The sequence below is a fragment of the Felis catus genome, chromosome C1 (assembly GCF_018350175.1).
Source record: "Felis catus isolate Fca126 chromosome C1, F.catus_Fca126_mat1.0, whole genome shotgun sequence".
NCBI classification, from domain to species: domain Eukaryota; kingdom Metazoa; phylum Chordata; class Mammalia; order Carnivora; family Felidae; genus Felis; species Felis catus.
Window position 1 is genome coordinate 164,309,481 of NC_058375.1, and position 144,179 is coordinate 164,453,659.

Here is a 144,179-nt window from a genome sequence, read left to right on the forward strand (position 1 = left end):
CTATGAGCTATTCTGGTGCATTCCCTACTTACCTTGAAGATAGTGTGAGCACTTTCTGAGGTGATTAACAGTGGCCTCACACCAACAGTCTTATTTACGATTCTCGAATTGGAAGCTATTTTAATGCAAGAATTTCTCCAGACATTTAAAAGCAATAATTAAAGATAGATAAAACACATGAGTTTGGGAAAAGTTACTTCACTCAAATTCTTCTAGCAGATCCTGGTGCTATTACGTATATGAGTATATTTAATTCAATCTAAGATGATTACTTCAAACTGGATTCTCCTGCTGTCTATATCTGGTTCCTCAGGGATCCTGTGAAAAATCCGAGGAAATTTCTTGCTGATTGGGGAGATATTAAACGGCAACATATGGCCCGCACATGTGATTAGTATTCCTCTAAGGAAAAATGTAAAGGATTATATTTAGAACACAGGGTATGTGTTCAGTGGTTCTGGATGACCCGGGGGATTATTAGGTTCTTCTTATGGAATTTTCTATAGTTAAAAGATGAACCCGGAATTCTGACTGTTTGGTGTGGACATGGGAGCTCATCTGTAAGATTTTGCAGGTGTGAGGCCTGCCAAGTTTTCAATATCATGCAGTTTCCTGAAAGGTATTTATACTGTTCTTCAGAGGTTTTCTGAGTTTAGCATCTCTACCATATATTTTAGAGGAGTCTTCTCACACAGGTGTCTTCTGAAGGAAAAAAATTAATAATTCATGAGCAATATGTTATTGGCCCCCAAGTAAAATGGGTTGAGCCTGTACTGGCATTACCCGTTTTGTGCCTACAGTACCTTAAATGAAATAATCCCAGATCTCATTCTTTTTTGTTCTGACGTTTCACCACATAGTTGATCATGGAACTAAAGAATGGGACATGATTTCTGATAAAATTCTGACACTCACATCATGGTCCTGGGAGGCCGCAGGCAGATATCAAGATGGCCTGCTGCCTTGGTCCAAGGCCATGGCTAATCTGACCATCTCAGAAGCTCCATAGTCCCTTTTCGGTCTTCTGGTAAAATGTTCTGTATTGTAATATGAACTCCTTGTTTGGTATGTATCCGACTTCAACCACAAAAATCCTAAAGAACAAAAGGGCTTCCAACCACCTATATGAGGCCTTTCCCCCTGAATATCCTACTATCAACTCAGAATCATATCCCACGCCCAATATGCCCCTCCAGTAAACTGGTTCTCCTTCCTGGTTACTCAAGTCCTGTCAGTTTAATGGTACCACCTTCTCCTCATCTCCAGTCACTCAGGTGAGAATTTTGGGGAAGTACAATTTTGTTCATTCTCTTACACTAATCTCTTTCTAAGTTCCTTTATTCATTTTTCTCTTCAAGCATTTGGATTCATTTTCCACATCTCCCTCCTTTGACATCACATGGGAAGCTCTGATTATAGATATTTTCCATAACTCCGGTGTCCTTCCTGTCCAGTTCAGCCTCAATCCTGTCCAGTGATTCTTCATGAACCATCCCTCTCTCAGTTGTGCCACTGCCCTGGGCTCCAGACATGGACAGCAAGCTTACACTATTTTATCTCAAGGGAGCCTCTAATAGGAATCTATTCATCTGGCCTGATTTCCCACCGTCGCTAAAAAAAACCTTCTACTTCAATCAGGTTAATTTCCTTCTGTCTTTTCCCCTTTTTTTCATATTAAGCTCTTGTTCTGTTTATTTTTTTTTTCTTCCTGGAATATCTCTCTTCCCACCTTTCAAATCTCCATATTCAAACCTCTGATAATCCTGCCTCCCAGTAGCTTCTTCTTTCTCTGTACTTAAAATCAACAAAAACATGCTTCAGAGTCTGTGTCTTATTCTTTCTCTGCGCCTCCCCCACTTGTGCTCTGTCTCTCTCTGTCTCTCAAAAATAAATAAATGTAAAAAAAAGGGGGGGGGTGCCTGGGTGGCTCAGTTGGTTAAGCTCTGACTTTGGTTCGGGTCATGATCTCAAGGTTTGTGGGTTTGAGCCCCGCGTTGGGCTCTGGCTGACAGTTCAGAGCCTGTAGCCTGCTTCGGATTCTGTGTCTCATTCTCTCTCTGTCCCCCCACCCCCCAACTCATGCTCTGTCTCTGTCTCTCAAAAATAAATAAATGTAAAAAAAAAAGATTTTTTTTTAAAAATCAACAAAAACAAATCAAAACCACAAAAATGTGTTCATATTCTTCAATCTAGTAACACCATTTCTAGAACTGTATCCTAAGACATTAACACTAATAAAGTAGTGTTCACTCTTGTGTGAACGAAGTTCCTCCTCCCCTCTGACACTATTGATACTATTGAAGAAATGGAAACAAATTATATGTTCAGGGATAGAAATAAATAATTATCATACATCACTCTATAGAATACACAAAATGAGTATTATAAATACTATGTAATTATATAAGATTTTAAAAAATATAAAGGTAACTGGACAATAGCAAGAGAATATTGTGTGTATATAAACATTTAAAATCAGCCCTTAATATGCAAATTTTAAACAAGTTTGATTATGAAATGGTGAAAGGAGATAAATTAACCCTAAAGACGTTACTGACATATGAAAAAAAAACACAATAAAAAACCACATCTATTTACCAGTTTCTATGTAAATAAATTTGGATTTTTGTTACAAAGAATCTAACATCTCTTATGTACCTATGACATTCTAGTTTTCTTATATTTCATTTAATCCTTACAATACACACCGTGAGGGAGGTATTGTTGGTTCTATTTTACAGATGGATGAAACAGTCTGGGAGAGGTTAAATAATTTTCTGAGGATCACACAGCTAGGAAATGGAAGGTTCTGGATTTCCACCTGATTTTGCTGCATGGGAGTCTGAAACAAATTTAAACACTTCTTCATTCCTAATAAAATTTCTGTTATTGAAGACTTGATTATTAAATAATGTGCTTATTGTAAACTTTAAGAAGTAGGGGACAAGAGAAAGAGAGGAGGAGTTTGGGACTTCTTCCTAAGAACAAGTCAAAACAACACAGAAGTTAATGACAAAGACCATGCTGGTGGACCTTCTGGGTCCTTCTGGGAGCTCTGGTTCACCATTTTTAGCTTTAACATTTATGATTCAGAGGTGACAATGATAAAACTGCACAAGCACTTGAATGATTTGATTTGATTAGGATGCAATCCACCCTCAAAATCAGATAGAAGAAAGGATGCTACCACCTTTCTATAGACTAGAGATTCAGACTCAGGTCTGTTTCTGGGGTGGAAGAGGATCCTGTAGTCATCTCCCATACATGGATCATAAGAAGCTATGAGATCCTGGCAATTTCTGACTGCAAGTAATAAGTCAATCCGCAGAGAATCTTGTAAAAATAATGTTGGCAAAAACCTAATTTTACTAGATTCATGGAATTGGTAGCCACCTGGGAAAGGTTAATTTCAGAGATCCATCCATTTTCCCCTGGGACTTGAAAATGAAATCCCAAACAGGTTTAAAAATTAAAATTCTTCATGTGAACAGCTTTCGCAGACAGGAAATGCTGAAATTAGCAAAGGTGCATGGCATGACTAAGAACATCCACCAAGCCTTCTATCTGACCACCTTAACTGCGTGATAGAGAAATAAATAAATAAATAAATAAATAAATAAATAAATAAATAAATACATAAAAATAGATAAAAACATTAAAGAGAGAGAGAGAGGGACAAAGAACTCCAATGGGCTTTCTCTCTTTAATGTTTTTATTTATTTTCGAAAGAGAGAGAAAGAGGGAGAGAGTGTGAGCGGGGGAGGTGCAGAGAGAGAGGGTACAGAAGATCCAAAGGGCTCTGTGCTGACAGCAGACAGCCTGATGCAGGGCTCAAGCTCAGGAACAGCGAGATCACGACCTGAGCGAAAGTCAGATGCTCAACTGACTGAGCCACCCAGGAGCCTCTCTTTATCTTTTTTCACTTTTAAGCCTGCCTAAAGTCTCTTTTTATGTGAAAGGTTAGAAGCAGTATGGCTTCTCATCTTCAGAATTCTATTCATTTGAATGATTTTCAAGGTAGGTAACTAGTGATTCATCTTGGTATTTTCTTAGCTTATATTTTCTCAAAAAGAATTAAATACTTTACTTTTGATGTACATCACATGAGCAGAGTATAGGTTACATGCCTTAAGTATACTGTCTAGGGATTCTATTATGAAGAAATTTTAGAGTTTATCCTGTCATTTAGTTGTTATATGAATGATATTATTTTTAATAAAAGCATGGCTTTTGGCCGTCATTTTATTTCCCCTTCACTAGGATATAAGCAGCATCAGCCTTTCTTCAGATGGTGAAGAAAAAACCCTATTATTCTATCAGTGACCTTTGGCAAGAAACTGCTCTCTTGAACTGTTCATGTCTCTGGAGTGTTTGACTAAGGTTTCTTCTGGTCAGGTCATCGACAATCCAAATGTCAGACAACAATGTGGCCATTTTTCATCTTGAGGTAAGTGTTTCCCCAATAAGATGATCAATTAGTCTTATTCACATTACAACACACCTCCCCATGTGTTTTTATAACATGCAAACATCTCTGTGGTCCTATATTACCTTCTTCTTCAGTTAGATTTTAGGCTGTTAGAATGTATAATCAATGCAAACACACCCCATGTATGACCTGTGTGTATTGATATTCTTTATACCAATGCATCCTCCAAAGGTGGTATTAATGAAGAAAAAAATCTCTATTCTCAAGGTTATGAACTAAAGTCTTTCGTAGCAAATGTCTCACTTTTGATAGAACTAATGCTCTAGAAATGGGCTCTTCACTGAAGCAAAACTTGTATTTAATTATAATTCCTTAGGGTTTTTTTCACTTGGAAACCAGGCATTTCGTGGAATGTTTCACATGAAAATTCTAAAATTTGTTTGTTTTTTGCTAGAAGACACTTAAGATGCCATACTTGCTTCTAAAGAAAAGTCTAATGTGGGAAACATTAGGTGTACGTCTTGAGAAGAATTCTCAGAGCACCATTACATATTACTTTGAAAAGTTTTAACTGCTGTCTGGGGTTGTGTCCATAGAGCTGCTTCAAATACAGCCAGACTTTAAATACGAACTACTGCTTTGTGCTTAGTTTCCGTTAATGGCAACATCCTCCACATCTACCCACATTTTCAAAAGTATTTTACGTTACAGTCGGCCAATTTGTAAGTCCTTCCCAAGAGATACCTGCAGTTTAGAGAGACCTATGAATGCTCTCATTTTTAGAGATCTTATTTTTAATTAATGAAAATTTAAAAGGCCCTTTCTGAGAATGTTACTTGGAGCTCAGAGTGCTCATACCTCTGAATATACTGTTTTAAATCGTTTTGGGGAGCATAATAAAAATATAGCACTACAGCAGCGCCTGGGTGGCTCGTTCGGTTGTGTCCAATTTTGACTTAGGTTATGATCTTGCGGTCAGTGAGTTCGACCCCGCATCAGGCTTGCTGTTGTCAGCACAGAGCTGGCTTTGGATCCTCTGTCCACCCCTCTCTCTCTGCCCCTTCCCCCCCCCCAAAATAAATAAAACAGTAAAAAATATATAGCACTACATATATATGTGTATATGTGTCTGTGTATAGTGAGGAAGAAAAATCGCTCCATGTTCAGAATCAGTCTTCAGTAACACACTTCAGAAATTTGGAATATTTAATGTCATCGAAACAGCTGGCTTAAATGATAACAAAATACTTTCCTACATTTGAAAGTGAAACAGCAGTTCCAATAAGCATTATAAATAGAATAATCTTCATTGGTTTATTAATTCATTTTCTTTTTCCTATGACAAGCCAGTGACAAGCACCTAATCTGGGCCAGGTAAGTATAAGGCACTGGAAATACAAAGATAAATGACAATCTGTGCCCTCCTGGAGATATTTTTCCTCCTGGAGTTTTAATGTTTAATTTCATTCGTGCTTTTATTAGGAAGGAAAGGCAGAAGAGGACGAAAATGACTGTCTGAAAAAGGGGAGTTTGAGTCAGAAGCTATTATTCAGCTTTTCTTGGGAGATTCTGAACTCATTCCATTATTATAATGGTCTCACTTACTTTTCTATCTGAAATGAAATATACACACCCCTTTTCTCTCACACAAAGGTGGAATGAATAGTAACAAGGTAAGAGCATGGGATCTGGAGTCAGATAGGTCTGGGCTGGAATATTCATCCTGCTACCAACTTGATTGTACCTTTCCATAATTTACTTAATTAGCCTCTCTGTGGATTGGTTTTCTCACACAGAATGGGAATAAAAATATCAGCTGGTCCTTGCTAAAAAGGTTGTTTCTTTCCTCTTCTAGTCCTTTCCTTTCCCTTCATGCACTGAATATTATTGATCTGAAAATGAGGCACCACACAAAAAATTAAAAATAATTTGAAACCTGGGAATGTATCTTTCCAATGATGTAGCATAATCACTAACCCTGATGTTTTATAAGGCACTGGAGTAAAACTGATGTCAGGGCTCCCTAATCCCTCGGTCTGGCTCTGCATGTTTGGCACAGATCCCAGACTAAATATAGCAAGTCTTGCTTCTTGGGTCAATATAATTTCTAATCCCTAGGTTGAATGAGCAAATCTTCCCAGACAAGATTTAATTCACAAAGGCATTTACGTAGACACTGGATGTACCTAACAGTACATCATCAAGTGAAAACAGGTCATCAGCATTAGCTTGGCTAACGGAAAAGAAACTTGCATTAGGAAACCGGCAATTTCACCAACAAATCCTGCTGGGGATTGACTAAACATAATTGTTAATTGAAAAAAAAAATTAAAAATAGAGTATTAGGGAGATATACTCCCACTGATAGTTGTACACAATTCCCTGAAGTGTTAATGGAAGCTTGGCAAGTGCATCATCAAGGAAATCTACCTCTTAACATTCACGTTCATCTGTCAGTCTCCATCCATAGACTCTTGAAGTGGAGTGGAAAGCAAAGGAAAAAAAAAATCCCATGGAATTTTCAAGTAGAAGTCCATCTCATCTCTTTGCACTTCCCAATTCACCACACTGTAGCCTTAGCTTCAAAATGGCTAAACTATTTGGAATCATGTGTTGCCATCCCTGAAGGATGGACTTTGCTGTCTTTTTCTTTCTAGAATAGATAGATTAATGGGGTCCCATCTAACTTAACCCATGAAGGACAAGTTTTCAGCCAGGCCCCTCTTACTTACATGGAAATGAAAGGATTTTCCCTTCCTCCCTCCCTCCCTCCCTCCCTCCCTCCCTCCCTCCCTCCCTTCCTTCTTTCCTTCCTTCCTTCCTTCCTTCCTTCCTTCCTTCCTTCCTTCCTTCCTTCCCTCCTTCCTTCCTTCTTTGCCTTTGCCAAAATGTCACTGTATTCTTGGACTTAAAGTTGAGAACAGGCTTTGCATTCTCAGAGTATCGGTAGAAGCTAAATGTCTTTATTTTTTCATTCATTTTGGTTGAAATAAACAAGCGTATATTTTCCAATTTCTTCACTAACTAAAATCAATTTCTGTGGTGGATGAAAGTTACTATCACAACTCAGTGAGAGAAGTCAATGAGAGATTTAAGACTGCTCTTTCTGAGACTACTTCTAATGATTGCAATAGCAGGCTTAAACTGCTTTCACAGGACTCCTACAAGCCAGACCCCAAAGAATCCTTATATCTCTGTGCGACCCCTTCTAGTAAAATAGCCATTGCATCTAACTGAGACTGGATAAGCTACACTTCTGTGATTTGTTTGGCGTGTGGCTTGTATGAGTTTTCTATTACTGCCTTAGCAAATTATCACAAACCAGTGATTTAAAACAACCCAAATTTATCATCTTGCAGTTCTGGAGGCAGAAGGCGGATGCAGGTTTCACTGGCTTAAAACCGAGGAATTGGCAGAGGAACATTCCTTTCTAGAGGCCTTAGGGGAGGACATGGTTGCTGGTATTTCCAGTGTCTAGAAGCTCTTGTGCTAAAAGACGTTGCTGAATCCTGTTCCCTGAAAGTAATGGGTCATGGGCTGGATGATAAAAAGAAAAGAAGAGCTCTACTTCAGGAGTCTTTTATTTTAACGACCACTGTGGTAGACAGCCTTTAAGATGACTCCAGTGATTCCAATTTCTCGAGTGTGAGCTGGACCTAATGACTTGCTTCCAGCAGACAGAATATGGCAAAGATAATGAAATTTTGGTTCTGAGGTGAGGCCACAAAAAGGCTCTGGGTTCCATCGCGCTTGCCTGCATGCATTTGCTCTGATGAAAATCAGCCGCCATGTTTTGAGCTGCTTTATGGACAGGCCACGTGGCAAGGAACTGAGGTAGGCTCCCGGGTAAGAGCCAGAGAATGGAAACCCAGGCCCTCAATGCAACAACCTCAGAAGAACCTAGTCCTGTCAACAACCACTTGAGTGCCCTTGGAAGGGGATCTTTTCTGGGTCATGCCTTGAGCCAGCTGTCATCCTTGAGACTGAGGCATCTGGAAAAGCTGTGCCTGGATTTCTGATTCACAAAAACTGTGGGAAAATCAATGCTTATTGGGATAATTTGTGTCATAACAATAGATAACTATTACAACAGTGAAATGGCATTACAGAAAGTTTGGAAAAGGGAGAGGTGGAAAGTCGTCCATAATTCTACCACTCAATCCAACTGTGGCTTAATTTTTGCATGTTTTATTTCAGTCTGCATACGTTTATATTGCTGGGGAGCATAATGTGAATAAAATTTTCCATAATTTAGTTAACCTCCTCATTCTCTTTAGGCATTTCCATTACTTCCTATTTAATTTGCAATTAAAAATAATGTAACAACCATCATCTTTGTGGATGTGGTTCTTTTTTTTCCCCCCTCTCTTACTTAACTTTCATTTTTCCCATGTCTTTCTCTTCCTTGGTACATTCCTCAATTTGCTATAGTAACTCCTCAGATAATCCTCAGTGGTTGCTGGATGGCAAAATTTCTGAGTCACTTCATGCTAAAGCTGTCTTTGTTTTTCTGTTCATTAAATATTAATTTAGATGGCTATTGATTTCTGGTTGAAAATTGCCATGCCCAAATATATGGCAATATCAAACCTAAGAAAAATTCTACCTCCCCAGTAAGAATACAGTTTCAAAGTTTTTAGCCAGCTTGAGTAGACAATTTTATACATAGAAACAAAATAGGTAATGTATATTTATAATTAATTTTGTCACACAAGCATTTAAATCACCATATTACAAAAATCACTTTTTTTATTTTGAAATATTGCCTTCTTTTTTTCTTGTTGAATTCTTTTTTTTAAAATGTTTATTTATTTTGAGAGAGAGAGAGAGACAGAGTGAGAGCGAGATAGGGGCAGAGAGAGAGAGAGAGGGAGACACAGAATTCGAAGTAGGTTCCAGGCTCTGAGCTGGTTCCAGGCACACAGCCCGCCGCGGGGCTTGAACCCATGAATCTTGAGATCATGACCAAAGTCGGATGCTTAACTGACTGAGCTACCCAGGTGCCCCTTTTCTTGTTGAGTTCTTAAATATTTTTTATTGTGGTAGAATATACCTAACATAAAATTTGCCATTTTGCTCATTTTTAAGTGTACAATTTAGTGGCATTAAGAACATTTATGTTGTTGTGCAACTGTCACCATTATCAACTTCCAGAACAGAATTGCCTTTCTTTTGGAGTAGGAAAAATTCTTGTAAGTGGGATTACCGGGTCAGAGAGTTTGAATTATGTGCCCTTTTCAAAATTCAATTATATTGTAGCATGTAAGAACATGGGCTGTAGAGTTAGATTCAAACCGGATTTGAGTCCTTAATCTGAGTAATACCTGACAACCTTTGGGAAGTAATCTAATTTTTCTCAGTCTCATATTCCTCTTCTACAAAGTGGGGGTGATGAAGACATCTAGTAATACCTAATGATAATTGGTATGAAATTATATGTCAAAATAGTATGGTGCCTGACACACAAACACCCGTTATTTCTTTCTTTTTTTTTTTTTTAATTTTTTTTTCAACGTTTATTTATTTTTGGGACAGAGAGAGACAGAGCATGAACGGGGGAGGGGCAGAGAGAGAGGGAGACACAGAATCAGAAACAGGCTCCAGGCTCTGAGCCATCAGCCCAGAGCCCGACGCGGGGCTCGAACTCACGGACCGTGAGATCGTGACCTGGCTGAAGTCGGACACTTAACTGACTGCGCCACCCAGGTGCCCCGACACCCGTTATTTCTTTAATAATATGTAAACATATGTAAAGGTAAACTCCAATTATTTATCGTCATCATCATCATCGTTATTATCACCATATTCACAATCCTATAGAATCAGTTGTTCTTTGAATAATGTGGCTTCTGGCATTTTACTGCTTCTGTAAGGAGATTTTCAACAATATCTGTGAACGGTATTTGTGTTTTGAACAAGTTGCGATAGTATCAGGATTGCAAAATATGCTATTGGTGTGGGGTTCACCTTAAACTTGAAGGACCTGCTTTTTACAGAGCTTAACAACCGATGCACCGAACATGGAATTAAACCACAACAGTATTCATAGGACATCACCACAAAGCAGGGTTCAATATCAGATGAAACGCAGTGGGAAAGAATATAAAACAATGATGGAGAGAGAGACTGAGATTTTGAAGAAATGAGTAGAAAGAACCAGGGAAGTTCCTGGTTATCGAGCTATTAAGGAAAATGATTGTGGTCAACATATAGTCAAGTGCTGCAAATATCCTCAAAATACTTTCATGAGACAGCGAAGAGTGGACTGACTAGGAAGCCTAAATACAGAAAATTTACTTTCTCAGTGTCGCACAGCCAATTTTTGGCAGCACTGGGATTGCAATTTAGGCTTTTGATTCCATGATTTGATTTCTTTGTGGTTCACTGCATTAGTCTGATTAAGGACTAATTCTAGAAGGAGGGTTTTTTTTTTTTTTCTATTTGAAATGAATGAATCTTTACCCAGACGCAGACTTATGAAGAATGGATAAAGCACAGCTGTGCTGGAGCCCCCTGAGATCCATGCCTAGCCTCCTCCCTCTTGCTGTCTGCATCTGAATTGACCTGTAGAGATTGCATCAAAGGGCTCCCCTTGCCCCTCGGCTTCCTGTTGGTATTGGTAAAGGAGATTAGAGGGAAGAGAGTATTTATGGTTTCCTCCCTGAGGGGTTTCATTAGGCTGGCTGTGTCCTCGCTCCTGTCTGGCGTCCCTCTGTGTACAACCTTCAGGTTACAGTAACTTCTCTATACCCTTGTTATTGCAGGGTAGTAACAGCCCCTGGGGCACTACAGTACTATGCCTTATGGATTGCCTTATGAATGGAGTTATTTCAATATCTGTGAATCCTCAAGAAAACTGGATCCTTCCTCTACCAGTTAAAGGGGAGATGATCTTTCCATCAGTGGTCTCTTCACCAGGTCTAGTGACCAAAGAACATCTCATTACTAAGTGTCATTTGTTTGAAGGTCTCTAGACTTTAGAGAAGAGATTGTTCTTGGAACCTCTACCAAGATACTACCATTGTCCCATATGGGACAGACACCTTTGATACTGAAGTTGGGATACTCGCTGTTTTTTTTTTTTTTTAATTTTTTAAATGTTTTATTTACTTTTGAGAGAGAGAGAGGCAGAGTATGAGCGGGGGAGGGTCAGACAGAGAGGGAGACACAGAATCCGAAGCAGGCTCCAGGTTCTGAGCTGTCAGCACAGAGCCCGACGCGGGGCTCGAACCCACGAGCTGTGAGATCATGACCTGAGCTGAAGTCGGACACCTAACCGACTGAGCCACCCAGGCGCCCCAATACTCGCTGTTTTATGTCCTCTCTTGAGAATGCCTTATACAGGGGCGCCTGGGTGGCTTAGTCGGTTAAGCGGCCGACTTTGGCTCAGGTCATGATCTCGCGGTCCATGAGTTCGAGCCCCGCGTCGGGCTCTGTGCTGACAGCTCAGAACCTGGAGCCTGCTTCGAATTCTGTGTCTCCCTCTCTCTGACCCTCCTCCGTTCATGCTCTCTCTCTGTCCCCCAAAAAAATAAACGTTAAAAAAAAAATTAAAAAAAAAAAAAAGAGAGAGAATGCCTTACACATTTGATAGGACAGAGTCCCAAAGCTGCCAGGCTCTGGCAAGCTGGGAAAGCATCTTTTATCCTGCATAGTCAGAAGGTTCAACTCTAACCTTAACCTCCAAACCCATTGACTGTCCACTTAGCTACCTTTGCTTTTCTTAATTTTTTTTTTAACGTTTATTTTTGAGACAGAGAGAGACAGAGCATGAACGGCGGGGGGGGGGGGGGCAGAGAGAGAGGGAGACACAGAATCCGAAGCAGGCTCCAGGCTCTGAGCCATCCATCAGCCCAGAGTCCAACACGGGGCTCAAACTCACGGACCGTGAGATCATGACCTGAGTTGAAGTCGGACACTTAACCGACTGAGCCACCCAGGCGCCCCCTACCTTTGCTTTTCTAACTGCTTTATTCTTCATGTACACGGCACTTTGGTACATGATTATGTAGAGGCTGCCTTTTGTTGTTGCTTCAATAGTGTACGTTCATTCATTTATTCAAGTACTTATTGGGTGGGCAGGGACTGGGCATCAATGGGCAGCTGTGAATACGATGAATATAGTTTCTACTATAAGTCATGGAACTTAAAATCTAGTGGAAGATACACACAAAAAGGTAATGACCCCTGGTTGTTTCTTGTTTCACCAACTTTATCATAAGTAAAAGGCAGAATTCATATCTACTGTTTTATATCCATTGGCATTCAGTAGGTACTTTGTTTTATACATTTTCTGCTAATAGTTCAGAGTTTCTTACTCTGCCTGCCTTGGTGTCAAAGGCACCAGATATGGCCTTGAGGGAAAGAAGGAAATCAGATCGGAAACTGATGCTTGTTTCACTCTTTCTGTACACTCTGGGACAGCTGTCAAATCGGCCTAGAGAGCTCCAGATCCAATAGATTGGGCTAGTTCCCCTATCCTAGTCCTTCCTTCTAGGAGGCATAGCTGTACCCCTCACAGATGAGGCTCCCTGGCCCACTGCTAAGAACCATTTTCCAGTAAAGAAAACAAAAAAGAGGAAAGAACAGCTCTCAGGGATAAGAGACCATTCTCCAAATCACTTCATTATTTTTTTAAAAATTTGTTTTTAACATTTATTTATTTATTTTTTATTAAAAAAATTTTTTTTTTAACGTTTATTCATTTTTGAGAGACAGAGACAGAGCATGAGTGGGGAAGGGGCAGAGAGAGAGGGAGACACAGAATCTGAAGCAGGCTCCAGGCTCGGAGCTGTCAGCACAGAGCCCGACGTGGGGCTCGAACTCACGAACCGTGAGATCATGACCTGAGCCAAAGTCAGACGCTCAACCGACTGAGCCACCCAGGCGCCCCAAACATTTATTTATTTTTGAGAGACAGAGCACAAGTGGGGGAGGGGCGGAGACATAGGGAGACACAGAATTCAAAGCAGGCTCCAGGCTGTCAGCACAGAACCTGATGTAGGGCTCAAGCCCACAAGCTGTGAGATCATGACCTGAGCCAAAGTCAGACACTTAACCAACTGAGCCACCCAGGCACCCCTGCAAATCACTTCATTAAAGGGAACAGGAAAGAAAAGACGCTACCTGAATCAGTGGAGTGTAATCATAGTCGATTCCTTTAGTTTTCTTGCTAAATCCTGGATATTTATTGCCACTGGCTGATATATTTGACTCTTGCTTTTTGTAGGGATTAACGTGCCCAGTTTTTCAAACCAGTATATTCTGAGATTGTTTGGGAATGGCTTGTTTCAATTATTAATTTAATTTCCAACTTTCTTGGTATTTTTTCACTTTCAGTTAAAATTTCATTTGTTGAACGCATCAGAATTTGCATGATGTTTGACACGATTCCTTGTAAAGGAAATTGAGTAGCTTAAAATGGATAGTAGCCCTTAATAGTGATTATCATTTGGTATTAATAGCACTCCTTCCATCTAGACCCCCCAAAAGTCAAATTAAAGAGTTAAACCAATTACAGAATCATAATTACCTTCATAGATTTCTTCAAATTTTTAACTGTTATGCAGTTATCTCTTTATGTACCTTAACTTTCGTTCATCTTAACCACACTTAGGGCTTTTCCTTACGATTATCACCTTAACCTGTCATCGTGTCCAGCTCATATTTGTAGTAATTTCCTTATGATCCTAGGCTCTAGTTTTCATTTTAAGGCCATTGGAACATCTCTCACTTGGGTCTGCAGGGAATTAGGTAAAGGGATCCCCTGCTGCTTACGCTGCCTCAGGACTAAATCTTACGCTGCTCTTTCAGACCCAGTCGGGTACTCGTCCATCCTGCTGAGACTTTCTCCTCTAGTGACTCTACAGCTCGTTTGTCCATCTAGTTTATTATTAGCCATCTAGTCCTCACCTTGTCCTTTGGGTTGGAAGCACACCACTTGTCTTCCGGCTCATGACTGTGGCATCTTGTGACTCTCCCATGCCAGCAAAAGCTTCAGTGGCTGCCACAGGAAACCCTCTCCGGACCTCCACTTAGAAAGCTTCTATCAGACTTGGTCCAGGCTTGAGGTGGAATCCACATGCCCTGTTTCTTAAAAAAAGTTTTAAAAAATGTTTATTTATTTATTTTGAGAGAGAGACAGAGAGAGAAAGTGAGTGCAAGCAGGGGAGGGGCGGAGAGAGAGGGAGAGAGAATCCCAGGCAGGCTCTACTCTTGTCAGCACAGAGCCTGACATGGGGCTCGATCCCACAAACCTGTGAGATCATGACCTGAGCTGAAATCAAGAGTCAGATGCTTAACGGACTAAGCCCATCCAGGTGCCCCTTAAATTTTTTTTTTTTTTTTTTGCTAATTAAATGTCAAATTGTGGAAGCAGTTGGGATGGATAGGATCAGAAAGCAGACGAGAGGTGGGCTTAGAGCTGAATGCTTTAGACAGAATTAGAATATAAAATAGGTGGAATTCTTTAGCAGAATTAGAATACATATTGGCAGAAAGCCAATAACTGGTATTTGTAGCCATTGCGTTCATATCTGCAGCTGCTATGCTGTTTAAACCCTTTTTAAAACTAGAATTAACTGGAGCTGCGAAGAGCATAACTTCCCTTAAGGAAACTTTAGCAGAAGGAGCAGTAATTTTCAAGGTAGAAAAAAAAAAGTATAAATATTCAGACTGAGTTCATCTAAGACAGATGAAACAGACATCTCTACGAAAATGCATCAATTAGGATTCGATCCAGCAGCAAGTAACAGAAACCCAAAATAATAGTGGCTTTAACAAGTTACAGCTTTATCTCTTCATGTGAAAGTCTAGAAATAAGCAGTTCCTGAAGTCATCAGGCATATATGTTCCTCCTGTCTTTCTGTTTTACTGTCTGTCTTTAGCGTTCTATCTCCTGGTCCAAAGTGGATGCTAAGCCCCTAGCTGTCACATTTGCATTCCAGCCAACAAGAAAGAAGGATGCTATATACATATTCTTGTTTATATCACATTAGATAAAATTTCATCATATGGCCATTACTAGTTGCTAAAGAAGCTGGGAAATGTCTTTATGCCAGGTGACCACAGGCTCAGCTACAGATCAGGAATAGTATTGCCAAAAGGAGGAAAGAATAGATGTTGGGGAATAGACAAGTATGAGGCAACTGGGGACTGTTAGGAGTAAACAGATCCACAAGAATTTCATGAAAACAAGTTCCAAAGAATTTCTGCCTTCTAGCATTAAATAACTAACTTTAAATATATGTTAAATCATGTTCAGGAACATGTCTGTAACAGAACCACAAGCCAACTCTCAAGAGCCTGGTATTAAAAGCACATCACCAGTTATTATTCCCATTGTAGGTGTTGAGAGTGAAGAAGACTGAGTGAATGCTGAAAAAAAAAAAAAGATCTCAGGGACCTGTGGATAAATGGACTCTGGAAGTGTGACAGCACGTATCGCAACTTGAGGAATGATTTTGACCATTGTCAGTGGAGTTACTCTGAATCGCGGATTTGGGACTTAGTGAGTTTCATTTAGGTCAGATTCTCCAAAGCAGCATTTCTGTGCTTCGATTTTCAAATCAGAGACACTGAAACTTTAACTCATAAGGATAGCAGCTTTTTTCAAAGGAGCATTTTCCCTCCCAAATGAGCTCATTTTACCCCTTCTTGCCATTTCTGGCAATATTAATATTTTTATCCAGTGGTACTCTAAGTTAACTTAATGTGCTTAGCTTGTTATGAGGGACTGATTTATGTACCACCAGAGGTAAAGTTCACTAGTCTGTGTGGGAAACAAAAGACTTGCCCTATGAGCCACCAGATCACGCACCAGCACATTTTGGCCTTACTTGTTTCCTCTGGAGGGTTCGTCCATCTAAATCCCTTGAGGCCAGAGACCCTTTCTATTTCACTTGGTCTCCCAAGTGCCTAGCTCAGTGCCTCTCACAAGGCTAGGTCTTAATAAATATTTGTTGAAATATTCTGCAGATGATTCATCAGAGACAATGACAGAAAAGCACATAACAAAAATTAACAACACAGTTTTGGGTTAGCCTTGGGTCATTTCTAGTAGTTGTAAGAGAAAAGAAAATTCACAGCAAGACAGCACTGAAAGTCTTGAGCATTTGTAAGGAAGTGGCGAAGGAAAAACATTTATTTTGACAACTGCTCTTCGGTGTGAAAAATTCACAGCTGTAAACGGCAACAAAGGAAAGCAAACCTAATCCGTAAGAGCCTAAGCACTTTACCATACTAGATTTCAGGACACATGATTATTCCTTTTGCTACTTGTTTGCGAGTGTCGCCCATTTGCCAAAATAAAGATGTTCTTTCTCCAGCCAGACCCAAGCTGCCAGAGTGAACTAATGACTTCAGAATGGAAGACAGATGCTTCCTGCAGGAGAATTCCCCTGCAGGCAGAGAACCCTTAACCAGGGTTGGTTCCAGAACTTGTGAGCCCTGGGGCTAAATGAAAATGGGGGACCCCTTGTTCAAAAGTCAGGGGAAAAAGTGTCATTAAAGATACTAAAATATAAAGTTTTCCCCCTTCTCCCACAGTATCTCTGTTGACTTGTCATGGTGTTCTTTTATTTACTTCATGCGCTCTGAGTAAAGACTTAACATTTTAAATTATTGGCTTTTTTTTTTTTTTTTTTTTTTTTTTACCATTAATCTTTCTATTTTGGAATTCCAGTTTTAAATTTGTTCAGATATATTTATTGAATTATTTGGGAACATTTGTTTTTTTTTCTTCAATTTTTAAATTCTTATTTATTTATTTTGTGAGAGAGAGAGAGAGAGAGAGAGAGAAGACGAGAGGGGGAGGGGCAGAGAGAGAGAGGGAGAGAGAGAATCCCAAGCATGCTCTGTGCTGTCAGTGCAGAGCCCAAAGTGGGGCTCGAACTCATGAACCGTGAGATCATGACCTGACCTGGAATCAAGAGTCGGATGCTTAACTGGCTGAGCCACCCAAGTGCCCCCAAATTATATGAGAACATTTAACTTGTATGCAGGATAACCAAAATTGTACAATTTGTGTTTTGTAGCTTGTACCTGCATGTGTATATGCTTTTGTTCTTACTACCACCCTGGATATGTTGCAAAAAACTGACTCACCTGTTTTTTTCTTTCACTTTTTTTTTCAATGTTTATTTATTATTGAGAGAGAGAGACAGAGTGTGAGCCGGGGAGGGACAGAGAGAGAGAGCGAGACACAGAATTGAAGCAGGCTCCAGGCTCTGAGCTGTCAGCACAGAGCCCAATGCGGGGCTCAAACCCACGAACCATGAGATCATGACCTGAACACGAGTCGGACGCTTAACCGACTAAGTCACCCAGGTGCCCCTCTTTCACTTCTTGATACATGCACATTCCCCTAACACTCTGCAGAAGCCAACAGCTTCAATAAAATGCTTGCCTTGTGCTTGCTTTGAGTCCCATGCTGGATCCACTGGAGTTCTGTATTCACGCAGCATCAGGAACGCTATATGAAAGTGGGGTGGCAAGAAACATCAGATACACATACATTGTGCACATTCTGCATTATCTGCTCACGCCCTGCTTCTTTGCCCCTTTGGACTTTGCTTATGTAAGCCAAGTTCAAGGATTAATTATTATGAATTTCAACACAGTGATAGAGCATTAAACCAAGAGTGGGGCTCTTTTGACCCTGGGATCTGTGTGCCTGCACGGGTCATGTGCCCATGAATAGCACTGCATGTAACCAAAGTAAGAGTCGCCTTTTCTTTTTCAGTAGTTTGAAAAATCAGTAACCATTGGAAGAACCCAAAATGAGCTCACATTAATGGGGGCCGTATTGAAAAATAAGATTGTTTTTGGCTAACTGAAGCCTAAGCTGAATCTTGGAATATTGTAAAAGAAGTAACCGGAAGGGCACCTGGAAGGAAGAGCATTGGACTCTTGATTTCCGGGTCACGAGTTTGAGCCCCACGTTGGGTGTACAGATTACTAAAAAAAATAAACTTTAAAAAAGCAGTAAAAAGAAAAAAGAATTAACGGGAAAAAAAAGAACTTGTAGTTAATGTTCAATTGAGAATCATCTTAAGTGCAGTAATTACATAGTTGTGTGGAAAATGAGTGCATTAAAGTCTTTTAAAGAATGTTTTTTATTGCTGCAAACCTTACAACTTAAAAAAAGGCTAAACATTACAGAGAGGTAATATAAAAAAGCTGCTCTTACAATTTAATGTATCTTGAAAAAAGTGTTGCATATACCTATAACATAACCATTTTTACTCCTAATTCAGACAGATGACATAAGATTAAATAAAGACACCAATCTTGTTCTTGTCTTTTCATGCACTAAAGTTTTATATTACTTCATTGATGAGAGCATTGTAATAGCCCCAAAGGAAAATCCATCTAAACATTTTCAATTTGAAAGGTTAAAAGAGACAATAGGGGCGCCTGGGTAATGCAGTCAGTTAAGCATCTGACTTCAGCTCCAGTCAACATCTGACATTTTGTGAGTTCGAGCCCTGTGTTGAGGTTTGTGCTGACAGCTCAGAGCCTGGAACCTGCTTCAAATTCTGTGTCTCCCTTTCTTTCTCTGCCCCTCCCCTGATCGCACTCTGTCTCTCTCTCTCTCAAAAATAAATAAACATTAAAAAAATTTTTAAAAAGAAACAATAAATAAGCCATTAATTTGTTTTCATGTTAATCCATTTTCTTTTAAATTAAGGTAAAAAGTTCAGCTACATGTTCAAATGATCAATAAAAATATAAATAATTATATTAGAATGATATGGGAAATCATATGAGACAAGAGAGCTAAGATGAAGTTCTATGAATAGACAACTTTGTGGATATATAAGTATTGCTGCAAAATAAAGATGCATTATATGTTCAGTAATAATTGTTTATAATAAAATTAGCCAAAAGCCCAATAATTTTTGTGCTTATTTTAATATTCTTTGTATTCCCATACGACCATACAACCACACGTGCTATTACGCACTGAACGTTTCTGGAACGACACTCAAAGTGTTGATTAGGTGCTTCTATCTACTGAGACTGAATGTTGAGAGAAAGAATTTTACTTTTTGCCTTTCTCTGTCTTCTGTACTATTTGGACTTTTTAACCATGGACATGATTTTATTTTAATAATTTAAAAACTGGCTAGTTCAAAAAGGAAGTCATTCGGTGAGTACACACTAACACTAAAACATGTACTACAGTTTACGGGCACACATTGTACATAGGCATCTCTATCATGATTTCATTCCATTCTTAAGTTGGTTGGAGCCACTCTTCAGCCCAGGGGGATCTTTGCATGAATATAATGCCATTGAGGGTCTCCAGAGGAACAAGTGTCTGCAAAGGGAGGGTTTTTTGCAATAGTAGGGCTTAATTGTCAATCATGAGAAAGAGCAGTATGTGTGAAACTTTCCCTGTATGCAAATGATATTCTTTCATAAACTTTTTTTTTTTTTTTAATTTTTAAAATTTTTTTTTTCAACGTTTATTTATTTTTGGGACAGAGAGAGACCGAGCATGAACGGGGGAGGGGCAGAGAGAGAGGGAGACACAGAATCGGAAACAGGCTCCAGGCTCCGAGCCATCAGCCCAGAGCCTGACGCGGGGCTCGAACTCACGGACCGCGAGATCGTGACCTGGCTGAAGTCGGACGCTTAACCGACTGCGCCACCCAGGCGCCCCTATTCTTTCATAATCTTAAAACATTTTTTAAATGGAAAGGTTTGAACATACACAAGGGTAGAGAGAAGCGAGCCTCCATGTATTCAGCAATAAGCTTCAGCAATGATCAATTCATGTACAATCTTGTTTTGTTTATACCCCCCCATTGAATTATTTTGGAACAAAACCAAATATCATATCTTTTCATCTGTAAATATTTCAGTATGTATTTCTATAAGGACTAAAAAAAAAATAACCACAATAATATTATCACATCAAAAAAAATCCCCAAGAATTCCTTAACATTGTTAAATATTCAGTTATTACTAAAATTCCCCTGATTGTCTCATATATGATAGAGATGACCTTTCTGAAGTTTTGGTAGTTCTTTTATCTCTTTATGTAATAGGATAAGGTTTATTATTAACATTTTCTGGTCCTTGTACTTACATACTTTTATAGACTTTCTGACGTGATTAAAGGTCTTTATCATTTTGTTCTTGAGCTTGTCTGTTCAATCCACACCAGAATTCTTTATTTCCTTTAATTTGTCTCATTGACTGTTTTACTTCCTGCACAATTCTTCTTCTCTTCCTTTTGACAGCCCAGGCAGATTTACGGACAGTCCTGTGTTAGCCATGCCAACCTGTCTATTCAGTTTATCCTTGGGAGATTCAGGAGAAACCTGTTGCAGTCAGTGTTTATGGGTTCTTATAATATTTACTTAACAAATGTGGCCTTTAGAAGACCTAGGTAGACATTGACTGAGTTGACAAATAAGAAAAATAGAGGATGGCAAACGCAGGCACAGGTAGATGGGAGAGTCACTCTGGAAAGATGCTTATATGAAATGAAGAATATTTTCCCCCAATTGTTAGAAGCAGCTGTGGCCAAATCATTCATTTCTTCAATAATTTACAGAATCTTGGATCTCTTGAAGTATATAATCTATATATAGAACATATGTATGTAAATATATATTTCCCTTGACCAAATATAATATTATATACTTTGTTGTTTCATATTCTTTAAACTATTTAAAAATAATAATTCACTTAATACCAACAACACATTGTGACACACTTTAGGAACTACTGAATTTATAATGCTAAAATTTAAAAATTTAAAAATTTAAAAGCTAATGCTCAGGAAGATGGCTTTCCTCTAATGGGAGAGCAGAGGACCAGGGGAAAACACACAAGCTTGACTCTATGCTCAAAGTCAACTTCTTACCCCATATACAAAGGCAAAATAACGTACAGTCCAAACTTGAATATATTATATTATATAATACAGTATTTTCCTAGAGAGTAAGAATTGAAAGCCTTGGATGGATTTTGGTAAACAATACGGTAATGTGTAAATGTCAAAGAAATGAAAAAAAAGAAATATTTAATCAGACCTCAGCCAGGCTTATGAGAGTCACGAAGGTGTAAGCTCAACAATGATTAAAAACTATAAAGCATTTGAGTGTCTTAAATGATAAACAGCTTTACAATCTTGGAATTACAAAAAGCCTTATTAAATACCATTATCACCAACCAGTTTAAAATATTATCAGTTTAACACTGATTATCAGTAGTAAAACACTATCAGTTCAAAAGTATTTCTTGGGGCGCCTGGGTGTCTGTTGGTTAAGCATCCGACTTCGAGACTCAGGTCATGATCTCACACTTCATGAGTTCGAGCCCCATGTTGGGCTCTCTGCTGTCAGTGCAGGACCTGCTTCAGATCCACTGTCTCCTCTCTCTGCCCCTCACCTGCTCATGTTCTCTCTCTCTCTCTCTGTCTCTCTTTGTCTCTTACAAAACAAAACAAAACAAAACAAAACAAAACAAAACAAAACAAAACAACCATTTAGAATGAACCTGGACCATTTTCTTACACCATATAAAAAAATAAACTCAAAATGGATGAAAGACCTAAATGTAAGACAGGAAGCCATCAAAATCCCAGAGAAGAAAACAGGCAACAACCTCTTTGACCTTGGCTGCAGCAACTTCTTACTTGACATGTCTCTAGAGGGAAGGGAAACAAAAGTGAAAATGAACCTTTGGGACCTCATCAAGATAAAAAGCTTCTGAACAGTGAAGGAAATAATCAGCAAAACTAAAAGGCAACCATCGAAATGGGAGAAGATATTTGCAAATGACCCATAAGATAAAGGGGTAGGATACAAAATCTATAAAGAACTTATCAAACTCAACACCCAAAAAACAAATAATCCAGTGAAGAAATGGGCAAAATATATGAAAAGACACTTTTCCAAAGAAGACATCCAGATGGCTAACAGGCACACAAAAAGATGCTCAACATCACTCATCATCGGGGAAATACAAATCAAAACCACAGTGAGATACCCCTCACACCTGTCAGAATGGCTAAAATTAACAACTCAGGCAATAACAGATGTTGGCGAGGATTCGGAGAAAGAGGAACACTTTTGCACTCCTGGTGGGCATGCAAATTGTTGCAGCCACTCTGGAAAACAGTATGGAGGTTCCTCAAAAAATTGCAATTACACTACTAGGTATTTATTCAAAGGCTAAAAAAAAAACGATGATTCAAAGGGGTACATGCACCCCAATCTTTTTAGTAGCCCTATCAACAATAGCCAAAGTTTGGAAAGAGCCCAGATGTCCGTCAACTGATAAATGGATAAAGAAGATGTGGTATATGTACACAATGGAGTATTACTTGGCAATCAAAAAGAATGAAGTCTTGCCATTTGCAACAACGTGGCTGGAACTAGAGTGTATTATGCCAAGCGAAATAAGTTAATCAGAGAAAGACAAATATCCTATGATTTCACTCATATGTGGAATTTAAGAAACAAAACAGATGAACATAGGGGAAAGGAAGCAAAAATAATATAAAAACAGAGAGGGAAACAAACCATAAAAGACTCTTAAATACAGAGAACAAACTGAGGGTTGATGAGGGGCTGTGGGTGGGGGGATGGACTAAATGGGTGATGGGCATTAAGGAGGGCACTTGTTGGGATGAGCACTGGGTGTTATATGTAAGTGATGAGTCACTAAATTGTATTTCTGAAATCATTATTACACTGTAGGTTAACTAACTTGGATTTAAATTCAAAAAAATGTAAAAAAAATATTTCTTGAATGTGTTAAAACTGTGTTCAGTACTTTCAAGGAACGCAGATGAAAATAAAATTTGCCCTTTTATTTATTTTTTTAATGTTTACTTATTTATTTTGAGAGGGAGAAGGAAAGCATGAGTAGGGAGAGGGGCAGAGAGAGGGAGAGAGAATCCCATGCAGGCTCCATGCTGTGAGTGCCGAGCCCAAGGCGGGGTTCCATCTCACAAACTGTGAGATCATGACTTGAGCCTAAATCAAGAATTGGATGCTTAATGGACTGAGCCACCAGGTGCCCCCAAATTTACCCTTTTAAGGAGATAGTAATCTTTCTTGAGTCACAAACTAAAGATATTTTGGAAGCCATTAATTTTCTTCTTAGAAAGTGCACATTTGAACATACACTCAAAATTCAACATTTAGCTTTTGGAGTTTATGGGCATTCCAGAAGCTCCTCCATGGATCCCGTAGGGGTGAGTTATGGACTACAGTTGCCTCTTATATATTGGGAAGAAACTTTGTAGGAGTCACATATGCCCCTAACTTGCCATCTGATCTTGATGAAGTCACTCATCATCTTTAGGGCTCCGTTTCCTCATCTGTGAAGAAAAGAAGCATGGAGTAGCTAACCTTCTGGAAATAACCTTTTTTCTTTTCTAGGAGCTAATTATCTAGCTGGGGAGATAAAATGAATGATCATAAAAATATTCAAGGCAATATTTTTTTCAACATTTATTATGAAAAATTTTGAACAAAGAGCAAAATGGAAGGAATTTTATAGTGCCTACCCATGTCTCCATCACTTAAATTCTAGCATTCAGTTTTATCATATATTTATCCATTTAACCATTACTCTATCCATCCAGCAACTAATTAATTAATTTTAATTTGAGAGGCAGAGAGAAAGAGAGAGAGCGGGCATGTGAGTGGGGGAGAGGGGCAGAGGGAGAGAGAATCTTTTATTTTTAATTTTTTTTGAAAGAGGGAGAGGGAGATTGCAAATAGGGGAGGGGCAGAGAGAGAGAGGGAGAGAGAGAAAACCCCAAGCAGACTCTGCGCTGTCATCCCAGAGCCCGAAGCAGGTTTCAAACTCTTGAACTGTGAGATTATGACCTCAGCTGAAATTAAGAGTTGGACACTAAGGGCGCCTGGGTGGCTCAGTCAGTTGGGTGTCCAACTTCGGCTCAGGTCATGAACTCACAGGTGGTGGGTTTGAGCCCCCCGTTGGGCTCTGTGCTGACAGCTCAGAGCCTGGAGCCTGGAGCCTGCTTCAGATTCTGTGTCCCTCTCTCTCTGCCCCTACTCTGTTCAAGCTCTGTCTCTCTCTCTCTCTGTCTCTCTCTCAAAATAAATAAACATTAAAAAAATTAAAAAAAAAGAGTCAGACACTTAATTGACTGAGCCACCCAGGCGCTGAGAGAGTGAGGCAGAGAGGTTGGGGGCGGTGGGACAGAGAGAGAAAGTCTTAAGCAGGCTCCAGGCTCACCACAAAGCCCAATGTGGGTCTTGATCCCACCACCCTGGGATTATGGCTTGAGCTGAAATCAAGAGTTGGATGCTCAACCGACTGAGCCACCCACGTGCCTCTGTCCAGCAATTTAAAAAGTGATTTCAAAGTAAACTACAGACATCTTGACTTTCTCCCTACAGTTTTCAGCATGCGTATCATTTAGTTCAATCTTTGTTTACAGTTTTCTTCCTTTGATGTAAAATTTACACACAAAGAAAGGCAAAAATCTAAAGTTCACATTTGTTGAGTTTTGGCAAACTATATAGTCACTCTTTGTCATCAATTCCTTGCTTATACCCCAACTCTCCTGTCCCTTCTCTCTTTATTTTACTTCACCTGGTGAAACCAAAGCCTGCTTAAATACAATTCTCCAACCAATAAAAAGTCACCTATGAGGTTGAATAAGACTAGACAACAACAACTATGTTAACTGTGTGTTTTAAATTCATGATTTCTAACATCAGGTGCTTAATGCTTCCCAGCAGTTATGCTATACTTGCTTCATCCAGTCTCCCCCACTAAGTGGATGGAAACCAAGTGTTTCTCAAACTATCTGGGTGAAGGGTCAACTTCTTATATTTTTAAATCCATTTTGGAATAACACTTTTGGAAAATACAACTTAAATGAGTTACAAGAAAAATGAAATAAAACAGAGACATACAAAATGCAAGTCCCAAATTTTTATCATTAAATTTAGCAGTCATAAAATTATTTCATTAAATTGCTAAAAGCTTCTAAACGCTTACCCTGAATTCCTGTACTTAACCTTTTCATGGACAGATAACAAAGAATTTGTGAAAAAGCACTGGTCTGTAGACTAGCCTTTTTTTTTTTAATGTTTTATTTATTTTTGAGACAGAGAGAGACAGAGCATGAATGGGGGAGGGTCAGGGAGAGGGAGACACAGAATCTGAAACAGGCTCCAGGCTCTGGGCTGTCAGCACAGAGCCGGACGCGGGGCTCGAACTCACGGACTGCGAGATCACGACCTGAGCCGAAGTCGGCCGCTTAACCGACTGAGCCACCCAGGCGCCCCTAGACTAGCCTTTTTGAGGAACGCTGCTCTAAATGACTAGACTACTTTGCACCTTCTCCTCCCTCCTCAAACATCTCCCTCGTACTTGCCCTCCCTCGCTCTCAGCTGATGATTTTGCTTCACTGAGACACTTGTAGGAATCAGAAGAGAATTCCACAAGCTCTTACCATCATGTCGACTCATCTACCCCTATCTGTGCCTGTATACACCATCCTCTCTCATGTTGCTATGGATGAACTGCCATGCTTCTAGAAAAGGCCAGTCCTTTCACTGCACACCGGGTCATGCCGTCTCAACTCAGGGATGTCACTCTGGCAATTGTCCCCTTCTCTTTTGCATCACGATCCTCCCTTCTCCTCTCTACTATGTCATTCACATTAGTATACAATCATGCTGTTATTTCTCCCATCTTAGAAAGCCTCTCAGCCCTCTCTCCCTGTCTAGCTACACACTTAACGTCCCTGTCCCTTTCCTGCAAAACTCCTTGAATTAGTTGTTTATGGCAGCCATCTTCAATGCCTTTGCCTGATTCCCTGTTGGACCCACTTTAGGCAGATTTTCACCCTCACTACTGCATTCAAACTGCTCTTTTTCTAAGGCCACCAATAGCTTTCACACTTCCAAGTAAGTATTCATTTCTCAGTCCTCAGTTCCTTTGGCCCATTGGCAACATTTGACAGTTAATGGTCCTGTTCCTTGAAACATCTTCTGTCTTCTAGGGTACCACACTAGTTTGCTTTTCGTCTGACTTTTCTGGTTTTTCCTTTTCAGTTTCATTTGGTGACTTGCTGACCTGGAAATGTTGGAGTATCCAATCCTTGGACCCCTCTCTCCTCCTTTCTGTCTACACTCATTCCCTACGTGATCTCATGCAAATTTATGACTTTATGTACCATCTATAGACTGATGAACTTCAGGTTCTCAGAACTTCTCGCTTGAATCTCACTTAGATTGCCTATTTGCCATCTTCCATTGGTATCTAATGAGCAGCTGAGCATCTCAAACTGAACATGTGCAAGCACAGCTCCAGATACTCCTTTCTGCCCCCAAATGCTTTCTCAGTCCTCTCTACCTTAGTGAATAGCAACTCCATCCTTCTAAAGTCCTAAAATCTTGGCATCATCACTGACATCTCTTTTTTTTTTTTTCTCCTACTCTACATCAAATTTCTCAGCAAACCTTGTTACTTATCTCAGTTTATAGGAGACCCAAATGAAGTGTTTTTGCATAAAGATCAAAGACTAATGCTTTTTTATTTTTATTTTATAGAGAGACAGAGCACAAGCAGGGGAGGGGCAGAGGGTGAGAGAGAGAGAGAGAGAGAGAGAGAGAGAGAGAATCTTAAGCAGGCCCCACGCTCAGCGCAGAGCCTGATATGGGGCTTGCTTTCACGAACCATGAGATCATGACCTGCGCAGAAATCAAGAGTCAGATGCTTAAGCAACCGAGCCACCCAGGTGCCCCAAAAGTAATGCTTTTCAAAACAGAAATATTAGGAGAATGCCAATACAGTCTCCAGGCTCATTGAATATAAGGGATGGAAAATGAGCAGCCTCAACCCCCCAGGGCTATAGTAGGGTGGCTGGGACACAGAAAGTTCTCAAGTTCTCCATAGGCAAGAGATGAGTCAGATTTTGTGAAGAGACTGAAGGATGACAGGAAGTTGCTAACAATGAAATGACTTTTCCAGAGGGCAAAAGGAAGGCTGGAGAGATAACACTGGAAGGATACATCATCATCATCATCATCTAGTCTAATCTCTCATTAAAAGGATAGTTAAGATACATATACACACAGGTGCATTATGTTAGACCCTAATATCTTGAATGCAATGCGTGTAAGGCAATGTTAACTTAATAATTTAATGCCAAGACAAGGTAATCAATAACAAAGTCCCAAATAGTGGCTAATTTATAAGAATTGAAGAAAAAGGACGCATATTATAATAAGTCCACCTATATGAGATACCTGGAGTAGTCAAGTTATAGAAACAGAAACTAGTATGGTGGTTGGGGAGACAGACAGGAGTGGTGAATGTACTTCATGCCACTGAACTGTATTTAAAAATGGTTAAAATGGGGGCACCTGGGCGGCTCAGTCAGTTAAGCATCCAACTTCAGCTCAGGGCATGATCTCTCAGTCTGTGAGTTCGAGTCCCCTGAGTTGGGCTCTGTGCTGATAGCTGAGAGCCTGCAGCCTGCTTCAGATTTTGTCTCCCTCTCCCTCTGCCCCTCCCTCCTCAAAAATAAACATTAAAATTTTTACAAATGGTTAAAGTGGTAAATTTTGTGTTATGTATTTTTTAACACACGAAAAAAGGAATTGAAGCAGTGTACGTTTTAATACTGCTAATCCAAGTCAGTTCAGAGAATGTCAATTGCATACCCTAATAGGAATCTGACACTGTGAAAAGTGTTCTATTCACCTCCTTTAATTCCATCCTCACTGCAGCCTAATCATGAAAGTATTGTTGTCTCTATCATAGAAGAAGGAAAACTGGGAGCCCCAAAGCATTCTTTTTTAAAATTTTTTTTAAATGTTTTATTTATTTTTGAGACGGAGAGAGACAGAACGTGAGCAGGGGAAGGGCAGAGAGAGAGGGAGACACAGAATCTGAAACAGGCTCCAGGTTCTGAGCCATCAGCACAGAGCCGGACGCGGGGCTCGAACTCACGGACCACGAGATCATGACCTGAGCTGAAGTCAGCCGTTTAACCGACTGAGCCACCCAGGTGCCCCGCCCCAAAGCATTCTTATCCAAAGTCACAGAGCTAGTAAATAATGGACCTAGGAACTACACCCGCGCATATGTGTCTTCAAAGTCTATGTGCTTTCTATGTGCTAATTACATTACACTGCCATAGGGAAGATGTAAACTCTGCTGTAAGAAGTTCCAAGGTCCACGTTTTAAGCATGTGGCACAGTGGTGGACCACTGGCAAGCACTGGCAACAGATGGTTAAAGTCAGCTCCTATTAAACAAAAGCCAGACTGTGCTCAAGTTGAGAAGCTGGTTGTGTGAATAGGAGCAAGCTCTAGGAGAGATGGTTGAGGACCTGAATGAAAGAACTCTGTTCAGTGGCAACACCGTGGAAGGGCTCCTCATCACACATCGGATTCATCAGCCATCTCCTCACACACAGAGACAATAATTGCTATCGTGGGGCATCACCCTTTGGTTAATGCACAACCAAAATATGATGTGCTCAGAGGTGAAATTAAAATTTCATATCCGTCCTTTAGAAATACAAGTGTTTCATAAATATAAGGCATTAAAATAATTTAGATTCCACAAAGCAGTCTGGAAACAGGAACAGTTTTATCAGATGGGTATCATAAAGCTCATTGACTGTCAAAACGACAGTGCCAAAAAGGAATTGGGGACAGACTACTCAGGGAAGCTTTGGATAATGCCAACTTGAACTTTTCTTTTTTTTTTTTTATTCCCACCAAAGCATGTTTTGGAAAATCTATGTATGTATCCTATTGTATAGAGAACTTCAAAAGACTAAAGTGGACCACTGCAGAAACCTCAGAATACTGTCTTGAGAATACTTCAAATATTTCCAAAACACATCAGTATAAAACATCTGCACTATAAATTAAAGATGCCAATTGGGTTGCCAGTAAAGGCAAAGTTTAATATTCCCAGATGTTATTATATAGTATCTTATGATATGTTGGCTGAGTATAGTATGCACATTTGTACATCATGGTATTTTTTCAAAATGTAAATCTAGTCCCTGGAGATATAACAATAGCAAGACTGTATAAATTGTCTGAAAAGTAAAATTTATATTTATTTTTTTTATTGTCAGTTTAAAAGATGGGGGAAGGGAAAGAGCAAGAAAACTAATTCTTCTTTTAAATGGTACTTCTTTCTTACTGAAGTGGAAAATTCTTTTTTTTTCTGAAGTATAATTGACTTACAACATTAGTTTTGGGTGTATATGATAATGATTTGACATTTGTACAACAGTGAAATGATCATAATAAGTCTAGTCACTATCCATCACCATACATAATTACAAATTCTTTTTCTTTTTTTTTCTTTTAAAAAAACATTTTTTTTAACGTTTATTTATTTTTGAGACAGAAAGAGACAGAGCATGAAGGGGGGAGGGGCAGAGAGAGAAGGAGACACAGAATCGGAAGCAGGCTCCAGGCTCTGAGCCATCAGCCCAGAGCCTGACGCGGGGCTCGAACTCTCGGACCGCAAGATCGTGACCTGAGCTGAAGTCGGACGCTTAACCGACTGCGCCACCCAGGCGCCCCACAAATTCTTTTTCTTATGATGCGAACTTCCAACATTTACTCTCTCAACAACTTTCAAATATGCAATAGCTGTTATTAGCTATAGTCACAATGCTGTACATTACATCCCATGATTTATTTATTTTACAACTGGAAGTCTACACCTCTTGACCCTGTTCACCCATTTTGTCCACTCCCCAACTCAACTTCCCTCTGGCACCCACCACTGGATCTGTGAGCTTGGTTTTTTGTTGTTGTTGTTCATTTTTTTTTGTTTGCTTGTTTTTTTGTTTGTTTGTTTTTGTTTTCCACACAGAAGTGAAATTGTATGGTATTTGGCTTTCTCTATCTAACTTATTTCACTTAGTATAATACCCTGAAGGTCCATCCATATTGTTGCAAATGGCAAGATTTGTTTTTTTTTTTTTAAGTCTGAGTAGTATTTCATTGTATATATATACCATATCTTCTTTATCCATTCATCCATCAGTGGACACTTAGGTTGTTTCTGTATCTTGGCTATTGTAAAGAATGCTGCAATGAGTGTAAGGATGCATATATCTTTTCATATTAGTGTTTTTGTTTTCTTTGGATAAATACCCAGAAGTGAAACTGCTGGATAATATGACAGTTCTGTTTTTATTTCTTTGAGGAACCTCCATACTGTTTTCCACTGTGGCTGCGCCAATTCACATTCCCACCAATGATGTGGGTTCCCTTTTCTCCACATCTTCGTTAACGCTAGTTATTTCTTGTCTTTTTGATAATAGCCATTCTGACTGGTGTGAGGTAATATCTCATTGTGGTTTTGACTTGCATTTCCCTGATGATTGGTGATATTGAGCATCTTTTCATGTATTTGTTGGTCATCTGTATATCTTCCTTGAAAAAATGTCTATCCAGATCTTCTGCCCATTTTTTAATCAGATCTCTTTTTTTTTTTAATTTTTTTTAACATTTATTTATTTTTGAGACAGAGAGAGACAGAGCATGAATGGGGGAGGGGCAGAGAGAGATGGAGACACAGAATCGGAAACAGGCTCCAGGCTCTGAGCTATCAGCCCAGAGCCCGACGCGGGGCTCGAACTCACGGACCGCGAGATCGTGACCTGAGCTGAAGTCGGACGCTTAACCGACTGCGCCACCCAGGTGCCCCTCAGATCTCTTTTTAAATTGTTATTGAGTTGTCTAAGTTCTCTATATATTTTGGATTTTAACCCCTTATCAGATACATGATTTGCAAATATCTTCTTCCAGTTAGTAGGATGCCTTTTAATTTGTTGATTGTTTTCTTTGCTGTGCAGGTTTTTAGTTTAATGTAGTTCCATTTGTTTACTTTTGCTTTTGTTGTCCTTGCCTTTGGAATCAAACCTCAAAAATCATCTTTAAGATCAATGTCAAGGTGCTTACTGCTTAAGTTTTCTCCTAGGAGTTTTATAGTTTCAGACCTTTAACTCAAGTGTTTAATCCATTTGGAGTCAATTTTTGTGTATGATGTAAGATAGTGGTCCAGTTTTATTCATTTGCACATGTCCAGTTTTCCCAACACAATTTTTTGAAGAGATAGTCTTTTCCCCATTGTATATTTTTGGCTTCTTTGTCATAAGTTAATTGACCATATATTTATGGATTTATTTCTGGGCTCTCTTTTCTATTCCACTGATTTATGTATCTATTTTTATGCCAATACCATTCTGTTTTAATCACTACACTACAGCTTTGTAATATCGTTTGAAATCAGGGAGTGAGATGCCTCCAGCTTTGTTCTTGTTTCTCAAGATTGCTTTAGCTGTGCGGTATCTTTTATGGTTTTATACAAATTTTGGGATTCTTTGTTCTATTTCTGTGAGAAGGGTGATTGGAATTTTGATAGGGATTGTATTGACTCTGTAGATTGCTTTGGGTAACAGTATTAATTCTTCCAATCCATGAGCAAGAACTATCTTCCCATTTGTTTGTTCTTCTTCAATTTCTTTAATTGATATCTTATAGTTTTCAGTCTACAAGTCTTTTACCTCCTTGGTTAAATTTATTTCTAGGTGTTTTATTCTTTCTTTCTTTCTTTCTTTCTTTCTTTCTTTCTTTCTTTCTTTCCTTTTAGTATTTTATTCCTTTGTTGTAATTGTAAATGGTATTGTTTTCTTAATTTTTCTTTCTAATGGTTTGTTGTTACTGTATAGAAACATAACAGATTTTTGTGTATTGATCTCAGCAACTTTAATGAATTTGTTTATTCTAACAGTTTTTGGTAGAGTCTTTAAGGTTTTCTATGTATCAAATCATGTCTGCAGATAGTGTGAGTTTTACTTCTTCCTTTCCAATTTGGGTGTCTTTTTTTTTTTTTAATTACATGGAGGACATTTTAGTTTATTAATTAATTAACTTTTGAGATAGAGAGGATGAGAGTGAGCGACGAGCAGAGAGATAGAGAGAGAATCCCATGAGGCGCAGAGAGAGAGGGAGAGAGAGAGGGAGAGAAACAGGGAGACAGAGGGGGAAAGAGAGAATCACATGCTAACAGCAGAGAGTCTGAAGCAGAGCTCACTGGAAGCAGGGCACGAGCGCACCCGGATGAGGGGCTCAAACTCACCAACTGTGAAATCATGACATGAGCTGAAGTCAGACGTTAACTGACTGAGCCATCCAGGTGCCCCAACTGATTTGGATGTCTTTTATTTCTTTTTCCTGCTTAACTGTTCTGTCTAGGACTTCCAACACTATGTTGAATAAAAGTGGCAAGACTGCACATCCTTATTTTGTTCCTTATCTTAGAGAAAAACCTTCCTGTTTTTTACCACTGAATGTGATGTTAGCTGTGGGCTTGTCATATATGCCCTTTAATATGTTGAAGTACGTTCCACCTATACCCATGTTGCTGAGAGTTCTTATTATAACGGATGTTGTATTTTGTCAAATATTTTTTGGCAAATATTTTGTCAAATATTTTGGCAAATATTTCTCCATCTAATGAAATGATCATATGATTTTTATTCCTCATGATCCTTTTAATGTATTGTTGAATTCAGTTTGCTAATGTTTTGTTGAGGATTTTTGCATATGTTCAAAAGGGATACTCCAAATTTTTAATAAGCATAGATATGAAATGAATAGTTTCTTAAATTTTCGCATGGATTATTCCTAATTACAGACTTTTGAGAGGATGCAATGGAAGCTAAATATGTTTGTTTACTTAATAAACTCTGTTTTTGAGGTATTGACTATATTATAGCCTACTCCATTTTTAGAGCTTCCTATATTTCAAGACTATTGGTTGAACTCTATCTAGGATGTTCAAAACAAAATGAAGCGTGGTAATTTCACAACACCAAAGAAGCCATATTTACATTATAGAAGTTATTTTGGAGGATTTAGTGATTCATAATATCCTTGACCTATGGGAATTGGTAGCAAGGATAAAATAGTGGAAGCAGTTTCCTTCTGGAAGTTTTCTTCTACTTTACTCCATTTGGAGTTGAGTTTCAGTGGTAATAACCATAAAGAACATTTTTAAGTTTAAAGTTATTTTGGTTAACTCAAAAGCCTATTTTTATCCAGTCACTGTCTAGTTCAATTATTCAATAGATTTTGAACTCAAAATATCATTATTGAAAGCAGAAAGGGAAAGTTGTCAAGTATGTATGTCCTTTATATAGGTAATATAGCTAAGGTACCGGTCTCCAAATAGTTTGGCATTATGCAAAAACCTTCAGGGATCAGTAAACTAGGTTTATCTAGATAAACTAGATTAAATCACTAGCCAGTTGTGCAACCTTGGAAAAATAATTTTGGCTTCCTGGAACTATGTTTCCTTATTTCCAAAATAAGAACATTGGGCTAGCCTGGGTTGTTTTTGGACCTGCTTCCCCATCAGAAGATCTCATTTTAGCAGTTGTCTGGGGAATCCTGGTTGGGAACCTCCAATTAGCCTATGTAGTCAATTTGAGGACAAATGCACAATGTCTGTTAGATGTTAAGCCGGCATCATGGAATTGCCAAAGTTTCCTTCAAATTCTAATATTCTATGATCCTATGACTTATTTGGTGACTATCCTTCAATCATCATCAACAACGAGTTATTATCATGCCTATTATTTCACCATATGGGGCTAGGCAAAGGGGGATACCGAAAAGTTTAAAAGACTCCTCTTCAATCTGGCTGGGAAATAGGCTACATAGATAAAATTAAGGAAACAGGTTGATGTGTACTGGGTGGTAAGATAACCCAGGGCCGGAGTGTTCAGGAAGACCTTTATGGACTGGAGTTGAGAAAGGTTAACAAGGTAGAAGAGGGTGGACCTATGGGAAAAAGTGATAAAATCTTTCCGGGTAGGATAAATGGAGTCATCACAAACATGGGAACAGAAATATTCAATGCCTGTCTTGGAAGAATAAGCAGAATAGTTTGGCTGGAAAGAATTGCATTATTATTTAATGAGTCTTTAATCCCAAATTGTGTATAGCAGCTTAGCTGTTATTTTAGCAAATGTGGTAGCTATTATTGCTATATTTAGCCAGCCTGTGGTACATCAGACTATCCAACTGTTTACAATTACTTTTATTAACCCTAGGGAAATTATTGATGTGTCTCAGAATCTAACATTGACACAGTGGAACAATCGGCAAATATTTACTGCATCCATATAGTATAGTATGAGAGTCTTTATGAGGCATAAAGCTAGACTGGAAAGGTTCTAGCCCTAGGGGAGCAGACTAGCTGCTGTTGTAGAATGCCCTCGGGGGAAAAAAAAACCAAAATAAAATACAAGATCACACAGCCAATTTAGTACTTTAAAAAATAAACCTTCAAGCAGCCTATACTTACAAAACAATGATCTAACTCATACTTATGATGAGAATGAATCACTGATGAATCTAAACCTCTATCTCTAGTCCAGGTCACTTCTTATCCCCACAAGCTCGAAGACCGGATTTCCTTTCTTTATCACTCTGCAGATCTCTACATGGTGTCCCACAGCATGCCAAACTTTAAGTTCCAATAGAATACATAATCTTCTCTCACATTAATTAATTAATTAAAAAATAAAATAAAATGTCCTCCATGTTATTAAAAACACCATCTCTCTCCAAACAAAATATAACAATAGTAGAAACCACATTCATTGCCACTTCTATCATAAAAAGCGAGCCACCAAAAAAACTCCAAAGCAAGCAAAACCAAGGCCATCTTTTCTCTGGTAATTCCCACACTGGTGAATGGCAACAGCCTAGTTGCTGGGTCAGAAACTTTGGGCCCTGGAAGAAGGGCACGTTGAGATGGGGGAAGATTGGATACATGAAGGGATAGGGATAAGAGACTGTTATGAGGCCAAGGGATGTGTCTGTCTTGATTGCTGTATTTCTACTGTACCTGGCACTTAGCAATTGTCCAATAAAATATTTGTTAAATTGAGTAGAAACTGGCCTAATAGTGGAAATTATTGCTTTATCAAAGGGGGGAATACATTAATATTCATTCTTTTGCTTTTTCTAGATAGTGTAAAGCTTGACTCACAAATTCTTGAATTGTTACTATTTAGTACTTTGGTTCAGTTTCCTCAGGGGCTGAATAGAATTCTGAGAGCTAGCTTCAGAATCGAACCAGTATTTACAATCTAACTTCTGAGGGAAATTGTACTTAGTATTTTAAGCAGCCAATTTACAAAGATACTTTTGGAACACACTTGTTTGAAAATTGAGGGTTCTCTGTTCCATATGATAAATGCTAAGTGAATATTTCAGATGCTAGTCACTTAATTGGGTACTAGGGAGGGCAAGATTGCTTCCAGGGGGGTAGGTAAGAGAACTTTCCAGGATGGAAGATTTATACAGAACATTAAGAATGGGGCAGGAGTCAGAAAGACAGAGAAAAGGAAGAAAGGTCTTCTAGATGAGAGAAAAATTATGAACAAAAGCAAGAATAAAAAGGGCACAGAGGTATAGCGGGTAAATGTCTGAATAGAGAAGTATCAGAGATATATAAAAAGAATGTTACTGCAAAAGCAGCATTTTTAGGAAGATTAATTGGTGGTTATCTGTGGCATGATTTGGAGCTGAGACAGACTGGAAATGTGGAAATTAATTAAGAGTCTATTTCATAAATCCTGGCATGAGATAATGGCCTAACCCAGAGTGGCAGTGGATATGCAAAGAACATGCAAAAAGATAACAGGAAATGAATGCTATTTTGTTATTTCACAGAGCAGAAATTATTTTCTAGGCTTTCTGATTTATAACAAATATATAAATGACAGTGAGATATTCTCTCAAATACATCATTGTAAGGCCTTCTCTTGTTTTTCTTGAAAGTAGTTTTTGTTTATATAAGTCATTTATATCATTATATATAATGATATGTAATTATACTGATAGAGTAACCAGTTGAATTTTTCATTGTAAAAAAAGGCACACTGACACTGCTATTTCCAGAAAAATTGTGGATTAAACAACGTGAAAACATCTCTCAGTATAAAACACTTGGAAATCAGGGTAAGATAAAACATCCCCATACACCAAAGTGAAGACTGAGAACCAAAACAGGGTGGCGGAAGATGATGCTATGATTGCCCTGGAGAGTTTATTGGTCTTGTTAACCTAGAGCCTTGGGTTTATTTCCCATGCAAGAAAACAAGAGGCCTTGGGCCAGTGTTAAGTTAGACATCCCCACAATGCTAAAGCCCCAAAAGGTTGTGCCTTCAGAGGAAGGGCAAGCTAGCAAAAATCAACCAACACAAGGAGGCAAGCAGGAGCTGGATGCTTTACACCTGTATTTTGGTTGGACTAAAGTCATATCCACTTTAAATTTGTAACCATAAGTCCTCATACCGATTTGTCACTTGAATTTATACTATCTGTAGAGGCTCTCCCACACTGAGAAATCAACCAAAAAATAATGAGGTCTAGGCTATGCTGCTATTACTTCTGGAGTGCTTGGTAGAAGCAAAGGAAAAACCTTTCTGGAGGGATATGCCTTTAGTCATAGTTGCAATAATTTCCACAGAAAGCTTCACAGATTAAAATTATAGGATACACAAGGAAATAATCTACTATGAGTGAAGGTCAGCAAATATATCATATGGCATGATTAGACCCCAAGAAATTCAATTAATGGAAAAATTGGTTAGAGGTTCAAAATATCTGATTTTTACAACTATCTACTTCATAGAAGAAATTAAGAACATAAGAAAAGAACAAGCTGTTAAATTTTTAAAAAGTATTTTGGGGCCTCATTCTGGGCGGATTTCTGGGAGAGGGGAGCTATTTCGGCATAAGCAGGGCTAAGACTGATTGATGGTTGGGAGTTGTCAGTATTACAAATCATGATGTCCAGGGAACTGGTATGAACTTTCGTCCCAATTGATTAGTGCCTATATTAAAAATGTCAGATATTTGGGGTGAGGCCTTGTGGCAGGGATCTCCATGAAGTGGTGATAATTTAAGTCAAATGGTGAGAGAAGAGTGGCTGTCAGATTTCTGTCCAGTTGGAAGCAAGACCCCAGCAGTCAGGTAGAATGTAAGGGTAATGATGCTGTGGGAGGGTGTCGAGGTTAGCTGCTGACAAGGACTAGGGTGACTGTCAAGACCCCAGTCAAAAGGGCTTGAGGTTAGGGGCGCCTGGGTGGCTCAGTCGATTGAGCATCCCACTTTAGCTCAGGTCATGATCTTGCGGTTTAAGCCCCTCATGGGGCTTGCTGCTGTCAGTGAAGAGCCCGCTTTGGATCCTCTCTCCCCTTCTGCCTCTGCTTCCCCCCTGTTCATGCTCTGTCTCTCAAAAATAAATTAAAAACATTTAAAAAAAAAAGGTCTTGAGTTTAGGACAGATATATCTAGGAGAAAAATGGATTACCAAATAAATTGGGAAAGAAATCCTGTAATGCAGAAGAATTAGGCATGCATGAAGAATACAGGGAGCAGGGAAGATGTAGGTCAGAGTATGAACTATAGGTGCCCTGGATACCTGACTTAGAATACCAAGACTAATTCCAGACCCTATGTATGATAGGAATGGGGCTTCCAATACGCTACCAGGCTTGGTTCAGACTTGGTCAGAACTGGAGCAAATTTAGGATCTGAAATTGGGTGAAGTTCCATGAGGCAAGCACTGATAAAGCTGACTATATTTATATATATGCGTATATATACATATATATATATATACACATATATATACATACATGTATATATGCATTAGTATCAGATAATCAAACAATTGTTATCTTCTTTACTACAATAAATATTATGCAAAAGTCGATACTTCCCAAAGCAATCTACACGTTCAATGCAATCCCTATCAAAATAACACCAGCATTCTTCACAGAGCTAGAACAAATAATCCTAAAATTTGTATGGAACCAGAAAAGACCCCGAATAGCCAAAGCAATCTTGAAAAAGAAAACCAAAGCAGGAGGCATCACAATGCCAGACTTCAAGTTATACTACAAAGCTGTAGTCATCAAGACGGTATGGTACTGGCACAAGGACAGACACTCAGATCAATGGAACAGAATAGAGAACCCAGAAATGGACCCACAAACGTATGGCCAACTAATCTTTGACAAAGCAGGAAAGGATATCCAATGGAATAAAGACAGTCTCTTCAGTAAGCAGTGCTGGGAAAACCAGACAGCGACGTGCAGAAGAATGAACCTGGACCACTTTCTTACACCATACACAAAAATAAACTCAAAATGGATGAAAGACCTAAATGTGAGACAGGAAGCCATCAAAATACTCGAAAACCTATTTGATCTTGCCCGTAGCAACTGCTTACTCAACATGTCTCCAGAGGCAAGGGAAACAAAAGCAAAAATGAACTATTGGGACCTCATCAAAATAAAAAGCTTCTGCACAGCAAAGGAAACAATCAGCAAAACTAAAAGGCAACTGATGGAATGGGAGAAGATATTTGCAAGTGACATATCAGATAAAGGGTTAGTATACAAAATCTATAAAGAACTTATCAAACTCAATACCCAAAAAACAAATAATCCAGTGAAGAAATGAGCAAAAGACATGAATAGACACTTCTCCAAAGAAGACATCCAGATGACCAACTGACACATGAAAAAATGCTCAACATCACTCATCATCAGGGAAATACAAATCAAAACCCCAATGAGATACCACCTCACACCTGTCAGAATGGCTAACATTAACAACTCAGGCAACAACAGATGTTGGTGAGGATGCGGAGAAAGAGGATCTCTTTTGTATTGTTGGTGGGAATGCAAGCTGGTGCAGCCACTCTGGAAAACCGTATGGAGGTTCCTCAAAAACTAAAAACAGAACTACCCTACGACCCAGCAATTGCACTACTAGGCATTTATCTAAGGGATACAGGTATACTGTTTCGAAGGGACACATGCACCCCCATATTTATAGCAGCACTATCAACAATAGCCAAAGTATGGAAAGAGCCCAAATGTCCATCGATGGATGAATGGATAAAGAAGATGTGGTATATATATATATATATATATATATATATATATATATATATACACACACAATGGAGTAGTAATTGGCAATCAAAAAGAATGAAATCTTGCCATTTGCAACTATGTGGATGGAACTGGAGGGTATTATGCTAAGTGAAATTAGTCAGTCAGAGAAAGACAAAAATCATATGACTTCACTCATATGAGGACTTTAAGATACAAAACAGATGAATGTAAGGGAAGGGAAACAAAAATAAAAACAGGGAGGGGGACAAAACAGAAGAGACTCATAGATATGGAGAACAAACTGAGGGTTACGGGAGGGTTTGTGGAAGGGGGGATGGGATAAATGGGTAAGGGGCACTAAGGAATCTACTCCTGAAATCATTGTTGTAAATATGTAAATAAAAAAAATAAAAAATAAAATTTAAAAAAACATGCAAAAGATTTTTTTTTTTGCACACAATATGACTTCTGTTTAAATGAATGCAACATCTCAATGAACAGATTTATGATAAATCTATCCAACTCTTTGCTATCTATCTCTGTCATTATAATTTCTTCCAAAGTTTTATCGAGAAGTCATTTTCTCCTGTGCTGACAAAGTATTTCTTGAGGAGTGACTTCATTGAAATTTTTCAATTAAAAAGCTCATTTGGAATGTTTGGAATGTTCAGGATGTTTTCTGTTTGAGACATAGAATCCCATTCAGCCTTGTCCCCACCCCGCCTGCCATGTTGTTACTCACCTACAGGCTTAGTCTCGAAGGGCCTTGGCAGGAACTTCTCCCTTCTGGAAAGAGCCTGCAGCTTCTGGACTCCCAGGGTTGGGGATTTCCCTCTGAGAACCACAGAGTTTTTCTGATCCTCCTGGGTCAGACCTCTTGGGAACTGTGCTGCCAGATTCCTTGTGAGTTTCCAGAAACTCCTGGGCCTCTTGACTCAAATGGCTCCTTGTTTTCCCCTGCCCTCAACAGAGCCGCTCTCCTCCTCAGCACTCCACTGTCTCCAGCTCTAGGCGCCTGCTTTAGAGTGGCTTTCAGTATGCTGTTCAGTAGCATGTTAGTGACAACACTAGCAGTACTCGGTGGCAATCTTCCAAAGTTAGAAAGATCTGTTTCCTGTAAAATAGAAATAAAATTCCTAGATTCTGTGTTTGACTTGGAGGGCAGAGAGGAGGCGAAGGAAACTGGTGTACAGAGTGCTCCAAAATTCCAAAGTGTGTTCCGAGATGCATCTCATCTTGAGAAATTCTTTTGGAGAGATTGGTTAAGGGAATTTTGGTTAGTTGGGAAAAAAAAAGTGTAGAAATCTGCATACCGTTCTCTATTATGGAAGCTCATAATTCTTAGGAGCACATTCATAGTTGTAAGAAGTCCTCTAGTAAAGAAACTTACTTAATTTGGATTAGTGTTTTCCAGACTTTTTGATCTCCATATTTTTTTATTAAAAATTTTTAACGTTTATTTATTTTTGAGAGAGAGAGAGCGCGCATGAGTGGAGGGAGGGGCAGAGAGAGAGAGAGGGAGACACAGAATCTGAAGCAGTCTCCCGTCTCTGAGCTGTCAGCACAGAGCCAGACGCGGGGCTGGAACTCATAAACCTGTGAGATCATGACCCGAGGTGAAATCAAGAGTGAGATGCTTACCTGACTGAGCCACCCAGGTGCCCCATAAAGTACTTTTTAAATTCTGCTTTTTTTACTTAACATAGCATCATTCATATTCTCCATGTTGTTATGTTCACACATATTATTTACAGCTTCAGAAAGTATATATCCTTGTTAGCCAGCTCTGGAAGGACAATATATACACAATGGGATGAGACCATTGTGTACAGTGGTTTTTCTTTTTTGTTTTGAAAACCTGCAAGTTGGGGCACCGGGGTGGCTCAGTGGGTTAAGCGTCCAACTTTGGCTCAGGTTGTGAGCCCTGCACTGGGCTCAGGGTTGGCAATGCAGAGCCTGCTTCTCTCTTTCTCCCTCTTTCTCTGCCCCTCCCCAACTTGTTCTTTCTTTCTCTCTCTCTCTCTCTCTCTCAAAAATAAATAAATTAAAAAAAAAACCTGCAAGTTTACTGCTACAGTGATTTAAGGTTGTTCGCTCACTACATTTATGTGAAAGTAACTACTTCCATAATATATATAATAATATAATATCTACATAAATAATAAATGTAAAAATTCTGTTGAAGACATCCTCAGCTTTTCCTCTTAGTGAACACAATCATCTGAATTTCTCTCCCCTTCCCAACTCTAGGGGCTGTAGCCAAGGCATCATGACATTTTATGACCCCCTTTATGGAAATGAAAAACATTAAAGAGCTTAAGTGACTTTTGTAGTTTTAAAACAAGTGGTAGCCTCACTATAGCACGCTTGATTCTTCTTTGTGGACTGTGGTATATGGCATTGGTTGCCTGGTGTCTTTTCCATCATTTTCCTTTGTAACAGATTCTATTCCTCCTTTGCTTGGTCTATTGTGGAACCCATCCGCTTGGACAAAGTATTTCGTTCAGAGGTGACAACATCCAAGCGATTATAATTCTTCCCCGGGATTATTAATTTATGGAAGTTGGGGCTGCCAACGTAAGAAGATGTGACATTGGCGCTATCTGGGCAACTGTTTTTCCTGCCAGCTGGGAGAAGGTGTGCCTTCGGCTAAAGAGAGTAACACTGAACAGATATGAGAAGTGCAAGGAGAGACACAGAGCTGATACCTTGGTCCCTAGAGCGCTTCATTAAGTTTTGTGAATTACTCTGGTGTACTTTCTACCGCTATGACTTAAACTTGCTTAGCTAGGCTTAATTGTGTCTTTATAACTTGCAACCAGGAGAGTCCTAACTACTTCAGTTCCTACAATGGTAGATAAGACATCAACCGCCAGTGAAAAGCACCACTAGATACGGTTAAAAGACTCAGATCCCAATAAAAACATAAAGCTATGAAAATGAGACAACACACATATTCTGCCAAATTAGGCAGAAATCTATCATTTTAATTTCTATTGAAAACTGGTTAATATTTGTAGTATCTAGGCCCACTGTAATCAATAATGTAGTTATTTCTCAAAGTGTAGTGTTGCAGTCAATATGCCTGTAGTTCATTTGAGGGTGTGCTAGCCTAAAATACAAGAGGGTGGGATCAGAAAGTGACAAAATGGTAAGAACTTAGTTCTGGATCGATCATGATCTCTTAGGAATTAAACAAAATGGATGAAAGAAGAGGTGAGAGATGTAAGGACGAATGGCTGACACATTTCTGTACCCTTTAGAAAATATCTTTGCTAACCTGATATATTGGATTGCTTGTAGTTGTCTACAGTTCTGTTATTTTTATTTTTTTAATATTTATTTATTTTTGAGAGAGGGAGTGCAAGTGAGCATGGAGGAAGGGCAGAGAAAGATGAAGACAGAGGATCATCTCCTTTCATCGCAGAGACGGACATGGGGTTCAAGCTCACGAATGGCGAAATTATGACCTGAGCTGAAGTTGATGCTTAACCAACTGAGCCACCAGGTGCCCCTCTATTATTTTTAAGGAAGTAAAAACTGTTAACAGATGAACAAAAACGTTCTGGGGCACAACATGGTTACCTTAGTGTTTTTAATTGCATTTACACTTTATTTGGATTGATAGAATTATCCACGATTATTTCTGTTGGTGAGGGGGGGAGGATGGTCTAATTTGAATAAAAGGCATGAATTTATTACATCATTGTCAAATAAGTAGTATAATCTTGAAGGAATCTCAGCCAAAATTTTATCTTGCAGGCATTTGTCAAGAAAGAAGATATTTACATTTAAAATATTAACATTCTGTCAGAGAAAAATGAAATGCAGATAAAATGCATTTTAATGTTAATAAAGTATATATTCATGACAGCTGTATATTTCCTATTTAATACAGTAATGTAAAATCTAGATTAGAGTCAGGAAAATATTCTCATGATGGAACAGTTTTGCAAGAAAAGTGATTTTATTAGGGCAAACAATGTTAATAGCATGCATTAATATTTTATGTTAAATAATTGTGTGATTATCCTTTTAGTAACATATGGATTCCCTAGCACTTTTGTTTTATCATCTCATCCTTAAAAATTCCAGTGGCTTGTTTTCTTGTATTTTCCTTAATTGTGATCTTAAACAGATCCTCAGTTTTAAATCTGCCAGTTGTTCTGATACAGATGCAAAAATACATTTTCTCCAGTTGGTTATTTATTCAAAGACAGCTTGTTTGTGGATACTGTCAGGACATCTGCATTTTATTGGATCTAATTTTTAGTAATAAAGACCTCCCACATTATAGATTCTTTCCAGTCTAAATTAGCCTGTGTGGGAAGCAAAAGAACCATCAGTCAGGGAGAAAAAGTGAATCCATATGGCGCTGATGAGTCTGTTTCCCCGACTACAATGATGAAAGGGTTGAATATAGACAGTGCCCCCAGCAGATCCATGTTTCTTTCTCAAAAGCTTGCTAGAACAGGATTCGTGTCAGTCCCAACTCAGTATCTTTGAGCCAGTCCAGTTCATCCATGCATCAAACCATAGACACCTAACGAAATTTTGAGGGTGCATTCTCCTTTACCTTTAATCTTGCTCTATTTCTCTTGCACGTATGCCCAGTCTCTGGCTCTTGCCATTCTCCTTCCATTTTGGGGCTCACCTTTGCCTTTGGGACTTGTTGGATTTTTGATTCCCTGGTCCAATACTAAGGACTTTGGTTCAGGTTTCCACACAATCTCTATGTCATGGAGAAATCTTAAAGAAATCTGCATGTGTCAAAAAGTCGTCAAAAGGGGCATCTGGGTGGCTCAGTCGGTTGAGCGTCTGACTTTGGCTCAGGTCATGATCTCACGGTTTATGAGTTGGAGTCCCACATCTGGCTTGTCGCCGTCAGCCTGTCAACGCAGAGCCCGCTTCAGATACTCTGTCCCCTTCTCTCTCTGCTCCCTCCTCCACTCACCCTCTCTCAAAAAATAATTAAAACATTAACAAAAAAAAGTAGCCAAAATTTTTATTCCTGCTTTTAAAAAGGGACAAACAAAATGTGGTAATAGAACTTGAATAGGTGACAGGTCTTCACTTTTACAAGTTAAACTACTTCACTGTGCAGAGAAACAGACAGGAATTAAAAGTTTTTCTTTCAATGGACACCCAATACCTGGAACAGTTAATTTCTCCTGGTCATTACACCCATGGGCATAGTATATTCTTTACTATCAATGTTATCTCCCTTAGCACAAACCAGAAAAACCTGTGATTTCAGCCCCTCCTCGACTCTGAGTCTCGGCCAATGAGAAGATACTGTGTCTTCAAACATGGCTGGGTTTATGTTCACTTACGTTTTTGGGTATGTTTAAACTTAACAAGTTTCCTAATTTCAGAGGTGATGCAAATTGATGACTTATCCTTAAAATACTTATTATTTAGTGCAGTGGGTAGAAGTGTGTCCCCCCCCCCCCCACTCCCCAAAAGAAGAAAAAAACCCAGTATGTTCAAGTTTCTACCGCCTGGCACCTGTGAATGTGAGCTTATTTGGAAATAGAGTCTTTGCAGATGAAATCAAGTTAATATGAGGCTATACTGGGTTAGGGTAGACCCTAATCCAAGGACTGGTGGACTTATAAGAAGAGGGAAATTTGGACATGAACATACTCTGCCATGTGATGAAGGCAGAGATTTGAGTGATGTGTCTATAAGCCAAGGAAGATCAAAGATTGCTGGCACCCCCTAGAAGCTACAGTGAGGTAGGAAAGGATTTTTCCTGGAGTATTGAGAGAAAGCATGGCCCTCTGTACACCCTGACTTTGGACATCTAGCCTCTAAAATTGGGAGAGAATAAAATTGTTTTAAGGCATTTAGTTTGTGGTGATCTGTTAGGAGTTTCTCATCAGTGAAAGGGGGCTTTGGCTTACCAGATGATCTCTGAAGTCAGTTTCACTTGTAATCCTTTATGCCTCTAAATCTGTAACATATTCTGATTTTTCCTTAATTGTATAGCTTTGTATAAACTGTATAGAAAGTCACTTATGGATTTAATGTCTCCTCCTCTTTCTGCCCCTCTCACCCACCTCTAAAAAGGAGAAGTGTGTGAACCTAGAGTATCTTATTCTGCAAGATGAGCTTCATTTCGGGTAATAGAGTTGATGGACAAACTGTCTCTCAGCTTAGGTGTTAGTCAAGTCTCCTCTCTAGCAAGCATGTTTGAATAAAAGAATAAACACGAATGTCTGTCCATGGACTTATCAACCTAGCAGTATAGTGGAACAGAAGAAAGTTAACGTGGCATACTCCCTGAGCAGGCAGTTCAAACTCTCTGTTTCCTTACCCTTAAAATGGCTATCACAATACCGGCTTACTGGGTTGTTGAGCTGACATGAAACAGAATGCTGTTAATACCTTTTTTAAAGTGCCTGGTATGGCGTGCTTAAAAACTTTACTTGCTTACAAAATTCTCGCTTACAGAAAGGATACTGAAAACATCCGGGATCCCCTTTTCCGGATTCCCCTTTTCCGCGGTGGGCAACCACGCACCCAGGTCCACGGAGCGCTTGGCTGCGGCGGGGAGATTTGCATTAGGAAACCGGGCGCGCGGGGGGAGGGGGCGGAGTGGCGCCGGCGGAAGCGCTCTCGCGCCACTGTCAGCTGCGCCGGAAGTTCCTGGTCGGGCCTGGCGGTAACCTTGGGGTCCTCGCCGCCTCCGCCGCCGCCTGGGTGGGCTGCGCGAGTCTGAGCCTCAGCCGGGTCGGGACTGGTAGCAGCTAGGAGACGCCGGGGTTGTAGGAGAGGACGCCGAGGGCCGTGGGGACCAGGAACTGCGGGCGCAGGACCGCCCAGCCGACATGTCTCTAGTGGCGGAAGCCTTCGTCTCGCAGATCGCAGGTAGCGCGCGTGGCCCTGGGCTGCGGGTGGAGGCGGGGGCGGCGCAGGGCAGTCGCCGGGAGCAGCGTGCGGGTTAGGGCTGCAGCTTTGCCTCAACCTTGCGGCATTAGACCAGGCCTGGGGATAGAGGCGGGCACGGAGTACCAGCCTCGTTTCACAGATGAGAAAACTGAGGGGGGACACTTGGCCAAGGTCACCTAGCAGGGGCGGGAATACCGCCTTTCTTCTCGTGGGCGTACTTTGGTTCCCCTCCGGTTAGGTCAAGAGGGGTTGGGGTGCGTGAAGGATGTCGTGGGTTGGCATGAGGGGGCGTGGCTACAGGGGCCTGGTCTTATAAGGCTTCATTCAGTCTGAGAGTGAGCTTGGTCTCCGTCGTTGGACCTGAAGTTTAAAGTGATTGTCACTAATGAGTTGCCCTTGTTACCTAATGTTGTTGAGGGGCTACCGAAGATCTTGCTTTCTCTCCCAGCACCAGGATAGTGCCATCTGCTAGGTCTGCAGGATTCGTCGAAAAGTCAATCTACATATATTTTTTAGAAACACCTTTGATTTGATGGACTGAATGTAGCTGATGTAAATAAAATAGATTTATGTTTTCTGTTTTCGAGGTTCTTACTGTAGTGGAAGAAATTAAATATTGTTGAGGAAGTGAGGAGACTAGACACAGGTATTGTAGGTATGTATTGATGGGATAATCTTTAAATGGAGTTAATCTTAACTTCCCAGAAGTATTTTCAACGTGAGTAAAGAGACAGTTACCAGGATAAATAGGTACATTTAAAATGAAGTAGTGTCTTGGAAATGGAAAGTACTGAATGTGTCCTAAAATTTGTAAAATGGTTTTCATTGCATTGCATTTGTGTGAACATACGTTTCTTTTTTTCTTTTTCACTTAAATACATTGTTTTCTGGCAGAGAGGGAAGCCCTCACTAGATTAAAAGCTTCATGAAAATAGGGATCTATTTGTTTTGTCCCCCATTGTATCCTGAACACCTGTTAGTTGGTGCTTAGTAGAATTTGTGACCCGAGTCAGTGAATAATCTTAAGATTTCAAACAATGATTATTTCTCTTTTTACCGCTTATGTTAAAAAAAAAAAAAAAAAGTTAGATCACTGATTTAATTTCCATTTCTGCAATGTTAAAAAAAATCAACCGTTTCATATTGTATGCTGATACTGGTATACTGTATGCATGTATTCCAATGTGTGATTTCTTCTAAAGAAAAAAATGATAAATGCCTTTCAGTAAACTTAATGAGTTTGGACTTTTGTGTCAGTTAGTAAAATTTAAGAATTTCTAGGAATTGTAATCTGTCTGTCATCTTAGCTGTTTGTAATGCTCTATTACCCTAGAAGGAGGCATTTAAAGATGGAAAATTCAATAAATGGTGTTGGGCCAGTTCCTAAGTCATAACACCACAAGAATAAATTCTAAATGAATTAAAGATTTAAATGTAAAATAAGAACAAGAACCAAATTGTAATAAAATAATTAGAAAATATAGGTGGTAATTTTCACTAATCTTGGGTAGCAGAGGAAGCCTAAGGACACACAGGATCCAGAATCCTTGGGAGAGAAAATTGGCAGATTTGATTGCAGAAAAATTTAAAAAGCTTTATATGATAAAAGACATACGTTTCTACAGGTTAATGAAAATATCAGCAGAATCCAGGGTAAAGGATAGGAACAGGCAGTTCACAAACAGGAAATGCAGATGGACAATGAACATATGAATAAATGCTCTCTGTCAATGAAAGTAGATAGTTTTCCAGCTGGTCAGATGCACAAAAATGAGTATGATAATTTCTAGTACTGACAAAGGCATGGGGAAAACATCTACCGTCAAACTATTGGTGAGTCTATAAATTATTACTACTTTTTGGGAACTTAATATAGCAGTGTTTATTAAAATATCGTCCTTTGATCCAGAAACTTTTCGGGGAATTTATTTGATAAAAATATAAGGACTGTTGTTTAAAGCAATATGCATTATAGCATTAATTTTAATAGCAAAAAACCAGAAATGTACTAAATATATGCCAAATTATGGTATGCCCACATTATTACAAATACTAGAAATCAAGAGATACATCTGTTAAATATATCAGCTTGAAATTTATGATTATCTTAAATAAAAACAAGTTATAGTATAATATATATATTGTATGAACCCCATTGTTGTTAAATAAACCCTATATAAACATGTATATGTTTATGTAAGCACAGAAAAATAGAATATTCAACTAATTTTAACTTGTAATTTCGGAGTAATAAGTGTAGGGAGTTGGTGGAGGGGGGAGGAGCTACATTTCTGAATTGTTTGAATTGTTATAATGAGAATATTTTACTTGTGTGGTTTAAACAATATAATTAAAAAAATTTAAAAGATTGTATCTGGACGAGCAGTGAAATAAGGGTGGCCAAAATAAACAATTTATATGAAACCCTATGTTTGCCTTGTAAGTGACTTTTAAGTGTGACTCCAATCCAACAACTATTCAGAGTTTTCTATTTCTGGCAATAATATGGTTTTCTCGGAAGAGATCAATCTCAGGAGATTAGAGGTACATATCTATATAGTTCTATTATAAATAGAATAAATAGTTGTGAATCTGTTCTTGCAGCTGAGAGCTTTATTAACAGTGTGCTTATTCTTCTTCCTTTCAGTGGATGTGAGCCAACACACTGACATTTCTTTCAGAAACATTGAAAGGCATCTTGCATCTATCTGTGATATTCTTGAGAGCCTTATTATTTTTATTATTATTTTTTAAAAAAAAGTTTTTTTTTTTTTAACGTTTATTTATTTTTGAGACAGAGAGAGACAGAGCATGAACGGGGGAGGGTCAGAGAGAGAGGGAGACACAGAATCTGAAACAAGCTCCAGGTTCTGAGCTGTCAGCACAGAGCCCGAGGCGGGGCTTGAACTCACAGACCGCGAGATCATGACCTGAGCCGAAGTCGGACGCTTAACCGACTGAGCCACCCAAGCGCCCCGAGAGCCTTATTATTAAAAAAAAATTTTGAATGTTTATTTAGTTTTGGGGTGGGAGGAGGGACAGAGAGAGAGGGAGACACAGAATCTGAAGCAGGCTCCAGGGTCTGAGCTGTCAGCCCAGAGCCCAACGTGGGGCTTGAACCCCACCCTGCCCTCCGAACTTCGAGATCATGACCTGAGCAGAAGTGGGACGCATAAATGACTGAGCCACCCAGGCGCCCTACCATTATTTTCTTAAAATGCAAATGCGACTCTTGTTTTAACATCTTCATTAGTTCCGTATTGTTTGCAGGTGGAGTGAAGTGTATAAGCCCTGTCATAAGTAAGCCTCATCTCTTGTCACTCTTAAATTCTCACCTTTCTAAACTGTTTTAGAGTTCATCTTTGGCACATGTTGTCCTCTGCTTGAAATGCCCACTTTGCTTTTGTAACTCGTTTGTCCCTTAAGACTCTGGGCACATTTTAACCTATAAATCTATCTTATGTTTTTTCTTGTCAAATGAGAACTGTTTGTTTTTTTTTCCTTTTTGTCTGATAATAATTATGATACCTGGCCTTGTAGACAATGAAATAATATGAAGAATAAAGTAAAAATCACCTAAAATCGTAACACCAGGTTAAGACTTTAAAGTTTCACCCTCATCATTAAAACTTTGGTGAGCAGAGCTATCGTCTTCTCTGCCCCTAAATTAAAAAACAAGTGAAACATTATCGAATGTACATATTTTTTGAGACCTGTTTTGCCATATATCATTGAGATCTGTTTCCATGTCTGCAAATTGAATTATTCATTATCGTTTTCTGTGGTTACATAGCATTTCATTGTAATGAAGAAATCATAACTTATCCAGTCTTATTTTGGTGGGTATTTAGGGTGTTGTATTAGTTCAACCAGAGAAGCAGAAGCTGTAGGATTTTGATCTCTAGCTCTACCTTTGGCTCTAGCTCTAGCTTTATATCTGTATGTCTACACACACATGCATGGACACATATATGGAATTGGCTTATGCTGTGGTGGGGGTAGGCCAACCAAGGACTGTGTTCACAAGGCAGGTAGCCAGGAATAGGAGATTCAGGAGGAAGAAAGGGTACGTGCAGCAGGTGCTGCTTGCAGTGTGTGAGCTCATAGGCCCTCTCTTTAAAGACTTCAGCCGATTAAATCAGGCACACCCCAAGATAATCCCTCCCTTTTTAAAAAAAAAATTTTTTTTAAAACATTTATTCATTTTTGAGAGATAGATACAAGCATGGGTGGGGGGTGGGGCAGAAAGAGACACAGAATCCAAAGCAGGCTCCAGGCTCTGGGCTGTTAGCACTGCGGGCTGGAACCCGCAGACCTCGAGATAATGACCTGAGCTGAAGTCCGATGCTTAACCGACTGAGCCACCCAGGCATCCCGATCCCCCTTTTGATTAATGTAAAGTTAACTGATTAGGGATTTTATTTATATCTGCAAAATCCCTTCACAGCAGCACATGGCTAACAGAGAAGGAGTTTATATGCTACAAAATGGCTCCTCTCTTTTGTTTTCCCAGGGTCTGCTAGAAAATGTCCCTTGTAGCTTATCCTAATCAGTAGAAAGAGAATTCTGGCAAATGTGGTTCAGTCTAGTCAAGTTGATGTATCCTAAAGCCATCACTGGTATATATGATTTTTCTGTGATGTCTATAGTGCTTTCATAGACATATTTGTGTATCTCCTGAGTAGTTTCTTTGGATAAATTTCCTAAAGTTGAAGAGGATTTTGAATTGTTCTTATTACTTAATAATATGGAAAGGAAAGGTAAATTATAATTTTGAATTTTAATTTTTTTTAATTTTTAATTTTTGAATTATAGCTTGGATCTCTAGGTGATGATATGCTAGATTTAGAACCTTGGAAGAGGGATAAAAATAGTCCTGGATATTGAATCACTTTCAAAATCTTTTGGAACTGTGTATTTTCAATACTTATTTGCTTTTTGTTGTTGTTGTTTTGTTTGTTTTATGGCAAGATTTTTCCAGTATATCATAGGGGAGGGCTGAGTATCCCCATTTGGGTTGTGTGAGCCCATTTGGAGCCAAAGAGGATGGAGTACTGTGATGGACAGACCGGACTCTTGCTTATCCCTGTACTAGGAGTGGCTCCAGGCTTTAGGGCTCCACAGACCCATCATACACACAAAAGGAGAGAGGTGCTGAGCACTAAGCAGCAAAAATCTCCGACAGTGTCAATCACTTCTTTTTTTTTTTTTTTTTTAAGATTTCATTTTTAAGTAATCTCTACCCCTAAAGTGGAGCTCGAATTTAAGGCCCCAAGATCAAGAGTCACACGCTCCATGGACTGAACCAACCAGATGCTTCATCAGTCAGTCACTTCTTTCACCTTGTCTTTACACTTGTGGCGGACTTTGGAGTAAGTCAGACCTGGCTACTCATTAAATGTGACCTTGGGTAAATTACTTGCCTTTTTAAGTCTCAGGTTTTTTGTTTGCAAGATGCTTTAAATTTTAATTTTAATTAAGAAAATTTTAAAGATGATGAGAAAATAATAATGCTTGACCTTGTATCTGACACACTGTAAGCATCCTTTTTTGAGCCACTGTTCTAGATGATTGATATACATAATTGCTAGTATTAACAATTTGATCCTGTTTAAAAAAATTTTTTTTTAAATGTTTATTTTATTTTTGAGAGAGAGAGGGATGTAGAAGATCCTAAGTAGGCTCTGCATGGACAGCAGAGAGCCTGATGCAGGGCTCAAACTCAAAAACTGGGAGATTCATGACCTGCCCCGAACTTGGACACTTAACTGACTGAGCCTCCTAGGCACTTCTGATCCTGTCTGATAGATATTATTCTTGTTTTATAGATGAGGAAATTGAAGCTCTGTTGGGTAGTAGAATATAAAGGTTAGGAACTGGGCCATTGGAGTAAGACAGAAATGAGTTTTAAGCTCAGCTGTCCCTCTCGTTCTGTGATTTTGGGCAGACTGAACGAGGCCACAGTTTCCTTATTTGTAAAAGGGGATAATATGTTTTATAATATATATTAAGCACTTAGTATAGGGTGGTACCTAGTAATGTTCAGTACATGGTAATTGTTGTTACTACTTTCATTGCCCGAGAGCCTCTGAGGATGTTCCATTGGTAATGTTATCCTATTGCCATTTTGGACAGCATGTTGTCCAAAGTATCTTTATTTTTAGTAACCCTATACCATCTTTCTGAATGACCTTATTACTTCACCAATGCCTTTCTATATTTTAAGCATATCAGTTAATTTCATCATACTGTAATTATTAATCCTTTGAAATCAGTATAATATCTGTTCTGTTCTTTATTTAGAAGCTCAGTAAACTATATAAGGGATAAAAAAAAGAAGACTTTCAATATTTCATTTATCTTTGTGGACATGTGGGTGCTTAATTATTTAAGTTTATTAATAACTTCATTCTAGCAGTAGCATTAATTTATAGTATGATCTGGGAAAGTAGTTTTATGGGTTCATGGAATCCATTTCTAAGCATCTTCAAAGTATTATCAAAACAGGCATGTTTACATTTTTTAAAACTATTTATTTTGAAAGAGAGAACGTACATGAGTGGGGGAGGAGCAGAGAGTGAGAGAGAGAGAGGTCGGGGGACAGAGAATCCCAAGCAGGCTCCATGGTATCTGCACAGCTCCCAGTGCAGGGCTCGATCTCACCAACTGTGAGATTGTGACCTGTGCCAAAATCAAGAGTTGGGTGTTTAACCTAGCGAGCCACCCAGGTGCCCTACAACATTTTGTTTTTATATCAGCAACAAAGTATTGTCTATTTCATTCCTCTTCCATGTAAGTACTAGGAAATGTGGACTTTGAAAGCAGTTCAGAAGGGTACCAGAAGCTCAAAGTGGAAAACGTAGTTTAAAAGTAAAATCGACGTGTTGCTGTTGCTCACAAGGTTTATTGAGAATGAAGAAAATGATAGTGAAAGCTCTTAATACCTGCATGCCTTATTATCTAATGATGGCAGTTGTAGCAGATAATTGAAAATATACACTGTTCAATTATTTTGTTCTCGAAAATAAAGATTTTTTTTTTTAGTTATTTTCACTTAGTATTCTGAGGATTCTCCAGTATTGAGGAATGCACCGAGGAATTATTGAGACGTTTTCAACTGGCCATCACATTTCAGAGAATCTTCTTTCATTCATATCAGCCACATGAATAGTCTCACACTGTAGTCCTTATCACCCTGGAGTATTTGAAGATGATATTGAAGGGGCAGATGGAGAAGCAAAGCAAAGACAAAATAGGTTATACTTCAGATTAGAGGCAAAAGACAATTTATTGACAGCAGTGTGGCTTATTTTATTTTATCATACTTATATTCATGAATAGGTTGGAAACCGAATTCTCAGAGGCAGTGTTTTGTTGTCTTTTAGAAAAGTTTGATATGATGTTAAGATAACTTGAAAGTTTCTGACCTTGAAGTAGTCCACAGTTAATTATAATGTGAGTTTTAATTTTCTTGTATGCTTTATTAACATTCCATGCTCTGAAATTACATGATTTTTAGTTGTTTTTGGTGATGGGTACCCCATAAAGATTTCATCTTATTTCTGTGAAGACTTTTGAGTTATTAATTAATGTTAGCTCAAGCCTTCCATATATGAGTGAAAATTGAAAAAAAAATCATCAAACTTTTTAACATTTTTCAAACATGTTATAAATTTCTTGGTAAGCAGTTATCAGATGGACTGAAGATACCAAATGGAGACGAGATATTAAATTCAGGCTTCTCATTTTTTGTTCAAAGACAGAAGTAATAATATTCAGCAAATTCAGCTACAGACATTTATGTGTAGAAATATTTGCCTTGCCAGTAAGAGAAATGCATGTTTTAATTTTTTATGGCTTTGTAAATGATCCTTACTCTATTCTTGAACACTTTTCTTATTTTTGTACGCTCTATAAATGAATCATGGTTTTGAACTTTTCTACATCAGTAATAAAAATGAAATTTGATTGGTTAGTGATAAAGAGGGTTATTTTCATAAAAACAATCATTTTGTCATGGCAATTCCCATTAACTGTAACTGCGTTAGCAAAATGGAAACCGTAAAAAGCATTTCGTTGTGCTTACACACTTAGCTGTGTTTTTGTGCTGATTATATATTTTTATCTTTAAGAACTTTTATAAACCAAAGACGTTTCTTTATGACTTAGTCTGCATTTGGATTTTCAAAAAAGTTTGTTTGGTATATTTATCCCAGGGGATACGGTATCCTTAGATATTGAAATGGAATTGCCTCACACACGTCGTATTTCGTTACCTGTTCAAACTAGAACACTGACTAGAACTTCATACAAATAAATTTTATCATTTGTTAGGCCTGAAGAGGGCCATCATTACTCCAGCATTTATTTCTGTAAGTTAGTATTGGCAGCTGATGCTTTAATGATCTGGCCTTTTGACCTCCTTTTCTTTTGATTGTTAGCCTTTACATTATAGCAGAATGTTTTGGCTTCGTGAATGAGAAGTTTCTGATTTTCTTGTTTTATCAATTAAAAAAAGTTTTTGTGTCAATAAGAATGTAAAAATAAAAGCTACTTTCTTTTTTTCATTAGGCATTGTTATCATTGTAATTTTTACTATTCATCAATTTGATGACGTACTTTGGCTAGTGGATGAGAATTGGTTATATAATGTTAGGTATTTATGTAGTAGTTTATATTTATTTTTTTTAGTTGAGATTGTGAATTATTCTTGATATATTTTCTTCTCAAACAGATTTCTCCTTCTTGTCATCTATACTTGTACTGATTTTCCCACACTATCATGTGGCTATTTGGAGAAGGTAAAATCATTTTAGTCTTAAATATTTAGAAAGGGAGATAATGTCTTAGAAGTCATGGGGTACAGTTTAAAAACAAATATAAAGTATGTTTCATTACTTACTGTTTTGGATTATCTTTGTATCATAGGTAAATGGCTTTACTGGTCTGCATTTTATGAAAAGATTATGGTAAGCTTTGAGTTTAGCTAGCATACTTAAATCATTTTTCTCTTGGATTCTTTTTTTCCTCATTTCCTGAATAATGTAGTAACTGCCAACAGACCAGAGTTTCTGATGGAGGTATGCCATTGTAGTTACTGGGTTCCAAATTCTGGAGGTCAGGGAGCAGTAATGTGGTCAGGAAGCTGGAGAGTGAGATTTCAGGAAGGTAAAGTTTCAAAGTAATGGATTAATAAAATGGAACTGACTAGAGGGAAGGTGAAAATACCAAAATCCATGCCTGAAGCAGTAAAGTGGGGTTTATAAATGTGACATGGTCAGGAGTCTGATTTAGATGAACAGAGGGAATTCTGAGGCTTCAGATGGATTAATATTTAATTCTGTCTTTAATGATAGACCTGTGACTAATAGTAACTATTAAAACTGTAAATGTTCAGTTATTATTGTAGTATACAAACCACACCACAGCTTAGGGATGTAAAACAGCCATTTTATTATGTTCATGGATTCTGTGGGTCAATAATTCAGATGGGCCACTGGAGAGATTTCTTGTTTCTGCCTCACAGTGTGTGGATACTCAGATGGAAAGACTCAAAAGCTAGGGATGATCCGATAGCTGGAGGCTAGAACATCTAGAAACATCTTCACTTACGTGTCTAAGAATTGCCCATTAGGAACTCAGCTGTGATTGTCTTCTGGAATATTTATACATGGCCTCTCCATGTGGCCTGGACTTCCTCAGAGCCTGGAGGCCATAGAGAGGTCAGACATTTAACTCAGTTCTCCAAAGGCATATGTTCAAGCCACCAAAGGAGAAGATATATCACCTTTTATGACTCTGCCTTGGAAGTCTTGAAGCATCACTTCTACCATATTCTGTCAGTCACAAAAGAGTTACAAGTCTGCCCCAGATTCAAGGGGAGGAGATTTAGCTTTCACCTCTTGATAGGAGGATGGGGTAGGTGGGGTGTTGGTGAGGTTCTAGAAGAGCTTCTAGGACAGGATATATTGTTGTGGCTGTCTTTAAGAAATATAATATGCCACGGTAAACAAGGTGGTAATAATACTGGTGCAGAGGGATCAGCTGAGTTTAATTAAGTCTGGGAACTGACTAGTCCCATTCATGAACTAATAGAGGTTCTAAAATGAGGTGGGGGTGGATGGGATGTGGGTGTGGGTAGAATGGTGTGTAAAGGTGGTAGGGTGTTATTGCACATTACAATTATCTGTGGAGCTCTCTAAAGCCATGCTTGCATTGTATGGCATTTCTCAAACCTCATCCATGCACTTGCACACACATTCCCTTTTTTCTCACCAAAGGCCTGTTATGTGTGAAGGTTAAGGACAGCTCTAGGGCAAGGATATTTTCAAAACCTACATAGATGATTGGGTTGTATACCTTGGTTAGAACCATTAAACAATTTGGGAGCGAAAATGAGTTTATGAGTTTTTACTGTTGAATTTAGTACACATTTTTGTTGAGATGTTAATTTTGTTTGATGATTTTATTTCCAGAGTTATAGCAACTTTTTGCTGTCAGATATTTTTCAGGCTTTAGATCGCAAAAGACCTGCTTGATTTCCTATAGAATATATTTGTTAGGTTGAGTACTTAATTTGTGCTGGGTCCTCTGCTAGGTGCTGGGTTACATAGAAGAGCAAAACAGTTCTTACCTTTGATGAACTTACATTCTTATACAGAACACATCGATTGAAACGGATAATTTCTTTCTTTCTTCCTTCCCTTTTTTTTTTTTTTTTTTAATTTTAGAGAGAGGGTTAGTGGGAGAGAGGGGCAGAAGGAGAGAGGGAGAGAATCTGCACTGACAGCGCAGAGCCTGATGTGGGGTTTGATCTCACCAACTGTGAGAACATGACCTGAGCTGAGATCAAGTGTTGGATGCTTAAACCGACTGAGCCACTCAGGTGCCCCAGATGACCATTTTTTAAAAGAGAATTCAAATCTTGCAGCCCAATTATAAGGTTCATATCTATTCATGATCACATGTAGTTGACCTGCTTTTTATTGGAAATTGATGACAAATGGCTGATTGTTTTTATAATGTGACAAAGTCTAAACATGACCATTTGAGAAGATGACACGTGTATTTACTAAGAAAGAATGGAAGGTTTTAAATTTAACTTGTATTCGCTTTAGCTTCAGTTATTGGCTTGTTGATGCTGTGCATTAGTCTTCTTGACCCTTGTTAACCTCCAGAAGTTTGTTAGTTTTATGAAATTGATTCTTGAATGCCATTTTGAAATTGATCTCCAGTTTCACATAGATAGATTTAGATGGTTCATGTTCAAGTCTCATAATGATGAACTTAATTTTACTTTCCTATTGATTGCATCTAATGGAAAAACTATCATTTAACCACGTTGGTTCCAAAATAAGTGATGCTTCGGTTCATTAATCTTAAAGGCTTACTCTGGAACACTGTAAAATTGCAACATGTTAACTAAGGCATGTTTTAAAACATGACTTTAAGCCAAATGTGCAAATACTTAGGTAGAATAAGATGGACAGAAATCTTGAATAAAGTTAATCTACATATAGCCTTACTACCACATTCTGAGGCAAATGAATGAAAGAGGTGAAAAGAACTTAATCTTACATCAGGTGCATTCTGTGTCTCAGGGACGGTCTTTTTTTTTTTTTTTTTTTTTTTTTTTTGTGGTATTTACAGACCATCTGCATCAGAGTTACTGGGATTGCTTGTGGCATGTTTGGATTCTTGGTCCTCATCTCTATATGGTATCAGAATTTCAGAGTTTAGGGTTTGGTGGAAATACATAATTTTATGAAGTTCCACAGATGATTCTTACATACTAAGGGTTGAGAACCACTGTTGTAGGATGATTATAGTTGCTTTAATTCTCATATTAAATTATCACCCAAGAATGTTTATTTGTAGGCTCTGTAAGTTGTTAGCTAATACAGCTGTGTGTTCACTGACTGGAACCAGACTACCTGGGGTCAGACCCTGGCTCTTAACACTTATTCACACTGTGACTTTGGGCAAATTACCCGTTCTTGTGTCTCAGTTTTGTAAATTAGGGATAATAATAATAGTCTACTTAATAAAGTTGTGAGATAGTTAACATGCCAAGCACTTAAGTGCACAATAGACACAGTAAGAGTCTTAAAATTTTGTTTGCCTCAACTTTATTGAAGTATAGTTTACATACCCTTTAAAGTGTACAATTCAGTGATTTTTTTAAATGTTTATTTATTTATTTTGAGAGAGAGAGTGCGAGCAGGAGAGGGGCAGAGAGGGAGAGAAAGAATCCCAACCCAAGTAGGCTCTGCACTGCCAGCACAGAGCCTGATGTGGGGCTCGACCTCACAAACTGTGAGACCATGACCTGAGCCAAAATCAAGAGTCAGACGCTTAAACGAGTGAGCCATCCAGCTGCCCTTCAGTAATTTTTTTTAAAGGATATTTACAGAATTGTGATTATTACCACAATCTAATTGTGGACCATTTCCATCACTCCCAAAAGAAATCACTTCCTCATTTACAGTCACTTCCTATTCCCAGCCTGAATCAACCATTAATCCACTCCCTATCTCTGTAGATTTGCCTATTCTGAACATTTCAGATAAATGGAGTAATAGTTTGTTTTCTTTAGTGACTGGCTTCTTTCACTGGGCATAATTCTTTTGAAGTTCATCCCTTTTGTAGCATGTATCAACATACGGTTCCTTTTCATTGCCAAACGCTATTCTTTTGTACGGGTATGCTGTATTTTGTTCATCCATTCATCAGGTGATGGTCATTTGGGTTGTTTACATTTTTTGACATTGAGAATAAGGCTGGTGTGAACATTCATGTACAAGTCTTCATGTGGATATGTTTTTTTCATTTCTTCTGGGTGCATACCTAGGAGTAGAATTGCTGAGTCATATGGTAATTCTGTGTTTAACATTTTGAGAAACTGCTAAACTTTTTATATTCCCACCAGCAGTGTGTGAGAGTTCCAAATTCTCTACATCTTTTAAACATTTTTCATTTTGTCTTCTTATTCCGCAACGCCCCCCCCCCCCCCCCCCCGCATCTTGTTGATTATAGCCATTCTGTGCCTGTGAAGTGGTATCTCATTATTGTGGTTTTGACTTGGATTTCTGTAATGACTAATGATATTAAGTATGTTTTCGTGTGGTTGTTGTTTATTCATATATTTCCTTTGGAGAAACATCTCTTCAGATCCTATGCCCATCAAAACAAATTGTGTTTTTTTTTTGTTTTTTTTTGTTTTTTTTTTTATTACTGAGTTGTAAAAGTTCTTTATTCTGGATATCAGCTTTATGTGTCTTGGAATCTTAGCTGTTATCACCACCATCATCATTATCATTACCTACCTAGATAGAAGTTTTAGGTAGTGTTTGACCAGAACTGGCTACGAGTTTTCTTGAATTTTCAATCTGTTTTGCTTTCTGTCCTCCGCTTTCTGAATGGCAGGTTATTAGAACCCATTTGCCTTGGATAGTAATTCTCCTGTATCATTCATCCATATGCCCTCACTTTGGGTCATTTTAATTGCCCCTGTAAAAGAGATCCCAGAATGCTCCTCAGCCCCTTACACCATGTGAGGACACAGCAAGACTGCAGCAGTTAGAGTCTCAGAAGAAGGCCTTCACCAGAGCCTGACTATGCTGGCATCCTGATCTTGGACTTCCAGCCTCCGGAATCGTGAGAAATTTCTGTTGTTTGCAAGTCACCAGTCTGTGGTATTTTGTTACAGTAGCCCACAGGGACTAAGACAGTAGCCTTACTACTATGTTACAGAATGCTTACCTGCCAGTTTTTTCAGGTTTGTGGAAATGACACCATGGCACTGCACTTCTTTGTTCTCTAACATGAGCCATTTTCTGACATGAACATCGATCTCTGACTTTTGAGGTGATGGGACAATGGTTTTAAACTCCTTTTATGGGAAGGGTCACTTCCTGCTTACACATCCTGTGTAGTGTCATTAAACATCCCCTATGAAACAGTAGCTCAGCGACATTGATATTTAATACTTTCATGATCAGTATTTTCTGGGATGTAGCGTTGTCTTTGAACTGTTCTATAGTCTGCAGGTTAAATTGCTGTTAAATCTAACACATAGCTCTTAAAATTCTCGTTTTGATAAAGTCCCATGGCATCATACTTTAAACATCTTAAAAATGTTTTTTATTTTATTTATTTATTTTTTACGTTTTTATTTTATTTTTTTGAGAGACATAGAGAGACAGAGCACAAGTTGGGGAGGGGCAGAAAGAGGAGACAGAATCTGAAACAGGCTCCAGGCTCTGAGCTGTCAGCACAGAGCCCGACGCATGGCTTGAACTCACAAACCGTGAGCTCATGACCTGAGCCGAAGTTGGACGCTCAACCGACTGAGCCACCCAGGCGCCCCTTAAAAATGTATTTTAAATGAAGGCTTTATATCATAACTGCCTGAAACTTGATAGATGTCTGTGGTGATATCATGGAGATCATCAGCATAATATTTATGTCAAACTAGTAAACTTACTTCCTTCTTTCTCTGTGTGTCTTGCAGAAACTTGTCCATGTTTATGAGCTGCCAAATGCTTTCTGAGTATTTTGTTATCTCAGTATTTGCATTCATACCTTTGGCAGAAGGCCATCCAAATTTAGAGATAGGGTACACATGTTTCTTACTCCTTTTGTATAACACTGTCTGAATAGTCGTAGGAAGCTGAAGAGATGACATACAGGAAGGAGCTTTTGGAATTTAGTTGCCTAAGGATATACTGGGTTTGACTTCATTAGTGCACAAATGATAGGGTTGTGTAGAGTTATTATAGCATTAATCAATTTGATGGATTGGAAATATGACAGTACCGAAGCAGCATGTAATATTAGTGCCTATTATTCTACAAATTATGTCTTCACCTACATTCATATGCCAGAAGAGTCATGTTGTGCATTAAGAATGCAGAACTTAAAAAATAACAGAGGGCACTTCTTTCCATGGCCCCTCTCTTGCCCTCTTAGATGAGATCATCAAGAGATGTTTATTAGGTCATAGCATTTCCATACCGTGGAATAGTCTGTATTGAATGGCATAGATAAAACATCGCCCCTGGAGTGACCCAAGTTGATACTTGGGAGAATAATTTACCTGCAGGTAAAATATAGCATCTGTAAGAGACATAGGGATAGCTATATGTGAAGTTATGGACCAGTAGTCATTTCTCTAAAAGTTATAATGGACTAGTAGTAAAGAATATTGATTTTTTTGTTGTTATGTTGTGTTGGTTGATAAAGCTTAAAAATAGTAGATGCTTTAAACGTAATTAAATGAGAAGCAAGTATGTATTTTTTGGGGGGGGGCTATGTGTATTGTTTTACCCTGTGTACATTTCTAACACTACATATGCTTTCGTTTATTTTATCTTACGGCTTTCAAAAGTCCCAAGAGTATGTATCCTCTTTTTTTTCTTTTAAACTTTGTTCTCTTCCAACATAAATACTTAAAGAATGGAGAAAATTTCTTTGAAAAATTTAAAAACACTCATTTTGATAAAAAAGCTTACCATTCCACTGAAGACTGAAACTTGAAGAGGCATCTCCTTTGCTTCTGGTAAAAGAGGCACTAAATATAAAATAATCATGGCAGTTTTGCCTCTGCAGAATTTGAGAGTAGGTAAAAGGCTAAGTAGGTAAAAGACTTTTAATAATGTTAATCGGATGGAAACTTAGTTATGAGGTGCTCTCATATTTGCTTTATTTCTAGATTTTTTTCTTTATAGAATAGGAATATGTTTTTTCTTTATAAAAATGATAAAAAAAACCTTTCATGGGTCTTTTGCTAGGGAATAAGAAGTCATTCTGATTCTAGATAATTAATGTCGGCCACTAAGTACCTTAGAGTAAGTTATTGCTGTTATGAAAATGATATAGTAGTTTCTTATTGTGAAAGATTTTCTGAAAGGTAGGTAGTTTTACTTTGAAACTGTTGTAATAAAGATATTAGCTTTAATGGCACTCGGACAAAAAAATTAAATTTAGCTTAATTTGTATTTCATATTTTGGCCACATTCAATTTGGAGCAATTGAGAAGCCAAGTCTTTAATAAATAATCTTAGGACCATAGGAATTTTTTTGTATTCTAGGAACTTACTGCTTAGAAAGATAAGGTATTGACATAATAATAGAATAGAGTTGAAAGTAATATATGATATAAAACAAGTACAAACTGTTATGGACAATATAGATAAAAGAAATTAGATTTGTTCAGTGCAAAAGCCTTTTTGAGGTAGGTGGCATTTAAACTTGGTGTTGAAAAAGGTGTAGGATTTGGGTATTTGTGGTGAAAGGAGTATTCTGTCCAGAGGGGAATAAGTTGAACAAAGTCACAAATGTGAGAAAGCATGAAGTATATAGCAGTAAGTATTCTGGTGGGGTATTAGGGTCTTGTTACCGCCCCCCCCCCCCCCCCCCAGTTAATTTGTGTGTGTTCTTTCCAACCTTTTCTCATAGTCAAAAAAAGATGATTTCACTAGAATAGAGGACTCTTCTTTGTTCAAGTGGATGTGAGCAACTGGGTTCCCTGCTGAAATGTCAAATAAGTAGTTATTTAATTAGAGCAGTGTTTTCCAAAGTGGAGTGGGGTGTATACACCCTGTGTTATGTAAGACAATCCTTTCAAGTATAGGAAGAAAGTATTGGAGCTTGGACTTCAATTTATTTTTAAATTCTGTTTTCTTTTTTAATGTATGCTTTTTAATGTGCGTGATTTGTTAGCTTAGGAATACCAACCATATGATTCCTAAATCTGTTTGGACTTGAAATATTTGGACCTCACATATTTTATCGATTGGGGTTAGATTTTAAAAAGTGGTAATGCCTGGGTTAGAGTTGTAGGATGTGGAAAGGGGAATACTGAGATGACTGGTCAGATAACTGAAGGCCTTTGGTTTGTCTTAGGAATGCTACAACAGGAATATCAAATGGGAACTATATATTTGATATGAAACAAAGAAACAAATTTCCAGGTTTAGGGTCAGTGCACAGGTAAGTTTATAGAAGTAGATTCTGCCAGTTATTTAGGGAGCTGCTTGATAGTTTTGTATTTGGGTTATTGATTGTAGTATTAAATTTACTTGGTAAAGTTTTTTTTTTTTGGCCATGTTTTGTAATTTCTTTATCTTGTCTGCTGCATTCTTAACCCAAACAGTACAGAATAATAACAGCGCTGATAGTGGTAATAATAAAAACATTTATTCAGCCAACATTTACTGATTGCCTATTAGGTGCTCAGTTCCAGGGATGAAGTAGTGAGCAAAGACCAGAAACGAACACTGGATTCATGGTGTTTATGTTCTAGTAGGGGAGATAATCAACCAGGTAGTCCTCATATCAGCGTAAAAATGTTATCTTTGATAAGTGGTACAAAGGACTGTGCGTGCTATTCAAGCTTGTAAAGAGAGTATTTGCACTATTTGGGAAGGTCAGTGAAGACATCCCTGAGGATAGGACTGGCAACATAATGTGTAGGGTCCAGTGCAAAATGGTAACATGAGGCTCCTTGTTCAAAACAATACCAAGACTGTAATAGCAGCGTGTAATAGACTTAAAATCAAGCGTGGAGTCCTTCTAAGTGCAAGCCATGTGCAGTTGCTCAGGTAGCACGTCCAGGAAGCTGGCCCGAGATCTCAGCATGTGTGAGCTGAGCCATACTAGGAGTGAAAGATAGTGCCAGGGCAGAGGAAACAGCACAAATGAATCTTTGGGTCAGGAAGGAACATGGTGCAGTCAGGAGCTGTCTGAAGGCCAGTGTAGCTGGAGTGTAGAGTTGGCAGAGTGGAGTTATGATGAGGCCAGAAGGCAGAAGGCCAGAGAGGTAGAGACGGTGATATGTAAGGCCAAGTTGAGGATTCTGATCTTTATTCCAAGAGCCACATCAACCATTGATGTGTGTTAAGTATAAAGTTTACTTTTGAGGCACAAATAATACCAGTATCTTGCACCTTGATAGCATTGGACAGCATTCTCTCTCAGTTCCCATTTCCTACCAAACTCGTTTTCAGAAGCTTTGAGTTTTACCTTCTGTGTTTCTTCCAAGGCTAGCCTTTCCCAAAAGTAAGTTTAAAAAGGCAATGAATTCACACCAGGGAGTACTTTTGGTGGTAGAAATTGAACATAGCTTAGGTGAGTCGTGACATTTTACTCACTATTGAATTAGTCTATGGTCTAAAACATTTTAGGTCGATGGAAGTAAAACCAGTAAGAGATGAAAATGTTTTATTATTAAGATGTTTCTTTTTAAATGCTACAGATTTTTAAGGTCTATTGTCAGCACCATAATTTTAAATTCTTAATTTCCCTCTCATTTACATGTGGTTAGGAGCAAGGGGTAGATATTGACTTGTCTAGCCTTGGGAAAGATGTATAGGGAAAGCCGTTGCATTTTTGGGCTTTGTCTTTCAATAATAGGCATTCTCAGTAAAGAAAACCTCAATTAATATTGTCCAAACCAAGGAACAGCCATTCATATTTGTTATGTGTCATAATAATGTTCGTGATTCATGGATTTACTTATGAAGGCAGTTAATAGAGTTCATTTCCTAGAAAGATACCTGCATGGTTGGTTTGTAGATCCATTGCCATGCCACACAACTTAGAATTTTCACTTTTGGCACTCTATTGAATAACACTCTAGGTATTTCTTCTCCCATGTCATGTTTAAAATGTAATTATTTGAGCTGGTTCCGGTGGGAGATGCACTTAAATCAGTGATGTTTGTATACTTTGAGTTGCTCAAGGGTGAGATAGGCAGTTGATCATTTCTTGCATACTCTACCATTTCTTGCCTCCTCGTCCACGGATATATTAGAATGCCAGGCTGCTAAACACACACACAGACACACACACACACACACAGACACACACACACACACACAGACACACACACACACACACACACACACACACACACACAGAAGCAGTCTACTTGCCTTCTCTTTTTAAATGAAAGTTTCTATTTGTGAAGATAACATCAGATGTTTTGGCAGAGTTACTTTTTAGAGTTTATTTTCAACAGTAGTTTCTGAGTTGGAATGTATTTTGTATCATGGATCAAGGAAAAACATCCAGTTTTCACCCCTTCACCCCAGTTTACATCTTTAGTTCCTTATTTATAACAGAGATTTAGTATTTGTAGGCAGCTTCTTTATTTTTATTTGTAGTCAGGTGTTATGTCTCAAGATTACTTTCACAAATGTCTGTTGTATTAGAACTGGAGAATTCATGGTGGTGATAATAAATTAACTGTTACCTGGAACTACTACTGAACACGTAAATTGCTGTTCATATGAGAACTCTGCAGTTTTGCAGTGTAGTTAAGTAGCTTCTGAGTAGTCACAGAATACTTAAATTATTTTGAGTGTATGCTTAGTGCTAAGTGTATGTTATTCCATTGTTTTGAAAAGTAATCTTTGTTTAGTACATGTAAAACCCAGTTAACCATAAGTTAAAATAAACCAGACTATTTAATTAGAACACTCCATGACTTTAGCCTAGTTAATAATGTTAAGTTCAGAAAAGCTTTGGTTAGCCTGAATGTTTAGGGAATAGAATGGTAGGTTTAATCAAATGTCTTCTTTCTTTCTTTCTTTCTTTCTTTCTTTCTTTCTTTCTTTCTTTCTTTCTTTCTTTCCTTCCTTCCTTCCTTCCTTCCTTCCTTCCTTCCTTCCTTCCTTCCTTCCTTCCTTCCTTCTTTCCACAATTACTGTATGCAAAACATGGTACAGAGTAACATATAAATGGGACATATCTGTGCCCTCAAGAAACTTAGTTTTGGCGTCTTTGAAATTTTTGTAGATTTTATTTTCTGCTTTATTGCTTTAATAAGATTAAGATGCATATAATTGAATCTTTTTTTAAATAATTGAATCTTCAATGATGTAGGATCTTATAACGAATGAACCTCATTGTATTGTTTCTCATATAGATGTAAACGGTGTAGGTGTGCTGACCATACAATTTATCCTAAAAGGTTATTTTTTAGTAATTCGCTGATGTCAGCTTGTTTTTGTTTCCCTGACTTTTATTTTAAAAACACTGTTACACAGGTTAATTGGGCTCTTATTGAAATTTTACTTTGTTAAAAGTTTTACAGTAACATACAATAAATATTTAATTTTTACTGCTTTTTGGTATGTGAGTTGAAATTCAGTAGCTTTTACATATATATATATAATATTATGAGCAACAGTATACAAAACTATGTATGGTCCATTATTTGCTTGATGATTTCATGGTATTACTCCTAAATATGAGTTTGATTTTGTATAGCCCAAACCAAACCAAAAGTAGCATTTATAATTTATAATGATACTATGTTTTTCTTTTCATTCTGAAGTATGAGTAAAAACAAATTAAAGCGTTCCTCCCTCCACCCCCACTCCCTGGACTGTTTAGTGCATCTTAAGGAGAGGTTAAGAATTATAGTCAAGCCTGGACTCAGGCCTAACATTAGTTTTACTAGTAGCTTTATTTCACAGTGTAGGTACTGCTTCATCATGTTACACCACTTTATTTTTATGGAGTGGTGGTGGTGTGTTCAAGGCAATGGAATGTTCTAGAATACAGTAAGATTCTTCTGTAGGTTTAAATACTACCAGCTTATAAGGAAAGATGCATAGCCTGAAAGAGATATATTTGATTCTTTCATACAGTGATGTCTGTTTAAAACTTACTTTCTTAAAAGTTTACAGTAAAATATTATAAATTATTGTTTCACTTTTTTTCCATAGTGAATCAGATTCAGTATCTTATAAGTAACATTTTGGGATGTCTGTTTTTTGGAGGCTAAAGTAATAGCATATAGGCTGTTTTAGTTTTTAAATTTTAACTTTCGATGGCTAAAATGAACAAATCAGGAGACTATAGATGCTGGAGAGGATGTGGAGAAACAGGAACCCTCTTGCACTGTTGGTGGGAATGCAAACTGGTGCAGCTGCTCTGGAAAACAGTGTGGAGGTTCCTCAAAAAATTAAAAATAGATCTACCCTATGACCCAGCAATAGCGCTGCTAGGAATTTACCCAAGGGATACAGGAGTACTGATGCATAGGGGCACTTGTACCCCGATGTTTATAGCAGCACTTTCAACAATAGCCCAATTATGGAAAGAGCCTAAATGTCCAACAACTGATGAATGGATAACGAAGTTGTGATTTATATATACGATGGAATACTACTTGGCAATGAGAAAGAATGAAATATGGCCATTTTAGCAACATGGATGGAACTGGAGAGTGTTATGCTAAGTGAAATAAGTCATACAGAGAAAGACAGATACCATACGTTTTCACTCTTATGTGGATCCTGAGAAACTTCACAGGAGGCCATGGGGGAGGGAAAGGGGGGAAAAAAAAAGAGGGAGGGAGGCAAACCATAAGAGACTCTTGAAAACTGAGAATAAATTGAGGGTTGATGGGGGGTGGGAGGGAGGGGAAAGTGGGTGACGGGCATTGAGGAGGGCACCTGTTGGGATGAACACTGGGTGTTGTATGGAAACCAATTTGACAATAAATTTCATATTAAAATACGTAAATTTTCACTTTTGATTGGGCAAGATGTCTTCCACTTCTTCTCCATTAAAACAACAACAACAACAACAACAACAAAAGCAACAACAACAGTACAACCGGCCACCAAATAAGAAACCAAACCTTCATGTAAAAGAAATTATCTAACCTACTTACACAGGATACCATATGATCTAAGGTGGTGTGATGATTGCCATATATAGAAGGTAACCTTGGCGATCGACTTTCAGTTAAATGCTCTAGGCAAATGTTTGTGCTTATTAATTTGGTTATTGATGTGTGTTTGCCTTATGTACCTGATTATCACTGCCTCGTTTCCACAGCTGCAGAGCCTTGGCCCGAAAATGCTACCTTATATCAGCAACTGAAAGGTAGGTACTTGTTCACGATTAAAAATGGTTATGTATAAAAATGTACTTATTACCAAAAAAACCCGTCGATAATGTCATTTACTCCTGAGAGAACATAAAACATAAAGAAGGGATTCTCTCATCTAATTTGTATTGGAGAGTTTGCCTAAACTTGTATCTGCCAGTGTAAACCAACTATTCATGGCCTATAAGGTTCTTAGTTTATTATTGACTCATTATATTGGCTGCTGTAGGCAGTGTAAAATGATGTGGTTGCAGGAGCAGTTGGCAGATTTACTGCACCAATAGCTGACACAGCAGATTTTTGAAGTCCTGTGGTAAAGTGGGCTCTCAGTAAAAAGGAACTGTTAAAATGTATAGGCTAGGATGGTTCAGGCTCCCTTTAGCAGCTCTTCATATATCATCAGATCACATTATGGACCCCATTTGGGGCTCGGCAGCCTGCTGCAGTTGTCAGAAGACTGCAAAGTAATGAAGACTAATAGGCAGCAGCCCTAGTCTTCTAAGCATGGAATTTTTATTGCTGCAAACTTGTCATCTTTCTTTTGTGTGACAGACCTAGACACTCTGTGCAATATTAACTGCAAGCTGGTTTTATATGGTTTTGAATGCTTTTACTTTTAACTAGAGGGGTCTGAGAACATACTGTTTTACTTAATGAAAAGAAGAATAATATTTCTTGAAAACTTGAAAAATGAATTTGTTTTTAAGTGAGTGATTTTAATTAAATATTGTTGATAAAATACGATAAATGATCAAATAGTTTTGGAGGAAATAGTCTTGTTTTATCATTGTGTACATATTGTGATAATTTAATCAAAATTATGATTGCACAATAGCATCGATAGAGAACTTTGTAATTACTTTGATGAAAGGCTGTACCTTTTATTTTTCAAAATAGGAATAGTGTTTTAAAATAAAAACATTTATAAGTGTATTATACTTGTTTAGCAATCTCACTTTTGACTCAGACCTTTCATTGTATTTCCACAGGGGAGCAAATTTTGCTTTCTGACAATGCAGCTTCTCTTGCTGTGCAGGTAAATATGTAAATAGTGTAATATTTTTTCACTTTGAGTTGCAAGTGTTTTTTCCTCACCAGGAAGTCTCTGATGTCGTATGTGTACAATTTTTCTGCGTGATTTACCATTATCAATATAACATCTCATCTGTGAACTGCAATTTTATTATGTAATATTTTCAGTTGTTACCAGTATATAAAAGAAAAGTCTTCATTCTTTTTATAAAAATCACTTCTATGCTAGATGTATTCTCTTCGTAGTTTAGCTTTTGACTAGATATGATGGTGTTAATTATTTGTGGTGACAAGTTCATTTATGGATACAATTTAATAACTTATTTGTAAAGATTTATTTACCACATATTTTTAAGCATCGTTCTTTCATTGTGCTCATTCTAGCCTAAATCCTTTTGGCAATCTTAAAGTAGACATACTCTTCTCTGGCTGTTCCTTTTGTATTTATGATTGTACTGGTATCTGTTACCCCAGACCACTTATTGAATGCAGTAGCTCTTTACATTGTAGATCGCAGTTGTGGAATCCAAAAAAGGCTAGTGGTGCTGTAAACTTTACACTGTACTATAGGAAGAAGAGGATATGTGGGGATTATTTGCTTTAAAAACTAATATAACAATGTATATTAATTAACTGGAATTAAAATAAAAACTTAAGAAAAAAAAATTCTTACAGATATTGCTAACGGGCCCAGTATAACCCTCAGTGATTCTGTTTCCGTCTCCCTTCTCTTTCATTGTACTGAATTTGCTTATCATATGATTAGACTATTGATAACTTATGCATACATAAAAAGGGAACAAACCTAACTAGTATTATAGATCATTTTTTTACTTCATGTAAATTTAAACAAACTCTATATGTTGTTTGATTCTTTTTTTGGTACTTGACATTGTTTTTTATATTTGTTCATATTGATAGATGTACCTCTAATTTATTCATTTTTATTGATGTATGTTATCCCACTGTATGAATATCCCACAATTCACTAAAAAAAAGAAAAGAGAGAAATGTTTATGTAGATTTATAGAATTAAAATTATTCAGACGTTTTACAGTCAGCTATTATTTATTTAGTTAGCTTACATAGTTTGAATCTCAAAGAGGATTTTATTGTGGAACACCTACAAGATAAAAGAGAAACCTTAAGACGTGTGACATTTTTGGAGATGGGACTGTGAGCTTCTGGAGGACAGAAAGAAGGGGAAGAGAAGGGCCTGTGAGCTTTTGCTGTGTTCTAGGCATGATATTAGGCACTTGGTCGTCTCACATTTTCTTATTCAACTTGGTATTCTCTGGGTTTACTGACTGACTGGTAGCATGCCATTCAGTACATTTTTGTGTTCTTTAAGACGGGGAAAGAAGGAAAACATGGAAAGAAATATATTTGGACAATAATTTATTCATATGAGGATCTATGAGTATCTTTAAGTTTCTTTCTTTTAGATTTACTTTAAGTCTTTTTACCAAAAAAGTAAATTACATTTATTTTATTTATTTACCTTTATTTTATCTTTAGATACTAGTTTTATAACTAGTGTATTTTTTTCTTATGTTCACTTTAGAGAAGCAGAAATTCTCGGTGATTGTATGCAATAAATACGGACTTTATGCTGCTGTTAATCTTGTTTTTTCTTTTTTTGGTGAGGGAGAACTTAAGTTTAGCTTTCAGATACTTAATAAGTAACACAGTGCCTAGCATACAGGATATACTCAGTAAGTGTTTGTTGAATGAAAGGTTTGTAAGTGTGGTGCCTGATAACTGATATAGCACAAGCAAATTATTAGCTGTGTATAAAATCGTATTTTCACTGTTTCTCTTTGAAAAAATAGCTTCAAGACACAGTGAATCTTTTAGTTGAAGCACTAATTCTTAACCCTTTTTTTTCATTGCCATTTTTGGGATAACTCTTTCAGGACCTGATGAAAACTGTAAAACATTTCTCAGAAAACATGCCAGAGCGCATACACAAATAGAAACATACCTAGACTATTCTGCACGTGGTTGCAGGGTTTACTGATCTTGCTGAGGCTATCTGGAGATCCCCTAAAATTATTGAAGAGCCCCTAAAATTATTGAAGTAATTTTTACCAAATAAGAAGGTATTTTGAGTAGGAATAGACCAGGGGTTCTCAACTGAAAGAAATTCCTACTCCACAAAACACATTTGTCAGTGTTTAGACATTTCTGGTTGTCCTAACTGTTGGGGACGGTGCGATTGGCATCTGTTAGGTAAATGCCAGGGATGCTGTTAAACATCTTACAATGCTCAGGACAGTCCCTTCATGACAAAGAAATACCCAGCCCCAAATGAAAATAGTGTCAATGTTGAGAAACCCTGGAATTAACTAGTTTTCAGTGCAAACCAAGATACCAGTATATTACCATTAAAAAAAATGTTTTGTGTTTTTTTTTTTTTTAATTTTTTTTTTCAACGTTTATTTATTTTTTGGGACAGAGAGAGACAGAGCATGAACGGGGGAGGGGCAGAGAGAGAGGGAGACACAGAATCGGAAACAGGCTCCAGGATCTGAGCCATCAGCCCAGAGCCCGACGCGGGGCTCGAACTCACGGATCGCGAGATCGTGACCTGGCTGAAGTCGGACGCTTAACCGACTGCGCCACCCAGGCGCCCCAAAAAAAATGTTTTAAATAATCTGGGGAAGGGAAGAAAAAAAGAAATCTTAGTGTGTACTTTATTTAGTAACTCTGTTTTTATGGTTCCTATTAATTTACTTTAACCATGGCTTTTTAAATCATAGTTGCAATTAAATATAAAGCCAGAAAAAAAGAACCTTTTAAAAATGCAGAATTTTGCTTAAGCATTTCAATTTTTTTGTTATCCTACATATGTCACTTAGATGATAAATTAACCAGCATATATTAAAAATTCTTGGTTTTCTCCAATATTCTTTGACTTGACAGCTGATAGTAGCCATGACTATAAATGTGACTTTTCCAGATATCTGATGTAAACTTTATGGAGTAATTTTCTTCTATATAGTGGACCAGTATCCGTTTAGAGGAATCAGTTAAATGTGTAAAATTGATGAAAACAATGTGACAGGTATCCATAAACTGGATATTTCTAGAAGATACCAGATATAAAGCATCAGATATTTTAATAGTCTGCCAGTTAAGCCATCAGGAAATTTAAATTTTACCTACCACATAGACTTGGCATTTATTATATTCCTGGAACTAAGTGGTCAGATCTTTTTTGATTAAAGGAACCCTTATGATTTCAGTTTAAAAGAAAATAAATTTTTTTCCCATGGCTGATATTTCCTCTTAGATTTGCTTCTTTCCCCCCTCATTCACAAATTTTGGTGTTACCTGAAGTGTTTGCCTAGTCATATAACAATCTTGTATGTTGAGTATAGTGACATATTAGTGTAGCATGTTCCTCTGGTTCTCATGAGCAGTGTGTGTGTGTGTGTGTAGCAGTATATACGTATGTATATCTATATATACATCAATCTATGTGTGTGTGTTTGGGAAAAGAACTTTGATAATAATTCTGTTACTATTGTCTCACTTCCTAAACCTAAACCACTGTCTGACAGATGTATAATGTATGTAAAGTCGGCCACATACGTGGTTTAAAATTTTGTAATAGTCCCATTAAAAAAGATAAAAAGAAACAGATGTAATTAACTTTAATAATGTTTTATTTAACCCAGTGTATCAAAATATTATCATTTTCACATGTAATCAGTACAAAATTTGTTAATGGGAGGTTTTTCTTGTTTTTTGAATTTTTTTTAATGTTTATTTTTGAGAGAGAGAGAGAGAGACAGAATGTGAGTGGGGAAGGGGCAGAGAGAGGGAATCTGAATCTGAAGCAGGCTCTAGGCTCTGAGCTGTCAGGACAGAGCCCAATGCAGGGCTCGAAATCATGAACCAGGAGATCATGACCTGGGCCAAAGTCGGGCGCTTAACTTACTGAGCCACCCAAGCTCCCCTGATGTTTTACTTTTGTTTATATTCAGTTCAAGATTTGATGTCTATTTTACACTTACAGCACATCCCAATTTGTGCTAGCCACATTTCAAGTGCTCAGTAGACACATGTAGCTGATGGCTCTTGTATAGAACAGCACATGTCTAGAAATACAGTAAGCAAATACATATGAACTCCCCTGCAAGTTTTCTATAAAAAACGTCTATTTTCTTCAAGAAGTTTAGGTCTTTACTGATTTGGAATATGCTATGTACAAGTGAAATGAGCCGTTGGTCTCTTCCAAATACAGCATGCCTTAAACATTACTTTTTGTTTCAAGTTTCCTCATCTGTAAAAGGGAGTTACAATAGAAGCTATTCTATTGGAGGTCATGAGGACTGAATGTGTTAATATATAGGAAAAACACTTAGAAAAGTACTTGGCGTAATGTAAATACGCAGCTAATGTTGGTTATTATTTCTTTCTCTCCTGTTCATTGACAGGAGTGTATATAATCCATGTCAGCAGGAGGAATGCAAGTTTGTAGGCTTTATGATGTCCAACCACACCCGAGTAATTAAAATCAATGTTAGGCTTAAGAATTTTTTTTGACACATATGAGTTTGTGTCCAAATTATTAATACTGAATATTTTAATTCAAACAATGTATTTTTAAAACAATACCGAATAAGATTTGTTTTAAAAGTATTGAATACTTTTATTGATGAAGGCATTCTACTGAGAGCTTTTATGTGAAGTATCTCATTCAGTCCTTCCCATAACCCTAGTGGAAGGTACTCTTAGGAACCTCATTTTTAAAGATGTGGAAACTGAAACGAAGGAAAGCTTTTTTGCCCAAGGTCACAGAGCCCACAAATTGTGGAGGTAACCCACAGCAACAGCATTGGCTGAGTACCTGCCACGTGCTCGTGCTCGTCAATCTGCTGAGCACTTAATTCTTACTAACTCATTCAGTCCTTACAACAACTAAATGAGGTAGTGCTATTGTAATCCGCATCCTGCAGGCAATGTTAGTGAGAACAACCATAATAACCGAAGCTAAAGTTTCCACAGCACTTACTCCATGTGCCAGGTCTTGTTAAATGTACCTCAGGTATCAGAGATAATTTTCACAGCAACTCTAGGAGGTAGGTAGTATTATTATTGCCATTGTACAAATTAAGAAGTTAAAGCCCGTGGCTCAAACTTACGTAGGTGGTACTTAGCAGGGCGGGAGTGCCAACCCAGGGAGTCTGGAGTCAAGAATCCATGCTCCTAACACTTTGTAGCATAGCAGTCCAGTCCAGTGATGCAGGTCTTTGAATTTTTATCCAAAAATAAGTGGACATTTAATTCAAGAATCACTTCTGACATTTCTTAGCAAGCTGTATCTTGCAATTTATAGATTACATTAAGATGTGAAAAATAAACGTCTCTCAGCTTTTGGATCCCTGAAATGTGATGAACGCGGTCTTACCTATATTATGAGTTATTGTGAAGCTCACTCAAGTCAGATAATAAATGAGAAGTTCTTTTGAAAACAGTGAAAGCAATAGAAATAGCAGTAGAAATACAAGATGATGTTGAATGTTAAATTAGAGCCTATTTTGACTACAGAGATTTATAAATACGTATTTTGTGAATGCATATAATAAAATGTTACTTTCTAGTAAGTTTTAGAAGGGATTTTGTTTATTATATATGAATCCAATTTACAAAGAAACCTGTTTTCCTTTTTTGTATGGCTTACTCTATTGTAAAAGTTTGAATTTATTTTTGGAGTGTCTCAAACTGATGATCATTATTAGAACGCTGCATAAAAGAGAATGCTGCTTTTTTACTTCACTTAGTTTGTATACTCACTTCCTGTAAGAATGACATTTAAGCCCGGTTAAGGGAAATATCACTATTCTACTTAATTTTCTAGTTTTTCCCTACTTTTTTGTGGATAAATACTCTGTCCCTAAAAATGAAAGGTAAGGCAACAGAAAAAAACAAAACAAAACAAAACAAAAAAAACCCCACCTGTTTTCTTTCTGTTGAATATGTTGTATCATTTTAAAAAGTCGACATTTTTGTAGGCCCTGTTAATGCTGGGCCATGAACACTAACATGTCAGATCTGCTGATAAATTGTCAGCTGACCCTTGCTTTTTCCTTTTAGCAAATGATGCCTTTTAGGTGGGCATATTAATTAGCAGTTAAATGATAATATCCTCATGTAGTGATTGGGAAGAGCAGGAGAAAGGAGTAGCTCTCTCTCCTTTGGACCGCGAGTCCATTGATCTACTGGAGAAAGAACAGTGATTATGAAAATAGAGCCACTGTAAACATGTCATGGCATTCAGATGGCTACCGTGGACAGCGTACCTTGACAGCTGTAGAGGAAATGATTTTGAATTCTCAGTTTGGTTGGATAGATTTTTCCCTTAAACAAGTTGGCTATGGTTGTATGCAATTTTTAGGTGTCAGTTCAAACCTGACAAAGATGACACCAGTGGATATATTTTAATAGAGAATTAAGAGGACACTTTTATGAAAAACATTCTTTAAATAGATGCATCTTAAAGTTTTTTGACATTTGTTTATCTCTCCCACTTGAATCATCTGCTGCAAAATGAGGCTTCTGTATTTTCTTTCAAGATTAGAAGGGGGGGGAAGGAAAGCGTAGAGATAGAGGGAATTTAGGGAACGTTTGTTACATAAGGGGACTTGTGAAATCCTTTTCAGTATTCTAAAATGAGAAAAATGGAGGCTACAGGATGCTTCCTTGATATCACTGAATTTAAATTCTTCAGATTGAATGTCATATCACCTTTATAGACCAGGAGTATTAAAGTATTTTGGTGATTTATGCTTTTAAGGATTTAAGTATATAAAATGCGATCTTCAGAAAAGATAATTTAAATTGAGGTGATTAAAATTGACCTGAAATTACAAACAGAATTTAGCAAATTAAAAACATTTTCAGTATTAATTTCTCAGCATATGAATGGTATGGTATACATAAAACATTTAAATTAGTCTTACAGGATTTGGGAGAGTGAAGTATATTCAGAATACAGTTAGGTGGCTTTTAGAGTTGTCAGTTTTAGTAATGAGTGAAATAAAATGGTTTTGTAGGGTAATGGTTTGCTAACCTAAGTATCTCTTTAACTTAGCAAAAATGCGCTTTCCTGCAGTCAGGAGAGATTGCAAGTTAGAATGTCAACCATATACTTTTCTGTTTAAAAAGTAAATAGCAAGCGGATTTTAAAATTTGTTGCTATTAAGCAGAACAATGAAGACCTAGCATAAGATGAAAAAATGGCAGTCTATTTTTAAATAGAAAAAGGCTAGAATTCTTCATTATTAGATACACAGTATCAGCATAATCGATCTAGCAGCATTATATTTGAGCTGAAAATACACTTAAATTTGAGGCCATAGACTAGCCTGTGTGAACGAAACATCCTTCATATAGTTCTAAGATGAAATTACCCTTGAATGAATAGCATCTTCATTTATCTTCAAACCTCTTCTGTGCTCTTAGTGTATCTACTCTTTCAACATTCTACAACAAGAATTACATTATACCATTATACCAGAGTACTTCTGCAGTGTGAAATAGATTGGTTTGGAAAATGAACCTGGCTTTGCTATAAATTACATTCTCAGGTACAAAGAAATTTGTTATTTTGTTTAAAATAGTCACAAATATAATTAAGGTCTTAATTTATGTTAAACTACAAATATGGCTATTACTTTAACTGGATTAGGAACTTAATCTGTCACTTCAAGAATGATACCTAACACTTTTCATTTGTAACCTTAGATACATTATTTCAATTACAGGGTCTGCAGCTGTTTGATATAAAAAATGAATTATTTTGTAGGTAGATTTGTTCATGGTTTTTAATTTTAAAACATGCCTCTTCAGTAAGGGGGAAAATAATTCTTTGGTTGTTGTCACAGATTTTCTTTTGTGTCCTGGTAAAACAAGATATGAATTAAAAATCAGAACCATTTTCATTTTGTGCCCTGAAAATGGTATTGCATGCTTTCGAATAGTCCGTAGGGAATTCTTACGTGAAATATTTCAAATTTAATTACGAAATGAATAGAAGCTTTGTCCTAAGAAAGAAAACCGGAGGTCTGCTGTCTAAGGATAGCTTTACATGGATAGACTGAAAATTGCTTTTCCCTATCTAGAATTTGGTAACTTTGTTAATGTGATCTATATACATTTAGAAGCTATGTTTATAATCCCTTAAGTTCCACAATATTAATCAGTATAAAGCACCTGATCTTTTAAAAACTTAAGAACAATTCCTTAAAATTTTATATTATTTAAAAGAATTTTTTTAACATTCATTTTTGAGAGACAGAGACAGAGTGCGAGCAGGGGAAGGGCAGAGAAAGTGGGAGACACAGAATCTGAAGCAGGCTCCAGGCTCTGAGCTGTCAGCACAGAGCCCGATGTGGTGCTTCAAACCACGAACCGTGAGAACATGACCTGAATTGAAGTCGGATGCTTAACCAACTGAGCCACCCAGACGCCCTTATTTTTATATTTTTATGAGCAAGCAATGTTGATTTTATTGCTTAAACGCAAAGAGTATTCTTGTGTATTTAACTTGTAAGACAAGTAAATGTTCATTTTGTTTTTGGAACAGTGAAGCGGAAAGAAAATAGTTGGTGCTGTTTATTGGTAAATGATCCAATATGGAGTTACTGTTAGTTTATCAAAATGAACACATTTTAGATCCCTGACATCTACTATTTAGCTTATCCTAAGAATTTAAAATTTGGTGGGCTTTTGTTGTTATTATTTTTCTCAATTGGGAATCTTTATCTGTAAAATATAAAACTTTAAAATACTCGTTATAGGAGCTCAAAAAAAAAAAAGTAGTTTCCTTTCTTTATTCCCAAGTTGTTTGTTGAGTGCCAAATATGCAACTGGTGTTGCTTTAGGTTCTTGGGTTGTAAGAATTATTCTTTCTGTGCCTTTTGACTAGTTTATCACTCCTTCTGCTTAATATTGACCTTACAACTTTTATTTATATTTAATTCTAACAGGGAGAGCTTGTATCTTTTCCTATTCTGGTTATCTTTATTTGTTGCTTTCCTTCTAAACTTGTTTTTTTTCCTAAAGCTGTCAGGTGTTGATGTATCTAAAGTTGAGTCAAATATTCCAAAGGTAGTTTTCAGGTGAGAGTTGTATTCAGGAAGATCTGTTCTCTGTTGTGCTCTATCTTCATACGTGCTTTCATTAGCTTTTCTTGGTTTTGGTACCAGATTTGCTCTATTTAAAAGCTTTTTCTGCTCATTGAATTGTGGTTTCTGATTATGTTTTTTAAGTTAAATTCCTGTAACTATTTTTCTAAAACAATATCTGCTTACTGATATTTGTCATTTTATTGATTTTAAAAAATAACTCTGAATTTAACAGGAGTGACATCTAACTTTTTAATGCAGTAATCTTTGGTTCCATAAAATAACAAAATGCTAGTCTTTGTTGTAGTTTACTAGTTTTCTACAAACTTAGGTATGTTTGTATTTATTGTGCATATCTATGGCTTATTCCTCGAGCAAGTGTTACATGAGAACCTATAGTATGCTGAGGATAAAGCAGTGAACAAGATAGACATGGTCAGTGTGTGCTAATAGAGCTTACAGACTGGAGGGGAGGCCTGTTATCAATAATTTATCAGTTTTGTCAATGTGTGGACTTTGAAAGATTATTCATAAAGTAAGCGTTTATGTCAATATCAAAACATCTTTATTCAGTTGTTTTTGCCTTGTTTAAAAGATTTTATATAAGGTATGTACTGTAAACCAGAAATCATATATTTACTCTTTATCTTATTTTTTAAAAAAGTACTTTTTGGGGTGCCTGGGTGGCTCAGTCTGTTGAGTGTCCGACTTCGGCTCAGGTCATGATCCCACGGCTTGTGAGTTTGAGCCCCATTTCGGGCTCTGTGCTAACAGCTCAGAGCCTGGAGCCTGCTTCACATTCTTGTCTCTGTCTCTCTCTCTGCCCCTCCCCTGCTCATATACTCTCTCTCTCAAATATAAATAAGCATAAAAAAATTAAAAAAAAAAAAAAAAGAAGAAGACAGCTAATCAGGTAAAGGACCTTTCTCTAACAGTCAGATCCTGCCCAGAGATGGCTCGCTGGGAGGCATCTGCTTTGTTAAGTCTTACTGTTCTGTCTATACTGATTCTTAAAATTGATGCAGAGGATTTTCATTTTTCAAAAGGCATTCTAGTCTTCTCAAACAGTATGCTTCTTAAGTCTGTACTCTGTTAGGATCCATTAGGTTATGCTAGGCACTTAACCAGTGACAATTAAGGAGTGGGAATGTGCTAATGGTCACCCAGTCATTGGTATGGTGTATGAGTCAGCAACAGAAAGTCACCTTCCTCTAAATGATGGTAGGACAGAATGTCAATGAGGCAGCATCCTCCCTGTGCAAATGTAGTAGACAGGGCAGGCCTGTTGTTGGCTGGCTGTGTTTCCCTTCTCATAGTTTTATGAACTGAATATTTTTATTTGCCCTTTTGTTTTGTTTGTTTTTTGTTGTTGTTAACCTAATGCAATTAAAAGATGTTTGATATTTCAGGTTTCTTAATATTGCAGATTCTGTTTTCCTTCTTCTGTCAGCATCATATTTATTTCTGTGAAAGAAATTGATGATTTTTTTCAGCTTTAAGTTTAATTTCATTAAGTTTGCCCTTCCAGATCCTTTCTGAGATATTTTTAGTATATTTCTTTGGGAACAAAGAGTTCAACTAGGTATGCGTAATTTTTGAAATGTTTTGTTTTGTTGGATTTTCTCATTAATATTATTCTGCTTACTTTATATTAATTATACGACCTGTGTACTTAATTTAAATCTCCTGAAGGCTCGTAATTCTCCATAAGGTACAGCACCATATAATGCTGTGTTATACCTTTTGTCCCTGTGACTTTTTCATCCCATAACTGCAAGCCTGTATCTCCCACTCTCCTTCACCCATCCCCCTCCTCTCCTCCCCTCTGCCAACTGTCAATTTGTTCTCTGTATATGTGGGAATCTTTGGTTTTTTGTTTGTTCATTTGCTTTGTGTTTTAGAATCCACATATAAGTGATCTCATTCCTTTTTATGGCTGAGTAATATTCCATGGTGTGTGTATGTGTGTGTGTGTGTGTGTATACAAACACTACATCTTCATCCATCGACGGATACTTGGATTGCTTTCATATCTTGGCTACTATAAATAATGCTGCAGTGAAGTATACCTATATCTTCTGAGTTCGTGTTTTTGCCTTCTTTGGGTAAGTATTCAGTAATGGAATGACTGGATCGGAATCTCTATGCTGTTTTTCATAGTGGTTGCACCAATTTTCATTCCTACCGATAGTGCATGAAGGTTCCTTTTTCTCCACATCCCTACCAGTGTTTTTTATTTCTTGTCTTTTTGATACTAGCCATTTTGACAGGTGTAAAGGTGATAAATCTCACTGTGGTTTTGATATACATTTCTCTGATGTTGAGCATCTTTTCATGTGTCTGTTGGTCATCTGTATGTCTTCTTTGGAAGGATTTCTATTCAGGTCCTCTGCTCACTTTTTAATCTGATTATTTGGTGTTTTTGGTGTTGACTTATGTCCATTCTTTTTATACTTTGGGTATTGACTTTTCACTTTTTAAACTTGGTGGGCTATAGATGCAGGGAACAGAAGAGATCAAAGATAAAAACTATCCTTGGTTGTGTTTTTATTCTGCATAAATAACTATAGCTCTACCCGTTTCTTAACACCTCAATATTACCATCCTTGCAGGAAAGTGTTGACAAAGATTATACTGATTTGTAGGTACTTCTGTCACCTCTGTCCACAAAAGAAAAGGGTGTGGGTTGCCTTTAAGGTTGGGCTTCTCAACATTTCAGGAGAATCTGCTTATCTGGTTTCAAAGCGTATAACTGCCTTTGTGACCAGGTCTTTGAAAAGAGAATAGAGTTGTTTCCTAGTCATTGCCTGTCAGAAAAGTTTGACAAGAAAGTGATGTTAGAGCAGTCCATCTAAAGACTCCTAAGTCTCCCTTCTCCCACCAAAACCTTCTCATCCTGCACTTTTTCCTATTTTGGTAAATGGCATTTCCATTGTTGTAGTTGTTTATGTCAGAAAGTTTGGGCCATCTTTGGAGTCCTCTTTTTCCTATATCCACATCCAGTTGTCAGCAAACCCTTTTGGCCCTAGTTTTAAAATGTAGCCAGAATCCGACTTCTTGTCCCCCCAGCACTCCTGTCTTAATCCAGGCCACCACCATTTCTTGCCAAGATTATTGCGGAATCCTTCTTCTTTTTTTTAATGTTTTATTTATTTATTTATTTATTTATTTATTTATTTATTTATTTATTTATTTATTTATTTTTGAGAGAGAGACAGAGTATGAGCTGGGCAGGGGCAGAGAGAGAGGGAGACAGAATCCACAAAGCAGACTCCAGGTTCTGAGCTGTCAGCACAGAGCCCAACGCAGGGCTTGAACCCGTGAACCATGAGATCATGACCCGAGCCGAAGTCGGACGCCCACCCGACTGAGCCACCCAGGCGCCCCAGAATCCTTCTAACTAGTGCTTCTGCTTCTATGCTTCTACTGTCTACAATCTAATCTCTGTATAACTGCTTATAATCCTTTAAAACATTAGTCAGATTCCAGCAGTTTTCAGCTCAGCACCTTCTTGTAATTGTTCTTCTCATGCAAAGTAAAAGTCAGAATCCTTACAAGTATCTGTAAGTCCTACATGATCTCCTGGTTGTCTCTGATGTTCCTTGTTACCACTCACTTCCTTAATCTGCATTGTCGGACTGGTCTTGTCCCTCAGACACACCAGTAGAAGCATAAGACTGTTTTAGTGCCTTTGAACATGGCTGGCTCCCTAACTTTCTTCAGGTTTATGCCCAAATGTTACTTTATTGGTGAGCCCTCATCTGACCACTCTACTTATAATAGCAATACCTTCATACTGCTTTGTATTTCTAAATAGCAGGAATCACCATACATATTTTCAGGTTTATTTGCGTATCATCTCTCTCCATTAGAATGTAAACTCAGTGAAGGCCGAGACTTTAAGGTCCCTGTTCTGTTCTCGTGCCTAGAACAGTTGTGATATATAGTAGCTGCTCAGTAAATATGTATTGAGTATGGGGATGAATGCATAAATGTTTTCCACTCATTCTTCTAGATATTTAGAATTGTGTCTTCCTATCAAGTTAGTTCACAGGAAGCTATGCATTGGACCAAATAAATTAGCCTTTTGTAGGCCTTATTGAGCTGTGTTTTCATGTTTTACCCTGGCCCTTTAGAAGAAAAATAACACAAAAAGCAATTTTGCATTTGGTGTATGTTGTCTCATGTCATTCAGTAGCCATACAGAAGATTCCAGATGAGAAATGTCTTTTGGAGTGTAGTATAAGAAGTTGGGTTGAGGAGCAACTCTATTCTTTTTTTTTCCTCAAATTTTTATTTAAATTCTAGTCAGGTAACATAGTGTAATATTAGTTTCAGGAGTAGAATTTAATGATTCATCACTTACTTATAACATTCAGTGCTCATCATAACAAGTGTCCTTCTTGTTATGATAGCCCACCCCCCACCCACCTCCCTCCATCAACCCTCAGTTTGTTCTCCATAAGAGTATCTTATGGGTTTGCTTTCCTTTCTTTATGTTTTTCCCTTTCTGTATGTTCATTTGCTTTGTTTCTTAAATTCCACATATGAGTGAAATCATATGGTATTTGCCTTTCTCTGACTTATTTTGTGTAGCATAATGCAGTCTAGCTCCATCCACATTGTTGCAAATGGCAAGATCTCATTCTTTTTGATGGCTGAGTAATGTTCCTTTTTGAGGAACCCCCACACTGTTTTCCAGAATGGCTGCACCAGTTTGCATTCCCACCAACAGTGTAAGAGGGTTCCCTTTTCCCTGCATCCTTCCAAACATCTGTTGTTTCCTGTGTTAATTTTAGCCATTCTGACAGGTGTGAAGTGGTATCTCATCATGGTTTTGATTGGTATTTCCCTGATGATGAGTGATGTTGAGCATCTTCTCATGTGTTTGTCAGCCGTCTGGATGTCTTCTTTAGAAAAATATCTATTCATTTCTTCACTGGTTTATTTTTTTGGGTGTTGAGTTTGAGAAGTTCTTTTAAAAAAATTTTTAATGTTTATTTTTGAGAGAGAGAGCGCGAGTGAGAGTGTGCAGGAGTGGAGGGAGGAGCAGAGAGAGAGGGACACAGAATCTGAAGCAGGCTCCATGCTCTGAGCTGTCAGCACAGAACCTGACATGGGGCTTGAGCCCACTATGAGATCAAACCCCAGCCAAAGTCGGATGCTTAACTGATTGAGCCACTCCGTTGCCCTGAGTTTTATAGGTTTTGGGGCACCATTCTTTTTTGAAGACTACAAATATTCCATTGATGGATTCACCGCAGTTTACTGAATCAGTCTCTTATTGGTGGGTATTAGGCTATTATTATAAGTATAAATATTATAAATATAGTATAATTATACTATAAGTAGGGATTAGGCATGAATATCCTAACATATATCTTACATGATTTTAGGCATATATGTCCATATGATAGATTTTTAACAATACAATTGTGGGGTCAGGGGATATGTACATTTAGGATTTTCATAGATGTTGCTAAGCTACCCTTCAAGAAAACTGCATTGATTCATATTCCAGCTAGTGGTTAAATACAAATTTTATGTTATGACTAAGCAGACTTTTAAAAAATGTTTTTATTATCAGGAGTTTCTGTTGCTACATCAAAAAAATTCACATAGGAAAACTAGAAGATTTACTGAGTTTTAGACTTCTTTAGTCTTCATTTTGTGATTTGATGTATTGTTGAGATTTTCATGTTTGTTCATTTATTTATTGAGTTGATAATCATTATCTGGCATATAACTGGGAATTACAAGAGTAAACGCTAGTTTTAGAAGACAGAGGAATCTGAAATGAGAAGTGAGAAGAATCAGAAGCTTGTCACCATGTTACTGAAAGATTACTGTAATGGGATCCCTGTCTGTATTCCTGATACTCTGTTATGTACAACATTTGAAAAGGTTTTCCCAACATTTTAAACTGTTAGTCTTATAATCTAATCAAAGCAATGGCATTATTATTAACAATAACAACTTTTGAATCTAGGATTTAAGGTATTTGTAATGGTCTACTTGACTGATAACAGATTTTTTTTTTGTTCTCTATACTTTTGGCTTCACTTTCACTTATATGCAAATAAATTTTATTCTTCAAGACCAGTTTTTGCAAAAAGATCTGAACCATGGTTCCCAGAAGATATGATTCAGAGGTAATAATTGAAGACATAGAATTTAGAATCTTTATGGAGTATTGTAGGTATCATCTTCTGGGACTGTTTCTGGAATTTCTCTGATTTAAAAGTTCTCAGTGAATGCTCTTTGTAAAGAATTCAGAGTCAAGAAAAATATATAATCCTTGTATATTTTTTCCTTTCTCATAATAGCAATTGGTGACATTGTATACCCTTTTTAGCTTAGAGTTAGGAATTGTATTTTATTTATTTATTTTTAATGTTTAGTTTTGGGGGGGGTGGGGCAGAGAGAGGGGGACAGAGGATCCAAAGCAGGCTCTGTGCTGATAGCAAACAGTCCGATGCAGAGCTCTAACTCACGAACCATGAGACCAAGAGCTGAGCTGAAGTCAGATGCGTAACACTGAACTGATTGAGCCACTCAGCACCCCTGGAGTTAGGAATTTTAGATTCAAGTTTGCTACTAGTATTAATAGACATTTGAGTTGCTCCCAGTATTTGATTATTAGGATCAAGCTGCTTAAGAGCATTTTTATATATGTGTATGTTAGTGGCTATATGCCTTGTTTCTTTTTGATATATTTCTGGGAATGGAATTGTTGGCTGATAGGGTAGTCATGTGCTTAGTAGAAATGACCAAACATTTTCAAGGTGGTTGGATTAATTTACACTCCCACCAGTAAGTAATATATGAGAGGCTTGTCACAAATAAAAACAGTCCACTGTCCTATCCTTTTCCTATCCCAAATCTGGATATCCAGAGATAACTACTTTCATTTCTTTTAGCTGTATTATTTTTCCAGGTATTTACCTCTGTATTTTTAAGTAAGATGCTTATGTTACTACTTCATTTAAAAATTTTGCAATTCTCCTCTTACAACTCCCCTCCCTCTCCTCCATCTTCCCAATAGTGTTTTCACTTTTTGGATTAAATTAATATTCAGTGTTTACATTATAATTAGAATATAAGTGTTGATCTCAATTGAGTGGCTCAGTGTACTATGAACATATTCTTTCTCTATGATTTTCCTCCCCTTGGGTTAATAATTGTTTTAATTCATTTGAGTGGTTTTCTCTCTTAAACTCTGACTGATCTATACTACTCCCCCTCACAGTGGCCAAATACATCAGATCCTTTTTGTCTTTTCTCTCAGAAATACTACCTTGGAAACTCCTGTTCCTTCTGCTTTAATTGGAACAGTTCCTTCCTCTGTTGGCTGCAGGGCTGTTTTCTTATGACTGCTATTCATCATCATCCAGGGAATTCTTTTTGCTTTTATGTTGGATCCCCATATTCTCTGGATCCTGTATTCTTTTTTTTTTTTTTTCTTGGTTTATTATTTTTATTGTACAGCACATTCTTCATTGGCTTCCTGAGAAAGGATACATGGGCAATAAAAATGTAAAGACATTGCTTATGTGGTACTGTTTTTATTCTGTCTTCACATTTCATTAATACCTTGGCCGCATGTAGAATTTTAGGCTGACAAGATTTTTTGAAGCCCTTGTATTACCATCGAGCTTTCAGAGTTGCTCTTTGAGACACTGAATGTCATTGTCATTTATCTGCTCAGTCCTTTGTATGGTTCACTTTTTGTTTTCCTTTTTTCCCCTTTCCTTTCCTTTCTTTCTCTCCCTTCTTCTCTCCCTCCTCTCCTCCTTCCTTTCCGTATGCTTGTTCAGATCCCTTAACCTCTTTATATGTTTGTGTGTTCCCATATTAAAAGAGGCATGTTTGTTGTACCTACCGCTCGGACGAAGCTCTTATGCAAGTACCTGGTGCCTAGTAAGTGCTAAATAAATATTAACCATTATAATTTTTCTTTGAAGTTGTCTTCTCTGTATTTTTTGTTTCCTGTCAGTTCCTTTTTTGTGGCTTGTTTTGGCTCTGTATTTTATGTTCGAGGCTTTCCTCAAGCATCTATTGATCTGTCCTAACAATTTATATTTAAGAGTGAGACACTAAAAAGCTGATGGGGAGATGAGGGACTTTTTGACGTGTGGACTTCACTGTAGACTGATTGCACAGTGAGCTGCCATTTTTGTTGGCGGCTGTCCCAACCTCTCCCACCCCTACTATCATATCAGCATTTGTAGGGCTTTTCTATAGTTATCTCTCTTATCTTGGAGGTACTCAAATTCGTTACCAGCGTGAGAGCTGAGAGGGGAGAAGGGGTGCTGTGGGTCTCTTTGGTCTGTGCGTACACTCTGCCTTCATGTTCCTCTTTTCAGTGTAACAGCCCCAACCCACCCAGTTCCGCCGTGCTGTGCTGCTTGAGCCTTGAGTCAGGAGTCTCTCTGGTTGGGTTTCTTCAGAGAATGGACCTCTGTCTCCTACCAGGTTGGGGGTGGACTAGTTGTGTGATACTTATACACACTTTCAGCCACTCTTATTTTTAGTCCTTTACCTCACCTCCACCCTCTGTGGTACCAGTTTTGGAATCTTTGTGCCTCCAGTTTTGGAATCTTCCTAGTTTCTGTGATGTGGACACATTGATTTTTTTCCTCTGCATGCTCTTGGGTTTCAGCTTCCTCTGCCCTAAGTCTGCTTTCCATCTGACAAAAATGGGCAGATATTTCTCGTCTGCTTTGGTCTCCTCTCCCCTTCTTTGTGTCTTTCTGGGTTTATCAGTTTTCTATTTCTTCACTGTTATTTTGGTAGGTTTTTAGAGGATTACAGAGATAAATGTGTAACTTCAGTTCTTTATGTTTAATTATCCATGATCTGGTATTACTTTTTATATTTTTTAGGAAATAAAAAAATGTATCAACATTGCTTCAATGAATTTTTTTTGATGTTATGAATTTATTTAATATGTTGAAACTAAATCAAGCTTATTAAATTTCAGAGTTTAGAAGTCAGGTACTGGGTTCTGGGTGTGTATATGTGTGTGTGTGTTAAAAAATCCCTTACCATTCGGGGCGCCTGGGTGGCTCAGTTGGTTAGGCGACTGACTTTGGCTCAGGTCATGATCTCGCAGTTTGTGAGTTTGAGCCCTGCGTCAGGCTCTGTGCTGACAGCTCAGAGCCTGGCGCCTACTTCAGATTCTGTTCTCCCCCCTCTCTGTATCCCTCCCCTGCTCATGCTCTGTGTCTCTCTCTCAATAATAATAAACATTAAAAAAAAATTAAAAAAAAATTCCTTACCATTCAAAGAAAATATATTTATTGGCTGTAGTTTTAATTTATTCATTCTTAAATTCTTAGTTTTCACATGTTAATAAGTTTATCTCATCATTTTATCAGTTGGAGTTGCTCAGAATAAACCCTATTTAGTTTAGTTTTTCTTTTAATTGAAAATATTACGGTGCTTAATGTGTCACTGTCATCAAAAGTTGATTGATCAATTGCAGAGTTTATGAGTACTCTCATATTGTGCAGATTGTTTTTATAATATTTAGCCTGATCACTTTCAGATGATGTCAGCCTGTCTTGCGAAGATGTCTTCTGTGCACTGATTACCATTGCTGTAGATCTGTATTGTCTAATAGAACTTCCTGTGATGATGTAAATGTTCATACCAATAAATATGGTAGCCATTAGCCACATGTGGCTATAGGGCACTTGAAATGTGGCTAGTGTGACTGGGGAACTGAATTAAAAATTTTATTGAATTTTAATTAATTTAAATTTAAGTTAAATAGCCACCGGTGACTGGTGGCTACCATATTGGACAGCACAGTTATTGAACATTATTCTGATAGTATGTGCTAAGTTTTTGGTACAGATTATTTTATATTATTAATCACTTGAATTAGTTTGGAATAAAGTGTCCAGCGGAGGAATAGGAGTTAGCTGAGTTACCCTAATTTCCTTATTATAATTAAAACTACATTTTTCTTTGGATTCACATGGGAATAAAAATATGCAGACTGCAATTTCAGAATTGAAAATAAAGTGTGTTTTAGGTTGGTGTATCATTCCAACCTAAGAAGGAGATTGAAAGTGAAAGCGAAAATTGAAAATTCTATTTTGGGACCTCTCAGAAATTTTCTTCCATCCTACAAGATAAAGGAGAAGTACTGTTTGGATCAAAGCTTGGTTTGGATTTAGAGTTTTTATATTCTCAAAGACAGTTATGGTAATGTTCTGGTTTGCATTTTTAATATTTGGATAAAATGTTCTGTTTGTGACATCAGACTTCCTTATAAACTGCAGGTTAATTTATAAAATTTCTTTTGAATGAAGAATGAAGGTTGATTGTAGTAAATGTTGTAAAATTAATCTTTGGCTAACTAGAATTATGTCATCAATTGAGGTCTGTGGTGAATTGAGCATTGCTAAATTGCTAACCTTTTTTTAAAGTAAAAAAGTAGGGGCACCTGGGTGGCTCAGCCAGTTGAGCGTCCGACCTTGGCTCAGGTCATGATCTTGTGGTCTGTGAGTTCCAGCCCTGAGTCAGGCTCTGTGCTGACAGCTCGGAGCCCGGAGCCTGTTTCAGATTCTGTGTCTCCCTCTCTCTCTGACCCTCCCCTGTTCATGCTCTGTCTCTCTCTGTCTCAAAAATAAGTAAACATTAAAAAAAAAAGTAAAAAAGTTAAAAATTCACAGGACTGGAAACATGGCTTTGATTGCAGAACATTACCATTTTGCTTAATTTTTTTTGGTGAAATACAGCTTTTTGGAGTAAAGATTAGTACAGTTACCACTATACATTTAGTTTAGCAAAATATACCATATTTACTATTTTTAGAGTATTGTAATTGTTAACGGGAATATTATCCAAACATTTGAGAAGATAATGTTAAGATAATATTTCAGATTCTTTTTGTTCTTCTTTGAAGGCCTCAATCCCCTTATGCCTTCATTCTCAGCAGATGATTTCTTCTCCCATTTCACAGGATGTGAGCATTCTCATTTTCTTGTCCTTCTTGCTCAGCATCTTGAAGTTACCGCTGACACTGACCACCCCTTGCATTGGAGTAGCAAGCTGCCCTGTTTTCTGACAAATAACCAGATCCCTCTACCTGTGCTCTTACATCCCTTTTTACCCTCTCATGGATCTTGTATGCCTGTTGTTCTCCCTGTTTCTTATCATTTCAGTGTGTTTTTGCTGTCTTTTTTTTTCAAGCTCAACCTTTCTCCCTCATCGAGTACCACTACATATTAATAGAAGGAAGACCCTTCTAATCCCCTTCTTCCTTTTCTTCTCATCCATTCTTGTTGAAAGAGCTGTTGATACTTACTGTCTCTAATTCTTCCGTTCTGAACAATTTGTGTTTTAATAAGCCTTCCACATAATTTTGATCCTAGTCTATACCTGTGGGTCAGTCAAGTAGTTCACTATTATAAATTGGAAGCACAGGTTATGGTATTTAGATGACAGTGTGCACTTACACAGAATCAGCTTTTGGTTGGTTGAGGTGGGGTTTAAAGCTAGACACAGTATTGAAAAAAAAAATTAAAAAAAAAAAAAAGGGGCGCCTCGGTGGCGCAGTCGGTTAAGCGTCTGACTTCAGCCAGGTCACGATCTCGCGGTCCGTGAGTTCGAGCCCCGCGTCCGGCTCTGGGCTGATGGCTCGGAGCCTGGAGCCTGTTTCCGATTCTGTGTCTCCCTCTCTCTCTGCCCCTCCCCCGTTCATGCTCTGTCTCTCTCTGTCCCCAAAAAAATAAATAAATGTTGAAAAAAAAATTAAAAAAAAAAAAAAAGCTAGACACAGTAATTGTTGGTGCATTAATTAGAATTAGGTTTGGCTAGGAGTTATAGAAGACCCAAAATAGTAGAGACTTGAAAAGATAGAAGTTTATTTCTTTTTCTTATAAACACAGGTAATCTAGGTTCGGTGATTACCAAGGAACTAGGCATCTTTCCCCTTGTTGCTCTGCCATCTTCTCTCAGCTTCTGCTTCATGGTTGGGTTTGACTGCTGTGGCTGTAGACATCCTCTTCATATTCCAGTGAGCAGGAAGGAAAAAAAGAGGAGAGGTCATATCCATTATTTTTTGAAGAAACTTCCCAGCCGTTGCCCAGAACTTTAAGTCCCATTGGTCAGAATTTAGACATTGGTCACATCCAGCTGTAAGGAAGACTGGGAAATAAACTTATTTCATGCAGCCTCGTGTGAAGATACAATTCGTGATTTTTAAAAAGTGATTGCAGGGGCGCCTGGGTGGCGCAGTCGGTTAAGCGTCCGACTTCAGCCAGGTCACGATCTTGCGGTCCGTGAGTTCGAGCCCCGCGTCGGGCTCTGGGCTGATGGCTCAGAGCCTGGAGCCTGTTTCCGATTCTGTGTCTCCCTCTCTCTCTGTCCCTCTCCCGTTCATGCTCTCTCTGTCCCAAAAATAAATAAACGTTGAAAAAAAAATTAAAAAAAAAAAGTGATTGCATAACATTACGTGATTTAGATTCACCGTAAATAATTTACCTGTTCTTTATTGTTAGACATTTAAGTTGCTTGTGAAATTTTTGTTACTATAAACAAAGTGAAAACCAACAACTTATGTCTTTAAAAAGTGAATTGGTAAGCATAAAGCTACACATTAGAATACTGAGTATATAAGAGAGAACTTGGAAGTAGCAAAAATAACATTTTGAGAATTTTCCTCTAAGACAAAGATGAAAATCCTGTAAAGAATAGTGGAATTAAGCAATACCTTGTAAAATTTGGACTTTATAGTCATCTATTAAAGAAGGTTAAACCAATATATAGTATTGCTGACTTATATAAACTAATGGAATAAAATAAGTGTGGATAATTTACATTTTTTAAAGTGTGTATAAACGCTCTAAGTGTCATACATACATTTACTGGTGTCTAAGTCCTTGATTTTTTTAGCACTGAAATGACATTTGATTTTGTTCGGACAAGTATTTTACTTTAAATTGATTCATTCTTTTCCAGTAAAGTGTTACTCTATGAGTTTTTGCTCAAGTTTAGAAAATAAATAAAAAGTTTTGTTCAAATATATATCTACTTTCACTAGGCTAATTATACTTGTATTGACTTGCAGGCCTTTTTGCAAATGTGTAACCTGCCTGTCAAAGTGGTTTGTAGGGCAAATGCAGAATATATGTCTCCATCTGGTAAGTTGTTTTTTTTTTTTTTTTTTTTTAATTCTCTGTTAATATTCTGTATTGGTGAAATTGTAGTGGTAGTTCAGTTTGTACCTAGATTTTTTTGTTTTGTTTACCCTTTGAAGACTTTTCCCATGGTTTTATGAAGTAACAATTGTAAACTTGATAATCTTTGGGCGGACATGGCTGTTCATTTCAACTCTGCGGTCATAGATGGTTAGTGGAAAGTCACAGTAAATATTAAGAAATATTAAGAAAATACATAATCTCAGATATCCCCAATCTTATTTACATAGTGCTGTTTCCACTTCAGAAAACAAATTTTAATATTAATGAATCCATTCATTATTAAACACGTCTCTAAACTATGTCCTCTTACTATTCAGAGGGAAGAAGAGAGTGTGGAATAATTAATTTGTCAAAGATCTTAAGGTCATCTCTGAAAGCTTTTGGTTTCTAATTATTTCTTTTTTTATTTTTATTTCAACAGGTTTTAAAATACTTTTTATTAAGATTTTAGCCTTTCCGCTATTTTTTATAATCAGTGTTGCCTTTTCTGTGTGTCATGTATTAGCAGATTAGGGTACAATTTTAAATAAATATGGTTCAGATAAATTTTTTTTAATTGTAATTTTCAGTTTTTAAATTTTTTAATTTTTTTTAACATTTATTTATTCTTGAGAGAGAGAGAGAGAGAGAGAGACAGACAGACAGACAGAGCGTGAGAAGGGGAGGGGGCAGAGAGAGAGGTAGACACAGAATCTGAAGCAGGCTCCAGGCTTTGAGCTCTGAGCTGTCAGCACAGAGCCGGATATGGGGCTTGAACCTATGAACTGCAAGATCATGACCTGAACCGAAGTTGGTCGTCCAACCAACCGAGCCACCCAGGTGCCCCTGGTTCAGATAATTTTTAATATAAAAATATAGTGCCACAAAGCTGATAAATATTAACTAAAATTGGTATGGATTATAATTATGGTTTTGCTGCTACAGTAATAACACAGAATCGCTCCTTTATGGGTAAATCCACTGAGTATAAATGGTTGGGATAAGTGAGTTACATTGCTTTTAGGGAGACATTTATCTGTCTCCTCACTGTGAAAATAACTTAGAAATGACTTGTATAAAGCATTTTTTTCTTTTCATCTTCGATTCTTAAAGGTGGTGATAATTATCAAAAGCTGTGAAGACAGCCTCCATACACACTGAAAATTCTACATTAATAATCTACATTTATAGATTTATGAATATACATTTTAAAACATCTCCATAAAAGAATTTCTAGATTTGTAAACATAGACATGTTTTAGATTCTTGAAGCCCATTAATTAACTCATATTCTATTATTTTTGTATAGAAATTTTATAAACTTTCTGAATTCTGGTGAAATGAATTATATTGGGTTCTGTCCATTTTTTCCTTTATGTAGTCATACAAAAAGAGTGTAGCTATGCATACAAAAATGTTAATAATCTAATACTAAAGTTACTATCCTTGGCAAATGAGGAAAAGCCATGTGGTTCATCCACCTGTTTCCTAAAATGACTGTACTAAGTATCACCTAGGTGATATTTTGGAAGACAAATAAATACTATAGAGGCTACAAATCATACATATATACATATATACATTCATAGGGAGGAGTCTCCCAAAAGTAGATGAAAATGGCACTTTCTCTTAAGGCATTTATTTAAATTGTATATGACTAGTATTACTCTCTTTCATCATATGATTTGGGGTGATCAAGGGATGTTTTATTTGTTGGAATGATCTTGTTCTAGTAGATTTTTAAAGCAGAGAGCATCATGGAGTAATCAGAAGACTGCTTGGCTAAGAGCTACGAAATTTTTACTCTAATCCTTCTGTGACCTTGTCACTTATTAACAGTTTCCTTGGGAAATTTCCCTTCTCTTTTTTGAGTGTCAGTGACTTCATCTGTAATATGTGGTGATTGCATTAGATGGTATCCGGGGTTCTTTTTGTTTCTAATATTTTCTGAATCTACAAACTTGCTTGCTTTCTTCTTGCTTCCTTTAAAGACAAAAATTCTTTTTTAAAAGCACTTTTTAAAAAAAATCTTTATTTTAAGTAGGCTCCATGCCCAATTGTGGGGCTTGAACTCACGACTCTGAGATCAAGAGTTGCATGCTCTACCAACTGAGCCAGCCAGGAGCCCTTAAAAACAAAAGTTGAAAAAATGATTATTTTTCATAAACTAAGAAATAGGGCCCTCAGGTTTTTTTTTTTTTTTAATGGTCTTTGATTGGTGCCAGCGAATAAATGTCTCACTGTGCTTTTGCCTGGTACTTGGCAATAATAAGGATGTAACAATGGCTCCACTTTTTTTTTAAGTTTGTTTATTTATTTTGAGAGAGAGAGAGAGAGAGAGAGCGTATGAATGTGGGAGGGGCAGAGAGAGAGAGAGAGAGAGAGAGAGGAGGAGGAGAGAGAATCCTAAGCAGACTGTGCTGTTACCACAGAGCCCAAGGCAGGGCTCAAACTCATGAACCTTGAGATCATGACCTGAGCTGAAATCAGGAGTCAGATGCTTAACTGTCTGAGCCACCCAGGCACCCCAACATTGGCTCCACTTTAAGTCAGGCTAGTGACAAAAAACATTATTTACTTCTAATTTGTTGCCTTGATTTTTATATATATCTTTATATTTAGAGATGTATGAGTACTCTGCTTTCCTGCTTCATAATCTACAATACTGAAAAAATATTTTTTTAAATTTATTTTTGAGAGAGAGAGCATGCACGGGCAAGGGGCAGAGAGAGGGGGACAGAGGATCTGACGTGGGCTCCGTGCTGAGAGCAGAGAGCAGAGAGCCCCATGGGGGGCTAGAACTTGTGAACCAGAGATCATGCCCTGAGCCGAAGTCAGATGCTTAACTGAGCCACCCCAGTGCCCAATACTCAAAGTATTTTTAAGAAAAGAAATAAAATACAAACCAAACTGGTTATTGAAAATGAGAACTACACTTTGCTTTCAAAATGCTATGCCCTAAAAATAGCTTTAGTCTAGGCATTTATCCACACATAGTTTTCATTCTTAGATCATTTTATCTCAGACGACCTGTGCTATTTCTAGCATTATAGTACTTAACAAAGATTTTATCTCAAGCTAAAAAACACTATGACCCAATACTTTTTTCTTACTGACCCAATAAATTTACCAGTACTTATTTTTTACTTAGTCTTTACTTATTTACTAATTTTACTTATTTACCCAGTACTTATTTACCCAAATAAATTCTCACCTTTGCAAGATTAGAAGAAAGGTATGTGGAATGCAGTGTTTTTATACTGGTATCATGGAAATGTCTTCTAAATACATCAATAGAGTTGTTTCCCCGAAGGCCTGCCTTTCCCTTATAATGCACGTTATTTTATGGATGTAGGTGAAGCTTTTGTTGGTGCTGTGCCCCTCATCCTTTACCCTAGGTCTGCATGAGGCTCTCAGAGGAGTCAGTCTGTTGAAAAGGACCATGAAGAAGCCTGCTGTTAGTGTGAACTCTGAATTAGGTCTGACAGCAGATTTCATCCTCTAGCTTTTGGGGTGAACTTCATTGCTGTTTGGAGACTATTATCATCTCTGATAATTTTGTCAACTATTAGTTTTTATAAAAATGAAATATTAGTTTTTTAATGTGACATTTATAGAGAGAAGCCAGTTTTTATAAGCATACTTTTATTTTTTTCCCCCAAATATGTCTGGGAACATACTTTGTATTAGAATTCATAAACTAGCATACCTTCAAAGATTGTTAATTCTCTTAATTCCTGATTTTTTTGAGTCAAAGACATTTATTAATGTACCATTATGTGCTTAAGATATTGAACTTACGTGTCTGAGGTTTAAAAGTAGATCTAAAAAGAAGTCGTCTTCTTAAATGTAGTTTAAAAATAGATTGATTCATTGGACTCTGAAGAGAAAGACCCACTGCATTTCTTACAAATCTATCAGTGGTTGTGAACCAATGTCCTGCCTATTCATGTAAATTGAATAATTAGTGTTTACTGCTATAGAGTGACTTGTCAGTGTTAGTTCTGAAAAGGGAATATTATTGTGGTCGGTTACTATATGCAAGTGAGAATTCTAGAAATGAATCTCCTTTTTTTCTTTTAAAATTAGTAATTATTTATAGAATTTGGGGTGCCTGGGTGGCTCAGTCATTTAAGTGTCCAACTCTTGATTTTGGCTTAGGTTATGATCTCAGGGTTTGAGAGTTTTAGCCCCACATTGGACTTCATGCTGATAGCTCAGGGCCTGCTTGGGGTCTTCTCTCCCTCTCTTTCTAATCCTCCCCTGCTCATGTTCTCTCTCCTCTCTCTCTGTCTCTGTCTCTCTCTCTCAACGTAAATAAACTTAAAAAAATAGTTTATAGAATTTAACATACACATTTATAATTTTCAAAAGTTATAGGATTACAAGAGCAGTATATTAATAAAACATTCCATTTTTATGTTAATTTACTGAAAGTATTTTCATACATTTCTTTTTCCTCAACAGGTAAAGTACCTTTTATTCATGTAGGAAATCAAGTAGTATCAGAACTTGGTCCAATAGTCCAATTCGTTAAAGCAAAGGTAATAAAAAAGATATTAAATATATTTGATCACAGTTACTCTTAAGTCATTCATCATTCTTTAGCATGTCTTAACATTTACATTGATTTTAACTCAGTTTCATAAAATGCCAATATAAACTAGTGGAGAAATATGTCTAAAGTGGAAGTTTTTTTCCCCCGTAATGTAAATCAATGGCAAAAGATGTAATTTGATCTCTACAAAATGGTAGATAACACTTATGAGAATTTTGGTCATAAATGAAAACTTAGGTTGCTATAAAATGTTGAGTTAACCTTTGAGAAGGAAATATAGGATATATTTGGAAGTTGAATATTAATATATACATTTGAATTATTCAGCTTACGTTTTAATACTTATAAAGGACAACCCCCCACTAACATTTTGGGGAATATCTTTCCAGACTTTTTCTTGGCATATATAGAAAAATATAGATCTTACTATTATGTGCTATTTTGCAACCTGCCTTTTAAAATCATCAATATGTTTGGAAATTCTTCCATGTTAATGACTACAGAAATACATCATCCTTTTAAATTCTTGTATAGTATTCTTTTATATGGATGTATTATAACTTATTCGCTTAAGTCTTTGTTGATGGACACATTAAGTTGTAGTCAGTTTTTGGCTCTTACTGAGTGTTCAGGTAAATATTTTCTATACACACCTTTGTAAACTTGTCAGACTATCTTTTTAGGATAAATTCCGAAGAGTGATACTGTGATGTTAAGGGGGGTGTGCATTTTTAAAATCTCACCACAGATGGTTGTATTGAACTAAAGGATATACCATTTTATGCATTTTTTTCATTATTTTAGTATATTAGAATTTAAAAATTAATGTCTTTTTCCCTATACGTTTACTAACATTTTTTTCAACTTTGACCACTTTATAAGTAACACATGTCAATCTTCCAGCATTTATTTTATTACTAATAAGGTTAGTCTCTTAGAAAAAAAGGTTTACTGATCATTCTTGTTTTCTTCTTTTGTGAAATAATTGAAAATTTAATTTTGTCCATTGAAAGATACACTTTTATGATAGCGTAGAAATACTACTTACTAATATTTTGTAGTGATAGCAGATAATTAATGATTTTTCATATAAAATTTTAGGAGATATTCTAGAAGTTTATTGGACATTTGTCATAAAACCATTGATGTAAAAAGTTATATTATTTGGTAGTAAGATAACTGAAAGTTTTTCTCTATTTAATATGATGCTCTTTTAAATTTTTTTAAATCCCCTTTAGGGCCATTCTCTTAGTGATGGGCTGGATGAAGTCCAAAAAGCAGAAATGAAAGCCTACATGGAATTAGTCAACAATATGCTGTTGACTGCAGAGGTATAATGGAAGATAATAGGCCTTGGAAATAAGCTTTTCCTCTTACAAAAGATAATCTTTCTTATGGGTTATTTTAAAATTATTGAGAAATAGGAATATAGTCTGTCAATTCTCGGACTAGGATGGTTCCTGGAATTATTTGGTTATTATGTTTGAACAAGTTGCCTAGCATTTCAGATCTAGTTTTTCTATTTGTAAAAAGGAGTGATTCTTGCCCATTCGTTATTTGACTTTGGGCTTGGGACGTTTACTTCATTCATATCTGTAAAATACTTTGATGATATTTAGAGATACACTACTATATGAATAAGAAATACTTTTATTCAGTACTACCATCGATTAAATTTAATAATTCTGTATAGCAACATTAGCCAAAGGAGGGAAACTGTCTTACGTGTGACATTTATAGGGTTGGCTCATAAAAAATCACCATGGCAGAAAATAATTTTCTTTATCCATTTTCTCTTTGGTGTTCTAAAGTTCTAGTGACTGTTCTTTTGTTCCTAGTTGTATCTTCAGTGGTGTGATGAAGCTACAGTAGGGGAGGTGAGTGGTTCTGCAGCATTTATCTTAATTAAAATTTAATGAGAAAACACTTTTGCTCAGAATCTTAAGTCCCTGCTCATAAATGAAACATTGTGGTTTATACCATTAGTGATACAGTTTTTCACTTACTTTAATTTTGCTTGCACATACATTTTAGGGAAGCTATGTGTCATCGTTTGATATAACTGGTTGCAAAGTACATAAAAGTTTATATATTTTTAAAGGGAATGGCTTAAAATTTTAATTTTTTAGCTTGCAAGCTGTGTATTTTTTTCAGATTGCTGTGTTTGTGTTCTGAAAATATGTTTTCCTGAGTATTCTGTTTGTAAAAACAGGCTTTGTTTTTAGAAAGAATCGTGTTGATAACAAAATCCTTTTGTTCTAGATCACTCATGCTAGATATGGATCTCCTTACCCTTGGCCCCTGAATCATATTTTGGCCTACCAGAAACAGTGGGAAGTCAAACGTAAGATGAAAGCTATTGGATGGGGTAACAAGACTCTGGACCAGGTGAGTTCAGACTGAAGTTGACAAAAGCCTCAACTTTAATGCATTAAGAAATTCATTTTTTATATTTAGTTTTTTTTAATTACAAAAATTAAGAAAATTTTTGCTTTTTTTTTCTGACTTGAAGTGGTTTTTATTTGTTTTATAAACAAATTACGTAACACAGAAAAATTCAAAAAGGAAATAGAGATTGCTTGAAATCCTACCACATAGAAATTGCCACTGCTATTTGGAGAACATTCTTCTGGATATCTCTTAATAACACTTTCCTTAAATGGGATCATGTTATACCTGTCACTCTATAATCTGATTTTTTTTTTCCCATTCACCAGTACATTGTGGGCATCTTTTATGTCAGTAAATGTAGATCTGTAACATCAGAATTTAAAAAAAAAACAAAAAACAAAAAACCCTGTTAAATACAGTGCTTAATATATCTGTTTTTGTTTTTTTTTTTTAAATCTTAAATTTACTGAAGTAGCAAAATTAAAAAAAAACGTATCTGGTCAAGGTCATGAGATTGAACTAATTCAGTCATTAAACTAATGTCTCTTTTCCAAGGCTACGCGTAGTCCTAGCAGCCAGTTTACCGATGTGTGCCATTGGCCACCAGGGGGATTGGGTAAATGAATAGGGATTGAGTAAATGACATAAATCCATCTCCACTAGCAGGAAGACCACTCAGATGCTTTTACTCATGGTAGGTCAGTAGTCATCTTTATGAAGCAAGCTTTTTAATATATGTAAGATCATTTGAATATAGGATTCAGGAAAACATTTTTGTAGGGTGTGGAGTTTTGAGATAAAAACTTTCTTGGTAGTAATCCTTACAAGTAACGTAAGTGTACTTGTGTTTAAAGGAAAGCTGTTCTCACATTGTCTTCCTGTTATATAGAAAGTATCGCTTATGAAAAAAATATGGCTTATGTTCTGTATGTGTTCTGTAGTCCGATTTAAATATATTATGAAAAGTTACCTACATTTATATTTTTGTTATCAACTGTGGTGCAGACTAAGTGTTAGACACATTTTATTGTTTTGCTAATTTAAATATTTTTCTTTGTGGTCCGTTGCCTTTGTTAGGTCTTAGAAGATGTAGACCAGTGCTGTCAAGCACTTTCTCAAAGACTGGGAACACAACCATATTTCTTCAATAAGCAGTAAGAAAGTTTATCTTTTTTGAGTTTCTTTTCTATATTGTTAGGTTACAAACTTATTCTGTCGTAGAGGGATTGTTTTATCAGTATTTGTGAAAAGATTTTGGTATATTTAAATTCATTTTTGCCCTCATTAGACATTTACTTAGCACTTCTTGGCTGTCAGACACAGCTCTAGGCTCTGGGAGACTCAAATTTCTAAAATGTAGCCCTTGCCATTAAAAATTTGTCTTCAGGGCAGACATGTAAACCAGTCATTATTGTCTGATAGGATAGAGGTGCTACTACGGGTAGTTCCAGATGCTGTGTTTGGAACTAACTACATAATCTTAATAAAATTCTGCATTAGCAAAGTACTGTTAAAACATGAAGTGTAGCTATACTTTTTTATATAGGGTGATACCCTGGGGAGTAGAAGAGTGAATAAAAATAAACAATTAAAAACATTGTTGGATGGACAAACACTATAATGAACTTATCTTTTCAAAGATAATGAAAATAGGGGTGCCTGGGTGGCTCAGTTGGTTAAGTGTCCGACTTCAGCTCAGGTGACGATCTTGCAGTTTGTAGGTTCGAGCCCCACATCGGGCTCTCTGCTGTCAGCATGGAACCCACTTCAGATCCTCTGTCCCCCTTTCTGTGCCTGTTCCCCACAGGTTTTCTCTATCTCAAAATGAAGAAATAAACTTAAATAAAAATAAAAAAAAATAGGTCTGTAAGTTGTGCTTTAATTTTAAAAGTTAATGAAAATATTTGTAAAGCACAGAAATGAGTATGAAGGATGTAGGTTAAATATGTATGTATGTATATGTAAATTGAATAATTCATGTTTAAGACAATTATTTTGTAATCTGGAAAAGAGTATCAAGGCAAAGAATGAATTTTCCTTTTTTAACAAAAATGTTAGAATTTGGGGCACCTGGGTGGCTCAGTTGGTTAAGTGTCCGACTTCCGCTCGGGTCATGATCTCCCAGTTTGTGAGTTCGAGCCCCCTGTTGGGCTCTGTGCTGACAGCTCAGAGCCTGGAGCCTGCTTTGGATTCTGCGCCTCCCTCTGCCTGCTCCTCCCCTGCTCATGCTTGCTCGCTTGGGCTCTCTCTCAAAAATAAACATTAAAAAATTTTTTAAAAAAATGTTACCATTTTAATATGTCAGAATCATCCTGTGATACAATTTAAGATGGGCCTAAATTAGCATTTTAATCACACTGTTTTACGTAGAAATTCTAGACTTTTCTTGGCTCTGTAATACAAATTTTTGCTTTTTAGATTGGTAATTTTAAAAAGGTTTATTTGCTGTTGTTTATTAAATCTTTCTAGGCAGTCATCTTCTGTAGCCACGTCAAACATCTTTTGGTATAGATATTAATATTTGTAACAAACACAACTGTGGTGATAGCTTAGAAATATTTGTTATATTAAGGAAGGGATGCCTAGGTGGCTCAATTGTAAAGTGTCTGACTATTGATTTAGTCTCAGGTCATGATCTCACAATTTCATGGGTTTGAGCCCCACATCGGGCTCTGTGTGCTGACTGCGCAGAGCCTGCTTGAGATTTTGTCTCTCTCCCCCGCCCCCGTCCTCCCCCACTCACGCTCTGTCTGTCTCTCAAAATAAATAAATAAACTTTAAAAAATTTCAAAAAAAAAAAAAAGAAAAAATATTTGTTATATTAAAGTATACTACCTATAATTGAAATTTGGAGTCTGTTGATCTCTGAAGCACAGAGGTCAAAGAATTCATACCGTGAAATCCTGGTAGGTAAAGCTTCTACAGCCATGTTAGTAATGTTTGCAACGTAGATTCTGTATGTGCCTCAGAGATCAACAGATCTCTGTGTGTCTCTAACACAAAAGAAATGTATCCACATGTTAGTATCAAGTAGTTCCTTGTCTTGCTGATATAGGAATTCTTAGGGGTTGAAACACTCAGAAGAGGTGTGTTTTATTGTTTGAAGTGCATTGTTATGTGTTAGGAGTTAGTTTTGTCATACATGCTATCTTCATGAGAGGCCAAGAGAATATATCGTATTTTTGTCATTTGACTCAGTGTCAGGGATTTCATAACCAGGTATCATTTAGCACGTAATTTAGTGGCAATAGAAAGAAATTTTTTTTTCATATAATGGTACGATTATATTTAAGCTTGTAATGAAAAATTCAAAGTTTAGAACAGGCAAAAAAACCAAGGGTTGCTATGGAGGAACTGTTTAATATTAAGATGTAGGTTTCTGAAATAGTTTTACCTTGTATGAGACTTACATAAACATTTTCCCCTAATGATTGAAAAATGAATAGATTTTATTTTTAACTTTAGTTTTACCCCATTGTCTAATGCTGAACTGGAATTAGGAAAATGTAACTTGTATTTTCACTTTGATATGACAGAATTTTTCTCTTTTATGTATCAGGAATCATTACTTTGTGAGATACCTTACCTTAGTGAATAGAGCACTAGCTTGAGATACTTAAGATACTACTAGATAAGGTAGTATTGGATTCCAGGCCAGTGGCCTGAATTCTCTTCTTGGCTTTAATATATACCAGAGTTCAGCAAGTTACTTTATTTCCCCGTGTATTGTCCCCTTACCCTCTAAAATTAGAATAAAATTTTCTCCTAGCTTACCTTCTGGGGATGTTGAGAGGACTCATGAAAGAAACTCGGTAGTTGTACTTGATGAGAGAAGGGGAAAGGGAGATGAGGGAAATCCTGCAGCAGGAATAGGAATTGGGAAAAGAGGACAAAGAAGATAAATGGTGGAGAGAAAAAAGGAAGGTGAAATTGAAAGGAATTAGAAATAATGCAAGATAGTTATTAACATCAGGTGGCCTCTTTATTCTTAATAGTATATAGTGTTGGTAGCATTTAAATCTTTAAATCATAGTTCTGAAATGCAGTTAAAAAATTTGTATTTTCTTGTTATATATAAGCTATCTTGCTGATGTGATCTCTTTTAAGACACATACTGACAGACTACTGGGTCATTTATTCTTTTTCATGTGAGCATGGACTTGGAATGAAAAAGTAAACTTTTCTTAAAGGGTTATTTTTATGTTACCTTTTTTCCCCTAAGTGTAGTCAGGATGAATGAATTACATTGTTGTAAAGCATTTATGAGCTCCTTACAGATCTGTGTATTTTCTAAACAAACCCTAGTTGGTAGCAGAGGCTCAGTAAGTGTTTTTTAAAACTAGCTTAAATTGAGGGGCGCCTGGGTGGCTTAGTTAAGCGTCCGACTTCAGCTCAGGGTCATGATCTTGTAGTTTGTGAGTTCGAGCCCTGCGTCGGGCTCTGTGCTAACAGCTCGGAGCCTGGAGCCTGCTTTGGATTCTGTGTCTTTCTCTCTCTGCCCCTTCCCCACTTGTGCTCTGTCTCTCAAAAATAAATAAAATGTAAAAAAAAAAAAAAAAAACAAAACCAGCTTAAATTGAGAAATTGGAAGAAGAGTTATATTTGAAAAAGAAAGAGTGTTGTTATTAACTATTAAATGGTAAAACTTGAAAATAAACTTTCGTATACTGATGGGAAAGGATATTGAAGAAATGCTGCCAAAATTACACATAGGAATCTTAAGATGAAAGATTTCAGAGGGGATTTGGATTTTATTGAGGTTTATTCAATAAAGAAATTACCAATTGATAAATTTAATCAGTAATAAAAGCACTCCCAACAAACAAAAGTCCAGGACCAGATGGTTTCACAGGTGAATTCTACCAGACATTAAAGAAGAGTTGATACCTATTCTTCTCAAGCTATTCAAAAAAATAGAAGAGGAAAAAAACTTATGAATTCATTCTATAAGGCCAGCGTTATAGATTTTCTGATCTGTATCTTTGCCTGATACCAAAACCAGGCAAAGATACTATCAAAAAGAAAGAAAGAGAGAGAGAGAGAGAGAGAGAGAGAGAGAGAAAGAGAGAGAGAGAGAAAGAAAGAAAGAAAGAAAGAAAGAAAGAAAGAAAGAAAGAAAGAAAGAAAGAAAGAAAAGGAAAAAAAGAAAACCAGGTTAGTATCTCTGATGAGCACAGATGCAAAAAATCCTCAACAAAATATTAGCAAACTGAACTCAATAGTACATTAAAAGGATCATTCACCAAGATCAAGTGGGATTTATTCCATGGTTGCAGGGGTGGTTCAGTATTCTCAAATCAATCAGTGTGCTAAATCACATTAATAAGAGAAAGGATAAAAACCATATGATCGTCATCTCAGTTGATCCAGAAAAAGCATTTGACAAAGTATGACATCTCTTCATGATAAAAACTCTCAACAAAGTGGGAATAGAGGAAACGTACCTCAACATAATAAAGGCCATATATTAAAACCCAGATAACATCAGTTGTGAAAAAATAAAAGCTTTTCCTTTATGATCAGGAACAAGACAAGGATATCCACTCTTACCACTTTTATTCAATATAGTACTGGAAATCCTAGTCACAGCAATGAGATAAGAAAAATAAATAAAAGATATCCAGATTGTTAAGAAAGAAGTAAAACTGTCACTATTTGCATTTGACATGATAATATATATAGGAAATCCTAAAGACTCTACCAAGAAGCTATGAGAACTGACAATGAATTCAGTAAAGTTGCAGGATACAAAATTAATCTGTAGAAATCTATTGTGTTTCTATTTACTAGTTACAAAGTAACAGAAAGAGAAATTAAGAAAATAATCTCATTTACAGTTACACCAAAAGGAATAAAAATACCTAGGAATAAATTTAACCAGGGAGGTGGAAGACCTATACCCTGAAAGCTATAAGACATTGATGAAAAGAATTTAACATGATATAAACAAGTGGAAAGATAAAGTCTGCTCATGGTTTTGAAGAATTAATATTGTTAAAATGTCCATATTACCCAAAGCAATCTACAGATTGAATGCAATCCCTATCAAAACACAAATAACACTTTTCATACAACTATAACAAATAATCCTAAAATACGTATGGAACCACAAAAAACCTCAAACATCCAAAGCAATCTTGAGGAAGAAGAACAAAGCTGTGGAAGCGTCATAATCCCAGATTTCAAGATATACTACTAAGCTATAGTAATCGAAACAGTATGGTACTGCCACCAAATCAGACACATAGATCAATAGAACAGGATAGAGAACCCAGAAATAAACCCATGCATGTATGGTCAATTAATCTATGACAAAGGAGGTAAAAATACCCAATATGACACAGGAGGAAAAGATAGATAGTTTTTTTAATAAATGGTGTTGTGCCAACTGGACAGCCACATGCAAAAGAATGAAACTGGACCACTTTCTCACACCAGACATAAAAATAAACTCAAAATGTATTAAAGACCTAAATGTGAGGCCTGAAACCATAAAACTAAAAGAAAATTAGGCAGTAATCCTTTAGACATCATCACCCTTAGCAGCATATTTATGGATATGTCTCCTCAGGCAAGGGAAACAAAAGCAAAAAATAAACTTGGTACTACCCCAAAATAAAAAGTTTTTGTACAGTGAAACCATCAACAAAACCAAAATGAATGGGAGAAGATATTTGCAAATGATATATTTGATAAGGGGTTAATATCAAAAATATGTAAAGAACTTCTACAACTCAACATCAAAAAACCAATCTGATTAAAATAGGCAGAGGACCTGAATAGATATTTTTCCAAAGAAGACATACAGATGACCAACAGACCCATGAAAAGATGCTCAACATTACTTAATCATAAGGGAAATGCAAATCCAAACCACAATGAGATATCACCTCACCAGTCAGAATGGCTATTATCAAAAAGACAAGAAATAAAAAAGTGTTGGTGAGGATGGAGAAAAGGGAATCCTTGTGCACTGTTGGTGAGAAAGTAAATTGGTGTAGCCACTGTGGGAAACAGTATGGAATTTCCTCAAAATATTGAAAATAGAAATATACAGTAATATTACTACTGGCTTTTTACACACATACACAAAAAAGAAAACACTAATTTGGAAAGGTACATATTTATTATTGTTGATAATAATTGTTGATAATAAATATTGTTGATACATATTTATTATTATTTATTATTGCAGCATTATTTACAAAATCCAAATTATGGAAGCAACCCAAATATCTATCAATAGGTGAATGAATAAAGAAAGTGTGTATATATGTATGTATATATACATAATATATAATTAAAATATACTATATATAATATGTATGCATATAACATGGAATATTAATCATAAGGAATGAGGTCTTGCCATTTGCAGCAACATGGATGGACCTAGAGGGTATTAGGCTAAGTCAAAGACAAATACCATATGATTTTACTTACATTTGGAATCTGGAAAAAAAAAAACCCAAAAAACAGAACAAATAAACAAAAAAACCAGACTCTTAAACACAGAAACAAATTGGCAGTTACTAGAAGGGAGGTGGATGGGAAAGATACACAAAATAGATAAAAGGAATTAAGAAGTACAAACTTCTAGTTATAGAATAAATAAGTCATGGAGATGCAAAGTACAGCATAGGGAATATAGTCAATAATATTGTAATAATGTTGTATGGTGACTGTAGTTGTGGTGAGTATTGTATAATGTATACAATTGTTGAATCAATATGTTGTACATCTGAAGCTAATCTAACATTGTGTGTCAATTATACTTTAGTGATAGTAATTTTAAAAATCACCACCTGAGAAAATTAAGGAGAAATTGCTTAAAATTTCAGAGGTTAGATATAAAAAAGGCTGGCAAGGGACTTGATTTACAAACTTGAATGACAGTCTTAAAGATCAGTGATTAGTATATAAAGAAAGAATATGTAGATTATTGCTAGAGTATGAAGACATGGCAAGTTAGTAGTGTAAGGGAGACAAAAACTACTTGAAAACTGAGACAAAATTAATGTTTTAACTGACTATAAAAGGTATCCGAAAGAAAGAAATATGCAGTCATAATAAAGCAAAAAAGTTGAGTGCAGAGAAATTTAAATGGGAAAGATTAAGAAAACATTCACATTTTACAGTATTTTTATTTTGATATTCAAATGAAAGAATATTAGATAACTGATGGGTGTTAGCTGAACCTTTTGGGATAATCATTTCATAATATATGTAAGTCAAACCACCATGCTGTACATCTTAAACTTATACAATGATATATGTCAATTATTTCTCAATAAAAATAGGAAAAAAAAGAATAGTAATAACCAACAGAAATGTGGGAAGAATGATAATGCAAGATAAGGAATTTAAATATGTATTTATGACCTTTGAATGTTTTTCTAATAAAAAGTCTATAAAGCTAGATGTAATAATATATATAAAAGATGTTAAAAATCTTAGGAGGAGAGTTGCTATCAGTATTCAAATTACAATCCACTACTTAACAGAAGGGTAGAAATGTTGTTTTTCTTTATATATGGTTTAGGAAAAATTATTAAAACTGGATGTTCATCAGGATCTTGGCTCTTAATTCAGTAGAAATATTGGGCAAAGTGTGTGTTTTGTGCTTGCATATGAATTGCAAATATTTTGAGTTTATTGCCTTTTTTTTTTTTTTTTTTTTTTAATCAGGGTTAGGGGTACCTGGGTGGCTCAATCCGTAAAGCCTCTGACTCTTGATTTTGTCTCAGGTCATGCATGATCTCTTGGTTCATGGGATCGAGCCCTGCATTGGGCTCTAGGTTGAGAGCATAGAACCTGCTTGAGCTTCTGTCTCTCCTCTCTCTCTGCCCCTCCCTGCTTGTGCATGCACATGTACTCTCTCTCTCTCTCTCTCTCTCAAAATAAATACACTTAAAAAAATTAATTATTAGGTTTAGGGGTGCCTGGATGGCTCAGTCAGTTAAGTGTCCTACTTTGGCTCAGGTCACGATCTTATGGTTTGTGAGTTCAAGCCCTACATTGGGCTCTCTGCTTGTCAGCACAGAATCTGCTTCAGATCCTCTGTCCACCCCACCCTGCCCTCCCCTGCTCACACATGCACGCTCTCTCTCTCTCTCTGTCTCTCAAAAATAAACTTAAAAAAATTCTTTAAAAATTAGGTTTGTTATGGTATTTATGTATAGTAAAATTGACAGTTTTATGTTTACAGCTCTGATGTTTAGTAATGGTATACAGTTGTGTAACTACTATCACTGGTGTACTTTTTTTTTTTTTTAATTTTTTTTTTCAACGTTTATTTATTTTTGGGACAGAGAGAGACAGAGCATGAACGGGGGAGGGGCAGAGAGAGAGGGAGACACAGAATCGGAAACAGGCTCCAGGCTCCGAGCCATCAGCCCAGAGCCCGACGCGGGGCTTGAACTCCCGGACCGCGAGATCGTGACCTGGCTGAAGTCGGACGCTTAACCGACTGCGCCACCCAGGCGCCCCACTGGTGTACTTTTTAAAAAGAAAGAATTGTAGGAATTGGTAATTTATATGTCATATATATATAATTAAGTAATGGCTGAAATTTGTAAAGATTACAAAAAATTTGCATTAGAAGTTATGTATGTTTCAGTTGATATAGTATATTGTATTCTACTTCCTGTTAGATGTTCTAAAGTAACTTGCCAAAGAGTTGTTATCTTTATGTAACATAAGATCAATTTCTGTATGCTCATTACCTGTGTAATTCAGCAACTTTTGAATTACGTGGATGTTTATTTGCAGCAAATAACATTTTGACCACTTCAGGGGTACTTTTAGACCACTCTAGTTTGACTATACACTTATGCTTGAACTCCCTCAGAGCCTTCATTTATTGATAAAGGATGCCCATCTATACCACTGGAATTTGCATCAGGAAATAAATTCACCTTTTTTTATTATCTAATTCAAGAAGCAAAGAGTAGTTAATCCTAAACAGGAATTAGGAAAGATTGGTGAGATAAGATACATCTTTTAAGAAATATATTTAGGGATATGGAAGACTTAGTGTTTATATTAATTCTCCCAGAGTGCCTCAGCTCTACATTTGTCCACCTTCTATATCTGTGGTTCTTTTCAGGCATCCCTTTGTTATTGATTCATCATTTATATGATAGGATCATGGTGCTATTAAGTCCAAGGACACGTTGGCTACCCTCACCTGACTAATAATTCTTCATGAATGTGTCAAAAAAGGGAAGGCTTTGAAAGAATCTGAATAACCACTATTGAAAAATTCAATATCCTGGATACATTAGGCAGGATGTATTTCTCTCTATTTGCATCCAGCATATACAGATTCAGTTCCTGAGATCCTTTTCCAAGAACTGGGGATATAAAAGATATATGCAGTGTTATCTTTAAAGAGCTTGGAGTATAATAAGGGGAAACACGTGAACACAGTTACAGTGTGGTAATATAAATGCATCACCTTTTTATTCATTCAAAACATAGTAAGAACCTACTTTGTACCAGGCATTGTTCTAAGTATTGGGGACACAGCAGGAAACAAGTAGAGAAGATCTCGCTGGTAGAGGGAGACAGACACCTAACAACAAATGTTAGATAGTATTAAGTGCCACATGGAGAATTAAAATGGATCACGTGGTAATAAGTGACTGCATGTCCACTTTAGTTTGGGTGTTCAGGGAAGGCTTTAAGATGTGACATTTAAACCTTATTCTGAAAAATAAGAAGCTGGCAATGTGAAGTCAAGGGAAGAGTGTTAGAGGCAGCAGGAATAATTGTGTCAAGGCCCAAACTCAAGATGGGCTTGAGTTTGTTACATTTGGATGGAAGAAGCAAGGCTGTTAGTAGTATGTTGACAGTGGTGGGAGATGAGGCTGAAGAGATAAGCGGCGGCCAGGTCGTCTAGGCTTTGCATACTTCATGTAATGAGTTTGGCATATTACTGTAAGTGGGATGGATATTTGTTGGAATATTTTATGCTTGGAGTGGTACGGTGTGGTGACTTTAAACCAAAAATCACTCTGGCTACTCTGTGGACAATGAATAGAGCCAACGTTAGGAGGCTATTGCAGTGGTCTAGCTGAGAGATGATGGTGGCTCAGAGTAGATGAGAACGGAGGGAGAGAATTAGTAGTAATCAGGACGTATTTGGCGGTTGTGTCCCACAACACTTGCTGATGGATATGAGGGCAAGAGACAGAGAGGACTCAATAGTAACCCTGAGATTTTTGGTGCAGATGGCTGAGAGGCTAGTGGTGCCTTTAAGGTTTGGGAAATGAGATGAGCATGTTTGAGATGCTTATTCACCATTCAGGCGGAGATGTTACGTAGTATGTATGTGTGTATGATTCAGGAATTTAGAAGAGGGACTGGGATTGGAGACAAATAGTGGGGACTTAGTGGCATAAAGAGGTATTTAAAGCCGTGCAGCAGCATGAGGTCATTCATCATTGGTGATCAAGGCCACATAGCTAGAAAGGAAGGGGCAGAATTAGGATTCATACTTAGATTTGATGGACCCCCCAAATCTATTCTAAACTAGATCACTGCAACATACTTTCACATTTAGGTAGGCTAACACATATTTTCTCAAAAGCTTTATCACTATGGGACTGACACCAATAATTAGCTCCTAATTATGATGATATTTGCCCTTCAGTAAGATTGTGCTGGCAATTATTTTAATATAATGTAGTTTGGTGATGCCTCATTTATAGACCATTAGTAGTGAGGTAGATAAATTTCAATTTTTTGTTACTAATATTTAATTAAAGGGGAAAAATCCCTGGAAATTTTTTTATTGAAGCTATGTTTATTTCTCTTTCAGAAAGCTAATTACTTGAAAAGTGGTAAAGTTAAAATTAAATCCTGTTTTTGATACATCATTGGGTAATCAGGTGTTATTTGTTCCCGCACCACAGTGAAATCCTGTGCTTCGATACCATTTTGTTTATACATCTATTACAGCACTTACTAAATTGTGCTGTGGTAATTTCTGTTTTGCGTCACATGTCTTAGAATATCTTTGGTGTTCTCGTAGCTCTCGCACCTAGCACACAGTTCCTGGCGCATTGGAGGCCTGTTTAATGGATAAATTAATGAGTAAAACAAATATAAACAATTGTGCCAAGGTTATTTTAATGCCTTACTACTTTAAAAAGCAAGTCACACAACTAGCAAACCATAACTTAAAAAGTTTTTTTTTCATGTCTTACAACAGAAACTCCCAAGTAAAAACAAAATAAATTCTATCAAGTTGAGGTAGGATTTATTGCTCATGTGACTTTCTTTTAAATAGATGAATAGAATGTTTTAAAAAGGAGTGTCTATTCTACCATACAAGTTAAATGCTGTTCATGTTACTCTCATTTCTATTTTTGTTTTAGGCCTACTGAACTAGATGCACTGGTATTTGGCCATTTGTATACCATTCTTACCACACAGTTGACCAATGATGAACTTTCCGAGAAGGTAAAAAACTATAGCAACCTCCTTGCTTTCTGTAGAAGAATTGAACAGCACTATTTTGAAGACCGTGGTAAAGGCAGCTCATCTATCAGATCATCTTAGAGATATGTCTTAATTTAGTGATTTAAAAAAAATTAACTTGAAATATGTGAAAGACCTAGTAAATGATATCAGAATTTTAAAACCAAAAATACTGCTTTTTGAAACCTCAGACTAAATTATATAATGTGTCCTATACATGTACTTTATACTGTTAATTAAAGCAATTCTGAATGATTTCATTTGCTATGTTGTACTCTATATCTTGAAATTTTTGTTTTCCTTGAAACGTATGCCTATAAAAATAAAGCTCAAAGAACTGTATGGCTGGTGTATTTATTTCCTTTTGACCTTTCTGAAAGCCACTCTTGAGTTTTTTTACATGGAATAAACGGTCTTTTCTAAGGCGAGTAATTTATGCTCCATACTTTTAAGATTACTTTAATAGGTACATGGTGAACCTAGGCATGGGAAAAATGTTCTTAAGAAACATGCACTCATGGGGCGCCTGGGTGGCGCAGTCGGTTAAGCGTCCGACTTCAGCCAGGTCACGATCTCGCGGTCCGGGAGTTCGAGCCCCGCGTCGGGCTCTGGGCTGATGGCTCGGAGCCTGGAGCCTGTTTCCGATTCTGTGTCTCCCTCTCTCTCTGCCCCTCCCCCGTTCATGCTCTGTCTCTCTCTGTCCCAAAAATAAATAAAAAACATTGAAAAAAAAAATTAAAAAAAAAAAAGAAACATGCACTCAGAAAATGTAAATAATTGCAAGGCAATTAAATCCTGGAACAGATTACCGTTTAAGAGCATTCTTCATATCTAAACCTAGTTGAAGTTTTATTTATTTTTATTTATTTATTTTTTAATGTTTATTTTTAAGAGAGGAAGAGAGACAAAGCATGAGTAGGGAAGGGGCAGAGAGAGAGGGAGACACAGAATCTGAAGCAGGCTCCAGACTCTGAGCCATCAATACAGAACCCAATATGGGGCTCGAACTCTCGAACTATGAGATCATGACCAGAACCAAAGGTGGATGCTTAACCGACTCAGCCACCCAGGCACCCCTTGAATTTTTAAACATCTCATCAGAGCAGCTATAATTTATATTTGATAAATGGATAGTTTCAAGGACCTTATTTTTTTGAGACAAGATTATTTTAATGATGTTCCATTCCTCTTGTGGGGAAGAGAGTATAGTTTTCACTGAGGTATCAACAGGAATTTATATGTAAGTACTAAGGATTATATGTTTTGTCCCTTTCAAATTTTCTCGTATTTTATATAAAACCAGGGATGCTATAAAGAGATGTGAAAATCATGTTAATTCTTGAAAATATCTAGAATAATTGTACATTTGTATTTTCTGTCTGTGTAATACCAGGCATTTTTACTTCATTTAATCCTTACAAAAACAATATGAGGGATATTATCCTCAATTTACAGAGGAGGGAATGGAGACCAAGAAAGCAATAATGCCTTGCCCAAGGTTATAGAGTTTTAAGCAAGTGGCAGAGTTGGAATTCAAACACAGGCAGTCTGGCATCGGTTTGGCCTTTAGCGAACACTACACTTCTTTTTGTTGTCAAGATCATAGATTTATACCATATAAGGGATATATTGGGTTCTCCTTGGTCTAAATCCCACATAAACTTTGGGTACTCTCTTTGGACTATAGTGCCACTTATAGCCTTCCTGAACTAGTTTTGTAATGTATATTCTTAAAATAAAAAATCCCAAGTTACCTGTGTTTTTGCAGAATTTTTATGACCTTTTTTTTTTTGGTGTATATTTTTGTATACTTGTTTTGTACTTAGTGATTTTTTTTTAATTAAAAAAATGTTTTAATGGTTATTTACTTTTGAGAGAGAGAGAGAGAGAGAGAGAAAGAGAGTGCGAGTGGGGGAGGGGCAGAGAGAGAAGGAAACACAGAATCTGAAGCAGGCTCCAGGCTCTGAGTTGGATATGGGGTTTGAACTCATAGACCGAGAGATCATGACCTGAGTAGGTTGGATACTTAATTGAGCCACCCAGGCACCCCAATGCTTTTTTCTTTTAATATTACTATAACATTCATTTAATTGAACCAGAACCATTTGTACTTCAGTATATAAATCTAGACTCTTTTCTTTAAGTTGTTTAATCTTTATCTTTTTTTTTTTTTTTTAAATAATTTATTGTCACATTAGATAACAGTGTATATACAGTATAGTCTTGGCTTTGGGAATAGAGTCCCATGATTCATCACTTACATACAACACCCAGTGCTCATCCCAACAGGTGTCCTCCTCAATGCCAATCTCCCATTTTCCCCACTTTCCCAACCTCTCCCCCCCACCCCCAGTTTGTTCTCTGTTTTTGAGTCTCTTATGGTTTGCCTCCCTGTTTGTAACTTATTTTTCCTTCTCTTCCCCTATGGTCTTCTGTTAAGTTTCTCAAGATCCACATATGAGTGAAAACATACAGTATCTTGGTCTGACTGGCTTATTTCACTTAGCATAATACCTTCCAGTTCTGTCCCCGTTGCTGCAAATGGCAAGAATTCAATCTTTTTCATTGCCGAGTAGTATTCTAGTAGTGTGTGTGTGTGTGTGTGTGTGTGTGTGTGTGTGTGTGTGTGTATCTATCTGTCTATATATGCATAATCTTCTTTATCCATTCATCAATTGATGGACATTTGGGCTCTTTCCATAATTTGGCTATTGTTGATAGTGCTGCTATAAACATTGGGGTACATGTGCCCCTATGAATCAGCACTCTTGTATCCTTTGGATAAATTCCTAGTAGTGGTATTGCTGGGTTGTAGGGTAATTCTATTTTTAATTTTTTGAGGAAACTCCACACTGTTTTCCAGACTGGCTGTACCAGTTTGCATTCCCAACAACAGTGCAAGAGGGTTTGTTTGTTGTTTTGTTTTGTTTTTCACAGTTACCCAGCAGTTTTTATTAGGACATGGGCCTGGCTCCCATAGGAGGGGGAAAGGGGAGGCCAGGATCCCCCAGACATGGCAGTCTGAGGGAAGGAGGTGCTGGCTGACTTGAGCAGAGTCCCCATCAGGGAGGACATAGCTGGTGGTCCCTCTCAGGAGTGGCTGGTCCTTTGGGCCTTCTTGATTTCCTCGGACAGTGCCTCCTCCAGGGCCTGATAGGCCTTGTCCAGGTTGTCATTGATGATGATCAGGTCATCAATGGGTTCTTGCCACATCCTTGCCAACATCTGTTTCCTGAGGTGTTAATTTTAGCCACTCTGACTGGTGTGAGGTGGTATCTCAATGTGGTTTTGGTTTGTATTTCCCTGATGATGAATGATGTTGAACATCTTTTCATATTTCTGTTAGCCATCTGGATATTTTCTTTGGAAAACTGTCTATTCATGTCTTCTGCCCATTTCTTTACTGGGTTATTTGTTTTTTGGGTGTTGAGTTTGGTAAGTTCTTTATAGATTTTGGACACTAACTTTTTTTTTTTTTTTAATTTTTTTTCAACGTTTTTTTATTTATTTTTGGGACAGAGAGAGACAGAGCATGAGCGGGGGAGGGGCAGAGAGAGAGGGAGACACAGAATCGGAAACAGGCTCCAGGCTCTGAGCCATCAGCCCAGAGCCCGACGCGGGGCTCGAACTCATGGACCGCGAGATCGTGACCTGGCTGAAGTCGGACGCTTAACCGACTGCGCCACCCAGGCGCCCCAATTTTGGACACTAACTCTTTATCTGATATGTCATTTGCAAATATCTTCTCACATTCTGTTGGTTGCCTTTTAGTTTTGCTGATTGTTTCCTTCGCTGTGCAGAAGCTTTTTATCTTTATGAGGTCTCAATAGTTCATTTTTGCTTTTATTTCCCTTGCCTTCAGAGACATATCAAATAGGAAGTTGCTGTGACCGAGGTCAAAGAGGTTGCCTGTTTTCTCCTCTAGTGTTTTGATGGTTTCCTGTTCACACATTTAGGCCTTTCATCCATTTCAATTTATTTTTGTGTGTAGTGTAAGAAAATGGTCCAGTTTCATTCTTCTGCCTGTTGCTGTCCAGTTCTCTCAGCACCATTTGCTAAAGAGACTGTCTTTTTTCCGTTGGATATTCTTTCCGGCTTTGCTGCAGATTAGCCGGCCATACATTTTGGGTCCATTTCTGGGTTCTCTATTCTATTCCATTAATCCATGTGTCTGTTTTTATGCCAATACCATACTGTCTTGATGATTACAGTTTTGTAGTACAGGGTGAAGTCTGGGATTGTGATGCCTCCAGCTTTGGTTTTCTTTTTCAACATTACTTTGGCTATTTGGAGTCTTTTGTGGTTCCATATAAATTTTAGGATTGTTCTAGTTCTGAGAAGAATGCTGGTGCTATGTTGATTGGGATTGCATTGAATGTGTAAATTGCTTTGGGTAGTATTGACATGTTAACAGCATTTGTTCTTCCAATCTATGAGCATGGAATGTTTTTCCATTTCTTTGTGTCTTCTTCAATTTCTTTCATAAGCTTTCTGTAGTTTTCAGTGTACAGATTTTTTACCTCTTTGGTTAGGTTTATTCCTAGGTATTGTATGGTTCTTGATGCAATTATAAATGGGATCAATTCCTTGACATCTCTTTCTGTTGCTTCATTATTGGTGTATAGAAATGCAACTGATTTTTGTACATTGATTTTATATCCTGCGACTTTGCTGAATTCATGTATCAGTTCTAGCAGTTTTTGGTGGAGTCTTTCGGGTTTTCCATGTAGAGTATCAAGGCATCTGCGAAAAGTGAAAGTTTGACTTCTTGCCAGTTTGGTTGCCTTTTATTTTGTTATCTGATTGCTGAGGCTAGGACTTCCAACCCTAGGTTAAACAACAGTTGTGAGAATGGACATCTCTGTCATGTTACTGATCTCAGGGGGAAAGCTCTCAGTCTTTCCCCTTTGAGGATGATATTAGCTGTGGGCCTTTCATATATATGGCTTTTATGATATTAAGGTATGTTCCTTCTATCCCAACTTTCTTGAGGGTTTTTATTAAGAAAAGATGCTGTATTTTGTCAATTGCTTTTTCTGCATCTGTTGACAGAATCATATGGTTTTTACTCTTTCTTAATGTGATGTATCACATTGATTGACTTGTGAATATTGAACCAGCCCTGCAGCCCAGGAATGAATCCCACTTGATCATGGTGAATAATTCTTAACAATATACTGTTGAATTCAATTTGCTACTATCTTGTTGAGAATTTTTGCATCCATGTTCATCAGGGATATTGGCCTGTAATTCTCCTTTTTAGTGGGGTCTTTGTCTGGTTTGGAAATCAAGGTAATGCTGGCTTCATAGAATGAGCCCAGAAACTTCCCTTCCATTATTTTTTTGGAATCTTTACTACTGCCTGTATTCTTATTTTAAAATGAGGAACATTGGGAGACAATGGTTATTTATTCCAAGTTGAGTTATTTACTCTTTCTTAAGACTTACTGTATCTATGGATCACTCTGGGGGGCCTTGTTTTTCTCTAGTGTTGACTTAATCACCATCAAAACAATGCATTAGAAAGTAGAAACCTTGACCATCCCATTATGGTGATTTAGTTACCTGCTTTTATCTTTTAAATTTGGGTCCACAAAGCCAGTTTATAGTAGCTAAAAATGATCATTGAAAAGCTGGTTTGCTGTCCAAAAAAGTTAAGTGTTGTTTTACTGACAAAATACCTAATGTATATACTGAACTTTAAAATAAGTAGCATGATCCTCTATTTAAATTAAAATTTAAATTATGAGTAGTGAGAAAGTTTAAATCAAGATAGATACAGTTTACAGTGTCATTTGTTGACTTCTGAATGATGTACATGAAGGATTTAATATATCTTGTATTAAACCCTTTAGAAGTCCCAACTTGTTCTTTTTGACTGACTTGACTACTGGACAAGTAGCCATTGTATTAACTAATTCATTAGGAGCCCAAGTCTAGGAAAGGTGAATTATAAAATGTCAGTCTGTTCATTTAATACATCTTGATACTTTTTTGAAGAACAGATAATGAGTAGTTGTTCTTATTGCTGTTGTGTATGATTGTCCCTTGATGAGGATGGGTAAAATGTAGCTGTACATTGAGATATTTCAAGATACTGTATTCTAAAGTAACACTTAATGTAGTAACTTTTTTGAACTTATTTGAACTTCTTGTTTTAATTATAACCAGTTGCCTCTTATGAGCTAATGTATGTATTTTGAGTCTTAAAAGGAAACATTAAAAAGATTGATTATATCTAGACTGATATAAATATTTTCCTAATCTGTTTTTAAGTTTTTAAGAATTGGGGTTGAATTTGTATCTTCAGGTTTTTTTTTTTGTTGTTTTTGTTTTTTTTTTTTTACATTTTTATCAAATTACAGTAATTGAATTTGTGGTAAGCTATAGTAGATTCTCTGGATTTTTGACTTTGACAATCCTGTGTTCTGTGAGTAGAAATGATTTTATTTACTTCTTTCTAATCCACATGCCTTTTACTTGTTTTGTTTTGGTTTTGTTTTGCCTATAGCACTGACTGGGATTTCCATTACAGTGTTGAACAGGAGTAATGAGAATGGACATCTTTGCTTTATTCATGATCTTAGGGGGAAAGTATTTAGTCCACCATTAAGTATGATTGTAGGTTTTTGTAGATGCCCTTTAACAGATTGAGAAAGTTCCTTTCTGTTTCTGGTTTGTAGAGAGTTTGTGTGTGTGTTTAAGTTATGAATGAACGATGTATTTTATCAAAGACTTTTTCTGTACCCATTGAGATGATCATATCTTTTTTTCCCCTTAGTCTGTGGAAATGAAGAGTTACATTAATTGATTTTCAAATGTTGAATCAGCTTTAGTTTCCTGGGGTAAATCCCATATGATCATAATGTGGTTGGATGTGATTTCCTAGGTTTTGTTAAGGATTATTGTGTCCATATTCTTGAGAGATGTTGGTCTCCATTTATCTTGTAATACCTTTGGTTTTGGTATCAGGTTAATGCTGGCCTCATTAAATGAATCAGGAAGTATTCCTTCCTCTTAGAAGAGTTTACATTTGGTATTATCTCTTCCTTGAATGTTTGGTAGAATTTATCAATTCAGCTGGCTAGGCCTGGAGGTTTCTTTGTTGGAAGATTTTAAACTTAAAATTTTAATTTATTTAATAGATTTAGGACTATTCAAGTTACTGGTTTTCTCTTGAGAGAGTTTTGGTGTGTGCCTTTCCAAAGAATTTGTGTATTTTTCTCCATATTTTTGAATTTATAGGCATTGAGTTCTTGGTATTCCATGATTATGTCTGTAGCATCTGTAGTAATATCCCTTCTTTCCTTCTTTATGTTTGTATTTTTTGTTTTCTCTTTTTCTTAGTCTGGTTAGAGATTTATCAATTGTATTGAGTATTTTTTCTGAAATCCAGCTTTTGATTACATTGATTTTCTGTGTAGTTTTGTCATTCTCAGTTTCTTCTTTGTTCTCATTATTTCCTTTCTTTTACTTCCTCTACATTTTTTTTTAAGGTTTATTTAGGTAATCTCTATATGCAAGGTGGGACTTGAACTCACGACCTCAAGATCAAGATAGGGTCATGTTGGGTATGCTCTACTGACTGAGCCAGCCAGGTGCCCCTACTTGCTCTACATTTTATAGTTTTAATGTGGAAGCTTAGACTGATTTGAAAGTTTCTTTTCTAATATAAGCTTTTAATATTAAGCATTTTCCTCCAAGCAATGCCTCAGAAATCTGAGATATTGCGCTTTCATTTTCATTCAGTTTGAAATATTTTCCAGTTCCCTTATGCTTTCTTCTTTGACCCTGGATTATTTATAAGTGTATTCTTTTATTTGAAAGTATTTGAGGATTTGCCAGATATCATTCTATTATTGATTTGTAGTTTAATTCTGTTATATTTCTAGAATATACTTTATATTTCATTTCTTTTAAATTTGTTAAAGTTTGTGTTATGGTCCAGGATATAGTTGATCTTGGTAAATGTTTCATGTGCAGTTGAAAGGAATATTTTGCTATTGTTGGACAACTGTTCTATATATGTTGTGAGGCTAGTTGGTTGACAATATTATTCAGGTCTTTTATATCCTTATATTGATTTTCTGCCTACTTGTTCTACATTACTGAGAAGAGTGTAGAATTTTGTGTTATTTTTTTTCTCCTTTCATTTCTATCACATTTTTTTCATACATTTTGAAGATCTTCTGTTAGTTATATATAGATATTTAAGGTTAGTATTTCTTCTTGGAAAACTAATCCCTTTATTGATGTGTACTGTCTTTCCTTATCTCTAGTAATGTTTCTTGCTTTAAAGTTTTTTGTCTGATATTTAGTTATTTTGGTTACTTTAGTTATTTGATATAGTTCCTCTATATTTCATTTTACTAATATTTGCAAGATCTCTTTGTTTTTATCGTTTTACTTTTAGCCTACTTATATCCTTTTATTTAAAATGTTTTTCTTTTTAAATAAAGAAGCCTGGGTGGGTCAGTCGGTTTAGTGTCCCGACTTCAGCTCAGGTCATGATCTCATGGTTTGTGAGTTCGAGCCCCACATCAGGCCCTCTGCTCTCAGCGTGGAGCCTGCTTTGGATCCTCTGTCTCTCTCTGTCTCTGTCTCTCTCTCTCTCTGCCCCTCCCCTGCATGCGTTCTCTCTCTCAAAAAATAAACATTCAAAAAGATTAAAATGTTTTTCTTTTAAATGGCTTAGAATTGAATCTTGCATTACCTGACAATTTCTGTCTTATAATCGATGTGTTTAGGGTGTTTACATTTAAAGTAATTATTGATACAGGTGAATTAAAACATATCATCTTATGAGTTATTTTCTGTTGGTTCTACTTGTTCCATGTTTCTTTTAACTCTTCTTTCAGATTGGGTTTTTTGTTTTTTGTGTTTGTTTTTAATGAGGCCATTTTATCTCTACTGTTGGCTTATTACCACTATTATTATTTATACCTTAATTTTTTTTATAGTGGTCACCCAGGGTTTGCAATATGTATTTAAAAAATGTTTTTTTAATTTTATTTAAATCCAAGTTAGTTAACATATAGTGTAATAATGGTTTCAGGAGTAGAATTTAGTGATTCATCACTTACATATAACATACAGTGTACAATATATGTCTTTAAGCAGAGCCCATGTTCAAATAATATATACTGCTTTACTCCCAGTCTATGCTTTTATTTACTCAGTGGTGTCTTTAGAAGAGCAGAAATTTTTAATTGTGATGAAGTCTAGTCTATCACATTTTTTGTCTATGGATTATACTTTTGTTGGCATATCTAAGAAATCTTTACATAATGCAAAGTCCTAAAGATTTTCTTCTGTGTTTTCTTTTAGAAGTTTTATTGTTTTAGCTCTTACATCATCTAAGTCTGTGATCTACATTAAGTTAATTTTAATGGGGTGAAGTAAGAGTCTAAGTTTTTGTGTATTTGTTTGTTTGTTTGTTTTTGTATATGGATAATACAATTGCTTTTGTTTGACACCTTTTGTTCCATGTGAGAAATATGGGAGAAGGATCCAGGTGAGAATTTTGTGCCTTTCCTGCAACTACTGCTGTTTTCACCAAGGGACCACAAGGGACACTTTCTTAGATTCTCACTGTGTCTCCAATTTTTTTTTTTTTTTTTTGTAAACTTCCTATGAGGTCCTTGGACAAGAGCCTGGCAGTGAATGTGAATTCCTCTTTTGCTGTGGCCCCAGGATTTTAATAGTCTTTTGTCAGGCCACACTCAGCCTGTAGCAGTTTATTAGAAATTTTAGCTGAGTTCTTACCGTTGTCCAGTAGTATCTGTTTCTTTTTTTGCATTTCAGTAGTGTCTGTTTAAAGTAAACAAATGCTTGTGTGTCTTCTCTCCTTAGACCTGGTTAGTTGGCCGTATAGTCTCAGCTTTCTGCCGGTCGAGAACTGGGGTGAATTTGTAGACGGCCAGTTCATCATTATTCTGAGGGTGGGAGCAATGTGTTTTTTCAGCTTTCTACATTCTAAAACTGAAAACCTGGAAATCTAGGCTGCTTGTTAATCTTGAGATAAGAAATGCTTATTTAGAATTAAAAGTGGTAAATTCTTAAAGAGGTTTTATTATATAAAATTTTAAACATACATAAAAGAGAAAATAATAAAAACTCCCATGTACCAATGAACCACTCCTTTGCTTCAGATGCTCCCAACTGAAGGCAGTCTATAATCCCATTATTTTTATAAGCTTTATTTACTTAATATATATTGTACATAAGTTCATAGAAGTTTGCTTTTGAAGATACACAAACATTTATCTCAGTGGCTTAACATATTGTTATGTGGATCGTATTCGCACCGAAATTAAAAAATAGGACATTTACTAATATCTTAAAGACCTGTATATGACACTATTTTCACCCAATCCCAGCTCTTTACCCTACCACTGGAGTTTGCCACTATCCTGAATTTTGTGTTAATCATTCCCATGATTTGATTTTTTTTTGATCTTTCTATAAATGGAATTATACTATGTGCATTCTTCTGTGTTTTGCTTCTCTCCCACAATATTACATTTTTGAATATCATCCATTTTCTTGTACTTATCAGTGGTTAATTATATAGTATTCTTTTATCCCGAAATGTAACACTTGATTTCTCTGTGCCCTTGTCAGTGGACATTTTGGTTATGTCCAGAGTCTTGATGTTCTAAAAAATGTTGCTTATGAACAATCCTTTACATATCTGGTATAAATGTGCAACAGTTTTTCCAGGGTATATGCTTTTCCAGAGTATAATTGCTGTGTTGTCAAGTATGTGTATATTTAACTTAACTAGGTAATTCCAAATTGTTTTCATAAATGTTTGTGCCAGTTTGCACTTTATACCTATCTAACTCTTTGCCAAGGAATTATTAGACAGTTTTTTCCTAATGTGGTTATAATTTGTATTTTCAAGATTCCCAGTAAGCTAAGTATATATTTATATATTTATTGCCAGTGCTTTTTTTTCCTTTTTTTTTTTTTTTTTGTGATATGACTACTCATGTAGGATTTGCCTGTTTTTCTGTTAGATTGTTTGCCATTAGTAATTTATAGGAGTCCTGCTTGCAGTACAGATATTAATGCCTACTTGGTTCTGAGTGCTACAAATATTTGTACTCCTACTTTGTGATTTGTCTTTTCACTCCCTTTATGGCATATTCTAATGTTCAGAAGTTCTTAAGTTTTATATAGTTGAAAGGTTGGTCAGTCTTTTCCTTTATGAGCTGAGCTTTTTGTGCCTTGTTTATAAAAAAAGGACACCCTTTCCCATCCTTGTGTATAATTCAGGGATCAGTTTTAGTGTCCCATCATTCATGAATATGAAGTCCTTATTGTTTTCCTTGGGAGGTGACCCCTAAGCCTTTGTGGCTGGTTTATTTGCTGCATTTTAACCTATCAGGTAGACACGGTCTTGAGAACCAATATGGTTATAGTGGATCGCCATGTCATAGAGCCCATAACTGGAAACTAAATATGCATTGTGTGATGTTGAGTAGAATATTTCTGTGTATTTTAGTGTTCCCTTTGTAAGCTTTGCTTACTTTACCAACTTAGGGGAGACCTTAAAAAATCATATATCAAAAGTAATACAGGCAAAGGACACTTTGTGTAATTCCTAAGCACAGTTGAAATTTGTGGAGGAAGACAATGAAACTGACATCAGATGTGTTGACAAAGATACAATTTTCAACTGCATCGCATACTTATAAAAGTTAAGAAAAAAAAAAGTCAAGTTCTTCACATACTGATTGGCCTGAAGGCTTGTCCTACAAAGGACTAAACTCTGCTCACCTGGCTCTTGGGTATTTTGATGACAGTATATGATGATCCTGTTAATGAACAAATCTTTTAAAACATTAAGAAGCAAAACTAAACAAAAGCCCACTGGAATTTACTCTGGATAGTTTAAACAAGAAGGAATTCATTATAAGATGTTAATGACTTACAGAATTTTTGAGAGTGCTGAAGAAACATCTAGGTTGTACTTTCAGGAATGATTCCATAGAACTCGGTCACCAGTGAAGCTTCTGCCCCTTACAGTCGGGAAACCGTGGGCTCCACAGCCATTCCATCACTGCTGTGATCAACAAGCTGCCACGATCGGGATGCTGTTGGCATGCTGCAGCGTGGATCAGGAGTCCAGCAATGCCTGCTGTAATACGCATTGGCAACGTGGATGTCCACACCCTGCCTCTTAACTTCACAAAGCTAGTGACTAGATTACCAGGGCCTCTGCTGATGCTGCTACAGAAAAAACCTTTATGGAATGAATTGTACCTTGCACGTCACTTTCGCTTTTCAAATTTTTCACAAATGCATCTGGTTGAGCCTAAGTGACATCCAGGGCCCTGCTTGTAAAGCCCGTCTGGAAAATGTAAGTTTTAAATTTCTGGCTTCTGCAGGAGAGCATAGCACCCTAAAAGGATGGTGTCACGGGTGTTGAACATCAATCCACTGTATTCATCAACTGTGAGGTTATAAAGCCACTCCTCAATATTTTCTTATACAAGTTTTGCCTTTCCTATTGAAGTTCTTAATGTACCAGGAATATCTTTTTTTTTTTTTTTTTAATGGTATGAGGTAGCTGTTTAATTTCATTCTTTTCTCAAAATGGATAATTAATTTTCCCAGGACTGCGTATTCACCTTCTTGACTGGCCTGAGTTTTTCTGGCTGGTCCAAAATCCCAATTCTATTACCTATCCCATTGCACATAGGATTGTTTCTTGGCTATACTATAACATTGGTCTATTAAGTTGACTATCCTACTTTGCGTCAAAATCAAATGCTCAGGGCGCCTGGGTGGCTCAGTTGGTTAAGCGTCTGACTTCGGCTCAGGTCATGATCTAACTGTTCCTGGGTTTGTGCCCTGTATCTGGCTCTGTGCTGGCAGCTTGGAGCCTGGAGCCTGCTTCAGATTCTGTGTCTCCCTCTCTCTCTGCTCCTCCCCCACTTGTGCTCTGTCTCTCTTGCAAAAATAAATAAACATTAAACATTTTTAAATAAAATAAAAAATGCTCATAGTAACTGTAGTTATATAAAGTTTTGGCATCTGATAAAGCAAATATCCCATCTTATTCTTTGTCTTCAGGAATTGATGTTGGATCTTTGTACTTTCTTGCAAATTTTAGAATCAACTTTTAAAATTTCACCAAAAACAAAAACTAGGATTTTGATTGGATTTATACTGAATCTCTGGATTATTTTGGGAAGAATCACTACCTTTACAAAATTGAGTATATATTTTTTTTTTAATTTTTTTTTTTTTTAACGTTTATTTATTTTTGAGACACAGAGAGACAGAGCATGAACGGGGGAGGGTCAGAGAGAGGGAGACACAGAATCTGAAACAGGCTCCAGGCTCTGAGCTGTCAGCACAGAGCCCAACGCGGGGCTCGAACTCACGGACCTTGAGATCATGACCTGAGCCGAAGTCGGCCGCTTAACCGACTGAGCCACCCAGGCGCCCCTAAAATTGAGTATATTCTTAAATGTGTCTTGCTTCCATATTTTTCTTTAATGTCTTTTGATAAAGTTTTTCTCCACAAAGAAATCTTGTTTGTTGATTTTGTTGCTGTTTGCTCACTTTTTCTATACTATATTGATACATACTATATATGAATATAGTATATTCATACTATAAATGATATTTAATTAAAATTTTAAATTGTTGATATAAAGAAATGTTCTTGACTTTTATGTGAAATCTACCCTGTAATTCTGTTGAACCTTGTTATTCGAATGATCTTTCTAAGGATCTTTTTTGGTTTTCTATGGATAAAATAATATAATTCCTAGAAAAAGGCAGTCTTAGTTCTTTTACACTTTTGTGTCTTTTTCTTGTCATATTATGGTAACCAGCACCTCTACCTTAATGGTAAATAAGAATAAAAGATCTTTTTACTTGCAGATTAATTAGATGGGAATTGACATTTTAAAAAAATATTGAGTTTCCTGTCTCAAAACTTGGTAAATCTCTCCATTTAGATTTTCTTTTGTTTACCTCATGAAAGTTTTATGTTTTGCTGCATAGAGACTTTTTTTTTCTCCTTATTAACAGGTTTTATCTTTCTACTTCTTTGCATATCTGATAACTTTTCATTTGATGCCAGATATTGTGAACTTTATCTTTTGGGGACCTGGAAAATTTTGCATTCCTGTGACAATTCTCAAGCTTTGTTTTGGGATTCAGTTAAATTACTTGGAAATGGTTTGATCCTTTTAGGTCTTGTCTGTGATAATTGTCAGACATGAGAGCAGCAATATTTAGTCTAGGGCTAATTATTTTCTCTTCTGAGACAAGACCCTTCTAAATACACTAACATTTTGTGAATTATGAAAATTTAAAATCTCACTGGTGGGAATAGGCACGATTCTTACCCTTATATGTCTCTAATCATACTGCCCTCTCTAATCCTTTTAGGTGTTCTTCTGGCCTTGGCCCCAGATTATTTCCCCATACATGTGTACTGATCAGTATCCTGCTAAATATTCAAAGGGGATCTTCTGTGGATCTCTGGAGTTCTCTTTTCCTTCTACTATTCTACCCTGCAAACTCTAGCTGCCTTTGTCTCCCTGGACTCTCCCCTCTACCTCTCCAATTTAGGGAGTCTGCCAGGCCCTGCTCAGGTTCCTCTTCCCTGTGCCCTGTCCTGGAAACTCAAGACAGTAATGCGGGCAAGCATAGAAATCACTTTGTTTCTCATCTCTCAGGGACTGATGTCCTCTGTTGCCTGATATCCAGTGTCTTGAAACCATCATTTCATGTTTTTGTCTGAATTTTAGGTTTTGTCTGGTTTTAGGTATTTCAGGCTGGAGGGTAAATCTGGTCCCTATTACTCTGGTCTTGGCAGAAGTGCTATCCAAATAAGAGTAGTTTTAATTTCCAAGATTTTTATTTATCTTTGTTTCACACTTAACAGTATTCTCTGGAGTCTCTAAGAATTTATTGTTGGTTGTTATTTTAAATTTATCTTTGGTTGCATAAGTCACTCTTTTTGGATGAAGGCTTCTCTTTTGAATTTGGGGTCTTTTTCTCATGGGGTTGGTTTTCTTTGTATGTTTGACAATTCTTGGTTGTCTGCTAATCTTTGCATTTGAGAATCGCTGATCATTTCTTTGCAGATGCTAGTAATATAACCTTACTTGGTTCTCATTTTTCATGATAGGCTTCTAAATAGAATTTGGTGGTGATTTGTCTTGTGAGTGTGTTGTTTCTCATTCTTGGGATTAGTTGTTCCTGTGTGCCTCACTGTCTCTCTGATCCCAGGTCTGTGCTCACTACATTATCTGAGAGGAAATACTGCTATTGAACACTTGCTTTGTATTCTTAGCAAAATCTGGAGAAGAGCTTCATTAGCCTGGCTTCTTAAAATCCATTTTTCTAATTAATCACTTGAATACTGAAGATCCCTTCCTGTACTTTGTATAACATGCCACTGACCTGTGTAATTTCCTTAGATTTCACTTTTTTGGTGATAACCTTCTGCTATCGTTTGGAACTTTGGTTTCTTTCAAACTTACTTCTTTGTAGATCTAATGCCATCTGCTTTATTTTTTTCCAATCAGGAGTTCTTCAGAATTTCTGACCCTCTGGGAGCACTTTTTCTTGCTTTTCACTGTTGGTATGAATATATATTTAGAACATATATATGGGTGTGTATATATATATGTATATATATATACATATATATATATATTGATTCTTTATAGGCTATAGAATAAAGGAGATGTGGACACATGTTCAGTGGTTCCATAAGGTTTTATTATATGAAGATGTGCCATTACTAACAGATTTTAATGGTTTACAGTATGTAGAAGTTACATTATAATGAACATTGTTGAACATATATCTTCATATGTTTATGTGAATATTTCTGAAGGATAAATTTCAAATGGCAGAAATTTTCTGTCAGAGAGTATGTGCTTCTGGTTTTTAATACATTTTAAAACTATATATCATCAAATTATCTTTTTAAAAAGTGTATTTACATTTGTCCAGATTCACAGAATGTACAATACCAAGAGTGAACTGTAATGTTCTGGGAATTGTGGACTTTGAGTGATTATGATGGGTCTGTAAGTGTGAGTTCATCAGTGGTAACAAATGTACTCCTTGGGTGGGGGATGTTGACAATAATAATGCATGTGAGGGCAGGAGTATAAGGGAAGCCTCTATTCTTTCTCTCCAACTTTGCTGTGAACCTAAAACTACTCTAAAAATAAAGTCTGAATTTTTAAGACATATTTATTTAATAAAGACATACAGTGCTTATAGTGTATGAGGCCTTGTTCTAAGCTCTTTACAGATATTAAATAATTTATTCTTCACAGTAAACCTATGATTGAATATCATCACCTTTTTCAAGATGAGAAAACTAAGGAGGTATAGAGAGATTAAGAAATTTGTTCAAGGTCACATAGCTAAGTTATATCAATTTAGATTCCCATAAAACTGTTTCACCGTGAAACATGTATATCTGCCAATCTAAGTAAAAAATGTCTCATTACTCTTGCATTTTGTTTCTCCAGTTTTATAAGTGAGGTTAAACATTTTCTTATCTTTATTGGTTATTTGTAACCTCTGGTTTTGTCTTTTGCCATTTGGATTGTTTCTTATTGATTTACATGGCATGATCTTTGTGTCATAGATAAATTAATGCATTGTTCTCATAGGTGTTGTGGGTATTTGTCCTCAGCTTGGCATTTGCTTTTGAGTTTATTTTTTCCAGAAGTAAATTTAAACATTTTAAATGTATTGTTTTAAATGTAAATAAATACATTAATGTAAACGTAAATGTAAGTAAATACATAAATGTAAATGTAAATGAATACATTAAAATTTAAGCGTATTTGTTTTCGTTGTGGCTTTCTGATCCGTGTGCTTCTTTTGGTCTGTTCAGAAATTTCAAGGCAAGAAATGAGAGAGTTAAGGACTTGGCTTTAGTTTTTGTATATTTATTTACTTGTTTATACAAATTTATAGGCTGTTGTCCCAATAACATTTTACGAATTCACTGATTACAGTTGCCATATTTAGGGGCTCCTGGGTGGCTCAGTCAGTTAAGCATCCAACTTTGGCTCAGGTCATAATCTTGCAGTTCATGAGTTCGAACCCCATATCGGGCTCTGTGCTGACAGCTCAGAGCCTGGAGCCTACTTCGGATTCTGTGTCTCCCTGTCTCTCTGCCCCTCCCCTGCTCATACTCTGTCTCTGTCTGTCTCTCAAAAATAAATAAACATTAAAAAAATTTTTATTAAGAAAAAATTGCGATATTTATTGTATTAAATCGTAATTTGAAATTTTGTCCAGAAATGTTACAGTGACTTTAGTTACTTACAGTAGGCTATAGCATTTCTTGTTACATGGATTATCAGTTTTCAAATAATTAGAATGCAATAGAATGTAGTTAACAATGAAATTGCATCTGGCATGATTTGAATTTCTCAGAATGAATCAGAAAGTATTCTAGGATATTGTAATGCTTTAGGGTTATTTTTATTAAAATCAGTTATAATTAGAATGAAGAACCTTAGTGCCAATTAACTGATATATGTAGTTGCTAGAATGCTAGATACATGTTTAAATCATAATTGTTAACCTTTCTAAAGTTCTAAAACTTTGATTTACCACATCATTATTTATCTTTTTTCCTTCCAGTTTTATTGAGCAATAATTGACATATAGGAGTTGAAGGCATACAGCATGATGGTTTGATTTATGTATTTGTGAAATGATTACCACAATAAGTTCAGCTACTATCCATCTTTTTGTATGTATTGAAGAAAAGAAAGGAAAATGGAAAAAAGTGTTCTTGTGATGAGAACTCTTAGCATCTACTCTCCTCACAACTTTCCTGTATATCACACAGCAGTCTTGGCTATAGTCATGATGTTGTTCACGGGATGTATAATATCCCCAATACTTACTTATTTTATAACGGGAGATTTGTACCTTTTGACCACTTTTTTCATATTGCCCCTCCTCTTACCTTCTGCCTCAGGTAACCACAAGCCCTACCTTTTTTTCCTATGAGTTTGGTTTTTTTGTTTTTGTTTTAATTCCACATGTAAGTGAGGTGACACAGTGTTTGTCTTTCTCTGTCTGACTTACTTCACTTAGCATAACGCCCTCAAGGTCCAATCATGTGGTCACATATGGTAGTCTTTCCTCAAATTTTAGGGCTGAACAATATTTCTCCTGGCTTAAAAAGTTTCTGTTGAGAAACCCGCCAATAGTCTTATGGGAGTTCTCTTGTAGGTAACTTCTCTCTTTTGCTGCCATTAACGTTCTTTCTTCGTGAGTCTTGACAGTTTAATGTGTCTCTATGTGGCCCTATTCAGGCTCAACTTTGGGGTCCTTTGAGCCTCATGGATCTAGATTTCTCTCCCCAGGTTTGGGAAGTTTTCAGCCTTTTCTCTTTAAATATAGTTTCTGTCCCTTTCTCTTCTCTTTTTTTGGAATTTCCATAATGCAAATATTGTTTCTTTTCTTTGAGTCCCATAATTCCCACAGACTTTCATTCTTTTATCATTCTTTTTGATCTGTGCTCCTCTGGGTACTTTCCAGTGTCCTGTCCTCCAGGTCACTGATTCTTTCTTCTGCATGGTCAACTACCTGTAACTCTATTCAATTCTTCAGATATTGTATGTTTCAACTCTAGGATGTCTGTTTTTGTTTTTTGTTTTTTTCCTTTTTTTTTAATGGTTGCCAAATCTTTGTTGCACTTCCTGTTTTCTTCCTGTATTGTATTCCTAATCCCACTTAGTTGTCTGTTTTCTTGTAGTTCACTAAACTTCTTTAAGAGGATGTCTGAATTTTTTGACAGTTTATAGATCTCTATTTCTTTAGAGTTGTTATTGGAGCTTTAGTAATTTTCTTTGATGGTGTCATATTTACCTGATTTTTCATATCCTTGATTCCTTACATTGGAATCTGCACATTTGGGTAATCAGGCTTCTCTTTCAGACTTTAAAAGTTTGCTTTGGTAGCCAGCTCATTTTGGGTTTCTAGATGTGTCTTCTGGTAGTGTCCTTGGGCAGGTGAGGCCTGCTATTATTTATTTTGGGTGAGGCAACTGTTTGAGCTCTGAGGACTGGGATGGTGGGGTGTGTGCCCCTGGCTGAGAACACTTGGATAGTCTGCCGGCTTGGTTCTTTACCCAAGTGAGGCTGTAGGATGGGCTCCATGGGTTATCTAGGCTTACTAGATATTTGGGACTGGGTACCATAGTAATAGATGGGGTTGTGAATTAGCCTTCCTGCCCTGGCAGGGCAACAGGACAGGACCCAGGGCCTATACATACAACTTGTTGTTTGGGGACCCAGTTAAGTCCAGAGGGTGCACTTCATTTTCTGGTCAGGTGAGGCCACCAGTTTTGCTCTAAAGACAGGAGAAGCCCCGGGCAGCATCCCCTGTTCAAGTGTCCCTGTACCTAGGGCTGTTGAATGGGCTTCACAGCTTCCTGGGTGCTCTGGTTAGGTTTCCTGATCAGAGAAGCTGAAGGCTGTATTCAGCAATGAGCAGGGCTATGAATTAGATTCCCTGCCCAGGCACGGTAGGAGAAATAGCTCTAAAGCTGGTGAAGCTCTTTGTTTGTTCTCTTTACTCCAGCGGACCCACACCTCAAGTTCCCTGACCGAACAGGACTATCGGCTTTGTTCTGCAAACTCTGCCTGCCTCTCAGCTCGGGTGGGCGCTGCTGGGCCAGCACCGCTTTCAGAAGTTGTCACCAGCCCTTCTGGTCAGATGGGACTGGCAGACACTCCCAAGTGGGGCTGTGATTCAGCACCTTGCCTGGGCATGAGCGCCTGGGCTCTAGGGCCAGCACAACTCCTTGTTTGAGGATCTGGATCAGGCAGATCTGCACCTTATTGAGTTTCCCTGGTCAGCGTGCCGCCCTGACTTGGTTCTGCAGATGAGGAAAGCCACTGGCTGGGATTACTGCTTGGGCACCGCAGACGTGCACTCGGTCCGCCACCATCTGCGCGCTGCTTGTGGCAAGCCCCTCTTCTGTGTCATAGTCACGTTCCCAGTGCCAGTGGGCCCCACAGATTTCCCCTGCAATCTTGTGATGCAAGATCAGAGTAGAGGTTCCTACAAAGCGACCCACAATGCAGGGGAGGAGGCTGGTTCTCTTTTCCCAGTGGATGAACCAGAGGCTCAGGGGAGACCTCTCTGAGTGGTGCCATGCTGGCCTGGGGAGGGGCAAAGTGGTCAGCATGTAACAGCTTTTCTTACCCTTGTAATGTGGTCTTTCTTGGTCTCTGAAGTGCTGGGGCGCTTCAGTCTCACCCCATGTTCTAGGATTCTCTCAATGGTGTCTTCTCTTCCTCCCTCCCTTCCTCTTTCTTCCTTCTGTCTTCCTCCTCCCTCCCTTCTTTCCTCCCTCCCTTCCTTCCTTCCTTCCTTCCTTCCTTCCTTCCTTCCTTCCTTCTTAGAGAGAGAACACATGTGCATGCTTGTGAAAGCAGGGGAGGAGAAGAGAGAGAATGAGAGAGAGAGAAAGAGAATCCCAAGCAGGCTCTATGCCCAGCACAGAGCATGATGCAGCGATGTAGGGCTTGAACTCACGAACCATGAGATCATGACTTGAGCAGAAATCAAGAGTCAGATGCTTAACTGACTGAGCCACCCAGTCACCCTCTTTTTTTAATTTTTAAGCAAACTCTATGCCCAACATGGGGCTTGATCTCACAACCCTGAGATCAAGAGTCGCATGTTCTACCCACTGAGCCAGCCCGGTGTCCAAAAAGATGTCTTGTTCTTGAATAGTGGTTAGTTGTTCTTGTGAGGGGGAGTGAAATCAGGAACAACCTATGTCGTCATCGTGGTGATGTCACTCTAGCATTCACATCCCATTAAAACACTAAAGATATGTAGCATTCATTTTATCCTTGCCTACCTACTGATGAGGTTGTGTTGGAGGAAATAGTATTATTTTAATTTGAGAAATGATGTTTTTCCCTCCTGACTCATACTTTTTTCCATTAGTGTGAGATGCTTAAGGACTATACCTTAAAAAAAAACAACTAAACACTTTGTTATTTACTAAGTATTTTGAAAACTTTACCAAACATCAAATTACTGAAATATGAACTTAGGTGATTATACTGACTGTTAGATCAATGTCCTAAGTTTGGTTTATTAGGTATTATTCAGTATTGTTGTGGTTTTTACACACAATATGTGTTTAATATGTGCACTTTCAATGATTATTGAGTTAAAATTGTGTTCTTGAGAGGAGAGCATACTCTCTGCTCCCATATAACATGTATATTTTGTTAATGTTGAACATGTAATTATTTCATTTTGGTTTAATAATATATTCTAAAGAAATACCATTCATAGGCACAAAGTTGTTTCTGGGGGATTAGTTCCTTACTGTTTTTCACTGCCTAGGTTTTCAAATTAAACTTAACAAAATTCTTTTAAAAATAATAATATGTAAAAGAACTATAAAATAAAACTCTTAATTTTATGCTGTTTTTTCTTTAAATCAGAGATGTTACCTTACTGAGCTTAATTCAATATACTTTCATCAGTGTAATGTTTCACGCCTATAAAACCAGAGAGAATTAAGAATAAAACATTAAAGATATTGGTATTTTTAGGTTTTTGTTGTATGTATTTGGTTTGAATTCCTGGTCCTATTTATTTTTTTCTGTTGGAATAAGCGAGGTATCATCAAAGGAATATTGCTTAGAACTAGTACAACAAACACAAACTGAAAACCAAGAAGCAAACACCGTGAGGAAAAACAAATAGCAAGTCTCATTAACAACCATACATGGAGTCTCACAGTAAAAAGACAAAGCTAATAATGAAATTAAGTCAATTAATGATTTTTTAAATGTCCAGGCTTCTAATGAGGAAAGATCACTCCCTAACTGTCTAGTTGTTTATCATGATAAATAGTTGATGTTTTGAATAGACTGGAAGATTACTTAATCTATGATATATTACTGGATATAAGGCCATAATTATGTAAATAATAATTTAACACATTCATATAATGTGGATTCACAGTAGCATTTATCGCCAGTCATTTGACTATATGATGTTAAAATTTTTTTCCAACCAAAAGCAGTAACATTTTAGGCATCCATTATCTATGTGTTCCCTCGGAGAATCTAGAGGTGCTAAATTTCTCATTGGACAGCACAGGAAGCAATTGGTCAAGTTCTTGAAGACCCACGTTGTCTTTCTCTTGGTATCATATTCTTATTTCATCGCTAGACTAATACTCGTGAGACTTAAGTTCCAATCAGATTTAATATTTACATTCCCCAAAGTGCTTATTTTCATTTATTTAGTAAAAATCTTTAGGCTTCAGGGTCGGTGCAAGGTAAGTTGTCTGAATAAAGATCTGCCTAATTTACTGCCCCTTATCTCCAAGAGTGTACCTACTTGTTGAACATATGGTAGATACTCAACAAATAGTTAATGTGGGAATTTAGGTCAGGGATAACCCCTGATGTTTGGAAATGAAACAACACACTTCAAAATAACCCAGAATCAAAACCAAAATCACAGGGGTGCCTGGGTGGCTCGGTCGGTTAAGCCTTCAACCTCGGCTCAGGTCATGATCTCATGCTTCCTGGGTTTGAGCCCTCCTGGGTTGGGCTCTGTGCTGACAGCTGGGAGCCTGGAGCCTACTTCAGATGCTGTGTCTCCCTCTCTCTCTGCCCCTAATCTGCTCATGCTCTCTCTCTCTCTCTCAAAATAAATAAGCTTAAAAAAAAAATACATGTTCATATTAGAAAAGGAGAAAGTTTATGATCAACGATCTTAGCTTCCACCTTTAGAATGTAGAAAAAGAGCAATTAACCCTTAGTAAGTACTATGAAGAAAATGATAAATAATGGAAATCAGTAAAATATGAAATGGACATACAATAGAGAAAATCAGTGAAAATGACATAGAAAACAGAAATGAATAGAGAATAATCAATATAACTCTAAATAATTCCAAAAGAGAAATGGATAGCCTTTTAGACAGATGGTTCTGGAGCAACTCAATATCCTATTAAAACGACAACAACAACTTCCTCAACCATACACAAAAATTAACCCAAAATGTATTATAGGTCTAAACGTAAAAGTTAAAACTCTAAAACTTCTAAAAGAAAATACTAGGTTGGGGCGCCTGGGTGGCGCAGTCGGTTAAGCGTCCGACTTCAGCCAGATCACGATCTCGCGGTCCGTGAGTTCGAGCCCCGCGTCAGGCTCTGGGCTGATGGCTCAGAGCCTGGAGCCTGTTTCCGATTCTGTGTCTCCCTCTCTCTCTGCCCCTCCCCCGTTCATGCTCTGTCTCTCTCTGTCCCAAAAATAACGTTGGAAAAAAAAAAAGTACTAGGAGGGGTGCCCCAGTGGCTCAATTTGTTAAGCATCTGACTTTGGCTCAGGTCATGATCTCACAGTTCATGGGTTTGAGCCCTGCATTGGGCTCTGTGCTGACAGTTCAGAGTCTGGAACCTGCTTCCTATTCTGTGTCTCCCTCTCTTTCTGCCCCTCCCCCGCTCACACTCTGTCTCTCTGTCTCTCAAAAATAAATAAACATTAAAAAAAATTTTTTTAAGAAAATACTGGGAAAAATCTTCATGAGTTTGGGGTAAGCAAAGATTTTGTAGATAGGACACAAACACTTATAAAAAATGAAAATATTAAAAAGTTGGACTTCATCAAAATTAAAAGCCTCTGCTCTTCTGGAGACACTAAAAAATGCAAAGGGTTGCCACAGAATGGGAGAAAATGTTTGCAATAATGTATCTGATAAACGCCTTTTATCTAGAACACATAAAGAACTCTTAGAACTCAGTAAAAAGACAACCCAGGTTGAAACTTGAGCAAAAAACTTACACAGAAATTATACCATATATATATATATATGGTATATATATATATAGCCAATAAATGTGTGAAAACAAACTTAATGTCAGTTATCACATAAATGTAAATTAACCACAATGAGATACCGTTACACACTTATTAAAATAGCTAAAATTGAAAAGTTTGACATTAACAAGTGTTACCCAAAGATGGGTAGTAACAGTTGGAATTCTAATACACTGCCAGTGAAAATATAAATTGGTGTGAGCCCTTTGGAAAACTAGTAGTTTCTTTTTTTTTTTTAATTAAAAAAATCTTTTTAATGTTTGTTTATTTTTGAGAGACAGAGTGTGAGCAGGGGAGGGACAGAGAGAGAGAAACACAGAATCCAAAGGAGGCTCCAGGCTCTGAGCTGTTAGCACAGAGCCCAACGTGGAGCTTGAACCCACGAACCGTGAGATCATGACCTGAGCCGAAGTCAGTGCTAAACCGACTGAGCCACTCAGGCGTTCTAACTAGCAGTTTCTTAAACATGCATTTACTATATGACTGAGCAAGTCCATTTCTAAGTATTTGCGCTAGAGGAATGAAACTATATCCAAATAAGGATTTGTACCTGAATGTTCATTGCAATTTAATTGGTAATATACGCCTAAATTTTGAAAAAGATCCAAAAGTCCATCTATAGATGTATAGATAACTTATGGTATGTTCAAACAGTGGACTACTACCCAACAATAAAAAGGGACAAACTATTGTTACTTGCAACAACCTAGATGAATCTCAAAACTTTATTGAGGGTAAGAGGCCAGAAATGAAAGTATATACTCTATGTACATATATATGAAATTCTAGAGTAGGCAAATTTAATTTATAGTAATGAGAGATCAATGGTTGCATGGGGTAAAGTGCTTTGAAAAATTTTATTTTATGTATTTTGTTAATTGAATACAGAGGGGCACGAGGGAACTTTTTGGGGTAATGGAAATGTTCTATGTTTTGATTATGGTGTTGTTTATAAGATGTATAACAAATTCTGGCAAACCCCATCAAACTATATTTTATTCTGTGAAAATTATACCATATTTCAATAAAGATGATTTAAAGAGATGAATTGGGTGACACTTTCTCTCTCTTGTCTGAAACTTATATAGGGTAGAGATTCCCATTCTTCAAAGTTACTGGATTTGGGGAAGGAGTAGAGAGTAGAGTTTTGACTACCAATTCAATTTATATTTTTGGTCATTAATTTGTTTAGGTTTTCAATTTCCTCTTTAAATTTTAAGAGAAAATCAGTGACGGATCAGTATTCTAGATTCCAATTTAAGATACTTTACTTTTTATTGAGAATTATGAGATATTATTGAGGGAAGAGGGTTCTCCTTTCATTCTGTGTCTCCACATACTTCAGATTCTAGTTAGGACTATTCTTATGAGTTACCCTGAGTTCTAGACTTGGTTACCCTCCCCTCTTCTTCTGTGTTTCCATATCACTTACAACATTGTACACTTTTCAAGTGGTTTTGATAACCATGCCAGGCTTTAGCCTGCTTCTTATGATGAGGGCAGAAGTAAAATATTTCTTAACTGAAGAAATCGATGCTTATATAACTTGTGAATCTTGAAAATCTTTGGATATATTTAGCCACATATCCCAAACCCAGATTTTTCTTTTTTAAGGTTTTTTTTTTTCTTGTTTGTTATTTAATACTTCTCCATTTAGCCAGGAATCACAATTTCAATTCAGAAGCCAGGCTTGTAATGAATAAAATGAGATAGACTGGATATTAAGACAATAGGGAATAGTGGGGGCTGTGCCAAACTGGAGAATGCATCCCTCTACCCAAAGCATTAAAATAACATAAGAAAAGTTAAAACAACTCGCCTGCCAAACAAATATGTCTGTAGGCCATATTAAACTGGTTGACCGCTATTATGAATCCATTGACTTGTGACTTATATAGCGCCACTTAAAAAAGTTTCTCAATTAGGGAGCAAGGAATATTGTGGGAAGCTTTTCAAACAATATATATTCCCCTTACCATTTGCCTAATTGAGAACCACTGGTACACTACCTTACTATGTAGTCTTAAATGACAATAATCAAGTTGATGGCACCATGTGGCTTTAGTTACTGGCCATTGCTAACAGTTTTCTTTTTGCCAGCAGAGAATGTTAATTTTGCTATGGGTTTGAGCAAAACTACATTTGTGCACAATTGCATTATTAGAGAAATGACAAGAGATAACCATATGTAGCTCTCAAATGACCCATATCACAATGTCGAGTACTTGGGCAAAAATTCTATTTTCTCATTTATTATTCATTCATCCATTCATTCCTCCATTCAATAAATATTTAAATGCATGCAAAAATGAGTTAGTGGTTTCTTTTCTCTGAAGATACTTAAAACTTAGTGTTGGGAGGGAGAAAATGGAGCACTGGTATTCAAATGGCGAATGTCGCTGAGTTGGGCTTAATGAAGCCTCTTAGGATCAGCTGGCCTGCTAGCAAACGCTTCATTTCCTGTGGATTTCTTTCCTCACAGGCTGAGCAGAGCTCCAACAGTCCTCACAACAATTATCGCCCACTTGTTCTGTAGGTCTCAAGTTTTTTTGCATTAGTCAGGTTGAAGGATTCATGGTATTAATCACGACTGAAGTTGTTATTTATCACCTGCTGGGTGAGAAATAATAATTTTGGCACTAGTGGGGCAGCAGGCCAGAGGTACCAAATTAAGTAAAACATCTAAACACTAGCAAGGATCATTTCTCTGATTAATGAATTGTTACAAAGAAAAAGTGCTACTCATTATCTGGTCTTACCAATACAAAGTGGGGCATGTAAGGAAAAAAAAGTACCAGCTTGCTCAGACCAATTTTTCTGTTTATTTCTTCTTTCTTTTTTGCTCTCTCTCTCTTTTTTCCCTGTGACTATAAACAGATTTGTATAGCCAGTCACGCTATTTTTTTATTTTTCTACCAAATAACACAAAGGGAGAAATACCTTATATTTTAATAGTATATCAGAAAATATTTCTGGCCACTGAAACAAAACAATGTTTTTTGTGACCTCTTTTTTTTTTTTTATAAATTTTTTTTTCAACGTTTATTTATTTTTGGGACAGAGAGAGACAGAGCATGAACGGGGAAGGGGCAGAGAGAGAGGGAGACACAGAATCGGAAACAGGCTCCAGGCTCCGAGCCATCAGCCCAGAGCCCGACGCGGGGCTCGAACTCACGGACCGCGAGATCGCGACCTGGCTGAAGTCGGACGCTTAACTGACTGCGCCACCCAGGCGCCCCTTTTGTGACCTTTAAGAAATGAAAATGATTTCAAAAGGTACATCACCTTTAAAATGTTGAATTACCTCCTCATACATGTATTAATCAAGGATTTTACTCTAAAGAGTTGATGCATTTTACTTTTTCTGTTCTGAACTGAATATCGTTGCTAAAGGGTTTATTTTAGAAAGGGTAAATTTCCATTTCTGTTGGGTTTTTTTGTTTGTTTTGTTTTTGAAAATTCCCCCCCAAAAAGCTCATTTTTACTCTATACCCTAGATTAACCCTCACCTTTCATAATGCTATCTAAGAACCTTCACTTTTAGTCATGATAGGAGTAATGGGCACTGGATTTATTTTCCTGCCTTAAACAGCTTTAAAAAAAACCAGACAAAATATAGGAAACAATGGTTTTCAGACACAAAACAGTAGTAAGTTCAGGACTGTGATCTTTGCGTGAGGGAAACAAAGTGAGCCCTCCCATTGCTCCAGCTTCTGCTTAGTGAGCATTTCTATCTAGGCTGCTTACTGAGGGGGAACTCAAACAAAGCCCACTAGATTCCCTGGGTTGAGAAGACAAGAGTTCAGAGTTCAAGAAGGCCAAGGTGGCCAAAATACACAAAGCAGAGTACCAGAGAGAGAACAACTGCGTAGAGAGCTCTACATGTCTGTAGAGAGTTTTGCTTCTGGTCTTGACTGTTGATCATCACATGCATATGAAAAAACTACCAAGACTCAGGAAAGAACTACTGGAAAAGAGCAAGAAGAATGATCCTTAAGACTCATGGTGGGTTGGAAATAGTTTGTGTTCCAACCAGACAAGAATGGAAAAATCACCTGATACATGTGACATCAAATTGAGTCTTTAGAAAGGTGTTGGCTCAGAAGAGGATTAGGGCCAAAGTAGACCTAGACTGAAGGCTGTGTGGACCTTCCTCAGACAGCTTCAAAGCAAGCCTCAGAAGAATTTAATTAATTCCAAGTAACTTACTTTTATTTCAGAGCAAAACCTTAAACCATTTAAGGATAAAAATCTGTAGCACCTAATAATGGAAAATTCACAATGTCTGACATCCAAGAAAAAATTACCAGGCATGCAAAGTAACACGAGAAGAAAAATCAATCAGTAGAAATAGACCCAGAAATGACACAGATGACAGAATTAGCACATAATAGTGTTACAACAGCTATTATACATACTCCATATGTTCAGGAAGGTAGATGAGAGAACCCTATATAAAATAAATGTTATTCTACATTTATAGTTGATATTAAGGTGTTGAAAGTTTGTTAAGGACCCAATAAGTGCAGATAAGCCAGGATTCGTATGATTGGCTTCACAGAAGATACATTTCAATAATATAGAAAACGTTGAGAAAATTTGTTATTTGTATTTTCAAACAATAGGAAAAGAAAGTTATCCTTAATGGCAAATTGAAATGCTTAACTTTATCATATTTATGCTTGTGTTGAAATTAACTTAAGATGATTAATAATACATAAAGGAATAAAGTGTAGGCAAATGTCCACTTCATTCGGTATGTTGTCAAAGCTTTACAATTTATACAATTAATAGTATTGATAAGTGACATTTCTGCTATAGAAGTTATTTCAAGTGGTTTTCTAATAGGAGTCAGTGAACACCATCTCTGTGTAAACTAATCAGAAAATAATGTGCCACATGAAACCTTGATTTCTAGAAGAGAGTAAGAAAAAAGTTACTTTATTTTAAACTCCTCATTTGGTGATTATTAATAATGTAATGTATATAGTATTTAAAGTAACTATAATTAAAAAATATATCAAGTCAAATGGAAAGTATCTAAGAGGGGGGAGTCAAGATGCCTGTATATGGCACCCTATTATAAGGCCAGAATGGAAATTCAAAATATGAAACCATCTAACAAAACTCAATCCAAATGAATTTAATTCAATTAAACAAATATTTACTGAACATCTTTTATGTTGCATTTATTTGTTAGCTTCTGAAGGAGATACAAAGACAGACACAGCCCATGCTCTCCAGCAAATTATAATCTATAGGGATAGATAAGGCAAAGATGTGTGCAAAGGTAAATGAGATGGCAAAAAAAAGCAAGAATGTGAGAAGAGACAGAAGGTCATATCTAAAGGAGTATTCCAAAAATGACAGTTTGAGCATGTGAAAAATTATTGACATTTAATGGAATGGTTGTAGAAAGCTTCATGGAGAAGGCAAACTGAATTGTATTTTATTGACTGATTGATTGATTGATTGATTGATGCTTATTTATTTTGGGGAGAGAGAGCACGGGCAGGGAAGGGGAAGGGAGAGAGGGACAGAAGACCTGGGGCTCAACTCATGAACGGCAAGATCATGACTCGAGCTGAAGTCGAAGTGGGATGCTCAGCTGACTAAGCCACCCAGGCACCCCTTGAATTGCATATTAAAAGGTAGGAAGGTAGACTTTGAATAGGGGAGAAGACTTTTATTAAACGGTCACAGTATGAGTAAAAACTGCCCAGGCAATTCATGGATGGTAGGTAAATCAGTGTGGTTGGATCAAAGGTTTCTGCAGGATAACCATGAAAGGTGAAGTTACAAGTATGAATTTGGACTAGGTGACAAATGGCCCTGAGCATGCTTAAGCAGTTTTGACATTTAGGCAACGTGCCGTCGTTGGACAGTGTGGTGTAATGGAAACTGCTCTGGGCTTAGAGTCAAAAACCTTGCCTCGGACCCCTGGCTCCAATTGGTAACCGTGTAAATGGTCTCAGGCAAGTTATACCCTCTGCAAGTTTTATCTTCCTCATCTACAAAACGGAAATGGAAATGTTAATACCTGTTCTGTCCACCTCACAGGCTTGGTGTGAAGACCAAGCAAATTAATTCACAGGGAAGTGTTTTGTGGATGAAACTTAAATTTCATTCATTTAAGTTGAGGTAATGAGTCCTTGGATTAGGAAGGTTGCCAAGAAAAGGGAAATAGAGGGGTAGATCTGAGAAAAGTTTGGAAGGAAAAGGTTACAGGGCTGATAGCTAATGAGATGGGGTGTAAGAAAAAGTGGTAGCAAAGATTTTGAGGCTCAATTTCAGAAGAAGTATAGTTGATAGAAAAGTACACGCATGGGGCGCCTGGGTGGCTCAGTCGGTTGAGCATCCGACTTCGGCTCAGGTCATGATCTCACGGTCCGTGAGTTCGAGCCCCGCATCGGGCTCTGTGCCGACAGCTCAGAGCCTGGAGCCTGTTTCAGATTCTGTGTCTCCCTCTCTCTCTGACCCTCCCCTGTTCATGCTCTGTCTCTCTCTGTCTCAAAAATAAATAAACGTTAAAAAAAAATTAAAAAAAAAAAAAGAAAAGTACACGCATGACACACTGACAGTCTGGAAGCCAGTTTGGGATGTGTGGAGCTGGACATCCAAATGGAAATGTCCAGTAGGCAGTTTAACAAGACGTTGATTTCTGCAATTCTTTTTTTAAAAATTTTTATTTTATTTAAAAAAATTTTTTTTTCAACGTTTTTATTTATTTTTGGGACAGAGAGAGACAGAGCATGAATGGGGGAGGGGCAGAGAGAGAGGGAGACACAGAATCGGAAACAGGCTCCAGGCTCTGAGCCGTCAGCCCAGAGCCTGACGCGGGGCTCGAACTCACGGACCGCGAGATCGTGACCTGGCTGAAGTCAGACGCTTAACCGACTGCGCCACCCAGGCGCCCTGATTTCTACAATTCTAATTGAACAAATCACCCGAAGAATCTTCCATACATAAAAGAGACTTTACTATCCATGCCCTTGGTATTTTGTAGGATATAGGAGAACAAAAAGCGGGGGGGGGGGGGGGGGGGGGCGGATGGAGGAGGGGTAAACTGGGTGTAATTTAGCTCTGCCAACTTTGACAATGCTCATTTTAAAACATGTAAATTAAACTTGTCAGAATAAGTTCCTAGGGGGCTGCTGGCCACATCTTAAAAACTCCCAAATGTAAATTCACAAAATCCATCTTGCTTGTTTTTCTATAATTTTATTATTAACATATGTATGTTTCCATTTTCTTCCCTCTTGTCATTAATTGAAAGAATTACAGGTAATCAAAAGTGGCAAATATTGATGGAAATTCTGTTAACTGGCTGTTATTTCCAATTGAGAGTATTCATTTTTCTGGAAATCATATCCTACTGAGTCACTATGAAGATGGCCTCGATGGCTTCTACTTCACTTACTCCCATAAGCATAACTGGTCCTAAGTGGGATTTTTTCATTTTGGTAAGTACATAGATATTTGATTTGTAAATTAAATTTGAGGAATGATTTCTTTTTATTAAAAAAAATGGTACTTTTTAAAGGTACTTTTGCTCAAGTTTTCAAAGTCCATGTTTGACAGTTTTTTTGTTTATGTCCAAATATGGTAAATGATAGAGGACAAGAACTAAGTATCACATGTCTTTGTTTAGTGCCCCCCCGCCATTGAAAGAGGGGGGTCAGGGAGATATTTTATGTCCATGTGAATTTTATAGGAAAATAAATCCATATGTTTCTGATGAATTTACACTTAACTCATCAAAATGTGTGGTTTTGTAAAAAAACTATTTGATGTCTAAACAGATCCCTTTGGGACAATCTTTAAACTTCTTAGTTCTTCTCTGTTGCTCCCTCTCCCTCCCTGATAAAAACAGAGGATCATAGTAAGAAAAAAAAATACTGTATTCTGCCTTGAATCAAATGTCTGGATTCTGGAGAGCATTTGCAAGCAAAAAAAAAAAAAAAAAAAAAAAGGTTTAGAAATTATGTGTTAGGACCTCACTTTTACCCTGTGCATGTGTGCACATGTGTGGACGTACATATACATAAAAGAAAATCTTACTGAAGTGTTCCTCAAATTTTAGATCTGCAGAATCATGTCATTGCACCGATGACAATTCCCCCCCACTGCTTCTGGCCCACAGTAATGGCAAATCCCTAAAACTAATTACACCTTCAGCTTGTAGGTGTAACCCTTTCTGTTTATGGCTAATGACAACAAGTACACCTCACACTACGTCCTCTTCCAGAGGGGCAAAACACAGGCCGTTTCGAAGGCCTTTGGCACCGCCGGGGACCCGGGGACAGCGGGAGCGCCCTCCGCTTTCCCCTTTATCAAAATATATTCATTCCAGTTTTCAAACCGCTGTTTTGGCGTCCTAAATCTCTCCCCGCACTAATTTCTGCAGGTCAGACTTTGACCCTGATTGCAACAAAATCCGGAGGCAGATATTCACACCGGAGCGCCCCGCCTCCCCGCGTGTCAGAAGCCATATCGCCGCAAATGCCTCACACACCTCGGAGCGCAGCTTGTGGAACTGATGAGGTGAGAGCGCGGCACAGCGGCGCGGGCCTGGTAATCACAGGGCTGGGGAAACACATACATCATCTGCCACACAGGTTGGCATTTCAAGTAAAAAACCTTCACACTGTGTAAGATGTTGGACAAATGATGGCCATATGCATGTTTGTCTGGGTGCAGATGGCCCTGCGTTCTCAGAGAGGAGAAAGCTGAGCTCGGCTCTTTTTGCAGACAGTTTAATATTGGTGACACAGTTTATGTCCTCTGCAAAAACAATAATGGGGGAGAAGGTGACATAAATTATTTGCAAATCGTTTGACATATGCAGGGCATTGTCCTTGCAATAATCACCATCAGTCTGTCAGTTTAAGATATGAACCGTGCCACTGCCATTTTATATCACTGTGTTAAGCTTTCACATGTTGTAATTTTACAGATTTGTTCTTTGGAGAGCCACTGCAACACAAATCAAATTGGATTATGTTTAGTCATGTACTGTATCATGCACATTGCTTAGATAAAAATAAAAACGCGCGGTCCGTGGGATGGGGATCTGGAGGCAGTCTTCCAGTCCCTATCTCTGTGAGGGGGTCGTTAAATAAACCTCTCCATCTGCAACCATTAGTCACCTTTCGTTCATCTTTCAAGTTGGCGGGGTTATTTTTGAGACTATGGACTTCCGTTTCCTCACTATAAAGATATCTAGAGTGTGTAGAAGATGAAAATGGCCCATCAGAAGGATTTTTGTTACGTTT

At 37.1% G+C, this 144,179-nt stretch overlaps 1 protein-coding gene and 3 long non-coding RNA genes across 8 annotated transcripts in view; 3 read left to right on the forward strand and 1 right to left on the reverse strand.

Annotated features, from left to right (window-relative positions):
* The first annotated feature begins 444 nt into the window (after positions 1-444).
* LOC109502749 lies at positions 445-16,971 on the forward strand. 2 transcript variants are annotated; one of them, XR_006583332.1, is made up of 4 exons: positions 445-619; positions 4,261-4,447; positions 15,776-15,938; positions 16,756-16,971. It is a non-coding gene; the product is annotated as an uncharacterized LOC109502749 (long non-coding RNA). The 2 variants fall into 2 exon arrangements; XR_002744851.2 differs by lacking the exons at positions 15,776-15,938; positions 16,756-16,971 and adding an exon at positions 7,789-8,783.
* Positions 16,972-17,809: 838 nt separating this feature from the next.
* Positions 17,810-46,009, reverse strand: LOC109502748. 2 transcript variants are annotated; one of them, XR_002161574.3, is made up of 3 exons: positions 45,881-46,009; positions 40,158-40,661; positions 17,810-17,900 (listed from the first exon to the last, which is right to left on the reverse strand). It is a non-coding gene; the product is annotated as an uncharacterized LOC109502748 (long non-coding RNA). The 2 variants fall into 2 exon arrangements; XR_006583334.1 differs by lacking the exon at positions 17,810-17,900 and adding an exon at positions 23,431-23,774.
* Positions 46,010-46,068: 59 nt separating this feature from the next.
* Positions 46,069-111,358, forward strand: MTX2 (metaxin 2). 3 transcript variants are annotated; one of them, XM_023259483.2, is made up of 10 exons: positions 46,069-46,288; positions 68,165-68,212; positions 69,206-69,252; positions 91,470-91,542; positions 96,049-96,125; positions 97,378-97,470; positions 97,978-98,016; positions 98,402-98,527; positions 99,608-99,684; positions 110,914-111,358. In XM_023259483.2, the coding sequence occupies exons 1-10, from the start codon at positions 46,249-46,251 to the stop codon at positions 111,095-111,097; spliced, it is 804 nt and encodes a 267-aa protein (XP_023115251.1). In that variant the 5' UTR covers positions 46,069-46,248; the 3' UTR covers positions 111,098-111,358. The 3 variants fall into 3 exon arrangements, with proteins under 3 accessions (XP_023115251.1, XP_023115250.1, XP_044889914.1); XM_023259482.1 differs by lacking the exon at positions 46,069-46,288 and adding an exon at positions 55,426-55,477; XM_045033979.1 differs by lacking the exons at positions 46,069-46,288; positions 97,978-98,016 and adding an exon at positions 55,426-55,477.
* Positions 111,359-142,045: 30,687 nt separating this feature from the next.
* LOC109502750 overlaps positions 142,046-144,179 on the forward strand; it is a 104,796-nt gene continuing 102,662 nt past the window's right edge. Inside the window, exons 1-2 of the long non-coding RNA XR_002744853.2 lie at positions 142,046-142,367; positions 143,312-143,448. This is a non-coding gene — a long non-coding RNA (uncharacterized LOC109502750). The remainder of the gene's footprint in view (positions 142,368-143,311; positions 143,449-144,179) is intronic.

Bases quoted from the DNA above. Each gene is read 5' to 3' on its own strand.
- MTX2 (XM_023259483.2), top strand. From the start codon at position 46,249: ATGTCTCTAGTGGCGGAAGCCTTCGTCTCGCAGATCGCAG. The intron at 98,528-99,607 runs GTGAGTTCAGAC...TGCCTTTGTTAG, and splicing joins GTAACAAGACTCTGGACCAG to GTCTTAGAAGATGTAGACCA. The intron at 99,685-110,913 runs GTAAGAAAGTTT...TTTTTGTTTTAG, and splicing joins CCATATTTCTTCAATAAGCA to GCCTACTGAACTAGATGCAC.